The 119,189-nt window shown below is 40.0% G+C and overlaps 3 protein-coding genes and 1 long non-coding RNA gene across 4 annotated transcripts; 1 reads left to right on the top strand and 3 right to left on the bottom strand.

Moving 5' to 3' along the window:
• Positions 1–13,054: 13,054 nt before the first annotated feature.
• On the top strand, positions 13,055–72,362 carry dscama (Down syndrome cell adhesion molecule a). Its single transcript, XM_027158736.2, has 33 exons — positions 13,055–13,815; positions 22,895–23,212; positions 23,375–23,521; positions 44,528–44,674; positions 44,904–45,182; positions 46,438–46,713; positions 46,871–47,167; positions 47,777–48,052; positions 48,381–48,659; positions 48,811–48,930; positions 50,132–50,311; positions 58,298–58,512; positions 58,658–58,754; positions 59,045–59,173; positions 59,264–59,431; positions 60,144–60,214; positions 60,294–60,534; positions 60,985–61,131; positions 62,630–62,785; positions 63,156–63,289; positions 63,503–63,656; positions 63,844–63,961; positions 64,094–64,254; positions 64,336–64,434; positions 65,007–65,195; positions 65,283–65,573; positions 66,801–66,977; positions 67,083–67,113; positions 67,700–67,815; positions 67,897–68,064; positions 68,146–68,343; positions 69,419–69,721; positions 70,285–72,362. Exons 1-33 carry the CDS (start codon positions 13,773–13,775, stop codon positions 70,599–70,601), a joined length of 6,042 nt encoding a protein of 2,013 aa, XP_027014537.1. The 5' UTR covers positions 13,055–13,772; the 3' UTR covers positions 70,602–72,362.
• On the bottom strand, positions 63,796–67,124 carry LOC125139788. Its single transcript, XR_007138885.1, has 4 exons — positions 67,029–67,124; positions 66,788–66,934; positions 64,078–64,259; positions 63,796–63,936 (listed from the first exon to the last, which is right to left on the bottom strand). It is a non-coding gene; the product is annotated as an uncharacterized LOC125139788 (long non-coding RNA).
• Positions 72,363–76,546: 4,184 nt separating the features above from the next.
• pcp4a (Purkinje cell protein 4a) lies at positions 76,547–93,527 on the bottom strand. Its single transcript, XM_027158438.2, has 3 exons — positions 93,372–93,527; positions 77,864–77,915; positions 76,547–77,324 (listed from the first exon to the last, which is right to left on the bottom strand). Exons 1-3 carry the CDS (start codon positions 93,495–93,497, stop codon positions 77,191–77,193), a joined length of 312 nt encoding a protein of 103 aa, XP_027014239.1. The 5' UTR covers positions 93,498–93,527; the 3' UTR covers positions 76,547–77,190.
• Positions 93,528–103,012: 9,485 nt separating this feature from the next.
• On the bottom strand, positions 103,013–113,265 carry igsf5a (immunoglobulin superfamily, member 5a). Its single transcript, XM_027158388.2, has 9 exons — positions 112,873–113,265; positions 111,813–111,892; positions 108,525–108,836; positions 106,337–106,627; positions 105,859–105,990; positions 105,116–105,140; positions 104,905–104,996; positions 104,250–104,305; positions 103,013–104,169 (listed from the first exon to the last, which is right to left on the bottom strand). The coding sequence occupies exons 2-9, from the start codon at positions 111,856–111,858 to the stop codon at positions 104,068–104,070; spliced, it is 1,056 nt and encodes a 351-aa protein (XP_027014189.1). The 5' UTR covers positions 111,859–111,892; positions 112,873–113,265; the 3' UTR covers positions 103,013–104,067.
• Positions 113,266–119,189: the final 5,924 nt, after the last annotated feature.

The following is a 119,189-nucleotide window of genomic DNA, read 5'->3' as shown; positions in this document are numbered from 1 at the left end:
TACTTAACATGCGGCAGTGTACTAAATGTATTGCAGTGTACTAAATGTTGCGTGTACTAAATGTACTGCAGTGTACTTAATATGCTGCAGTGTACTAAATGTGCTGCAGTGTACTTAATATTCTGCAATGTACTTAATATCCCGCAGTGTAGTAAATGTGCTGCAGTGTACTTAATGTACTGCAGTGTACTTAATATTCTGCAGTGTACTAAATGTACTGCAGTGTACTTAATATTCTGCAGTGTACTAAATGTGCTGCAGTGTACTTAATATGCTGCAGTGTACTAAATGTACTGCAGTGTACTTAATAAGCTGCAGTGTACTAAGTGTACTGCAGTGTACTTAATATGCTGCAGTGTACTAAATGTGCTGCAGTGTACTAAATGTACTGCAGTGTACTTAATATGCTGCAATGTACTAAGTGTACTGCAGTGTACTTAATGTACTGCAGTGTACTTAACATGCGGCAGTGTACTAAATGTATTGCAGTGTACTAAATGTTGCGTGTACTAAATGTACTGCAGTGTACTTAATATGCTGCAGTGTACTTAATATGCTGCAATGTACTAAGTGTACTGCAGTGTACTTAATGTACTGCAGTGTACTTAACATGCGGCAGTGTACTAAATGTATTGCAGTGTACTAAATGTTGCGTGTACTAAATGTGCCGCAGTGTACTTAATATGCTGCAATGTACTAAATGTACTGCAGTGTACTTAATATGCTGCAGTATACTTAATATGCTGCAATGTACTAAATGTACTGCAGTGTACTTAATATGCTGCAGTATACTTAATATGCTGCAATGTACTAAATGTACTGCAGTGTACTTAATATGCTGCAGTATACTTAATATGCTGCAATGTACTAAATGTACTGCAGTGTACTTAATATGCTGCAGTGTACTAAATATACCGCACTATACTGCTACAGTATGTGCTGCAGTGTTGTAAATATGTTGCAGTATGCTAAATATGCTGTTATACAAAATATGTTGTGGTGTACTAAATATACTCCAATATACGAAATATATTGTAGAGTACTAAATATAATATGGTATATTTCGTGTTACTGAAATGTTTTTCCTTACCGAAACATGTCTCTGGGTTGTTACTGAAATGTCACACACTAACTGAAATATTCTCCTCTGTTACTATTCTGTAGTGTTACTACATGAATGCTGCAAACCTGTATAACGTCACATGACTGATACAATCCCAATCCGAGGATCTCTGTAGAAGTCTTGTGGAGTTCTTGAGGTAAAGTGAGTTTTATTGTGGTGTGAAGACTGACTGGAGCTCTTGGACATGTCTGGGAGTTAAATGGCACTTATGAGATTGACTAGACTTCATCTTTCACAAACACTTTGTATGTACATGGATCAAACTGTGTGTGTGTTTGTGTGTGTGTGTGTGTGTGTGTGTGTGTGTGTCGTTCGGTCTGAGAGAGCGATCAAACGCACATGTCTCGGCAGCCAATGAGGATGGAGAGCTTGTTACTGGGCAGTTATGGGTTTTTTCCCTGTGCTCTCTCTCTCTCTCTCTCTCTCTCTCTCTCTCTCTCTCTCTCTCTCTCTCTCTCTCTCTCTCTCTCTCTCTCTCTCTCTCTCTCTCTCTGTTCTTGAGGTCGATGTCATACGTCAGGGCTCATAGATTGCAAGAACAGTGAGAGTCCCATGCTGAATATCTGTGTGTGTGTGTGTGTGTGTGTGTGTGTGTGTGTGTGTGTGTGTGTGTGTGTGTGTGTATGTGTGTGTGTATAAAGTTTGTAGGTCAGCTAATGCTAAGCTCAGCAATCTGGATGCAGTCTCACTCAATGTGGTGAGGATTGCTTAATGCACTTTACTAAGTACAAGAACTAATCTAAGGCACATTGTGTCACTTCATGGTCCTTCTCACACTCTTCCAGATGTTTGATCCGGGTGACAGAATCCAATCTAAGTACAGAATTAGACAATGTGAATAAACCGGCACAGCTACAGGAAGTGTCTTATGTAGAATAAAAAAAGACACACACACACATTAATAAAATGATTACAATAAAAAACTATTAAATATGTTTCAAATGATAAATAATTTAGAAAAAAATATAAAAAAAAATAAATCACACAAATACAGAAAAAAATTATTTATTAAAATGAAGAATTGTGTAAATATAATGTAAATTGAAAATGTATTCTACACTGTGTGTGTGTGTGTGTGTGTGTGTGTGTTTACACACTGTATACATTTACAGTACAGAAATTCTATATGCATTTTGACAAGCTATCAAATTGAACCGATAAACATTAACTCGTAAATAAAATCAACAATAAACTAAACAAATAAAGCAGAAACATTCTCTACATTAAATATGATGATTATTTTAGCGGAGTGAATCGAATCTGCAGGGTTTTGTGTGTATTATATCACGCCGCGTTCACGGTTCTGTATTTGGGTCACACGGGATCCCTCAGGCTGCAGCCAAACACGTCCTCTGGAAAAGTGATTGACGCGGCATCTGATTAAAAAGGAAGTCTTACTGTGGCTCGCGTTATGCGCAAAAAAGCACCCGAGTCGTTCTTTCTGACTCTGGTTTGTCCCATTCATTGTTTTCACCTTTTACTCTGGCGTCTTCGTTAGCAGATTAATAAAGGAAGGAAGAAAGAAAAGAAAAGATGACGAGCTCACATTACGACTATGTTACGTTACTGACCTTAAACTGTAGCCTCGACCAGTGTAGTGGCTTCTCATCAGAAAGAAGTGATCGATCGATCGATCATTAACTAATAACTAATAACCACGTGTCTCTCTCCCCGATTGTTAACATCCATTGTGTTCGTTCTTATCTAAACTTACATAAATATATTTTTCAGCCTATTCTACGAGTATTTAACAATATTTATGAATAACATCTATACTACAGCTACAAAGCTAATGTTGCTAACAAGCGACAAAAATGTGTCATATACATTAAAACATGAGGCTCTGGGATATCACCGGTACTTAAAGTTTTATTAACTTGCAGAATAAAGTCTTGATGATTTGAGAACCACAATGGCTTTGGTTTTTCATTTGTACATAGCAGTGTAACACTTATATTTTAATATTTTACATCTGGACTGGTTTTACACCCGTGATGGGCGTGGTCTAATCAGGCAGTTGTTTTAATTCCCCCTCCCCTTTTTTATCAGCAAACATTGGTCAAACAATTTTATTTTGATTTTTGATTTTCAGGAAATCAGGAATTTATTTATTTATTTTTTTGTTATTTAAATGTGAATTAAAATTTACGATGTTTATACTATACTATGAAATATTACTTTATTATAACATTTAGCATTTTATTTTTTATCTGAGATTTATATTTGATTTTTTTTCCATTCATATTTTTTAAGAAGATAAATAAAGAATAAAATGGACGCTTTTTGATATCACGATAGAGTTTTTTTATTTTTTTATTTTTGTTTTTATTACACTAGTAATGTAATCGTGTAGAACTCGACCCAGTTCTGAACACTTTGCACAATCCTTCATCTCCACCCAAACGTCCTTAAGCAGATAATGCTCGTCTTAGACGTGTGGCATCTGTCAGCATTTACGTGCAATATGTTACATGCTGTAATTACAGCTCTCAGGGATGAACTCGAAGATCTTGGGGATTAAGACCAAATGAAGCGTGACCTCAGATTTCGCCTGGAAATCTCTGCACTTCTTATTCGTGTGTTTGACCGCTTTTGCTCTTTATCCTGATCTGAGTTAGATTAAGGCTGAGACTAGGGTTCTTAGGATCGCAGGCTTTTTAGTTCAAGGTGAACTCCAGAATTATTGGCACCCTTTTTGAAAAGGAGGGGAAAAATATCCAGAGTAAATATAATTCAAGTCGATAAATTATTTCTGTAAAGCAGTGTGTTGTCTAAATTATATGAGTGTTAATGGCAGATTTCAGATCTTTAAGATGTGAATGTTATTGTGTCGTCTTCTCGGCAAACAAATGTATTTATCGATTTTTTTTTTTTTTTTTTTTTTAGGTCTGTGCAGCAAATAAGATACTGAAAGTTCTTATGGACAAATGATTTTACAAATATGTGTATTCAAAATAAATAAATGAATGAATAAATAATTAAATCTCTCAATAAGGTGATTTTGGGTGTCACGGTGGCTTAGTGGTTAGCACGGTCGCCTCACACCTCCAGGGTTGGGGGTTCGATTCCCGCCTCCGCCTTGTGTGTGTGGAGTTTGCATGTTCTCCTCGTGCCTCGGGGGTTTCCTCCGGGTACTCCGGTTTCCTCCCCCGGTCCAAAGACATGCATGGTAGGTTGATTGGCATCTCTGGAAAAATTGTCCGTAGTGTGTGAGTGAATGAGAGTGTGTGTGTGCCCTGTGATGGGTTGGCACTCAGTCCAGGGTGTATCCTGCCTCGATGCCCGATGACGCCTGAGATAGGCACAGGCTCCCCGTGACAGAGAGTTCGGATTAGCGGTAGAAAATGAATGAATGAATGAATGAATGAATAAGGTGATTTTGTCAGCTTGCTATTGCTTCATTGGTTCAAGAACGATAATTCTTATAACACCACCATGATTTGTATTTGTTTCACATATTCTTAGATGGCGCCAATACTTTTGGATTCTACTGAAGGTAATCGAGAAGGCGAGGTCAGGGCGTGTGTCGCTCAGATGGTCTTTTCTTTTCATGTCTCACCTGAGCACACGCACCTGTTGTGACACACCACAGCTGAACCCTCGTCGGTTTCCTGCACCTGTTTGTTTGTTGACTGAGAGTTAATGGGCTCTTTTTTCGTCTCGATCGCCCTGGAGGCCTATTCTCTTCCTTCTTTGTCGTGCCCTCTGTTTTCGGTAGCGTTTTGTTTAACCTCTGGTCTATGGGATGCATCTGATATAGTATATTTACAAAGCCGCATCTGTTTACAAAGTCAAAGCTACTACGGTGCTTTGGAAATTCTCCGTTTGGATCGGTCGGTCTACTCCATTGTAATTCCTTATCGTTTCCATAGTAACAGCTCCAAAGGGAACGTGTTGGGCAGACGCTCGGCATAAACTGTGTCTGTTCATCGATTCGAAAATGCATGCTTCTGTAAGGAGATTTTTTTTTATTTAGGGAAGGAGTCTCATGGACGTTCTGTAGCATTAGAAGTAACTATAAATGGATAAAAAGTTTGATGTGTCATTGTTGATTATTTGCCCATAACAGAACAATGCTGTTATTCCAGACATCTTTTCTGGACACTATATTAAATTTCCCTCCAGATTTTTTCCCTAATTTAGTCTTGATCAGTTCCCAAACTCTGCCCTTGATTGATTGATGCACATGATTCTGCAGCATCACTGTGATTAAGAGATGCTACTTTTTTCTTTTTCTTCGCACAAAATGCTTTGGAACCTTCAATATTATTCAGGGGGCATGGTGGCTTAGTGATATGTTCTCCCCGTGCCTCGGGGGTTTCCTCCGGGTACTCCGGTTTCCTCCCCCGGTCCAAAGACATGCATGGTAGGTTGATTGGCATCTCTGGAAAATTTTCCATAGTGTGTGTGTGAGTGAATGAGAGTGTGTGTGTGCCCTGTGATGGTTTGGCACTCTGTCCAGGGTGTATCCTGCCTCGATGCCCGATGACGCCTGAGATAGACACAGGCTCCCCGTGACCCGAGAGGTTCAGATAAGCGGTAGAAAATGAATGAATGAATGAATGAATATTATTCATATATCTAATCACTGATATATAATACTGCTTCTGTTATATCAAGTATTTTCTAATTATTTCTGAATGACACCACAGGCCGCCGGTCCTCCACCGCTTCGTATTGAGCTTCTCTTCTTTTAAAGTTTGGTGCGGGAATAAAAAATTTCAAAAAAGGAATCGACGCTTGATTTTTTTTTGTAAAGAAACCGTTACAAACTGTCTTCAGAGACCAGATGTGTGCTTTCATCTTCACATGAAAGCGTAAGAGTGGTGTGAGAGCAGAGCAGAACCGAGAACACGAGTGCTGATCCCAAATGATCATTATATATATGTGTGTGTGTGTGTATATATATATCGATCCATCCTGTCTTAGCTTTACTGTAATAAGAGCTGGACAGACGAGTGCTCGAGTTTGATAGTGATGCACATGGACAGTTAGACAGCGCGTCTTCAAATATTTAGCCTCCAGCTGCAATATATTTTTACTCCATATGTAGTGTTATAAGATCTTCCCTAAAGCATCATATGGAACTTAACTGCCTTGTTGTGATGAACGCTGCAGAAGGAATTTTAGCCAAAATCCACCATAGAAGCTGAGGTACGCGATGGAAACGATCGAAGCATCGATTGAGCCGTCCTTCACAAACTGGGCAGTTAAAGGTACAACACAGGGTGCTTAGAAATGATTCATTTATATGTGTGGAAAAAGTTAGTATTATGTTCTACCTCCTCATTCACTGCACGCCAAATCCTAATAAAGTGTTCCTAATAAATGTGGATATGTCGCCAGAGCAAAGCCCTTTGGTCATGTTGACTTTGTGTTGATGTGTCTGGCACGGCGTAAAGCTGATGTCCCTGGCTTTGCATTGGAAATGTGACCAGATGGGTGTGTGTGTGTGTGTGTGTGTGTGTGTGTGGGTGAGAACCTGCTGCCTCCTTCACTGCCTTTTCAGCTCGTGTCCTCTTCCCTCAAGTGTTCGCTGAGTGTGTAACATCTGCCACTACGTTCTCCTGCAGGCATCTACACCAACATCTGTGTGCCCTGTGGGTTCCACCACCACCACCACCACCACCACCACCACCACCACCACCACCAAGCACTTAACACTTCAGACAGACCCCTGAACTTCTCACTGACACCAACTGTGAGACATATGACTAATTTATTACCTTCACGGTGACAGAAACCTAACTATAAACTTAACCAGTCACAAATTCAGCCATCTTATTGTGATACAGAGCAGATCTTAGAGAAGCTTTAATGAAGTGATGGTTTTATTAGACACTTCCTGTTTCGCTTACGTGAGAGACGCAATTTGCATGGGCGGAGTTAAGTACCTAGTGGGCAGGATTAAGTATTACAGTATGTGAGTATGTCACAGTCTGTAAGGTGAAATTAACATGGATGTGAAATCATAGCTGAAAGACACAAAGACAGGAGGAAAATCTGAAGGAAGAACAGAGAGCCGGGTCATGTGATCAGCGTCTGTAGATGAACTGACTGCTTGAACCTCAAGGCAACAGCTGCTCTGTGTGTGTGTGTGTGTGTGTGTGTGTGTGTGTGTGTGTGTGTGAGAGAGAGAGAGAGAGAGAGAGAGAGAGAGAGAGAGAGAGAGAGGGAGAGAGAGTGACAGAAAAACAGACAGGACAGACAGGAGACCAAAAAATATTACTACGAGGCCTTCATACATTTTTATGACCAAGTGGATAAGGTCAGCCGTGTGCCGTGGTTACTAAGCAACACTGCAGCTCGCGGCTGGGCGATGGTGAATGAGGGAACTCATCTCACGTGCTTTTCACTGAGACTGACAGCGTGTAGAGCATCCTGACGTTTTAAAACGACACAATTCAGCTACTGCAGTGAAACAGCAGCTCTGTGTGTGAGTGTGTGTTTGTGTGTGTGTGTGTGTGTGTGTGTGTGTGTGTGTGTTTTATACATTCATTCAAAAGCACTAAAAGCTGCAGTTAAATCTAATTTTCTCTAAACACACTGTGACATTTTAGATGGTCAACAAACCAAGATCGCTTCAAAATAATTGTTCGGCGATGAATATATTTGTGAATAAAATATATAATAAAAAACTGAATTCAAATAAGAAAAATGGAAGTAAAGGTTACTTATAATAATATATTACTGTTTGGAATATAATTTCTGATAATAATAATAACAATAATAATAATGATAATAATGATAATAATAATAATGATGACAATAATAATAATACTTATTATTATTAGCATTATTATTATTACCCAGATAACTATTATCAAAATTAATTTGAAATGTTATTATCTAGAAGAAATAGAGAGATAAATGTATATATGAGAGAGAGAGAGAGAGAGAGAGAGAGAGAGAGAGAGATCTGATTTAACATGCAACTTATCTGTGTAATGTGAAATAATCTGCATGTAATCTTTAGTACACTGTGTGTGTGTTGATACAGTAATCTGTCAGTGTTGAGTAAGTGTGTGTAATCCCTATGTAAAATGCAGAGAGCCGTTAGCAGGCAGGCTGACAGGAACAGGGTGGGGTCACGCCCACATTCAGCACAGCATGCTGGGATATTGGGTGGGGTGGTGGGGGATACAGGGGATGTGTTGGACTGATGGACCGAGTCTGTCATTCTGGCCCAGAGAAGACCTGATCAGTATTGTATACACAATTTCTGTGTGTGTGTGTGTGTGTGTGTGTGTGTGTGTGTGTGTGTGTGTGTGTGTGTGTGTGTGTGCATTCTGCAGTAGCCTCATGAATGTAGCTGGAGAAAACACAGGGCTGATGGAGATGAGCAGAGAGACGCTGGTCAATACCCCGGATCAATGTATGGATTCTCCAGCGTGCCCCATCAGACCTGCTCTAGCCAATCAGCTGCTCGCTGCTTTTTTTTTCTAACCGCATGATTTAATTTGGTCCCAGCAATGTGTGTTAGTCGCTTAGTAACACACTGCGTCTGCTGGAATATAAAGCCACTCAAACAGTTCCACGTGGGGAGGCAGATAAAGAGCGGCTTAACGTTTACATATATGCAGTAAAACATCCAATATGCAGAAGAATCCATTCGTCTCAAACAGTAACATGAAATATCAGTCAAAATTCGAGAGACACTTCAACTTCCAGTTTTGTGGTAGCAGTTTTGAACCAGAACCACATACAGTATGGGTGTGATGCTCAGGGGTGCACATACTTTTGACTCGATAATTTAATAGTTTTTCTTTTTGTTTTCTCACTCTTGGGGTCAGGATACAGAGAAAGTGTAAAAGTCTTATACATCTCTGTCCTGGAGGTTACAACTTTGCTTCGGATATCTGAGGCCGTTTCTGAAAATGAGGATTTTCTTAAAATGAAAATATCGGTAATATAAAAGAAAAAAAATGTAAATAAATCAACACTTTTTGATCAAAAAAAAAAAGTTTTTAAAAATTCTAGTACGAATAATAAGGTGATGAATGAATGTGGAAAAACATTTCATTAAGCATAAATTCAGATGAGTCTTAGTAAAAACTTTTATTTATTTATTTATTTATTTATTTGTATGTTTATCTATCTATCTATCTATCTATCTATCTATCTATCTATCTATCTATCTATTTATTTGTATTTTTTTAATACTATGGGTTTGGTAAAACTATGACCCTGTTCTCCAACTGCTTCTTTCTCCCAGTGCAGTCAGTGTTGATGTGTAGATATGGAAGTGCTTGTTGCGGCAGAAAGCGTGGCACAACGGGGTCACGGTTGCCGCATACACACACACACACACACACACACACACACACACACACACACACACACACACACACACCATTCATAACAATAGTGACAATTGACAGAAAAAAAATAACGCATGTTCAGAAGAAGCGACGCGATGTTCCAGCTCCATGAAATCCCATAGATCGTGTCTGATATCCCAGCATGCCCTGCTCATAATTAGCTGCTCGGTTTAGTCCCAGTTTTCCCTCAGGTCCTCAGTTGTCCCCCGGGTCCCGATCACACTGAAGGACCCGACTGGGGAAGATGTGTCCAAGGGCAACGTTTGTGGTTTTTTTCCTTTGAACACACTCTGGCATGAATCTGCACCGTGACGATTTACATAATCCGAGTTTCACAATGTTTAACGTTTCCTGTGATCATTTGTCTTCTTTAGCGAGGAGATTTTTTTTGTCATTGATATTATCTGAATTTAAATTTTTTATTGGTTAATTTTTTTATTTTATAATAAAACATCAGGATACATATCAGTCCCTCTAGAAATGTGATCATTTTGCGATCACACTCAGCCGAATCCCTCTTTCCTTTACGTGTGTTAAACATGAGTACAGCTCTCAGAGGACGTCACTACATATGACTTTAGTGCTAGAAGATTCTGTTTTTTCTCTTTTTCCAATTTCACAGTAAACACTTAAAGGAATAGTTTTTCCCAAATCAAATATTTCACTGATGAGGTGATGCGGTGCTGTAACAGCACGTTGCTGACCCTAACCCTAACCCTAACCCTGACTCTAACCCTGACCCTAAGCCTAACCCGAAACCTAACCCTGACTCTAACTCTAACCCTAACCCTGACCCTAACCCCGACCCCAACCCGAAACCTAACCCTGACTCTAACCCTGACTCTAACCCTGACCCTAACCCTAACCCTGACTCTAACCCTGACCCTAACCCTAACCCCGACCCTAACCTAACCCTGACCCTAACCCTGACTCTAACCCTGACCCTAACCCCGACCCTAACCCTGACCCTAACCCTGACTCTAACCCTGACCCTAACCCTAACTTGACCCTGACCCCAACCCCAACCCTAACCCTAACCTAATGTGTTCCTGACACAGCTCGTAGTGTCTATCACCTTAAATTTGTTTGTGTTGTAATTTATTGTGGTGTGTTGTTGTGTGTTGTGTTGTTGTGTGTTGTTGTGTGTTGTAACATGGTGTTGTAGTGTGTTGTCACATGGTGTGGTGTGTTGTAGTGTGCTGAGTTGTAACGTGGTGTGTTGTGTTTTAGTGCGTTGTAATGTAGTGTGGTGTGTTGTTGTGTGGTGTGTTGTAACATGGTGTGTTGTGTTGTAGTGTGTTGTAATGTAGTGTGTTGTGTTGTAGTGTGTTGTATTGTGTTGTGTTGTAACATGGTGTGTTGTTACGTGGTGTGGTGTGTTGTTACATGGTGTGGTGTGTTGTAGTGTGTTGTGTTGTAACATTGTGTGGTGTGTTGTATCATGGTGTGTTGTGTTGTAGTGTGTTGTGGTGTTGTGTGGTGTGTTGTAGTGTATTGTAACATGGTGCGGTGTGTTGTGTTGTAACATGGTACAGTGTGTTGTAGTGTGTTGTAGCATGGTGTGGTATGTTGTGCTGTAGTGTGTTGTAACATAGTGTAGTGTGTTGTTTTGTAACGTGGTGTGTTGTGTTGTGTTGTAACGTGGTACAGTGTGTTGTAGTGTGTTGTAGCATGGTGTGGTATGTTGTGCTGTAGTGTGTTGTAACATAGTGTGGTGTGTTGTAATGTGTTGTGTTGTAACGTGGTGTGTTGTGTTGTAATGTGTTGTAGCATGGTGTGGTGTGTAATGTAGTGTGGTGTGTTGTTGTGTGTTGTGTTGTAACGTGGTGTGTTGTGTTGAAGTGTGTTGTAATGTATTGTGGTGTGTTGTATTGTGTTGTGTGGCTGATGGGGGCGTACAGCTGGATCGGTGCTGATAACCACAGCCATGTGTCATTACCATCTCCACTCCATCTCAGACACTCAGTCACTGCACCGAGCCTCCGGTTCACCTAATAACCAAAACTCTCTCAATCGCCCAACCACAGAGAGACGTGATTCATTCACCCAGAACCATAGTGGGCAAAAGGAGGACGCTGAGAAAGCTCAGAGGAGCTCTGTGTGTGTGTGTGTGTGTGTGTGTGTGTGTGTGTGTGTGTGTGTGTGTGTGTGCGTGCGTGTGTGTGTGTGTGTCTGCAGCAGCTCTATAATGATGTGTATTTTCAGCCCCAGGCGCTGAACAATGACGGCTCCTGTGTTCAGCAGCATGGGCAGGTCTGCGCTCGACGCTAAACCAATCAGACAGCAGCAGCAAACACAGGACAGGTGCAGTTTGTCTGCAAAACACCCGACACCCAATATCACACACATGAGCAGCAGCACGGCTCATGCTCCCTAAGACTCCCCGAATTATTTAGCATTATTATCTCGAGTAAATGCAATATTATTATTACTATATTTATATTGGCTGAATTTATCCATTAGAATTAATTCTCATAATATTCCCATATTGTTCTGTGATTATTATTATTATTATTATTATTATTATTATTATTATTACTACAGTATAATAAACATGTTATTAAGCCAAAATCGCTTATTACTACGTAATTATTTAATTATTATAATTGTACTACAATAGGAAATAAAATATAAAATATAATGCATGATTGTTGTTATGCAGTAGGAATAATAATAATAATAATAATAATAATAATAATAATAATAATAATAATAATATTAAATATTAAAACAGAGTAAAACATGACTTTTTTTAATAATATTAGCAATATTGACAACATTATGACAATATAAAGTGATACATTACTTCATGTTTTTAATTATAACATATAATGTGTAATTAATAGTCCTATTAAATTGTAATAAATCGATTTTATATTAATTTGATCTATTAGTAGTAGGAGAAGCATTTTATTTAATGTTGTAATAAACATTTCTAGCTTGTGAGTACTTTGTTATTTAATTATGCTGAATAAATGATTATTATTATTATTATTATTATTACTATTATAAAGAATAAAAGATTCTATTATAAAACTTTAATTATATAAATATAAAATTATATAAAATATAAAAAAAACAGCTGATACATATTGTAAATATTATTATTATTATTATTATTATTATTATTATTATTATTATTATTATTAAGGGTATAGACTGTATAAGTTGCTGAGAAGCACAGCAGTGTGTGTAACGTGTGTGAGCATTAAATTAAAACAGGGTTAATATGGAGCACTTTGGCTTAATGGCTGCACCGCATGCGACGCCGGAGCTGAGATTTGTCAAGGTCAATTAACAAACGCAACTTAATGCCGGCATGTAAACGTCTCCCTCCTACTAACCCAGGTTTCCTTCCTTCATGTGCACAAAATGTAACCCACCCACCCACCCCTCCTCCTCTTCATACCCCCCCTTGGGGCTCATGAATTATAAAGCAAACACGCCAAAGGACACGGGTCCATCTCGTCCAATTAAGACAACGTGAGGGAGCTGCTGTACCTGTCCCTGATCTCTCGCTCACGTTGTGTGTGTTGGAAATAATTGTAAATATGAGAGAAGGGGAGTGATGCTGGAGGTGGGGAGGGAGTTGAGTGGTTGGAGTCAGGGTGGAGTGGCCCTGCACCTTTAAGGAGAGAGAGAGAGAGAGAAAGAGAGAGAGAGAGTGAGAGAGAGAGAGAGAGAGAGAGAGAGAGAGGGGGTTATTCCGCAGTGCTCGGAGCCGAGCGGACGTGTGTGAGCGTGAGGAGCAGCACGGGGAAGATGTGTGTGTGTGTTTCCTCCTGGATGGAGCGACATGGTGAAGAAGGACTCACTTCTGACTACAGCTAACAGCCGATAAAGCCAACTCTCCGTCTGGATCTCATGCTTTATGTTTCATTTATTCAACCTGTTATTTTTTTTGCACTTTTTCTTTTTTTTGAGGTCCAGGGGAAACTTTGGCTGTGATTTTAAACCCATGACTGATCGGAGAGGATTAACTTTTTGTTTTTTGGACGTGTGCTGTTCCGGTTCCTCACGGATGAGGGTCCACCTGTGTGAGGGGCTTTAGGGACGACAATCAGTAGATAGAACGAGAGAGAGGAAGAGAGAGAAAGAGAGAGAGAGAGAGAGAGAGAGAGGAAGTGAGAGAGGAAGTGAGAGAGAGAGAGAGAGAGAGAGAGAGAGAGAGAGAGAGAGAGGTTATAGAGCTTATATTGATATATGTCACACAGACAGCCATAAATTGAAGATTTATGAAGTGAAATATTCCAGCGTGAAGGAAAACATAGCAAAAGTGAGGGGAAGAGGATAGAAAATCTGAGCTTGGGGATTGAAAGGAGCGGGGCATGAGGATATTGGCCATCATCTTTTTCCAGTGCATCTTGAATGGTGAGTTGATTTTTATAATAATAATAATAATAATAATAATAATAATAATAATAATAATAATAATAATAATAATAATATACCTGAATCCTATAAAATCCTTTAAAATGAAAACTGTGAGCTCATCCTGCATAAAAAAATCCATGAAGATTTTATATTCTAGTTTAAAACAACGATTTGTAAATCTTCAATATGCAAATTGTGGATTCGATTCTTTTTTTTTCTTCTTTTTTTTCTTTTCACTCCATAGTGTGCAACACGATTTGGTGCAATTGCATGCTTTTCAGACCTGTATATAAAAACCCAGCATTTTCCCCCTCCAGCTTTAAATAACAAACAATAAACACTCCAGGCTTTAAACGATCCCAGAAATGAATCAATGATTTTTATTCCAATATTTTTATTTGATTTATTTATAAAAAATTTCATATGTAATTAATGATGGTCAAAATTTCTGCAAATTTCCCGTTTTTACACGATGCAAATTGCACCTTCGAGTGTGCACGGTTTCCATGAAATTTCCACATCTTGTCATCCCAGCTCTCATTCCATCTGAAAGTAAACATACAACATTTTATTTCTAATCTGTATCCCTGTCAGTGTTTGCAACGATATTGAAGACATTTTTATTAAAGAAAATAAACAGCGGACGTTGACTGCTGGGTTGAAATGAATTGTATGATCGTATCGTGTACCGTACTGTATTAGACCGTAAGATATATACTTGTATTTTTATTTATATTTAAAAGATTGTCGGGGGAAAAAAACAGCTTGTGTATTTCTGTTTTCATGGCGTCACATGCGCCATGTTGGAAACGGCATTAAAGCAAAAGGAAAAAAAAATAAAAAATTCACCAGTTTGTCACCGCTGTGTGTGTGTGTGTGTATATGTGTGTGTGTGTTTGTGTGCTTTTTTTTATTTCGTTCTAAATTAGATTCTGTTTTATTTGTTGGGCAAATAAAGTGAAATGTGAATGACCTTAAAAAAAAAATCTCTCGATGCACAAAAAAAAAAAAAAACGTTGTCGCGCATCGAAAAAGGAGAGGCATTGAGAGGGGCTGCTGGTTGCTGGGCTAAATCAAGAAGGGTGTGTATAGAGGAAGGTGGGGGGGTGGGGTTTCAGTAGGGTGGTGTTGGTGGTGGTGGTGGTGAGGGGGTAATAAGGGAGTGGATTCAGGGAAAATGGGGGCATTTAGGAGGATTTTTTTAGAAGATGGATGAACATTGGCTTGTGTGTAAGAGTGCGATGGTGGAACGTCAAGCAAAGATGAGGGAAGGGTAAAAAAAAAAAAAGAAAGATTGAAAGAATAAAAAGCTTTACTACAAAGCACGTAGCATTGCGATGATGGACACATGCAGAGAAGCGTGTGCACCTGCAAATTTCTTTCAGTTCATTCTCACGCATCCAGGCCAGAGATTGTATAACCGTCGTAATCCTTCTGACGCGCTCAGGTCAAGTCAAGTCGTCTTGTTTATTTATTTGTTTGTTTGTTTATTTATTCATTTATTTATTTATAATAACGAGTGTTGCCATTCGATCGATCCAGCCCCGTTTGCGGCAATGTGTTTGTGCACCCGAGCCACGTTCACAGACGATCGATCTCTATCAGGTCCGTGTGGGGTTTTTTTTTCGAGTCAGCATTGGCCCTGGAGGCTGTGGATCGTGATGCTCCGGTGTGAGACTGAGATAGCGTACAGTATGCAGTGTTCGGAGGTGGCGGAGCATACAGCCTGCTCCCGGCACGGTCACTATGGAAACCCTTGTCATGGATGACGGCTCTCGCGTTGTACAGGTGACCCCGGAAGTCCGAGTGCACAACAACTGGCAACCTGCTGTTTATACGCCGACGCATTCAGGCTTTCAAAGAGGAGGAGGAGGAGGAGGAGGAGGAGGAGGAGGAGGACAAGGAGGACATGCTGCTGCTGGAGGATAGAAAGCTGTAGAAAATCGAGCCTATAAGAGCTCAGAAGATTTCTATATCTTTAAACGTAAGAATACTCCAGAAACCTCCGGTGTGTTAACATTAAATCAACGTGATACAAACACTTTTAAGTCGTTCACTCGTTACACAAAACGGTTATTTTAGGATTTCTTGATTGGACCATGAAACTGTGGTTCTCTTAGAAAACTGGGTTCTTTATGGCTTCTTGGTTTTTTTTTGTTTTTTTTTTTTACATGTAATGCTTTAACGTGCTTCAATGCTTAAGTGCTTAAATGCTTTCTAAAGTGCTTCAACTTGGAGCCATTAATAAAAGAAAGAAAAATTCTTGGGTTCTGAAAAAAAAGCGCCAAAGATCCCTGAAGGTTTTAGATTATTTTTTAAGCGTGAACCTAGTGATGAGTTAAAACCAAAGCCTCATACTTCACTTTCACTTAGTGTGGATGAAGAGGCTTTGGATTGGGTCAGGTTCTAAAGAGAAACGTTCTACATCGAGGGGCTCTCTCAGATGACAGATTTGGTTGTAAGTTCTTCTACTTCTTTTTTTGTGTGATCTCAGAGTGAATAAACCTTTAAAGGATTGCACTTGTTCTTCTGGAGTAACTGTTAATGATCTCTATAAAACAGGCATAGAAAAAAAAACGGTTCTTCTGTTTGATCTTCTGGTGAAAGAAGAGACGAACGTGTAACAAAAAACTCCTTAAACTTTAAAAAAAAAAAACTCTAAAAAAAAAAAAGGTTGATTCGAGAACTGCTACAAGGTCCTACTAGGAACCTTATTTTCTACTAACGTGAATCTAGAATCTGGTTTGCTCCACATGCTTCCAAGCAGAACCCCTTAGAAAAGAACCCTAGAGCATGATTACAAGCCACCTCATAAGGATTCCTTTGAGCCTTGTATTAAACTGCTTCATCCTTCTTCCAGTATATTTAGAACATTTCTGTAGAACTTAAACCATGTATTTAAATCTAGAACCTGGCTTGTCGCTTGGTTGATGCCTTCCACCCTACTACAACTCTTAGAAGAGCCTGTAACTAACCCAAGAACCATTGAGGAACCTTTTTTTATTCCCCCTAAGACTGTATGAACAGTTTCATTGAAGTTGAGAACATCTGGGAAATCATTACGCTGCAAAATCTAATTTTAAGGTTCTCCCAGAAAAGCAAAGACTGCAGTGTTGCCAAATGTGTCCTAAATCCCTCTGAATGTTTATCCACAATATTATATAACATTCCAATAAAAATTCTTTCGTGATCAGATTTGAGAGAGAATGAAAGATTATTGTCTGTGTTTAACTCACGTTTTTCAGCTCTGATGCATCTCGTAAGCACTTGCATGTAAAATCGAGCTGCTTCCAAGAGCTCTTCTGGTTCTGAAGAGCTCTCGCAAACATTGCATAACGATTAAAACAAAACCGTAATTGGGACAACAGAGACGTCCCCCAGAGAGTCGCACAGTAACTAAAAGGGACAACCGTGTTTTACACGAGGTTCCGCCAAGGGCCGAATACAATACGCATCCCATTGGACACTAATGAGCTGCACAAATGTAGGACACAACACAACACAACTGTCTGATGTGCAGTTGTGGAACAACAGAAACACCAAGTCGGATGATTTCATTGCTAAAAACATCAAGATTCCATCAAGATTTTTTCAACAATGATGAAGACCTACACCTTCATTTGAAACATATTTAAACGACTTATTTATTTAATTCCCAAACATCCGGAAGAACCAAGAGGAACCCTGTTTTTTGTTGTTGTTGTGTTTATTTATTTATTTATTTTTTAAATAAACCTAATTTAAAAAAAAAAAAAATCAAGATCCTTTCCATAATAACATTTGAAGGAAAATCTTTTTTTTTTTAAACTTTGTATTAGTTTACAGGTAGAACCCTTTGGGAAAGAAACCTCATGTGAGCAAAGAACCTTTGAGGAAGATTATATGAGCATTATAGAAGATGGACACGAGGAACCGAGTACGAGAACCTGACAGGAAGTTTGTGGGGAAAATCATAACGATTACCGCAACACGTAAATTTTAAACAAATCAAGGATTTAGGTTTTTTTTTGTTCCAAGTTGGTTCTAAAGTTAAAGAACCTTCAAAAAATAAAATAAAATAAATAAAAATCATTCTGAAGAACCCACAAGGAACCCTAATACCTAATGCACCTGATTAAAAAATATATTATGTTATTTTAAAAAAAGCATTTGACTGCATGTGCTATGGTGTAGACTCATTAATGTGACAAATAACATTTAAATTTGAATTCAGTTTGATTTGAATAGCACTTGGACGCTGTAGTACAGCTTTACAGAAATATAGAAAATCAGAATAGAAATCATACTTATCTTAAACCTTAAACCAGCAAGAAAAAACTTCTTGAGCCAAGACGATGAAGAACCCGAGCCTACGAGCTCGCGACTTCCGGTAATCTCTAAACAGATTCGCTGCGATGTCGAAGCGGCCATTTTGGAACACCAGAATGTTTTCCCATATCTGGAACTTTCAAGGATGATATTAGACAGTAGTTTCATCTAAATGTAAATATGTAAAGACTCTACATTGTATTGGACAAAAAATATATAACCGGCAGACTTTTTATCCATTCAGATTTACATAAAATCTTTACTGCCGTTTTAATCGCAGAAGAATTAAGATGATTCAGTTACGCTTGTTTTTTTTCTCATGTTCCTGGTTTAAAATACTTTTTTCTTTTCCTTTTGAGTGAGTGAAGAAGTTAAGATCAGGATCGTAACCACTTTGTTTTATTATAAATCCCTCGGTAATCGTGGCCTTGTGTGTTTACAGTCGCTAACAAGCCTCGACTACAAATATTTGCTAACGAACACCATGTACGCTGTCGCCACGGTTATCTTTTTTTTCTTCCAAACACCGCTCTAATCTTTTTTTTTTCTTGGCTGTCCCGCTCCGTCTGCTTGTCTACACGGCGAGCTGTCACTTCAGCAGAGGAAATCTAAAGGACGTTAGGAGGAGCAGACAGAGAGGGAAGAACGGCGAGAGCTTCAGGTGCACTTATTCCTTCGCAGCTCTGATGACTTGGCATAACGAGTGTGTGTGTTTGTGCTTGTGTGTGTGTGTGTGCGCCTGGATGGCACGAGGCACATGCAGTCCACTAATGAGCGCTCTTCTGTCATCCTGCAGAGGAGCCGCTTGGTGATGATGCTTGTCTCTTCTCTAAACTGTTGTAGATTTCTTTTTTTTTTACACACTCCAGAGGAAAGATGGGAGGTTTGTTAAATTAAACACTGTTGTCAGATTTCTCTGAGCTCAAATAGGGCAGATAGATTGACGTCCTAGCATTAGTGATATCTGCATATGCTACCGTATCAAAGTGATTAGCAGGACCAGGACTAGAATTGGCATAAGAACAGAGAAGGAATAAAAATCGGCATTGAACAAACTAAGAGAGCTGATGTACAGTTAGAAGTCATCGGCGGATAAACACATAAGTCGAACGGAAACTAGAGGAAAAAAGCAACCGTATAAGGTGTGCAAAGCCAAAAGGGTCAGAATCAAGGTGGGCAGATAAATTTGGATTCTAGATCCTGATTGGTCAGAAGGTATTGACTAATGTTCTCTGATGGTAGTGCAGCTCCAAAACACAGGCATTATGTTATATGTTGTCGTTGCTATAGCGACATTTTATCGACAGGGTCTGATATTATACGTTAGATTTAATCAGATCAGATTTACTGTGAGGTGACATTTATTGAACATTTATTTATGGAAGGAGTCTCCAGTTTCAGTGCATACATGTCTCCTCAAAAGAAAAAAAAAAAGATAAGAGAGACACATACATGCTCTCCTCTGACCAATCAGAAGGAAGAATTAAAAATGAACTCTTGATATTTCTAAATAAAAGGACACAACTTTAACAGCGGGTTAAAACCAACGCTGCTAGCTCCAAGCCTGTTCTGCTTCCCTGTTCTTTTCTATCAGCACGTCCCCAGAAGTGATTATGCTAATTGTTGTTTGATCAGATGATTAAATTATAATTTGATTAATCCCGAGCACTAAACGCTCAGAATACATTTACATACGCTTGGCTGCCTCGGCACGTGGAGAGAATTTTCCTTCTGTCACGAACCCAACATGACCCATTAGCGCCATGACGAGGAGGAAAACGCCTTGACGGAAATGTACAATATAAGGAGGATTATTTAAACCTTCAAACCTTTCAGAGCACCTCTCTCTCTCTCTCTCTCTCTCTCTCTCTCTCTCTCTCTCTCTCTCTCTCTCTCTCTCTCTCTCTTTCACTCTGAAAATAGCTTTTTCTTATTGGTATGCGTGCAGCACCAATTTGCCAAGTGTCCATCAGGAAGATTTATGCGTACGTCAGACAGAGAATCCCAGGGGTAATACATCAGAGAGATGAAAACAGGGTCCTAGCTGTCCTCACACCTGAGCGGACATCGTGGTGGAGATTTTTTATTTATTAATTTTTTATTTTTTTGGTAATGTTTGTTCTTGCGGCTGTGTGATTTTAGATCCTGCTTTTTGTGCGATCGGCGTATTTTTAAGGGGGATGGAGATAATGCAGCGCTGCAGAGCCAATCTCAAGAGGGAGTAGGGTGGGAAGGGGACGAGGGGAGAGAGAGAGAGAGAGAGAGAGAGAGAGAGAGAGCACATCTGAAGATGGAGAGAATGGCCTTGAGCAAAGGGCGGTGGTGTCTCATCTAGTCACGTGACCTACGCTTGTACGTAACCCCCAAGATTATTTGGTCACTTCACATTTTTCACTTGAGTTGCACAAACAAACGGCGTGTAGATTCAGTGATCGGTTCATAGTCGGTCTATATGAGCAGCACCGGCTATACGGATGACTGCAGTGACACGAATATTTATATATATATTTTTATTTATTAAAAAAAAAATTTCCCTTCGATTTCTAATAACCGAGATGAAAACAATATATTATGGATTGTAAAAAAAAATTGCAGCAGTAATTTATTTGACAACACGAGGGTTAAAATGCAATTTGCCTCCACAGCGAGAAGCCGCTTGTTATTCCTCCAAATGTTTTCATTCAGGGATTAAAAGGAAAAAAAAAATCAGACTCGGCTACGTGGTGCAATCATGTTGCAAAGCGATTTTTTCCCCGAGCCGAGTGGAGAAATCAAGCGTGTATGTGTTTACATATTCATAGCATGCGTTGTGCTGATGGGACATTAGGGAGCTCAGCTGCACCGCGGCAGCACAGGGAGCTCATTTAGTCCCCGACCCCGGCGCTTTCTCATCTCGGCCCGATTCAGACGTCAACATTTCGCGCCACTGTAATTGATTTGGACCTACCGAGGCCGTTTGATCTCGTTACTGCGAGCGGCGAGGCTGTAAATGAGCATTTGCTCCAGCGCCGTTTAGATGATACTCAGATTATATCACTTAAGAGACGAAGAAGAGGAAGAAGAGGAGGAGGGGGTGAGTTGATTTTTTTCAGCAGTCACTCGGCTGTGTTCTCTCCGAGCATCAAAGAGGACGTCTGTGTTTTTTTGGGGGGGGGGGGGGGTAAATGAACTCCGTTACTGAGCTTTGCTTAATATTCATGAGAGCAAATTGGGAAAAAGGGGCTGGTGTGTCGGGGTTTGCACAAGCCTGAGGGCATGAGCGGGAACTCGAACGTTTCCTCTGGTGGCTTGTTCTGCTGTCCTCGTTTCCTGCTCTCTCTGAACAAGCTCCGCTTTAATTACTTTCAGACGGTGACGGAGCTGCTGTGCAGGGTGGAAATGTTCTACCGCCTGCCGTCGTTTGCTTGTACCGTGACCCGTTCACGGGCAAGGTGACTTCAGGTGATGGCTGTACGGACGCTCCGCTTAGCGCTTCGGTGAACTCGACTCTTTATATAGACTTAGATGGTGTAAGTTATCTTCAACAGAAATGCGTTCGAGCTCCAGAGTGGGTGCTGCCATGAAAAGGTACTTTTGTCTGCTGTCAATCAAAGTGATGCTAGCCAGTGATGGTGATGTCTGGGAGCTCAGGTATGAGGAAGAGGGCAGAGTGCGGTATGCTGCTCTGTGATCAACATGTCATCCTTCACACTCCTATTACGTGGTGGACGTTAACTGGTGGGATTTTCCGATTAATCAGCATCAACAAATTTCTTAAGGTGAAGCAGGTTTGAACCCGAGCACTCTTAAGAAAATTGCCACGAATGCTATTAAAACGTGAGCAGCACGTGAGAGTTCTTTCTACCTCAGAATGTTGAGTCATGCAGCCTATCAGTAAAAGTCATGTCAGGTGATTATACAGAGTGACACACCCACTAAACCCACCAAAACCATTGTCTGGACCGTTGACTTTCTTTCCGAAAAACAAGCTTCATGTACATGCTGTACTAGGATCTATTACCGTTTCTGTAGTAAAAACTCATATGGTTTATGCGACGATCCTTATAAAACGTCTCATCATCGATACGCTGAAGTTTTCTTTGGAACAAAACAAAAGCTTTTTGGATGAAACGTAAAGGTTCATACAAGATGCTCCAGAAGACGTTCAAGTTTATCATGGCATCGTTTTTTTTGTTGTTGTTTTTTTTTCCCCAGGAACTTTCTTTTAATAGAAATTCCTATTTGAGAAAATCCTCTTAGAAAACCACCCGAATGTCTGTAAAACGCTCTTCAGCGAAGACCGAGCATCACTAACTAATGGAGTTATACGACGCTGAAGCTTCTTTTGTCTCGAAACACATTTAAAGAAACATAAAAAATTCAGACGCTTTTTCCAGTCTCGCTGTTTTCTCCATGCTCCTACGAACACAGAGGTCTCCGGAGTGGAGACTTTTTTGGTTTGAGTTGTTTTTAGTGCTTTTTGATGGACGGGAGGGAGTCAGAAGATGTAAAAGTGTAGCGCTACTGACAATCACGCACATGTTTGGAAAAAACTGATTACATGAACGCAAGATGCCGTGTAACTGTAAACGGATAAAAAGAAATATGATCCGCCTCCTTATTGTCTCATTGTGTTTGTGTTATTTAGATAAATAAATATTCATTCATGAAAGCAGCTTAGGATATGGTTTAATATTTTTACATGTGGTTTGTAGTGTTTGTGGCTATCGAGACATTGTTGCTGAGCCGACCCTGACTCGTCTCCTTCCTCGTCTCATTTTTCTTGCAGTTCTTGGTGAAGATCTACATTCCAGCTTGTATTTTGTCAATGCATCTCTGCAAGAGGTAGTGTTCGCCAGCACCACAGGGACGCTGGTGCCCTGTCCCGCAGCCGCTGTGCCTCCAGCCACGCTGCGCTGGTACCTGGCCACCGGCGAAGAGAGCTACAACGTGCCAGGGATTCGCCACGTGCACCCCAACGGCACGCTCCAGATCTTCCACTTCTCACCCTCCAGCTATAGCAAAGTGATCCACGACAACACGTACTACTGCACCGCCGAAAATCCTTCAGGGAAAATTCGAAGCCAAGATGTTCACATTAAGGCCGGTGAGTACAAGGAGCAGGTGATAATTCTCACTAGACAAATAAGTTTGTATTTAAGTGTATAAAAAGTTGAAATTGAATCTGTTACTAAGCATGCTAGCTTTGTCCCTCCTTTGGAAGATTAGCCTTTTTGACGTCTGAGCTTGTGTATCTCCCTGCGTGCAGTCTTACGAGAGCCGTACACGGTTCGAGTGGCGGACCAGACAGCCATGAGGGGCAGCGTATCGGTCTTCAAGTGCATTATTCCTTCCTCAGTGGAGAAATACGTCACCGTTGTGGCATGGGAGAGAGACACCGTCCCCCTCGTCTCAGGTAAGAGTCTGCTCTCGTCCGTCTGCTGGGAGGGATTCTTACATGTTGTGGGGTTTAATACTGCGTACGAACGAAATGCAAGAGGAGGCACAGTTGTGTACTGGAGAGTTATTTATTTATTTATTTATTTATTTGTCTAGAAAGGAATTCTGGGTAAAATGTATCTGACAGAATCCTCCTAGGTTTCATCTGATCGCGCTTCCCGTGTCTGAGCACAGGAACTTTTTAACACGGTAAACTTGTCTAAGACACACACAGTGACTAAACTAAAAAAACTTGGTTTATTAGAGAGCATGTAGCAGTTAAAGATGATCATCATCTGCAGACTTGAACTCACAAATCCCTTTAACTGGCTCTTGTTGGTATGATTGACAGGAGAGAAAGAGTAGGCCCCGCCCACCCAGTGAACACAACCAGACACATTTTATGGGATTTTTTTTTTTTTGACACATCAAGATAAAAAAACTCTTGTTACTAGACGGGCAGGGTTTGTGTAGTACGGCAACCGCAAGGAATTAAGTGCATCACGTTTGTATTTTAATTAGCGGTTCGTCTCTTGTTCATTGGGACGTCTCTGGAATAACTGACCTTTTCCTGTTTCTGACCCAGTCTAGACGCTCTGTCCCGTCTGATCTACATGTGTGAGAGCTGATTTGCCAGTCGTGTCACTTTGTTTTACTGTACTGACCCACTTCTCACCCAACTGAAGGCACAGAGAGAGAGCGATACCTCGGTTAAATGGGACACGACCGTGTCCTTGCCTTGGGGCTGACGGCTCTCTCTGTGGCGTGTTTAGCAAACGCAACAGAGACGCTAACATCGCTTTGGTTGACGATTTTAAAGATTTCGGATGTAACAGAAGATTCCAGTAAGTTTGGAGAAAAAAAAAGAGAAAAGTATATATTCAGCACATGTCCATATATTTATTTATTAACTATGACATCAAATGGCCGTGTCACCGAGTGAGGAACACGTGCACACAAACAAGTTTCTGTGCAACAGAAATAGACGTCCGTGCTGTAGATGTGATCTCCAGCCACTACTCGGTTGTTGTGTTTAAATAATTGATGAACAAGGACAGTGTTTCACAAAAACAAATAGATTTTAGACACAAATCAGTGCATGTGTCATAGCGAGGCACAGAACAGCTCTTCATTTATACTGACACAAGTGTGTGTATGTGTGTGTGTGTGTTTTGGACTACAATACCTTGTTTTTTTTAAACCAAGAAAGTTGTGGCACTGATATAAGGAGGAGGAGGAGGAATTGTAGTGAGATCATCACGTAGAGATTGACAAAAACAAAACTATATTTCTTTTAATATTTTTTATTTATTTTTACTTTTACTTACTACTTCTACTAACAACAACAACAACAACAACAACAACAATAATAATAATAATAATAATAATAATAATAATAATAATAATAATAATAAATGTATTTCATTTAAAATGCAGCTCATGTAGCTTCCTGACAGGCTGAAGTGATAAAAAGAATGCAAAAAAAATAATATTAGAGACAGAAAAAAAAATATAAAAAAAATATATATTTTTATCCTGAAATGAAAAATGAAATTGAATGAATTACTCCTTAATTATTCAAACATACGGTATTTCAAATAAAAAGAATGATTAAGATTTAAAAATCATTTTAGAAGTCATGAAAAAATACATGCTAATAAAAGTAAGACGCATAATTTTTTTAATGTAAATATTTTTTTTAAAAAAAAAGGTTATTTTGAAAAACTCAGGCCCATAAACGATGGATTTTTTTTAGCAAAGTTTTAGTTTATTAGTAACGAGTCTTTAAGAATGAAAAATAGCTGCCTCATTTATGAAGAGAGAAAGAAATTCAGTGCTTCTTCCCTTTCTGTGTGTTAATGATGGTGTGTAGAGTCTGTGAAATAAGGTTCAAGGGTTTCAAAGTGGCTAATACGCCGAAGCTTGTCTGTTCTAACGTTCTGCCTTGTGACATTTTGCGAACCGTTGAGCAGCTAGTTGACCGTCCTTGCCCCTGAATAACTAATAATCACTGCACCAGACAGGGAGGAGGAGCCCAGTTCATGCCCCGCCCACTTAATGAGGCAGATGTAACAAGGTTTCAACATAATTTGCATTTTTACTGCCATCTCCTTAGGACATGCTTCAAAGAAAATCATCTTTATACCATGGATAACAATGATGAGATCAGCATTGCGTTAATAAATAGATTTAAAACCGCAGTTCTAAAAGAGTACGCCGAGTTTAGCCTAGCTAATGGAGTCTGGAAGGAGGTGGAAGGTTGAGGAACACCAACAACATGGCCGACGTTTTACTAAGAAATGCATGAGGGATATATTGAGGATTAGGAAGGTGTAGCTCTTTTTTTCCCCTTCACAATCCAGGCACGATCCTTCCATTTTTATCACTTCACACGCCCGGTATATTGTTATAACATCCGGTGTATTGAGCGTGTCGAGGAAAAAAAAACATATTTTCTCTCAGGAAATTTCCGGAACCTCCATTATTTTTCAGGAAAAGAGACGAAAGAAAAAAAAAGAAAAAAAAAAAAAGCTTAGTGTGCCGAAGAATGAAAAGAAGGATTCATGAAAAGGAGATGAGGAGTGGGGAGAGAAAAAAAAAATCAATACCTGTGTGCATTAATCATGCTGTGAGTGCCGACGGGAATTATGGGTACACCGAGGGAAGGAGAAATGCATTTGTGCATTCACACACGAGCTAACCTGCATCTGATGCACTCAGCACACTTTTAGCAACATCTCAAATCTCATCCCCAAGGAGGTGGAAATGTGTAATGCTAATAATGCTAATATTGCTCTAGAACATTGCTAGTTTGCACTGCAGCATGTCCTCAGGGCTGTTGGTGTCATAGCGAGGCATAATACGCACTTGCTGTTAGAGGAATTATCAGTTTAAAACTACTTTTTATTGTCTATTATTGTCTATTTTTGTTATTTCTTACGTTATAACAGCTTTGAGCAGTCGTTTCCTCACCAGGCTCTTTTTTCTCTCTCTCTCTCGTAGTTATTAAGAGATCGTATCGGATAAGTATGAAGTTTAATCTGAATTTATTATATCAGTCGAATTTGTTAGTGTATCATTTGTATAATCTAGTGAATCATTTGAGTCCTTCCTTTCAATGCATTTGAATTCTGTGAAACTGTTGCTGGATCCTTCGAATTTATTTGTATCATTTATTGTATCATTTGAATCCTTTTGAATCATTTGAATCCTTTACTGAGTCACTTTACTGTATCTTTTGAATCCATCCCTTTAGTCTTGTACTGCATTGTATAAATCTTTGGAATCCTTTACCGTATCCTTTGAGACATTTAGTGCATCATTCGAATCCTTTACAGTATCGTTTGAATCATTTGACTCATTTGCTGTATTGGTTGAATCCTTTACAGTATCATTTGACTCATTTGAATCCTTTACAGTTTTATTTAAATCCTTTGAATAATTGAATGTTTTATTTGAATCACTTGAATCCTTTAGTTTACTGTTTGAATCCTTTACCGAATCATTTGAATCAATGAATCTTTCCATGAACAATAAACAAGCAGAAAACTTCACCATGTCACTGATTCTGCATAATTCTTGTTAAATAACCTTTTTTTTTTAAAAATTTTGTATATTGTTAGATTGTTTTATGTGGAACAACTGACATACAAGTCCCTGTGTATGAGCCATAACTATGGCAACGATAAGGTAGTAGATCGAGAGTGTTAACACAAACATTTCAGAAGTTATGTTACGCAAGCTTTCGGACCAATCAGAATCGAGAACTCAACTGCGCTGTGATATAAAGCCGTCTGATTAACATACGCTGGCCCAGATGGAACATAAAAACCACCGTAAAATGATTAGTTTGATCGTGCGTTACAAGCGGCACGTCTGCAAGGCTCATAAACGGCTACATTGTTAGCCATTAAGCCAGGAAACGATTAGCGAGGACATCGGGACTAATCTTCTATAAACACGGCCAGGCTCGTGCTGCCGTCTCGCTGCTCTCAGAGCTCGCAGAGCTGGATCATCGCCAGGTCACTACGCATGGCCGAGATCCAAAACGGGGCTCAGCGATAAGCACAGCGGAGGCTAATTAAGGCAGCAGAGAGCCATTTGCATCCACTTATGAACACTCGCACAACGCCTCATGAAGGTGGCAAAAAAAAAACAAGTGTGTTTAGTCGGATTAGATGGCGTACCAGGGTAAAGAAAATAAAGGTGCAAAAAAATGGTCATCACCAGCATTTGATTTGATTTAGATGTAGAATGGCTGTCTAAGCTATTTTCTCTGTGTGTTTCTGTGTGTGTGTCCAGGCCACATTAGCCAATTAGAGTTGATGGCCGTGTCTGCGAGCGCTTATCATCAGCAGGCAGCTGCTGCCATGCGTTTGAGTGCATGAGGGATGGAACGTGTGTCCGTGTTATTTTTTTTTTAATGTGTTCCATTGTTTGTGCAAAGGAGAACGGAGGCTGCTGCTGCTTCTGAAAGGACGAATAGCTGTGCGCTCGCTTAGGACGAGGAAAAAGCTTGCACGCTGTGTGAAAGATGGCTTCAGTTATCCTTTGGCTTCGACTTCCATTTAAGACGCAGAACACACGCAGGACGTTTTGCATAAGCCGTTATTTCGACTCTGAATCTCAGGGTGAACACGAGCCATGAGGGGACTGAGGGAGAAGAAATCCAGCTTTTAAAAAACAGATATACTGTATATATAAAAACAATTCTAATCTATGCTAATATCTATCAAGTCATTCCTTTCCTGAAAAGCCGTCATGTTGTTGCTAGGACGTTACAGCGAACGGAATCACGTGACTCAAACCTCCTCAGCCAATAAGATCTGAGACGAGTCTTGCTGAGTCTCGTTTTTTTCCCCTTTAATCAGCTGCCTGAAGAAACCGAACAAAAACCAGCTCGAAGCCTCTGTATTATCTGCGCCAAGAAGATAAGGTGCTAAACATCTAATTTTCAGCCGAAGCCCTCCGAATTTTTTCAACATTTTGGAAGATTAGCGTTTAAAATCGCTCCGACAATGCAAGCTCCAAGATGGAGGCTGGATCATGTGAACCCAGGCGACCATTTTCTCTACGAGCTTCAATACAAAGCAGGATGTGATTGGAAATGTTTCATCAGGCCAATTGTAGAGTGGTTAAGGTTTAAAAAAAAAAAAACCTTCAGCTTGTTTTGCAAATAATACAAATTTTAACTGGGTAAAACAAAAATTAATTGGGTTTTGATTATTTTTATATTTATTTTTATTATTATTTATATATTTTAATTGGTCATCAGAGCTGTGGGTGCCATCACATGTTTAATACTGTATTAAACTCCTCAGGCAAATACTTTTATACTAATTATACTCTTGCTAATAATTTACATTTTAAAATAAAATTACAAACAAATTACTAAAACAAATCATTGTAAATCAGTGTCTGATTCTGAACTGATCCAAATCTTTAAATTTATAATTTCGTAGTTTTTCATGTAAGAGAAATTTCCCGATTTTAAATCTGAACAAATGTTTATTTAATTTTTAGACATTTTTTTTTCATTTAGAGTTTTAAATTTTGCACATTAAAATGGGAATCTGAATAATAAAAAAAAAAATTGGTGTCCTTTTTCCATTCAAGCTCTTTGAGTGTGTTTCGGAGCGCAGGCATCACTGCAGCTGTATGCTCCATATCTACAGTACAGTCCCTCATGTTAAACAGCTATTATCAAGTCCTCTGTTTGAAAAGCTCACACTGACTGACTGTATAATCAACGTCTTCCGGCGGCGCCTTGTTCTGCATCCAGCATATGGCTCCTGGAAGATTAAACCACATGGACAAGTGCCATCGGTGGCCCAGAGACCCGAAGAAACGAGCCAAGAGCTCGGATCACGTACAGCTGAGGAGGAAATCAACATAATAACAGGAACCCTTTCTGAAAGACGACCAGATTTCCCTCAAGGAATGAACTGGATTTAGAAGTTTGCAGCATTTGCTCATGAATTCTCATGGAGGAGAAGAAGTTGTCTCTCTGCAGTGTTTTGGAAGCGTTTTAGTGGCCCGTGTGTGACAAACAGGAAGTCAGATTGAACCCTGAGTCGCTTCAACAACGGACCATCTGTAATCAAAGAGGCAGCACACAGACAGCTTTCACTAGCATGTGCTAATCTGTGTGGCATACGGGCATGAAGTGGAATTAACATGGAGGAGGAAAATAAGGCGGAACGAATGAATCAGAGCTAATTCCATAGAAGTTAAAGCAAGTGAGCCAGCCACTTAGAACTGGGACAGTGAAGTCTGCTAGCGCTCTTAGTTGTTTGTTAACCTTATAAAATAAAACCAGAAAAATCGTTCCGATAATCTAGGATTCAGCTGAATCTTTTTACAAACCATAAACCATACGGTTTGACTCATAAAACAAAATGGTCAAAGAACTGAAAATGGCTGCCCACGAGGACCCCCGACAACACGGTGCAAAAAGAAACAAACAAACAAAAAAAAAACACATGATAAAAATAAATTCCTGTTCTCATTTATTATAGCAGCTATAAACAGTCCTTCCCTCAATTTCCCTTTAATAATTGAATAAGATTTTCAAAAGTGCAGCTCATCATTCATAAAGTATAAGCTCCTCTTTCTTGAAGACTTTGTAGTGGTGGAAAACCTGAATTTAAACTGAATTAAAGTTTATTGAATCGGAACTATACTCTATCATTTGAATCATTTACTAAGCCATTTGAAACTTTTGATTCCGACACTCTAACTTTTGAATCATTTGAATCTTTTGAATTCTTTACGGCATCATTTGAATCTTTTACTGTGAAATCTGAATCTTTTGCTCTGACATTTGATTCTTTTGACTCAAATATTCTATCCTTTGAATTCTTTACAGCATCATTTGAATCCTCTGAATCCGTTACTCCATCATTTGAATCTTTAGAACCCTTTGCTGTATTGCTTAAATTCTTTGAATCCTTTACAGGATAATTTATAACCTTTACTGTATCATTTGAATCCTTTGAATCCATTACAGAATCATTTGGATCGTTTGAATCCATTGCCATGTCATTTGAACCATTTGATTCTTTTATGCATTGCTCGAATTCTTTGAATTTTTTAACTTTAACTGTATACAAAAGTCTGTCCCATCATCTTAATGTGGCAGATTCACACGTTTTCACAAGAACATCAAGCAGTCTTTGCTGCGTTGTGAAGAAAATAAAGAGTGAATCTCTGAATCATTTACGTCTCAAATCTGATTATTATAAACCTTCAATTGATTTCATATTAAAAACCTCCAACAACAAACAGGAACGTAAAACGTTCCCCTGATGTTCCTCGTGTTTCCATGTCCCTCATGTTCATTAGTGAAGTTAAGCCACAGATGCTGATCACCTCTAGCTAGCAGCTAGTATTTTTAATAGGTGATTGGACTTTAATGAGCAGCCTCCGGCTCCCAGATTCAGACCGATGAACCTCGCTTCAACACATTTTGTACACTAGATGCTTGTTAAAATGGCTTCCAGCTTATTTGATCTTTTGTTTTGTAAATATTTGCCAAAATCTTTGTATAGTCACTTGCTCTGAAAAATCCGGCAAAATTTTCTGAATTAAGCTCCGCCTCCCAATGTCTGACACTGAAGCCGTCCAGAAAGCCGTTATGCAAATGATATCATTTGGGTTTTTTTTTTTTTAATTATTACTTATTACTTTTTTTTTTTTACTTATTTCTATACACAAATCTTCTGAGCAGATAAAATTGGTTAATTACAACATGACTCAACATGTATCAGCAGACCTGTTTTTTTTTTTTAAAAAACAGCAATTTTTAATGCCCTCTCATCCACCAAAATGTGGTGGGGTTTTCTGAGGTACGATGATTTTCTTCTTCTTCTGCTTCTTCTTCTTTTACTCTGAGGATTATCATATTAGTGTTATCATATTAGCACCTCAGGACTTCAGTAAGCTTTTAATGGCAATGCAGCATGAATTAATTAATGAAAGAATTAAAACTTAAAAAGGAAATAATTGCAAACGGAAACCGAACATTTTTGGGGGAAATTAAATGGCATTTTAGTTACTTAATTAAAAAGAAAGAGGCAAACCGTTTTTAACTGTAATTATTCCCAGTAAAAATCTAACAAAAATGTATCCACATTACTTATTCTAATTAGTAGAAAATTCATTCAATTTTGGCAGTTAAACTGAAGTAAATACATAAATAAATGAACCAATTATTAAAAAAATGAATGTTTAAGAATCTTTGTGGCACGGTTATTTTGAAGAACAAAATGCAGGTATAATATAATTAAACTGTTCTTGATGGTCGTATAAGTAACAGTTAGTCCAGACCTGTCTTCTTTAATTGATTTGACAATTTAAATGGTCTTAACATTGAGCCCTGACTCATTCACCACACATTTGACAGTTTCTACAGGATTTTAAAGCTGACTTCTGTTTTTGTCTTCTATCTAAATGGTTTTTTTTTCTTTTTCTTTCTGTATATTTCTTTATCATTGTCTCCTGGTGTAAAGAATTATTCTAAATACATATATATGGTCGTTTTGACTAAATCACTTAAACTCGCAGTAAATAGCTAATAAACAACATAGACCCTTTTTTTTTTACTGCTTGTAGTTATTTTTAATGATTTATTCTGAACTCCCACCTATTATCCTGAATCCTATCAATGGAAACTGAGATCATATGTTAACACTGAATGCAGTAATTAATCCAGACTTTAACAATAAACGATAAAGATCCTACTGGATATTATAAACTGTTTTGTTAAATTTTATATCCCTGTAACTAAAATGCGCATCTTCTCGGTTTTATCGGTGTGAGTCGGAGCCTGAGTCGGTGCAGGTGAAGCGTCTGGGGAAACGAACAGATGGAGGCGTTTAGTGAGCACGCCGACTCGAACCTGTCACTCGTCACGCCGGCTTCGAGGAAGCACCATATGCCTGGCACGCTGAAAGTCCTAAACCGTGACATGAAAGTCAGCGCATCCTGGGACAGAACGAGTGTGTGTGTGTTTGTCTTGTCACTAGACGTGAGATGTGAGAATCCTTGTCACTATTAGAAGCATGTTTGGTGCCATTGCCATCACTCCGAGTGTGTTCTGCGTCACGACTTCATTAGCAGTTCATGTGACACTATTTACGTTTACATCTGTTCCATTTGGTAGACGCTCTCATCCAGACTGACTTCATCTCTTGCTTTCTTTTTTTTGATACAAATGAATAATTGAGGGTTAAGGGCCTTGCTCAGGGGCCCAGCACTGACAGATTGTTGCTCCTGGAGATGGCCTTAACCTTGGTCAAAAAGATGAACCTAAAAGATGTGAGATGTCTAGTACAGGATTATTATTCCAGCATAATTAATGCCTGGAACAAAGTCATGAAAAGTAAATGACCCTGTAGTGTTTTTTTTTTCCCCCGTTGTTGTTGTTGTTACCCAGTGTCCTTGTTCAGAGGGCACCGTGTGGTCGAGTTTGTCAGGCTGACGTTTTCGCGCTCTGTAAGCTCATCTGCTCACTGGGAAGCCGTGGCATCTCTCGCCATCACCCTGCTGTGAAGGTTTTGTTGGCCATCTGCTTGTCCCCGGACTCCTACGGACCCTAAAGGTTAGGTCCTGCGTGCTCGTGTGGCATCACGTCATAATGCTGACGCTTCATGCTGAGGTGGAGGAATGATTTAGCATAGTTTTTTTTTTAACCAGGTTTAACTAACACAGTGTACATTTTATTACCAAAAACACAACTTCACTTTTTATCCGTTTCTAGTTACATCCAATATTGTGGAACGTCCTTGAGCTTGTCTTATCACTTGCAGCAGCTAGAAACAGCTGTTCCTTCACGAAGCTCTCTTTTTTTTCTGTCTTGATTTTAATAAGACAAAAATAGGCATAAAGTCATAGCTTTAACTCCGCCCGACACTGGAGACACTGGAGACTTCTTCTTTTAAGCAATAGCAGCTGCATTACTGTCCCGGCTACCGGTTTAGAAAACGAATCGACGGCTCCCGAAAAATCAGATTTGAGGAGTAGCATTTTTATTTTTTCTTCTACAGTATTTTCTTTATAATCAGAGCATGGGTTTAGCACCGTTCTACATTTAAATGATGATTCATTGTTTTTCTTTAATCCAACGTGATCTTTTGTAAAGATCTAGTGTTTAGTATTTACGTTTTTTTTTTTCTTTCGTGTAAGCAGCCTTCATGAGAAAACCTCCTCTCCAGCCTCTTTTATCTACTAACACACCTGACAGCACGGCGTGGAAAGCAGCTGTGACTCCAGCAGGACGGATGCTGTTTTCTTATCAGGAACCTGTCGTTCTCTCTAAGAGCCTCTTTTGTGTGAGCATAGACAGAGTGAGAGAGAGAGAGAGAGAGAGAGAGAGAGAGAGAGAGAGAGAGAGAGAGAGAGAGAGAGAGAGAGAGAGAGTACTGTATCTCTGTATGCAGCACTGACACCACTTTAATCCTCCCCTCCTTCTACCACCACCATCATCATCGCCCTTCCTCCCTTCCTCTAATGTCAGAACTGGGCCCTGGAGTCACACGGCCAGTTGCCACAGTAACCGACTCACCTTCTTCCTTCCTGACACATCATCACACCTAAATAAGCAAGCGAGAGAGAGAGAGAGAGAGAGAGAGAGAGAGAGAGAGAGAGAGAGAGAGAGAGAGAGAGAGAGAGAGATATGATGTCTCAGAAATGGCAAAAAGCTGTTTCACTTATTTCCTTTTGCTTGTTTTTTCCCCCCCCAAAGGACAGAACAGCTTTCAAGTAGCAGGAGGAGGAGAAGAGATGAAGGATGACATATATGCAAAGATGTGTTTTAGATGTTTTTATATATCTGAACTTATATTTATGAGAAGTTAATGTCCCCTGAAGGATAGAAATACCTGAGAGTTCTCACTGTTTAAGCACATTTGGCTGAAAAAAAAATGTTTATGATTGATTTGCTGTTAAAAAAAAGCAGAAAAAGGTTTGATTTTTTTTTAGATGGAGGAGGGAATTCAATTTAGGTGTCAGTGTGACAGTAGACAATACTAAGATTTTGTGTGTGTGTGTGTGTGTGTGTGTGTGTGTGTGTGTGTGTGTGTGTGTGTGTGTGTGTGTGTGTGTGAGTCTTGTCCGCCCCGTCTCCCCGTCAGTGCAGCAGGCGCGAGTGCACAAAGGAAACGCCGGCTTTTGGCACCTGGGCGTTTAACCTGCATTTTGCCGCTCGTGCTGACAGGCAATTATGCTAAGCTAAGCGCTAATTACAGCGGACAGCCATGTGTTCAGGGACTGAGATTAAAGACAACGTTTTTACTGTCGGAAGAGGGGAAAAAAATCAAGAGTTATTATACTATATAAGTGGAGGAGAGAAAAATAGAATTTTCCTCTGGAGACGGGTTCTGTAAATGTAAATCGCTCTGCGAAATATATAGAAATATATTAGCCTCGTGTGCTGTGCAGGATCAGCATCCAAAATAACACACACAGATGCCGATTATTTCTTTTTCCTTGCAAAAATAGTCCGTCTGTTCTCTTTACTAGAGAAAAGGGCCGAATAGAGGACGGGGAAGCAACTGGGCTACAGAAAGAGAAGGAGAAACGGAGTAATTGTCTGTCACCACGGTAACATCTGATTCACATTGTTTAGAGAGAGCAGCTGCTGGGGAGAGAGAGAGAGAGAGAGAGAGAGAGAGAGAGAGAGAGAGAGAGAGAGAGAGAGAGATGCACAGGCAAAGAGAGAGAGAGAGAGATTCACAGGCACACACATGGGGAAGAGAGAGAGAGATGCACAGTCAGAGAGAGAGAGCGAGAGAGAGAGAGAGAAATGCACAAGGACACACACAGGGGAAGAGATGCAGAAGTGTGTGTGTGTGTGTGTGTGTGTGTGTGTGTGTGTGTGTGTGTGTGTGTGTGTGTGTGTGTTTAGTATATTAAAGAAAAGTACCTAAGCTCATAAGACTCTTTACACAGCGAGTGCAGATCACACAGCTCATCATTTTTCTTTCTGATGTTTTCTGCAACCTCTTGCAGATGTTTACTGTAACGAAATGATGAGAAAACTGAACAATGTACTGTATATCGTACAAAAGGGACTTTTCTGGACCTCAGTAGTTGCCCTGCTATGAAAGTGTTTGTTCTGCTCAGAGTTAATAGTAATTAAAGAAGGAGGCTGTAAGATGAACATCTCTTTCATTCGCAGGTTGGCTGGTAGACGCAGTGACAGCTGGCACGCTTTGTCTTTGCTGGAGATTTACCGTGCGTTAAATGTGCTTGAGTGGCACAGCGAGCAGCTTGTTGACATGGCGAAGTGCTGTCCCGTGATCCCAAAGCAAACAGCGCCGTCTGCTCGCTCTCAGGCTGACGGAGACGGGAAGCACCTCAACCTCGCGCCGGGGGAATAGACAGCACCGCTGGTGCAATTAAAACGTTAGCATAATTGACAGGGCGTCATTGCACTCGAGCTCTCGGAGGAGTCGTGATGAGAGCCGGGTTATTATTAGTGAACGAGGCTAGCCGTTAAAAAGCTGTTTCAGAGATACGCTCTGTGCTGACGGAGCCAGAGATGTTCGGATTATGCAGACGCAAGCTATAAAGCTAGCACGCTAGCATTTTTTCTTGTTTGCTTTGTTTTTTTTTTTTTTTTTTTTTTTTTTAAGGATTTAATGTCTTTATCTGTAGTAGACTGGGGACTGTTAAACAACAAAACATGAGAAACATATGTAGTGTTCAAACTAACTGTCGGTGTTCATAGTTCTGATTTCCTGTTGCTTTGAGCCACAAGGCCCGGGTCATTCCTGTTTTTCACTACAATTAGGTACTGAAAAAGGGTTTGTATACGTCCTAAAACGCTGTGGTTACTCTTAGACGTGCTGCAATACTGATATGAGTATACAGGGCAACGTAGAGCAGCGTGATGTGATGTTAAAATAAAACAAACAAATCCTGGCTGGGGGGGGGGGGGGGCATGGTGGCTTAGTGGTTAGCATGGTCACCTCACACCTCCAGGGTTGGGGGTTCGATTCCCACCTCCACCTTGTGTGTGTGGAGTTTGCATGTTCTCCCCGTGCCTCGGGGGTTTCCTCTGGGTACTCCGGTTTCCTCCCCCGGTCCAAAGACATGCATGGTAGGTTGATTGGCATCTCTGGAAAATTGTCCGTAGTGTGTGAGTGTGTGTGTGAATGAGAGTGTGTGTGTGTGCCGTGTGATGGGTTGGCACTCCGTCCAGGGTGTATCCTGCCTCGATGCCCGATGACGCCTGAGATAGGCACAGGCTCCCCGTGACCCGAGAAGTTTGGATAAAGCGGTAGAAAATGAATGAATGAATGGATGAATGAATGAATGAATGAATGAATGAAATCCCGGCTGTGTTCCAAATCGCACATTCTAGTCGAGTATTAACGGAGATTTTCCTTCCACTTTGTCACTCAAACGACTTCCTGGTCAATATATTCGACTGAATTTTCTAATATATACCACATCATTTATGTTATTTAAACTCTCACGTAAGTCTACAGAGCTGCTGAAATGTCTCTAGTCGCGTCACGTCGTCATGTGTCATTTGCACACTTGCAGTTGTTCCTCCATGTCAGTTCTGTTGTCTCTTGATGTCGTCCTTAATGTTTGTCGATTAGCTTCATAAAAGATTCAACAGATCTAATTTAACAGATGAGCTCGTGTTACACGCTGGCGCTCGCAGCACCTCTGCTTTCAGCTGGACCCAAGAGGACGAGTAACGAGAACGCTTGATCTTCAGCACTCCCTCCCTTTCCTTCTCTCTCTCTCTCTCTCTCTCTCTATCTGAATATTTAATAATGTTGAATTATGGAGCCCCTCGACCATAATGAAGGCAAATCAGACAATTAAAGTCGAGCGCCTCTGCCTTAAATCCTCCAGCTCTTAGCCGAGGGCCAAAACGATTTGAAGTGCTGCGTTTGTTTGATTATCTAATCCTCCTGTCGCTCCTCAGGCCCCGTCACCAGCTGCTTCTCAAATCTGCATGAAATGAAATAATCAAGTGTCACATCAGCCGTATTATCAGATCGCATTCCTGGAGTTTGTATTGAACTTGCTGAGGAGATTTTTCTCCCTCTTTTGTATCAAATAAAGAGATTTCCTTGTATATACAGTAGAGAGTTTTGTTCTTGTGGCGTATCCGCCTTAAAATCGTGTATGGTGTGCATCCTGGGTTGCTTTTCTTCTCAGGACGGTTTTACGGAGGTGTTGCTTGGCTTTGTTTCAGCTCTAATTGATCTGGCTTTTCTTCTATAGCCTGTCTGTCTGTCTGTCACCTGAAAATACTACATATAAAATATTCTGTATATGTGACCAGCAGCCATTATGACAGACATTTACATTCATAAGTACTGTGTGTGTGTGGTTGTGTGTGTGTGTGTGTGTGTGTGTGTGTGTGTGTGTGTGTGTGTGTGTGTGTGTGTGTGTGTGCGTGTGTGTGGTGTGTGTGTGTGAGTGTGTGTGTGTGTACACGTGTATGTGTGGGCATATATACAGTAGCACGTTGCCGTGCCAACCTCAGCAGCTGTCAACATCTCACTCTGTAATGGTGACAAATGGTACTTATTACATCAGTGTTAATTCGGTGGCGTTGGCGCGGAGATGGAGACGCTGATCCCACCCCGATCGAGCTCAGGCAGAGTAATTACAGCACGCAGAGCTCATTTAAACCACTTATCCTGCATACTCTGTCACTTCCTTGCAGGATGTGTGCACTAAGGAGGGGCCAGTGTGTCAGAAATGTTATATCACAATACAAAGAAATGTATCATATATATAATTCTGAAATTCTCCAAAAAACTAATAAACAGATAGAACTGTAGTGCATAAGGAACCTTTAGGCAACTGATTTATCACAATATCATATGTTAATATATTATCATGTGGCATATTGTCATATATTGGGTCATTATGTCATGCCATATGTCATCACGTATGTTTTGGCATGTTATATCGTCATGTTACCATATGACGCCAAATGATATCATATGTCATCGAGTCATATATTGTGGCATATCAAGTCATATGGCATATCATATGGTATGTTAGTCATTATGTCATGCCATAGATCACCATGTTTTGTCGTGTTATGGCATCAAGTCATGTCATGCCAAATGACATCATGTCAATATACACATTATGTATCATCATCGTTATATCACATCATGCATCGTATTTCATGCTAGGTCTCGTCAAGTCATATATCACATGTTAGGTCATGTGATCTCATATGTCATCACGTCATCTATCATATCATATGTCATGTTAACGTGTCCTCAACATATATTTCGTCATGTCGTGTCAAATGACATCATGTCATGCCATTGTGTCATATTTATATACAATATGATACATAACAAAATGACATGATATACATAAGGAAATACATATGATACACGAACTGACAGTATATTATCTCACACACACACACACACACACACACACACACACACACACACACACACACACACACACACACACACATATATGTGTGTGTGTGTCCCATATACGAAGGGAAACAAGGGGGCATAAAGCAGATTCACGACTGAGGAATCTATATTTAATGCCACTGTAATCTCTCAGGAGAGGCGCCAAACGCTCATGCTGCTTAAGGTAAGTGAGCTCGGGGGTGTGGGCGCTGTGTGATTACAGATGAGTGGAGAGAGAATATAAAGGAGAGCGAGGAAATGTGTGTGTGTTTGAGAGAGAGAGAGAGAGAGAGAGAGAGAGAGAGAGAGAGAGAGAGAGAGAGAGAGAGAGAGAGTGCTAATTTCAGCCTCTGTTCCAGTGTGTGGAGAGAAAATGTGATTTAGTGTGTGGAGAGTGTGTGTGGAGAGTGTGTGTGGGCGGACGAGACCCGCTCTAATGAGCCTGAGATGAAGGAGCTGACGTTACACGCCGCTGTAGTACTGCAGCTGGTATTTACGCTGCTGCTGATGCTGCCGCTTCCATGGAGTGCTCCACAAAAAACAAATATGTTTTTCCTTTAAATGCCACGGCTTCGTTGCAAACATCTGTGTGCACCAATGGAGCGGTTAAAGTTGCAGTTTGTAACGATTCTAAATGTTTCTATAGCCATAACAACAGCTATACATCATTACATAAATAGGATACCTTGAAAAACACGATGAGGTGCCGTATTTCCAAGCACCAGATCTCAATCGTTTCTTTGTGACAGGCTTGTATTTCACATTTTTCTGGCCCGTAAATTAGCCTCCTGTCTCCAGCAGAAACTAATTCTAACTTATCGCTGCCCGCATTGATGAAAATGAAACTCAAATAAAAATTTATTCAGAGGAGATTTGGTGAGTTAAGAAAGAAAACAAAGAGGCAGAAGAAGCTAAAAATGATATACCGCTGCTCTAAAGGAGCTTTTTTTTTTCAATCTTAGTTAATCGCAGTTAAATCATGAATGAGGAGCTGGAATTCTAATCTAATACAGTTTTACACTATAGTACAGCTAACTGTTCTGGATAATGGAGTCTCACAGTATCTTTAACTCATATAATAAGACCTTGAGATGTTATTGTAAGTATTAAGCATAATGAGGCTGTAATGCTAATGATGCAAATGGAGAACTAGCATCAGGTTAGAATACCTGGTGCACAGGAAGGGAACGAAGCTCGAGGGTCAGAGCAATCATTATATATTCACACACCGTCGCTACAGATGGCCCGGGGTCCACGTTATGGCCACACCAAGGTCACACCATCATCCTCATCTTCTATCGCTATAAATAAAGTGAAAGGACGTGCTGTTTCAGTCCTCCATTTTAATTGCATTAGGGCTGAGCAATATGACCATATTATATCGATATACATGACAATACAATGTTACTGTGTTATTGCAGTCTCTTAACAGCTTTATTTATAATTAGCAACTAAGATAAACTTGAAAGCAAATTTGATATAAACATTTCTAGTATAAACATATAAATGTAATAATAAATACTTTATGGATATAGATATTGTCGTGTATCATATGATATGATGTTTTGGCTTTGTAACACGTAATACAGCGCTGTTGAATACATAGGCATGGAGAAGAGAGACACAATAGTGTATTTTTAATCCCACTTCTGCCATTGATCAGTTTCATGAGTTTGCGTGCTGTGGGCGACTTGTCAGGTCTGGCAGTAGTGTAGTGAAGCACGATGAATCTTTGTTATTGACCATGCTTCAGTGCACACACACACACACACACACACACACACACACACACACACACACACTCACTCACTCACACTCTTTTTATTTCAAGAGAGGAGTGACATAATATAACCAAATAAATATACAAAGAAACAGATGATAAGAAAAAGTTCCAAGCGCTCAACAATAAACACCCAGACTAAATTAGAAAACTAAATTAGAGCTTAGCTTAGCATTAAAGGAGCCATAAAAATGTAAAGATGCTTCAGTAACAATGCTGTACTGGTTATTAAAATAAATCAGAAATGTGTATATTTGGGTATGTAAATAAAACTGCTAAAGCTGTAACATTAGCATATTAGCACGTAGCTTAGGTTTACTGAAACCCTTTGAGATCTTTAGAAATACTTTAATATGATACTCATAAATGTGCCATCGGTATTAAATGTATGTTCACAAAGCAGTTTTAAATAAATATTTGAGTTCCTTCATATTTTTGTGTGCGCTAGCGAAAAATATTTAGTTAGCCGGGTTAAAGAATATCTCACATAGCTAATTGATGGAAAATAAAAAAGCATTAGCACACAGAAGCGAAGCTGTAACATGTTATCTGAAACGGAGCGAAGAAGAAAAATCCGGAGTATGATTTTAAAAAAATAATAAAATGAAAATTGTGCTAGGGTAAAGCAGCAAGACTGCATGATTAGCACTGAATTAGCACCTTTTTGGGAACCATATCTTAAACTAAAGTAAAACAGCTTTTAATTAGCACTTTAACTAGCAAGTTTACAAGTTGTTTACATTGCGTTGAAAGAACTTGCTAAAATGTTATATATACAAATAAAGTGATACAAATAAAAGATGCTGGGTTATACTGTATTTTTCCTCTTTCCAAAGGGTGAAAGAGAGACACTGGGTGTGTTTGGAGGACGGAGGAAGAAAAAGTGTGACTGTGTTTTGAAGTGAAAGTCCCAGGAGGTCAGGGAGGAACAGCACGGGGTGCGAGTGCTGAATTATTTACCAGAGGACAGAAAAGGAGAGGAGAGGAGAAGTGGGTTGTCGTGTTGCTCTGTAGGAGAACCGCACGGCGTTGAGCAATAACCTGCCGCTTGGCCACGCTCGGAGTAAGCGCTACACAGCTTCCTGATATCAGATTAACAAAACTGGGGCAGGTGGATCCTCCATGTCGTCGTCTGTAAATGCAGTCATATCCCGCAGCACACTTTTCATTTCACGCTCTCTCACAGACGAGACGCTCTAAAAGCTAGCGATTAATAGCCTGTGACATGAACGTGAACGTGTCCTAGCCTCAAGACAAGGTGACATACTTTGTTTTAACAGAGTTAGAGCTAGTCATGATCAAGAAATGCTGGATTAATTGATATACTAGTCTACTGTATATGAGGAAGAAAACACTCAGAGAAAATAATCACATGGTGTGATGAAGCACAGTTACTGTTACCATGATGTTGATTATTTCCTTGTCTCCCATTCCATGAAGTGTTTTATTCGTCTCGTATTACTGCAAATTGGCAATAAGTACAGTTTTTTTTATTTATTAAAGAACAACATGTCCTATTTTTTATCCATTTATGGAATGACTCTGAAACAAATTCGTTGCTGTTCTCTCTCTCTCTCTCGCTCTCTCTCTCACTCTATTTTTCTCTCCTTCTCTCTTTTTCAATCTCTCTCTTCCCATTAATGTGATTAAATAAAACACACACACACACACACACACACACACACACACACACACACACACACACACACACACACAGAGAGCTGGGTGTCATGTTTCAGAAAAAGCCAACAAAGCCTAAACTCCTCTGTCCTGAAGATGTCGGACAATGAAACGCTACACATCACCTCAGACCAATACAAAGCAGTGACACCGGAGACTCCTTCCATCAGTCATACATTAATGTATCTTTGTCTAAAATTTCACCAAATCAAACATTCTAAGTTGTTTTTTTGGGGTGTTAAATGCACTGCTCCAATAGAAATTATGATGTATTATTATGTCTGTATTTATAGAATCATTGCACCAAAAGTCGTTTTCATGCTACATCAGTCACATCTGTATTGCAACTCGTTTACAGTATTTCTTAACCCTCTGGTAAGTGTGTGTGTGTGTGTGTGTGTGTGTGTGTGTGTGTGTGTGTGTGTGTGTGTGTGTGATGGACGTGGTGTCTCCGGAGTCTCTGATGTGCACTTATCCTCTATGTTGCACACTTTTCCTTATTCTTTTATTCGAGCATGACAAGCTGTCTGCTTTAATGAAGCCACTCCTTGTTCAGCACCAGGACCAAAAACGTGCTTTAAACTTCGGTCACTTTGCGAGGTGCCTCGCAGGGATGAGGGTAAAAAAAAAAGGGTCAATAATGTTTCTTTCTGTCTCGTTAATCTCTGGTATATAATAATAAAGGAAAATGTATGCACTTGAAATAAGTGTCTGATGATATGCTGGTATTAGGCTTGCACCCGGTGATCATATCAGGTATCGCCATGGCGACGGCTATTGAAACCGGACAAGCCGAAATGCAGGGAAACGTGTTAAGGGATTTAGCAACAAACATTCTCTCTGCTTACTGATCAGCACAGGCTGTGATATGACAGGTGGTAACCATAGCAACAAAATCTCTAAGCTTATTTCTTGTGGTTACCATAGCAACAGCAAAGTAGCACAGCTACTTGTCTAATGACTTAGTAATGAAATTCTTGACCATGGATTAACAAAAGAGGTATTTTCAGCTGTATAGTACACAAACAGATCCATGTTCGATCCTGGAACACGAGTGTCCGTCCCATTGGTTTGTTCCAGGTTCCCAAACCTCTCAGGATGAAGACTTGGTACTGTAAAGTGTCCCTAGATGTGACTTTAACTGTGCCTTATGATGGACTAGCATCCTATTCAGGATGTATTCCTGTATTCTCAATGACAGGTGCGTGTTCCAGGGAGTCACCAGGAGAAAGCTACTGAAGATGAACGAATAAATAAATTGATTTCTTTATACAAATCTTAACACACCTTTTTATCTCTGTGTGCCATTACAAATATACAGAGTAGCCTCTAAACCTCAGGATCTAGGAATTCTGTGTTGTGGGTGTGTGTTTTTTTATGATTCCTTTCAACCCTTAACTTATTACTTATTATATACCTATAAAAATGTATTAAAAATCCATTGAAGTGCCTGAACACGTACATAGGTTTAAGATTAACATTTTTTTTTCATTTTGAAGCGGGTTTTTTTTTTATCTCATTGTCTTCAAGCAAACACAGACATTTTCTCATAAATATGCATTTTTATTTACACACACACACACATACACACACACACACACACATACATACACACACATAAACAGCAAATTTAGCTCACAGTCTAAAAATGCCTTAAAGACATCTAATCCATGCTCACTTGCTTGCTCTCTCTCTCTCTCTCTCTCTCTCTCTCTCTCTCTCTCTCTCTTTTTCCAACTGGGTCAGAGCTTACAATCGTAGCATCCTCACTTCTGGTTCGCCTCACACTGATTTGCTCTAAACTCTTTACTTATGCTGTTTGAGCGCTTACACAAACACACACATTTTACACGACAAACTTCCCTCTGATATGCAACACTAACACAAACCATGTGAAAGTTTTTTCATAAGCGATTCATTTATTTGAAGATGATTTCTAAACGACTTGTTCATCACATCTTAATTCATCTTTCCTGTGATTTTTTTTATTTTATTTTATTTTTCCACGTGCTTTGTTTTGTACAAAGGAATTATTTATTTAATTTTTTTAACCGCCTACAAAAAAAACACTGAATACTAAAAAAAAGTGACGTGTGTGTTTCAGGACCTCGATTTCTCATAACGTCCACGGGAGCCTTGTACATCCTGGACGTGCAAAAGGAGGACGAGTTGTTCAACTATCGCTGCATGACGAGGCATCGCTACACCTCGGAGACGAGGCAGAGCAACAGTGCGCGGCTCTTCGTGCCAGGTGAGAGAAAGAAGGGGAAAGTAATAAGATTTTCTGTAAATATTTACCTCAAATTTTATCCAGTTCGTCCCATAAAGTTACACGACCGGCCATCTTGGACCAGCATACTGGTTTTACCATTACCATTTACCTCTGTGCTTGTCTTAATGGAAATTAATTGAGAAAACGAGTGAGATTTCTATCCATTTTTATTCTGAATATTTATACCTCCTCCTTCTCATCCCTGAAGACCCCACGAACTCGGCTCCTGCCATCCTCGATGGATTCGAGAAACGAGAGGTCATGGCCTCGCACAGGGTGGAGCTCCCGTGCAAAGCTTCAGGACATCCGGCACCAAAATACCGTTGGCTGAAGGACAACAGGCCGCTGGAGCCGGACACACGCTTCAGGCAGAGCGTTACCGGTCTGCTGATCGAAAGAGCGCAGCCAAGCGACTCGGGCAGCTACGTGTGCGAGGTGTGGAACAGCTACGGAAACGCTGAGGTCATAGGACGCCTTCTGGTCAAAGGTACGCTCTATTTGAAGCTTTTTGAACATTTCTGTCCATGAAATCACAAAAATGTACATTAATATTTGCACAGAGAAATTATACTGAGTATTCAGAATCTGGATACGTTCCTACTTAAAGGTAGGGTCTCCGATTTTTGAGAAATGCTTTAGAAAATGAGTCGGAACGATAAACTAAACTTAGATCAAAACAAACGTGTACCCAATGAGCAGAAAGGGGCGGGTCTTGTCAATATGGGCGGAGAGAGTGTTCAGTGCGCGTGTGTGACATTAGCAGAAAGCGGTTTTAACATCGACATGGAGGATAAAAACAAAAGAAAGAAAGAGAAGAAAGACTTACGATAAGGACAAGTAGGACGTGTTAATATAGGATCAGCTTTCCAGCGCTGGAGAGAACTGAAGGAGCAGGAAGTCGGCCACATATTCACAGGTTGGAGTTTCCCGAGTCAATAACTCCTGAGCTAAACGCTGTTACTACACAAATAACACCTCTTTTCTATCGTAGTGATGTAGAGAGGCAGCTACAACCGCGTTTTGTGTAGTAACAGCGTTTAGCTCAGGAGTTATCGACTCGGGAAACTCCGACCTGTGAATATGTGGCCGACTTTACTTAAGACGCCGAGGCGCTTTTTTCCTTCTCGATAGGTGAGTAACGTTGGTTTTGCTTTGTTACACAGAACTAATATATGCCTTTGTCCTTTACATCATTATGCTTGTGTGGCATTTTTGCTTGTTTGTTTATCTACAATCGTATTGTTCTTCCCTTCAGCTATGATAAAGATACGTTTCTTTCCGTTAGTCGCCTGGGTTACGTATGTATGTGTGGGCGGAGCTATCGATACAGGGGCGGGACCCGTTTGGGTTAGGGGCATGTTTGTTTTGGTGATTTCAAATGTCAACGTTGGCTTTCAAACATCGGAGACCGCACCTTTAATTCGATTTTATGTGCTCTTCATTATTTACACCTCAGAGTTTGCCAGATTTTTACCAGGATCTTCCAGCACTTTACAGACGGAAGCAGCATTATTTTATATCTTTACAGTTAAATGCAATTAGATTCCACATAATACAGCCTGCACTTTTGCTCCATGAAGAGTGCTGGTCGTAATTCGTCACACGAATCACTGTGCCTTTGTCTCTGTTGATTCAACAATATAGTGATTTGGTGGCTTATGAAATATCACTTCATTCAGTGCATCATATTATTTTGCACATTATACTCCATCGCTGATGTTCAGTGTGACCGTTTTGTTCAGAGCCGCTGCGAGTGGTGGTCAGCCCCAGGAAGGTGAAAGGCAGCGTGGGTAGCCAGGTTTCCCTGTCCTGTAGCGTCACCGGTTCGGACGAATACGAACTCTCCTGGTACCGCAATGGCGACAAGATCAATGCTGGCGGCAGTGTCCACATGAACGGGATCAACAAAGAGAACCTGGTGATGGATGGCATGGCCAAGAGCGACGGAGGAGCTTACCAGTGCTTTGCTAGGAAGGGCAAGATCTCAGCTCAGGACTTTGTGCAGGTCATTTTAGAAGGTAAACATCTAGTCAAATATATTACAGTAAACCTAATTTAAGATTATTACAGTAAGCTATATTTACACTTTGTAAGCTTTAGCTCACCACAAATCTTCTCTGTATGCCTTTAGTAGATCATCTTATGGAGTTCACATATTTCCTTGTTTCTTGACAGACGGCACCCCCAAGATCCTGTCTGCCTTCAGCGAGAAAGTGGTGAGCCCCAACGAGTTCGTCTCTTTGATGTGTCACGTGAAAGGGACGCCACAGCCGGTGGTGACATGGACGCTGGACGACGACGTGGTGGTGAAGGACAGCCGGCACCGCATGGGCCACAGCATCACAGCTGAGGGCAACGTGGTCAGCTACCTGAACATCTCACACACGCAGGTCCGTGACAGCGGCGTCTACCGGTGCACCTGCAACAACTCGGCGGGCACGGTCTCCTACCAGGCTCGAATAAACGTAAGAGGTGCTTGTCAGATCAGCTCCTCCGAAAACACACACACAACTCACACAAGCCTTTATATATTAACAATACCATGTTTTTTTTCTTTAATTAAATGTTCCTATTAGTGAAATAATTTCCATCAGACTTAACATTTTTATCCACTGTCTTTCCTGCAGGTCTTTGAAGCGTCAGCGTCTAACGAAGCACGTCACACTCACTGTTTATTTGCTTACTTGTTTTCCTCTGCCTTTAATTTAATGCCTTAAAATGCCCCATTCTCTGCCTCTTTCTCTCTGTCTCTCTTAATCCACTGCAATGTTTAAATCTCTATTCTGATTGGTCAGAAGCTGTTCTGTATCAGCACCTCACTCGTGCCGGGACTTGGACAACGAATAGATTTAGAAACATTTATTGAAGGGAATGTTTTCGGGTCGTCTCAGTAGTGTGTCAGGCTTCAGGTTTGAATGAAATGTTGAGAGAGGAAGGAAGAGATGCGATAGCTGCAATAACGAAGTTTTTGAAGACACGGAAGAAAAGTGTCGGTTTTTTTGCGATTGATGAAATGATGCATTCAACCAAATCATTTTAAACAAGTTTCTCTCTCTCATTTTTTTTCCTCCATCTTGACAGGTCCCGCTGACATACGCCCCATGAAGAACCTCACTGCCATCGCCGGCCGGGACACTTACATCCACTGCCATGTCGTCGGCTATCCGTACTACTCCATCAAGTGGTACAAGAACTCCAACCTGCTGCCCTTCAACGACAGACAGCGAGCATTTGAGAACAACGGCACTCTGAAGCTGCTGAACGTGCAGAAGGAGCTGGATGAGGGCGAGTACGCCTGCCATGTCCTGGTCCAGCCGCAGGTCTTTAAGAACCAGAGCGTCCACGTCACTGTGAAAGGTAAACGGCTGGAGATGGAGCTTGAGGAAAATCTACAGGAAATAGAGTAAAAATATGATCTACTCTCTAATTATTAAATATTTGATGAGGCTCTCGTACATAAATGCTCACATCTAAAATGCTACTACATAATATACGGTAATTTATTTCGAATAATAATTCTATTACATAAATAATTTTTATTTCTATACTGGTTCATTTTAGCACCTGTGTGCTTTTATTATTCATCGTATTTCTTACACTGGTGTAGTGAATAACTGAGTTTGAGTGCAGCTGAATAAAGTTGTATGTACTTTATTTTACTCTTCCTCCTCCACCTCCTCCTCAGTCCCTCCCTTCATCCAGCCATTCGAGTTCCCACGTTACTCCATCGGTCACAGGGTCTTCGTCCCATGCGTGGTGCGTTCAGGTGATCTGCCCATCTCTATCAACTGGGAGAAGGATGGAAAGCCCATTAACGCCAGCCTGGGCGTCACCATCGACAACATCGACTTCACCAGCTCACTGCGCATCTCCAACCTGCAGCGCGTTCACAACGGAACGTACACATGCATCGCCCGAAATGACGCCGCCGTCGTCAAATACCAGAGCCAGCTCATCGTCAGGGGTGAGCAGAACACGATGTACTCACCTCAACACTCTTTTAGTGCTCAAACTACTGTATATCAGTGTTCTATGTATTTTGGAAATCAGTTGGAGAAGGTGTGCTTGTGATGAAGCATGTGTTTGTGAAATGTTCTTGATGTTCTTCTGTGTAGTTCCACCAAGATTCACCGTCCAACCCAAAGACCAGGATGGGATCTACGGGAAAGCTGTGATCCTCAACTGTTCTGCCGACGGAGAACCTCGTCCCACTATAGAGTGGAAATACTCCAAAGGTACAATTTACTTACCGAAACACAGTGAGGTTTGTCTCTGATTAAAGCATCAGTAAGGTTCTTCTCTGATTAAAGCAGTGATAAGGTTCCTCTTGGCTTAAAGCATCAGTGAGGTTCTCTAAGTAAAGGAACGGTGAGGTTCTTTTCTGATTAAAGCATCAGTGAGGTTCATCTCTGATTAAAGCATCAGTGAGGTTCGTCTCTGATTAAAGCATCGGTGAGGTTCGTCTCTGATTAAAGCATCGGTGAGGTTCGTCTCTGATTAAAGCATCGGTGAGGTTCGTCTCTGATTAAAGCATCGGTGAGGTTCGTCTCTGATTAAAGCATCGGTGAGGTTCGTCTCTGATTAAAGCATCGGTGAGGTTCGTCTCTGATTAAAGCATCAGTGAGGTTCGTCTCTGATTAAAGCATCGGTGAGGTTCGTCTCTGATTAAAGCATCGGTGAGGTTCGTCTCTGATTAAAGCATCGGTGAGGTTCTTCTCTGATTAAAGCATCGGTGAGGTTCTTCTCTGATTAAAGCATCGGTGAGGTTCGTCTCTGATTAAAGCATCGGTGAGGTTCGTCTCTGATTAAAGCATCGGTGAGGTTCGTCTCTGATTAAAGCATCAGTGAGGTTCTCTGATTAAAGCATCAGTGAGGTTCTCTGATTAAAGCATCAGTGAGGTTCTCTGATTAAAGCATCAGTGAGGTTCTCTGATTAAAGCATCGGTGAGGTTCGACTCTGATTAAAGCATCAGTGAGGTTCGACTCTGATTAAAGCATCAGTGAGGTTCGTCTCTGATTAAAGCATCAGTGAGGTTCGTCTCTGATTAAAGCATCAGTGAGGTTCTTCTCAAATTGAAGGAACAGTGAGGTTCGTCTCTGATTAAAGCATCAGTGAGGTTCGTCTCTGATTAAAGCATCAGTGAGGTTCGTCTCTGATTAAAGCATCAGTGAGGTTCTTCTCTGATTTAAAGCATCAGTGAGGTTCTTCTCTGATTGAAGGAACAGTGAGGTTCTCTGATTAAAGCATCAGCGAGGTTCTTCTCTGATTAAAGCATCAGTGAGGTTCTTCTCTGATTAAAGCATCAGTGAGGTTCTTCTCTGATTAAAGCAGCAGTGAGGTTCTTCTCTGATTAAAGCAGCAGTAAGGTTCTTTATCAATTGAAAGCTTCAGGGCAAAATGACGTTCTCTAATTTTAATTTTGATTGTTCTTGCAGGTGCTGGTGTTCCTCAGTTTCACCCAATTGCACTAAACTCGGGCTACAGGGTCCAACTGCTGAGCAACGGTTCTCTGCTCATAAAGCATGTGCTGGAGGAAGACGCCGGTTACTACCTCTGTAAGGTCAGCAACGACGTGGGAGCCGACGTCAGCAAGTCCATGTACCTCAACGTCAAGAGTAGGTCACGCTGCTGCCTTTGCAATATTATTGTGCTCTTCTGCCTGCAAATCTTATTAGAAAAATACATTAATTATATATGATTACCTTATTAATACACATCAGTACACACTCACAAGGCCACTATAATAGGAACACCTGTACATGTGGCTACAACACATAACATACTAAACCTTGAGGTGGATGAGCTACAACATCAAGTCTGGTTCCACGCCTGTCATGCACAAACATGAATCTGAGGCTATCATGAGCACAGACAAATATTAATAAAAAAAAATTACCTGGTCTTCACCTGTCCAGCTGCATACAGGAGGAGGTGTACGGATGTTCCTATTAAAGTGGCCAGTCAGTGTATCTTTAAAATTATATAATAATACTAGGGTAGTAAGGTGTCTGGATGATGATTATTCCGTTTTTTTGTGCTTAGAGCCACAATTTTGTGGAGTGTGTGTGTGTGTGTGTGTGTGTGTGTGTGTGTGTGTGTGTGTGTGTGTGTGTGTGTGTGTGGTATTTTTACTGTTAGAAGTTAGACAAGGTCACAGGGGTGTAAAGGAAAGAAGCAGCAGTTGTAGCCTGGTGTTATAGAGCTTCTGTCCTACTGTAGCCTTCCAGCACCGTGTGTGAGTGTGTGTGTGTGTGTGTGTGTGTGTGTGTGTGTGTGTGTGTGTGTGTGTGTGTGTGTGTGTGCGTGTGTGTGTGTGTGTGTGCTGTATCTCTGTGCTCAGTAGCCAAAGACTTATCTCCCCTCCATTAAGCCTTGAACTGAAGCAAAGGCAGTCATGTAGAAAAGCGAGCTCTGAGAAAGCGGTCTCTCTCTCTCTCTCTCTCTCTCTCTCTCTCTCTCTCTCTCTCTCTCTTTCTTTCTCCTTATCCCATTCTGCCTTTCATTCTGTCTCCCCTCTCTCCATCTCCTCAGGCTTTATTCATCTCTCCTCCTCACCATCTTTCTCTTTTTTAGTGTTCTCATTTTCTTTTTTACCGTCTTTCTTTCTCACCGCCTCCTTCACGATCATATTCACGTTTAACGTTTCTCTCCCTTCCTCCGTGTCTGTCTATTATGATCTCCCTCTTTATCCATCTATGCTAGTCTTTGTTATTCTTTTTGGGTCTGTCTCTTTCGTCCTACTTTTTCTCAGAGTATTCATCTGTCTCTGTCTTCCTCTCTTCTCTCGCTCTTTTTCTGGACAGCTCGATATGAAGAATTTTCTCAAGAATAAATGTGTCGCACTAGTAGAAATGTGGCTGAAAAAGCACGTGTTATTTGACTTATCTCTCTCTCTCTCACACACACACACACACACACACACACACACACACACACACAACACACACACCTCTTCACCAATCAGTGCAGACTGAATGTAATTGATGACAAAGCAGAATAATCTAGTGTGTCCCCGGTCGCCGAGCTCGCCGCAGGTCCCCGAGGTTCACAACTCTTGTTTTGATTCTTAGCATCGGCGTCAATGAAACCAGAACCTTCCTCGGAGTCCTGACCATTTCTGCTCCGCTGGCTGTATGTCTATCCCTTATGAGGTCCTCATTAAGCTTGACTTTTATATCAGGACTTGGTCCTTCCCAGAGGTTCTTCCCAGAGGGAGGGACAGGATGTCCTCTTACACACAATAAAAACACATAATCGTTTACTGATTTATTTGAAAGATATGTTAGATCTGTACTTTGGGGTCAGTTAGTATGTATTGTAGCAGTGTGTTATGTATTTGAATCTTTGAGATAATCCCAGTTTTGTCCCAATCTATACTTTATGTCAGAATGAGCCACTAGGCTGCAGGGCTCTCAGGTTTTGAAGACAGGCAAGCGTGACATCAACATATACATATATCGACATATCAAAAGGCTCGACTTAGAGCTCCAGGGGAGACGTGCTTGATTCCTGCCCGGTTCCATAGAGACAGCGGTGCGGACAGATAAATAGTCAAAAAGTTTTTCTGCGTGAGAAATACAATGTGTGGCTAAGCGAAGATTAGCTAGCTGCCTGACATGCCATTTTCTGTTTGAGGCAAGAAGCTAGCAAACCAATGTCACATGCTTTGTTCAAAGTAATAAACTGTTATAGGAAACAATGTACATTTCAATCTTGTCATCTCACAACCTTCAAAATATTCAATCCCTCCTTTAGCTTTTCTTTTATGTAGCTTGAAATAGAGTGTTAGCAAGCTTCACGGTTTGAAGCCTGGGTTTGTTTGTATCCATCATAAATGCTAACAAGCACACCGCGGCATGCTAAAATGCATGAAGTGTTACATGATGTCCGCTAATAATCAGTTAACACACAGAGATATGTTTTTAAGATCTACGTTATTTGTTTGTATTTAGCGCTGCAGATGAGGTGGTGTTGGATTTTACAGCTTAGGGTGACTTTAGAAAGGAATAATTGGGTGGTGTTAACGTCTGATTTATTTGGAATTATCCGGTAATATTTATCATAATCCTTAGTTATGTCAGAATAAGCCAGTAGGTGGAATTACTTCACATGAACTAGCCATGATTAGCCCACTACCCTGTAGTACTCATGAAGCTAAGAGAAGAAGCTAAGCTAACACATATCTCACACACACACACTGAGCTTTGAGTGATAAATTGTTACTTGATAGAATTTTTAATTTTTTTTTTAAACAAACATTGAATTTGTTAGTAGCTGTGACTGATTTTGTAAATTAAACTTTTCAAATTGTCTTTTTAAATAAGACCCTCATAACTCCAGGTTTGATTCTGAGCTTGTGTGTGAGTGTGTGTGTGTGTGTGTGTGAGTGTGTGTGTGTGTTTGAGTGTGTGTGTGTGTGTGTGAGAGAGAGAGAGAGAGAGAGAGAGAGAGAGAGAGAGAGAGAGAGAGAGAGAGAGAGAGAGAGAGAGACCCAGTATGAAGGATAAATTGGTTACTGTACAGTAGAAGAATGAATGAATGAATTAAATACCTGCTGTGCACCATCTAGTGGCCTATTGGTGAAATAACACTGCTGTATGTGATCATCAGGCATGCAAAACGCGGCGGCTACATGGCTTTGATAAAAAATGCCAGGAAATAATATCAATAATGCTTATGTATACGCTATAATAATAATAATAATAATAATAATAATAATAATAATAATAATAATAATAATAATAATAATAATGAAGTATAATACCAGCTGAACCAGATTCTCAGTGGTTTATTTCCACTGGTTTAATTCCAGTTACTTCACAGATCTTGATTTTTATGCTCACGCACAGATTGGACTCAATTAGCTCAGAGCATTAGTCCGGCCCTCTAAATCACTTACTTCCCCATCTCATTATGCTAAATGCCGGACTAAATTACACTCTTAATGGTAATTCTTCAATGAACTACCTTTTAAATCTGGCGAATGATGTTCTACTCTCTTGCTTTAAACACACTTGTCTAAAACCCACTGACAAGCAATCATTGTTTATTTAAGTCAGTTAGGACCAATTAGAGCGATTGGGGCTTTTACGAAAGTCTCTTGCCACTGAAACATTTACATAATGGAGCAGCAGATGAGTGGACTTGTCTGTTTCTTTGTACGCTTGCTCTTGTTACGTATTGTGTTCGTTCATTTCATGGCAGACGCTTTTATTCCGATCAGCGTTCGAGCGGAGAGTAGTGATGAATAAAAACCCTGAGGGTGCTGAGGTCACATTTATTAGGATTATTCGACCTGGGTGTTCAGAATTGTTTAAATATGTTGTCTGCATTTGAGGGATGAACATCATGCAACATCCGAATGGTTCTACAGGAAAAAGTTAAATCCACTGACATCTCCACCCACCACCACACCTTTAGCCTAATCAAGCGATAGAAAAACAACACAAAAATTTCTCAACCAAAAGTTCTCAGATTTCATATTTGAGAACTCGGTTTCATCCCCAGATGTCTCCTCATGCCACTGCTGTTCACATTAACAGTATCAGCATGGAAATTATCATTCGCTAACCTTCTGAAGGATAAAAATTCACCTAAATCAATATATTTTCCTGAATTCTGTCACATCAATGTCTGATGTGTTTTCCACAACCAGCAACAAACTGCCTGAGGTGACATGTTGAACTGGCCCAAAGGACTCAGAGACAGAGGTCAAAAACCCATTAAGCGACAGGTCATTTACAGCCCTAATGACCTCATTAATGTCATTAAAATGAAAGGCTGCACTTAATATGGCTTAGATTATGATGAGTTGATTTCTAAATAACCTCTACAAATCAGTCATTACATCAAAACCAACTGCCTAATGACAGCTCCTGAACTCTGAAGGTTTGCCCTGGTGAGAAGCAGATACTTTATATCCTGTAACTTGTGACGTAAGATCTTCATGGATTAGGCCTGTTTGTCCAGCACATTCCACAAATGTACAGTTGATATCTGGGGAACATGGAGGCCAGTTCAACACACTGAGCTCTTTGTCATGTTCTTCAAACCGTTCCTGAACAATGTTGAAGCCACTGCCATTAAATAACACTGCTGCCATGCACGTGTGCAGTTTGTCTTCAGCAATGTTTAGGTACTGTAGGTGCTGAAAGTAACATCCACACGAATGGCAGGTCCCAAGGTTTCCCAGAAGAACATTGCCCAGAGCATGGCTTGCCTTCCACCTATAGTGCTTCCCATCTTTGTGTCATCTCTTCCCCAGGCAAGCAAGATGAAAAAAAAAAAAAACCTGATTCTTCAGACCACCTTCTTTCACCAATCCGTTGTCCAGTTCTGATGCTCACGTGCTCATCGTAAGTTCTTTCTGTGGTGTACAGGGTTCAGAATGGGCACTCTGCAGTTACACAACAAACTGTGGTGCTCTGTATGTTCCTTTACTGTATGTCTCAGCCAGCATTAACCTTTTGTGCTACAGTAGCTCTTCTGTGGGATTTGGATCAGATTTGCTTGATTTCACTCCCCACGTGCAACAGTGAGCTTTGAGCATCCATGACCCTGTCTACAGTTCACCGGTTGTCCTTTCTTTGGAGCACCTTTGGGAGGTTCTAACTCCTGCACACCAGGAACATTCCCCAAGAGCTGTTTTTTTTTAACTGCTCTCCCCCAGATACCCCAGATCCTTACACTTTCCCAACTTTCCTGCTTTCAACAGAACAACTTCATGAATGGACTCTTCACTTGTAGCCTAATATATCTCATGCCATTAACAGGAGATAATAAATGTTCTTCACTTCACCTGTCAGCGGTTTTAATTGAATGCTGCTTATTTTGGGTGTCGTAGAATGAATGAAAACTTAATCTCAGGCGTATTTTCGCCACTATATGAACATGAGCATCAGAAGCTGTGAGCCTCTGAAAATCAATCCTGTGTGTTTGTTCTATTCTTTGTCTCCATTGACATGAGCACAGAGTGAGAGAGAGCACCCGGAGCTTGTTGGCATGGTAACATGTCCAGGTGAAAGGGGGATGGGGCCGGAGGAGGGGAGCCCGGCGCATGGGGGAGATGACTGAAGAAAAACAGGCAGGATTCCATAAGGAGCAAATGCTAAGTAGAGACCACAAACTCCATCATACCCTGGCTAGCGTAGGCTCTTCAGGGCTTCTTTCTTTATTGGAGACCAGTACTAAAGATTCCAGTTACATGTTTTTTAGTATGTATTTAAGACTGGTACTGACAGAAAGTAATGAATCAGGAAATGTTTATGATGTACTTAGCATTAGCATGAAAGTTGAAGCATTGCAAGTTGACATGTTTGGACAGACTGGTGGAATAAAGTGCTGCTGCATTCGGTCTTTATGTAGAGAGGAAGAGATACTCAAATCCTGCTGCACCTCTTTCAGAATTACTATCATTTCAGTCTCTCAGTATAAACAGCTTTTGATTTTCACATTGTTATTGCCAATTTCAAACCCCTTTATTAAAGGCAGGGTCTCAGATTTTTGAGAAATGCTTCAGAAAACTGAGTCGGGCCGAATAATAAACAAAAATCAAAACGAACGTGTAGCCAATGAGCAGAAAGGGGCGGGGCTTGTCGATATGCGGCGGAGAGAGTGTTCAGTGCGCATGTGTGACATTAGCAGAAAGCGGTTTTAGCATTGACATGGAGGATAAAAACAAAGAAAGAAAGCGAAGAAAGGCTTACGATAAGGCAGACACATTTCTTTCCATTAGTTGCCTGGGTTACGTATGTATGTGTGGGCGGAGCTATAAATACAGGGGTGGGACCCATTTGGGTTAGGGGCGTGTTTGTTTTGGTGATTTCAAATGTCGACATTGGCTTTCAAAAATCGGAGACTTTTTTTTTTGCTGTAGTCCAACAGACAGAAGACTGGTTTTAGCCTGAGCAAACACCAGGTGAGTAGACTGAGTACACGCTTTGCCTATCAGTACCTGAAAAGAAGGTGTACACTATGTGCTTGTCAGTCAAAGTAGAGGAGGCGTGGCCTCTGTGCCAATCAGTACCTGAAAAGAAGAAAGTGTGGCCTATATTCCTGTCAGTCTCTCCAGAGGTGTTGTGGCTTGTGTGCCTGTAGGTTCCTGTAAGGCATTGACTTGTCAAAGCACTTTTATTTTATTTCATAAGCATTTCATACTCGATCACCAGTCACCCCTCTGCTGTGCTCCTCCACTGGCTTCCCGGGAGCTGCATGCATCAGATTCAAAACACTTATGCTTGCCTACGAAGCCAAAAATGGACCAGCTCCCTCATACCTTAAAGCTCTTATCACTCCTCACACTGCTCCTCACTCCCTCAGATCTAAAAGCACTGCCCGACTGGTCCCAGCATCTCTGAGTGTATAAGGTAGGAATACAGCAAGACTCTTTTCTGTTCTGGCAACGAGGTGGTGGAATAAACTTCCCATAGATGTCTGAACACTGACATCTTCAAACAAACAGAGTTTTAGGTTGATAGTTTTAGTCTTAGTGAGCCAGTCTGGATAAGGGTGTCTGCTTCCTGTCCTCCTTATTATACACCGGTTTCTCCGTCAGCCTTCTCAGATACCGCATTCACTCATCACAAAGAAATACTCGACACATATATAATTTATACTTTTTTCACAGCTGCGTAGTGATTTTTTTTTTCTCGTTGTTGTCTTTTGCCAGAGGCGAGTACAGGTCGATCCATGCTGCACCGATGTCTGGGAAGCCAATGATTCAGATTAACAGATAAAACACTACATTATATTAAGAATTATCATAGAGTGGTGTTTATCATCAGAAACGACTCACATGACTTGTTGATTAAATGCCTGCCAACGTTAACTAAAGCAAAGTATATGCTAAATATAACTAATGAGAATGATAAATAGAGGAAAGTGATTAACTGTGCATATCCATTTGTGCCTAATAGCTTCTTTCTCTGAGCTATATCTTCTGTACCCTTCTGTTTCATTACAAAGCATCGATATTTCCATTAGACTCCTGTCCCAGTGCCTCGAGGGCGAAGCATTTTAAACTAGGCTGTCGAAAGTCCATCTGCAGTCCTGTGCGAGGGGGAAAAAGAAACAAAAAAGCAGACCCACACAGAGTCATTGTGTTCATAGACTAATCATGAGTCCAGGTTTTCACTTTGGGAAAGTTTAAGAACATTAAGTCTGTTGTTTTCGCTGATTATAAATATATACGTCGTCTATGGGAACAGGTTACAGCTTTAGATTGTGAGAGCAGAATAAAAAAAAAAGAAAAAAAAAGCGGCAACTTCAGACGATTTTTCTGCATGTCTTCATCTAAAAAAGCTTGGGTTGAATAAAAGATGAGCTGTAATTGACTGCAAGCCTAGGCCTGTCATGGTGAATAACATCACACATGCAGCGGCGCATTAAAAGGTTTCCACTATAAAATGGCTGTTTCAGGGTTCAAGAGATGGGGTTGTGTGTATGTGTGTGTATGTTGAGGTTCCCTTGTGTATATATATAGTAAACAGCTAGATATATATTTCAACATCAGACACACACTGACAGTCTGGAACATTCAGATTTAGTACTAATCAGGATCTTCCTGAATCCCTCCCCCTTCCTTCCCACCTGTGTGTCTCTAGTACCAGCCATGATCACTTCGTACCCCAACAACACTCTGGCCACCAAGGGTGAGAAGATTGAGATGAGCTGCAAGGCCCATGGTGAGAAGCCCATCATGGTGCGCTGGGAGAAGGAGGTGGAGAAGGAGAAGCAGTCGCATATCATCAACCCGGACATGTGGAGGCACACGGTCACGGTCAAGAAGGTCGGAGAGGAGGTCATCTCTACTCTGGAGGTATCGCAGTTAGTCCTTGGTGTTTGTCCTATAACCTGCGGTGAATGTGAGGCAAGAGTGACGACTAGTGGATGAAAATAGAATTACAGGAATATCAAGTAAATACTTAATAGTATTTGTTCCTTGTTCCTTATCTGTCCATCAGATCTACCCGACCCTGAGGGAGGACTCTGGATTTTTTTCCTGCCATGCGATCAACTCTTATGGTGAAGACAGAGGCATCATTCAGCTTACAGTCCAAGGTAAAGACCTGAGAAGTTGCTTGATTGGATATTAATGTATTTAAATGCATGTAATCAACTAAAATTATTTGCTATATGATATTTGGTGCTACAGGGCTAATGTGGCTAATGGAAGTCTATCCAAGCCTTGCTGATGTGGTTTTGGACACAGATGTTTACTTTACCTCATAGCTGAAGCTGTATTGTTGTTGGTGGCCATCTTGTAAAAGATATCAGAGTGTCAGTTTATGCATCTACAGTCCCAAAGTGACTCCATTCTCAGAGGCTCTTAATCATTCCTGTGTCCTCAGAGCCACCAGAGCCTCCTAAAGTGGAGATCCGGGAGGTGAAGGAAAGGACCATCGCACTTCGCTGGACTATGGGATTTGATGGGAACAGCCCCATCACTGGCTATGACATTGAGTGCAAGAATAAAACAGGTAAAACATGTATACAGAGAGGTTTCGTGTACATAGAATTAGATATCTACAATACATTTTATACAAGATCATTGTAATATTTTATTACAGCTACTTGGGAAAGAGCTCGCAGGACCAGAGACGTCTCCCCAACACTGAATCTGGCCACCATCATAGAGCTCCACCCTTCATCCACCTACAACATTCGCATGTTTGCCAAGAACCACATCGGGGACAGCGAGCCCAGCAATGAGCTGATGGTCACCACGGACGAAGCAGGTAAACCCACTGTCAGGGAATCTCTTCCTGAAGTGTAACATGCAAATATTAATAACTAGTGATTAGTCCAGATGAACTAGAGGTATGTGTGAAAATGTTTTAAATTAGGCCTAACCCTAAACGCCTCCGCCTTGTGTGTGTGGAGTTTGCATGTTCTCCCTGTGCATCAGGGGTTTCCTCCGGGTACTCCGGTTTCCTCCCCCGGTCCAAAGACATGCATGGTAGGTTGATTGGCATCTCTGGAAAATTGTCCGTAGTGTGTGAGTGTGTGTGTGAGTGATTGTGTGAGAGTGTGTGTGCCCTGCGATGGGTTGGCACTTAGTCCAGGGTGTATCCTGCCTTGATGCCCGATGACGCCTGAGATAGGCACAAGCTCCCCGTGACCCGAGAAGTTCGGATAAGCGGTAGAAAATGAATGAATGCATTCATTCTAGAAGAAATTTTCTAAGCAATTTTCCCACTCCAATCCTACCTCTCAAGAAAATTCTGGGTTCCAGTTATTTTTTCTTCACAAAACGAAATACAGACACTTTTTAGCCATGTTCCTGATTTTACACAGATTTCTTGTCTGTGAATTAAGGGAATTCAGAGCTTCCTAAACAGGAATAATAATGGCATCAGATTTTACTATTACAGAATGATTGGTGCACATAATTTGAATCAAAATATGTTAAGTACTATGAAAATCACAAGATGTATTTCTCTGTTTTAGATCCTGAAGGTCCACCTCAAGATGTGACTCTGGAAGCGATGTCTTCTCAGAGCATCAAGGTCACATGGAAGGTACACAACCCTGTTCTCACATGATATCTTCCTCAGCTTCACAGAAGCACAATAATTAAGCCTCATTGTTTCTCATCAGGCTCCTCAGAAACACCTCCAGAACGGTATGATCAGAGGCTATCAGGTGTGCCACAGGGAGCACTCGGTGAACGGAAGCCACCAGTTCATCTGCCTGAGCATGGAGAGCACGGGAGAGACAGAGACGCTTACCCTGAACAACCTGAAGAAGTTCACACAGTATGAGGTGGTGGTTCAGGCGAGCAACAGCGCAGGACCAGGACCTGCCTCCAGCGAAGTGCGAGTGACCACCATGGAGGATGGTAGGACACACTGAGATTCTGCTTAAATTTACACAGAGTGACTTAGATGTGCTGTAGGATCCAGTAGATAAATGAGCTGGAAAATTTCCACTAGTTTCCTCAGGTCTCACTGATGCTCCCGAACTGCTGTTGGTGTAGTAGCAGCAGTGGAGATGTGCTGCCATCTTCTGGATGTGTTTTGTAATGTCTCTGCTCCAAAGGACTTGAAATATCATTGTGTTCATCTATCTATCACTCTCTCCATATCTCCTTCTTCTCTTTTAAGTACTCTTTCTTTCTTTCTTTCTTTCTTTCTTTCTTTCTTTCTTTCTTTCTTTCTTTCTTTCTTTCTTTCACTGTCTCCACATTTCATCTGATACTGAACACTTCTACTCCTTTCTACTTGTATGTGGTGAATCTGTGTGTGAATACCGATAGTATACTGTTTTCTTTTCCCCTCACGCTGCTCAGTACCCAGCAGAGCTCCAGAGAAAGTCACAGCAACGGCTACGTCCCCTGAGACCATCTCTCTGTCATGGTCGACTCCCGCCCGTGAAGCGCTTAATGGCGTTCTGCAGGGCTTTCGCATCATCTACTGGGCCAATCTACCCGACGGAGGTAGGGAATAGTGCCAATGAGTGCTAATGCAGCTCACTGTTCTTCCACAGGGTTGTGGTTTAGAAATATTCCGAGGTAATATTATTGCTTGAATTAGTACTATCTAAGCATAAACCTCAGCTAACCTCAGTAAGTTAGCAGATGTATTTATAGACACTTTGTTAAGTGTAATTAAAAAGCATAAACATATGAATTACATTGTGTTAACTTATGTTACGTTATGAAACCCGTCTTTCAGCCGCAGTTCTTAGGTTGTGTTCATTGGGGTAGGTGGGACATACATTGTCTCCTCTGTCAGTCACAGTGTTTACTAGTCAATCACTGGCTTTTGTGAACTCAAGTATTTGGAAGAGGGTAGAAAACACTCCTCCTGCTCCTCCTCCTCCTCCTCCCTCCTCATTCCCCAAGAGTGTTACTCTGCCGTGTGACAGCACAAGCAGCATAAAGTGGTTGTCATGTAATAGTGGAGAGCTGAATGATGAGCGGGAATAGACAGGTGACCAAAATAAACTGTACTGTTAAAGTATTTCATTAATACCGCTGATGGTGTTGTTACAAGCACCGTGACCGCTGTCTTGCAATGCTGCACACTAGGGGGCAGCACTTCCCCTTCCCTCCTGCGAACCAGTACCAGTGCCTGTTAATTATTAACGTAGCTACATTACAGCACATATATATAGTCACACATCCCGATTAAGTCTGTATGGATAAATAGATTGAACATTAATCACTGAATCTCATTGCTTTTCTTCAGCACCGTGCAACTTTTTTTTAAACTGTCTATAAATGTCAAATTGACTGTTCACTTATTTCTCTCTAGCTCTTAAAATACTGCATTAAAGCCTCAGATATATCTACAAACACAGAGAAGAAATATTCCTTAATCCGCCGCCTTAGACCAAGCAATTTGTTTTTAGATTGCCTCATTATAAGACTGCAGGCTTTAACACGCGCAGAGAGAAAACGATATTCAAGGAAGAGGAAAAGGAGTGCGATGGATAGATAGATAGATAGATAGATAGATAGATAGATAGATAGATAGATAGATAGATAGATAGATAGATAGATAGATAGATAGATAGATAGACTTAAATTATTTAAAGGTAACAAAGAAATGCTAACAAATAAATCTTAGCAGGCTACTCTGTTATTTTTATAGATCGGTGACACAATAGCCACGCCCATTCTATTTCTATTGGCTCACAAAATTGAGGATGTTTTAATCATGAAGTGAAAGCCCTTTATATAAATCCATGCCCTTCGTCTTTCAGTGAATAGCCTTTTTCCACTAGAGTTTTAGTTCTAGTCTTCACATAGAAGCTACAGCTTTGGCACCTCTGCAAGCACTGCTCCAATAATGTCCTTCTCCTGAACAGGAAGTAAAATGATATTTAGGAGCCAAAGATATTCAGTATCGTCCATGCGGACTGTTTTTTTTGTTTTGTTTTGTTTTTTGTGCGTATTGTGCTTTATCTGGTGTACTTGTTAAATCCTTCAGAGCTGGGTGAGATCAGAAACATCACCACTCTTCTGCCTCCTCTCGAGCTGGATGGTTTGGAGAAATTCACCAACTACAGCATTCAGGTGCTGGCTTTCACCCGGGCCGGAGACGGCGTACGATCCGAGCAGATCTACATCCGCACCAAAGAGGACGGTAAGTCCACAATATCTTTCTGCTTAAAACCAACACTGGTACTTTTTTTTTATACTGTTTTAAATGTAATATTAACAATAATATTAACTCTTAATCCAAAATGACGTTAAATCACTAAACAAAGATTTGTATTTGTAAATATTTGTAAATCTGGTGGAACCCATTGAGGTTTTAGTCGTTTCTTATTTCATTTTATAAACAGACAGAATAATAAGAAGGAGACATGCTACGATAAACCAGATGGTTGCAACAGTGCTTGGACCCGTAAATCTTGCTGCAAGCCGTGATCAATGTGTACTGTAAACTAAACTAACTTTTTTGCCATTTGGTTCTTTTCTTTTTTTTTTCCTACTTCTCTTTACCTCTCTAGTTCCAGGTCCACCAGGTGGTGTGAAGGCTGCAGCAGCAACCAACTCGGTGGTGTATGTTTCCTGGCTTCCGCCACTCAAACTAAATGGCGTGATCAGGAAATACACAGTGTTCTGTTCCAGCTTGTACCCCACAGTATGTGCCTAAGAAGTGTCCACACAAACACACATACTATGCTTCTCAGTAATTAGCGATATAAGCACACATTGTCGAGTCCTCGCGAGTTCGGAGACGTACAGTAGTTGTAAATCTTAACCACGTCTTTGCGGTCTTTCTGGTCTCTGGTTGGCAGCTGCAGGTGTGTTAATGTATCATATCTAACCTCATCTGTGTTTCTTATTTCTAAAGGTGGTAAGCGAGTTCGATGCTGCTCCTGATGAATTCCTCCACAAGGTGCAGAATCTGAGTCGGAACAGAAAATACAGCATCTGGGTGATGGCAGTGACCGCAGCGGGCCGCGGGAACAGCAGCGAGGTCATCACAGTCGAACCGCTTGCTAAAGGTGTGTGACGGTGTTCCGGTGAGATAATAAGGTTCATCTTTACTAGATTTTATGCAAACATTCCTAAACCTGAAAACCTTCACCGTACAGAAAAGCATGGTGGTAGTTTAATTATCAACCGATTAAGCCTTTATGATCGATTTAATAGTCAGTTGTTTATTATATTGGTGTGGTCTGTGCTGTGCAGCTCCTGCCAGGATCCTCACATTTAGTGGTACAGTGACAACGCCGTGGATGCGAGACATTATCCTGCCATGCAGAGCTGTAGGAGATCCACCACCTACAGTCAAATGGATGAAGGAAAGGTAAACAGATAAACCCTGAGCATCAGTGATGCTGTAGCACAAAACACTGAGCAGCATATCGATCACTTGTGGATACTGATCGCCAGTATGATTGGTATGTTACAAAAATGTCATACCCTTGTGTCTCGTCAGCGGGAGCCCAGGCCCGGCTATCCTCGACGGAAGGCGTAGCATCCACGGAAACGGCAGCTTCGTCATCAAAACCGTGAAAGCTGAGGATTCTGGGTACTACACATGTGTCGCCAGCAATAACTGGGGCACTGATGAAATAACGCTAAACCTGCAGGTGCAAGGTAAGCTGGGGAAAATGGGGAGGACAAAAGAAAAAGTATCAGGAGCAGAATTATGAATTTCACATCAATGCACACGTTCAGTCCCTCCAGATCAGCCTCGTCTCACGGTGACCAAGACGACAACCACGTCTATCACACTGTCCTGGATACCAGGGGACAACGGCGGGAGTTCCATCAGAGGTATGTGTGAATAAAATCTTTGAGAATAGCTGGTTTTAAAACTTTTATTTATCAGAACAAATTCCATGTCCCAAATGACAACAATAATTATAATAACAATAATAATTTAATTTTATTGTTTTGTGCAAACACGTTTAAAAGAACTAAAACCTGTTTTTTTATGACCTCTTGTGGTCAATCCTGGTATAACATGTTAAACGTTACGTAGCATCTCCCTTAAAGAAAATGCTGCTCTAAATAAAAATAAGGGAAAAAGTCAGTTCCCAGTACAACATATATTTCCCAGACATTTTGAATCGAATAGCAAGTGCTTGAAAATCTTCTGTAAAGTTTTTGAGAGCACCTTAAAGAGTTTGTGTAAATTTATACATGACTTGATATGTGAACCTCAGTCTATCATATTTATGAACATTTATGTTGGAAAATTAAAAAAAAAGAAACACAGATTCCTGATTAAACAAATTTCACAACCAGGTCAATAAATTTGTCCATTACTCAAGCAAATAAACGGTTAATACCTTGGACTAGAGCTGTCTTTATGCAGCTGTTGTTCTTACTGTCTCTGTGTTCAGGTTACATTCTGCAGTATTCGGAGGACAACAGCGAACAGTGGGGCAACTTTCCCATCAGTCCCAGCGAGCGTTCATACCGTCTGGAGACTCTGAAGTGTGGCACCTGGTATAAGTTCACCCTTACAGCCCAGAACGCTGTGGGGCCAGGCCGTATCAGTGAGATAATAGAAGCAAAGACTCATGGGAAAGGTGTGTCATATATGTAAACACACACACACACACACACTTTGGATAAAACTAATATACTAAACACATTTAGTTTTCTTTTTCCTCCAGAACCTCAGTTCTCCAAAGAGCACGAGCTGTTCACAAGCATTAATGCCACCTGTGTGCGACTCAACCTGATTGGCTGGAACGACGGCGGCTGTCCGATCTCATCATTCACCCTGGAGTATAGACCTCTGGACAGTGCGGTGTGGACCAAAGCCCAGCGCACATCACTGACAAAGAGCTACACACTGATGGATCTGCAGGAGGCCACATGGTATGAGCTGCAGATGAAGGTGTACAACAGCGCCGGATTGGCCGAGAAACGGGTCAAATTCTCAACGCTCAACTACGACGGCAGTAAGTAGGATTTACATCAAGCTGGAGAGCAACGTTACAGCTCAAGGACTTTAAGATGGAATTTTTTGAAAGTGCATTGCATTAAATTTCATTCAAAAAAGTAAATAAACATAAAAACTTGTTAGGTGTCATAGGGTTTGAATTGCATAAAAATTTCATTCATTTCATTTTCTACCGCTTATCCGAACTTCTCGGGTCACGGGGATCCTGTGCCTATCTCAGACGTCATTGGACATCGAGGCAGGATACACCCTGGACGGAGTGCCAACCCATCGCAGGGCACACACACTCTCATTCACTCACACACTACGGACAATTTTCCAGAGATGCCAATCAACCTACCATGCATGTCTTTGGACCGGGGGAGGAAACCGGAGTACCCGGAGGAAACCCCCAAGGCACAGGGAGAACATGCAAACTCCACACACACACAAGGCGGAGGGGGGAATCGAACCCCCAACCCTGGAGGTGTGAGGCAAACGTGCTAACCACTAAACCACCGTGCCCCCCTTGCATAAACATAGGAAATGAAATCCATGTTATTGAGTTATTATAATATAAAACAACAAAAATAACACTAATAATAATTCTTAGTAGCATTTTGATCTATTTATTAAAAAAAATAATTGTATGAATTTAGCACAGAAACCTGAAATATTTATTATTAAAAGATGTATTTATTATTAGTATCACTTAGTGGCTGAAGGGTATAAGGCTCGGTGGCTGTGTAGCACATCCTCCTGCACTTCACGCCATGCGACTGGACAATTATATGCGTTCCCCTCAGACAGTAACCCTAAGCTCTGCAGCCAGAATGAATTTCTCAGCCTTGTGACCGATTTTCTCATCGGGGACCAGTGTGTAATCACCAAGCCAGGGTTCCTCTCAGAGGTCCAGCCCTCGGCCGTGCTCCGAATTTAACCTTGGAAAAATCGCTGAAAGTGCTCTGTTCATCTGTTTTCGGTGTGGCTTCGGTCCGCTGGGCCTTAGTGCCCATTTCTGCAGAAGGTCATGTACTGTTGATTAAACTTCCTGCCATAAATAAGTTGATAAAAATGTTGCAGCATTTATATCAGCTCATGGGAGAACATGGTAGACTGTTTTAATAAAGCAATAAACAATCAAATGTCCATTCAGTCATAAAAGACAAAATATCCACCAAAAAAAATTATTCATATAATTAAATTATTTTAACCTCAGCTGTGTGTTCTTACCTAACCTGTCTAGGCACCATTCCACCCCTGGTGAAGACTGCAGTAAAGAACCCAGTGAAAAAGAGCAACAATGAGAGCATGAAGATGATGGTGACCATTTCATCCATCCTGGTGGGCATGGTCTTTCTCTTCATCCTGCTGATGGTGCTGAGGAGGAGGAGGAAAGAGCAGAGGCTGAAGAGGCTCAGGGGTAAGAGCTGCTTACATTTAGTAGCGATTATGATATGTTGTAAGTATGTACCGTTTATGAAAATCAAGATTGCTTGATATTTGTTGCTTTTCGTTTGTTTGCTAGATGCAAAAAGCTTGGCAGAGATGCTCATGAGGTAAGGAAACATCTGAGAGAGAGAGAGAGAGAGAGAGAGAGAGAGAGAGAGAGAGAGAGAGAGAGAAATTAATTATTGTTAGTAAGGTCCTGCTTCATAGTAAAGATCTGAAACTGTAACTGTCAGTGGTGCAGAGAAAAAAACCCAAATGCAAGATAGCGTAAAAATTAATAACTAAAACAAACACAAAACAGGAACACAGACAAAACCAGACATGACACAAGATGACAAGAGACGACAAGGATTCCGCACCACCATAGGCAATGTGGCACGGTTAAATACAGAAGACAATTAACACATCAGGAACTGGTGTGCAGAGGCAGGGAGGAAGAGGCAGGGGCGGGGCAGACATGTGACACAGAACATAAACGAAAGCACCTGGCCAAATATCTGGGCTGGATCCTTACAGTAAGTAACTAAGTAGGTTTCTGAAATCAGGACCTAGCTAGTGAAGCTTCTCAGGAATATTTTCAGGAATGTTTTTTCCACTGTTAGAACTGATTTTGGTTACCAAGCCATTGCTCCGGTTGCTGTTCCCTAGGAATACTCCAGAAACTGACTGTGCATCTGCTCTGTTTCCTCTCAGCAAAAACACACGGCCATCAGACACTCTGAACAAGCAGCAGCAGACGCTCCGCATGCACATCGACATCCCCAGAGCTAAGCTCCTCATCGAGGAGAGAGACACCATGGAGACCGTGGGTGAGTCCTCTGCTCCTCATCATCTCCATTACTGCAATCTTACTAAAGCTGTTATGTCTAATGCTGAGGCTTTTGTGACAGACGACAGATCGACCGTGCTACTCACCGAGAACGATTTCGGGGAACCCGCCAAGCAGAAAACAACCACAGCGACACACACAGTCCACTACCAGTCACTGACTCAGGCCACGGGACCTCTGGTGGACGTCTCAGACGTTCGGCCTGGGACGAGCAAAAGCAGTCTGTCAAGTAAGAAAAAAAATTCTATCTTTTTACACTCACGTGTATGAGCTGTACTGTGACTGAACGAAACTACTGTTACACCATCAGACCCCACAGCACGGCGCGCGGCTAAACCGGGTCCTGCCGCACGAAGCCGCTACGCTAGTCAGTGGACGCTGAACCGTCCTCATCCGCAGGTCTCCACACACACGCTCAGCACGGACTGGAGGCTGGGAACACCTAGAGTTCCCGGCTCTGTGGACAAAGAGAGTGACAGCTACAGCGTCAGTCCATCTCAGGACACAGGTTAGAGATCTTCATGATGTTCCTCAGACATTTTGCATTTTTGATAAAGCTGAAAATGCAGATTGATTTTTAACACGAGGGATTTCCTCATAAAGTTGACTCTAGCTTAATATTCATTACTGAGTGCTAAGCATTCAGTGTTAATCAAAACAGCCAATAGTTCCCTAGATTTCTGAAAGAATGTATTTGTAGCCTTTCCCCAATATATGCTAATATATGCTAACAATGGAGTCTCACATGCTAACACTAGCTTCCTATATAACATGATCTCCATAAACCCTTGAAATGTTTAGCACTAATAACATTAGTGCTATCTAACACTGACACGTTAACATGTTGGAGACTTTATAAGTCACGTTAATACATTTCAATGCTAACACTAGCTTGCTATCTAAGATAAGCTAACCTGATAGGATTTCTAGCAACATTTAGGAGTATGACCTCATCATCATCATCATCATCATCATCATCATCATCATCATCATACTAGCTCAAAAAAAGGTCCTATGTTGAACATGAGGTGGCTTTAGCCATAGCTAACACTAGTTATCTACGATGAGCTAACCTGACAAGTCATATTTTAAGTGTCAGTAATCAATACTATCGATTTTTAACGTCATAATTGAGAGGATTTAGAAGTAATAAATGTTTTTAGTGGTCCCTGATGATATTCGACTAACTAGTGAAGTCCAGGATGATTCCAGAAAATATCTATAAATTTCCTTTCTTAATAATAAGATTCCATGAACTTCACTTCACTAGTAAGAGCTAACCTGATCGGATATCTAAAAGAAATTTTTACACCCAGTTGATAAATGGTCATCGATAATGCTAACATGAGTTAGGCGTCAACATCTAAGAGGATTTTTGTGATATCCATTAATGTTTGCAGTGTTCTGTGCTAACACAAGCTATCTATCTAGATTGGTTTAAATTGACAGGATATCTGAGAGGATTTTCTTAATGCTAATGCTAGCTAGCTAACACAAGTGAACAAATTTTAAGTCATGAAATAACTTAACAGTTTTAATCAGGCCTTGAAAGGATAGCTTCGTGTGTTCTGTGCTGTGTCCAGACCGTGCCCGTAGCAGCATGGTGTCCACGGAGAGCGCCTCGTCCACCTATGAGGAGCTGGCGCGAGCCTACGAGCATGCCAAGATGGAGGAGCAGCTCCGGCATGCCAAGTTCACCATCACCGAGTGCTTCATCTCGGACACATCCTCTGAGCAGATGACGGCGGGAACCAACGACTACACGGACAGTCTGACGTCCAGCACGCCCTCCGAGTCGGGCATATGCAGGTTCACGGCTTCGCCTCCCAAACCTCAGGACGCATGCAGGGTCATGAACATGGCCGTGCCTAAAGCCCACAGGCCAGGTGAGTATGATGTAGGGATGAAATGGTAAAACACTACAAATTATTTTTATGTATCAATTTATTTCCTCTCTCTCTCTCTCTCTCTCTCTCTCTCTCTCTCTCTCTCATATATATATGTATGTATGTATGTATATATATATACACACACACACACACACACACACAAACACACATTAAATTGCACATGGTGTAATTGTGTTGTTTACACCCACTGTCCACTTTATTAGGAACACAGTTGCTCATTCATGCAATTATCCATTCAGCCAATCACATGGCGGCACTGCAATACACAATAATCATGCATATTCAGGTCAAGGGATTGATCCAAACATGAAAAAAGTGATCTTGGTGACTTTAACCTGTGGCGTGTTCCATGGGATCCAGTGAGCATTAGATCTGCAGGTAGATGCACCTTGTTGAGAGAGGTCCAAGGTTAAGGGACCGGTTCAAGCTGAAAGGAAGATTTCCAGTGTCTGTTGGTTTATCAATGTTTCTGTGAAGTGATCTTTACTTGCAGCTTCATAGTTGATCAGATTTGCGTGTACTCTTTGTGCCGCCTGCAGGGGGCGAGCTGGTGCACCTGCCGCCATACTTGCGCATGGACTTCCTGCTGAACCGGGCCGCATCGGGCCTGGAGCCACAGAAGAGCCGGTCCCTGAAGCGGCCGAGCCTGGTGCCGGTGCCGGTGGAGGTTCCTGCAGCCCGGGAGGCGCAGCAGTGGCAGCCCAGCTCCGGCGCCTCCACACTGCCTCAGAGAGAAGCCAGCTCGGACTTGGCTCAGGCTGCCAAGCTCAGCACGTCGCAGGAGTCCCTCTTAGACTCTCGGGGACACTTAAAACAGAGCAGCAATCCCTACACCAAGTCCTACACACTGGTATAACCCAGAAGACATGGACCGGACACACACACACAAACACACACACATACAGCAAAAAAAAGAACTCATCACACAGTTGTACATAGAGGCCTTTCCTCACCGGAGGGCCACTGCCGATTCCTTACTTTCTTTTACGCTTTTTTAAACACATGGATTCACTTTTTCAAAAAACAAGAAGAAAAAGAAACACACTCCATATGGGAGATTGCCAACTTGATTAATTATTATTATTATTATTATTATTATTATTATTATTATTATTATTATTATATGTTAGCATTTAGTGTGCACTATGATGACTGGGAGCCCATTTTTTTCTACCGAACTTTATTTGTGTAATTTAATTAATATCAGAACACGGAATGATTACTCCAGAGAGAAAGAGAGAGTGTGTGATCACCACTGGTTCCAGAGTTGTCACTGTTTTCAGATTTTTAACATTTAAAAGTTTCACATTTTCTTATGGGTGCATGGGGAGTGACCGCTAAAAATGACAATGATGAAGATAAAGATAAATCTGAAATAGAGAAACTGCCGGGAGTCGATCCGGCTTTAAGATTTTTTTTTCTTGTTTTTTTTTTTTCACTATAAAATGATCAAATGTAAAGATTTAGTATTCTTATGATTATAAATTAATATATGAATAATATATATTAAATGAGAAAAAAAATCACCTTTATTTGTGGGTATTACAGGGAAAAGTTTGGATTTTGATCAATTAATAAAAGTCCTTTAGTCACATATTTGCACATATATATGGTTTTAGGAAAAAGTTTCGAGTCTCGGTTGCTGAGTATTTGTGTCCCACTGAGTTTCTGATGGTGCAATATGGGTTATGAAGAAGAAGAAGAAGAAATAACGGAAATGCTTTCTGCTGTACTGTAATCGAAAACCTATGTTGTGTATGAGTTGAAGGGGCGGGTCGGGTCGGGTCGGGTCGGGTCGAACTGATCCTGATTATTCAGGTGTAAATTACCACCGGGTGTTTACAAGGTAACCGTTCACCACATGCCCGGGGAGACGTCCCGCCTCCCGCTGCACTAGGCAAACTCTGCTTATTAACCCCACCTCCTTTACCCTTTCCCTTCCCCACCCCTGTACGCCGCACTAGGTTGTGTCTGCAGGGCACTGCACTCTCTCGTCTTCGCTAGATTTATTTTTGCTGCATTGCAGTGAGGCTCCTCTACAGGGAAAAGAAACACTGAGACAATCCGAAAAGATTCCCCTTAAAGAAACGCAAACGCGAGGCTGTGGAAGTCTAGGAGAAGGCGTGGCTCTGTGCGACGAGCTGCGGCTCTGCATCAGACTCGCAGCTCGGTCTTGCAGAGCACCAGGGATGACTGAGCTGCCGGTATATTTGCTCAGATGAATCTGTTCCCCCTCCTCTTCCTCATATTTGGTTTTGCTCATTATACGGATGGTTTTGTTGGACTGTTTTGTTTTGAACAGGCTGTGTCACTCCAATAAAGATTTCCCATGCACTTCCAATTGATTAATAAAAGGCTGTTCCCCAACGAGAGCTCTCCGTCTGCTGTGGATAATAAGTTTAAAGAAGGGATGTGGAAAAACTGGAACGGGTGGGTTTTAATCATCATTAGCATAGGCACACATTTATCTAATTTTACCCAACATGGAGTTATATCGTTAACGTTAGCAATAATGAGTTCAAAATTATTTGTGGTGGAAAATAAAGGAGGGAAAAAGCACAATTCTAGACTGTTTTGATAAACTTCATGAAGCCTTATGATGCTGTTTTGCCTGGCACGAGTCAGATTTTCTGCTTAATTAACACTAATTAACATTAGTGCTGGGGGGCATGGTGGCTTAGTGGTTAGCATGTTCACCTCACACCTCCAGGGTTGGGGGATCGATTCCCACCTCCGCCTTGTGTGTGTGGAGTTTGCATGTTCTCCCCGTGCCTCGGGGAATTCCTCCGGGTACTCCGGTTTCCTCTCCCGGTCCAAAGACATACATGGTAGGTTGATTGGCATCTCTGGAAAATTGTCCGTAGTGTGTGAGTAAATGAGAGAGTGTGTGTGTGCCCTGTGATGGGTTGGCACTCCGTCCAGGGTGTATCCTGCCTTGATGCCCGATGACGCCTGAGATAGGCACAGGCTCCCCGTGACCCAAGAAGTTCGGATAAGCGGTAGAAAATGAATGAACATTAGTGCTGGGAATTCTGGAGTCAGGTACTCAGCCACACAGCTTGTAAACCATTTTCTTCCTAGTGTTTTGTTCAGATCGAGCAGTTTTTTTTTGTCTCAAAAAAATAACGATGTACGAGAACATTAAAGGTGTCGCACTAAACGTGCCATAAATCACTGCTAAGTTTACAACAACTTAAAAACGAGTCTCTTTATATGAAAGAACTTAATCAAACGTATGATATAAATCTATACAAACTTATAAACTATACAAATTTATAAACAATTTAATTTGAATCCCGCTCAAGCAATGTGTAATGAACTAACTGCTTAAGAAATGAATTCATTCGACTATATGTGTGTCAGAAATCGCTGCACTGAAGAACTGGATAAGTTCAGAAGAAGATATTTACAATATAAATCAGACGGTAAGAAATTTTCTGTCTTACTTCACTCTTCCTATCATAAATATGGTTTGGTTGCCATGGTAACTGATACAACCACACAAACTAAACTAAAGTTAGTAAAAAAACAACAACTTGTATGCAAATTGTATGTGACAGCAATATGCACACGGTTAGATTATTTATAATTAGTATCTGGTGTATAAAAATTGTAAAGGTTTCACAGTCGAGTTTAAATCCACTCATGCACTCACTCTTATTCTTCAACTCATTTGTTTATTTAATCACATATAACTTATTTCTATTAAGTCTGAATCCGACAACAGAGATATGTTACCAGCGTCACACTGTGAATTGGTTTATTCTCTCCTAAATTAAAGCTTCCACTCACCAATGCACTGAATCTGCAGCTCTATCAGACTGGAGTGTGTTTTATGAGGTCGGCAGACGCAGACGCACAGATAGCAGGAGAATGAAAGGTCAGCAACGTTGTGATTTAGTGGTGAAGCTTGTGTTCCTGGAGGATGGCGCATTCATTTTTTCTTTCTTTCTTTCTTCCCTTTTTCTTTCTTTCTTTTCATCTTTCTTTCCTTCTTTATATCCTTCTTCCTTTCTTTTCAGCTTTCTTTCTTTCCTTCTTTGTCTTTCCTTCTATTCATCTTTCTTTCTTTTTTCTTTCTCTTATTTCTTTCTTTGCGTCTTACTTTCCTTCTTCCCTTTTTTCTTTCTTTCTGTTCAACTTTCTTTACTTCTTTATTTCTTTCTTCCTTTCATTTCCATCGTTCTTTCTTTCCTTCTTTCTCCCTTTCTATCCTTCTTTCTTTCCTTCTATACATCTTTCTTTCTTTCTTTCTTTCTTTTCTTTCCTCTGCCGGTCGCATTTGCCATCAAACACGGTTTTGTGCTCCTAAATCACGCGTGTCAGCATAATGAGGAAATGTATAACTCTGTGTGACAAGTGCATCTCCATCGCTCTCCTCGGAAGAGCGCAGCAAATTAAGCAGGTCGGCGGTGATTTACACACTGTCACTCCTCTCCACTATTAACCACCGTTGTAAATAATAGCTGATGTGCCACTTCAGGGCCTTCGGATGTTCCGAGAAGTGCCAAGCTGTCAGGACAGTATTTTACACCTGCTTTATCTCTTTTAATCGCACCGTGTTCAAAAGTCACACAAAGCAATCAGTGGGTAAATGGGGAAATGTTACGCTAACCTACATTTGTGAGGTCCAGCTAAAAAATGTAGCTAACATGGCTAAACAGCTATGACAGTCAGCTATGATATTCCGATACATATGTTTATGATATTCCTTTTATGATGTTCAGTAGTCAGGAACTGCTTGCTGGAAGAAAAAACTCTTTAAAAGTGATTCCATATTAAAGAGAAATAACTCGATTTAAAAAAGCAGTATATGTTAAATTATTATCCTTAAAAATGATTCTTACCTGCTCAATGTGTTTTGTGACACTTAAACACATCTATTGTGTAATAAATATTTTAAACTGACGTTAATTGTATACTTTTTTAAATGTCAAATCTCATTTTAAACTGGATTTTTAACACCTTATGATACAATGAGATTAAAAAAATGACCAGATGCATAAAACATCTACCGGTCCATGAATCTGAATCACGCTCCTCCTCCTCCTCCTCCTCCTCCTCCTCCTCAGTACAGGCTCAGGTAAGGGGGTGTGGTCTAAAGTTTGAAGCTTGAATATGTTAGAAATGTTTCGGATGATAGCATAATTCACAGTTTGTTTCGATAAAACACACGTAAGATGAGATGACACTTATGTTTTTATAAAAAATAACTTGAAATGCGCAGACATATGTGCGAGTCGACTCTCAAAGTTCAACTGACACAAAGAGCCGACTCATTGTATATTGTACATTGTATATTCGATATGTTATCCTTGCCTAACGCTTTTTTATTTCCTGATGTTTTTGGGTTGTACTACTATGTGCGTTTGTGTCAGTTGGTCTTTGACAGTAATCTTTAAATTAAAAATATGATAGACAACTTCTCGAGGCTTCATGTGTTCACTAGAGACCCCTCAATCAACCTCAGTCATAAAACACTCAAGCTTGCATTTCAAGTCGTCTTTGTCCACTAGAGGGCTATATAATCAGTCTGCCAGCTAATTACACCTCAATCAGTCTCACCTGCCCTTGCTTCTATATAAGGGAGTTTTCTGGTTGACTCCTTGCTTAGTTTTGAGCCTTTACACTATGAGGCAGAGACTAAGCTTGTATTGGTAATTGTGAAACTAGCTCTATACTGTAGCCTTTCTTCTGTGCTTCGTTGTCCTCGACCTCATCAACCTAGCCACCTCTCAGATGTCTTTCTCAGATTTCCTTCTTTTGCAGAAAAAAATCTTTATATTACAAAGTTCCTTCTTTATTTTCAGCCTCTTTGAGAAGACAAGGGGTTTTCAGACATCTTTAGTTTATTTCACCAAGTGCACAATTGTTTGGTTTGTGCAGTAATTAGATGTTTAAGTTCTGGATTTGTTTCCTGTATTAGACACCATCAGGAGTTTGCTCTTACTTCACCTCCTACATGACTGTCTTGTATAGCTTGGAATCTAATACATTAATTAGATGAACTATTTAAAATATCTTATCTTTGTGTTTTTCTTTCTCACATTATTCAATAACAATAGTGCTGAAACAGATATTGGTCTACTTTCTACTGTCGATTAAAATATTTCCAACTTTCTTATAATAATAATGAAATAAAGGAGATTCTTTTAGTCATTTTGGCTACAAACTACGGAAACTCTTCAAGAAAAAAATCTGCAAAATTAGGATGTGAAAAGAACAAACCGAACATTTGAATGCTGACATTTAAAAGCATTATCTTTAAAAATGAAAGTTGTATGCGTCCCAAGTGGACACGTGGTGTTATTACACTCCCAAACTGAATTTGTTTAATGTAATCTTTTACCTCTGAACCTAAAAATAAACCTGTAATCCGTCAAGCCTTGCCATCGTCTAAAACGAATGAATTTGCCGTCGCACAACTGACTCACTGACCCTTGAAATAATAGTTCCACTTCAGATCTTTGAGAGCTTCCACCAGCTCTGATTGAATCCAGTTGGTGTAAAACCTCATACAGTACACTGTATATTATTATTAATTTTTTATGTGTAAGATATCAGCAGGTCAGAATGACAGAAATTCCATTATGATGATCGCTTTATGGTGAAAACTGATTACCAAACCATCGCTGCCTTGATGGTGCTCCATTATTTTTATTGACTTTAGGTTAAATCTAATCGACACAGTCAGTAGTTTGCTGCAAGGTCAGTAGAAACCACTCTGATAAAGGATCTGGAGATCAGAATGCCACTAAATGGGGGTAAAAAACAGTTGAAATGCACAACATGGCAACCGTCTGCTCTGTTCTTAAATATTTATTCACGGTATATCATTTGAAAGTGTTGGGTGGACAGTATAGTGTAGCACGTGGTACATAATTGATGAAACTTTCCCTCATTTTTTTCTGAGGAGAAAATATGATGGTTAAAGCACAAGACACAGTGATGAAGCATGACGACAAATAATATAAACAGAGTAAACAGTGCATGTGAAAGTGAGTCAATCGAATAAACAGAAACGGATCGATTTGATTTGATTATTTTCTCCCCTAAAATTACAAACCAAACCAGATTTATAGTGACATCAAGTCAATCATTTGCAGTATCTTTTTTCCATTGATTAACAAGCAAAGGCGTACTACAAGGTGAAGGATTCTTTTGACCACCTTAGTACTGACGTTCATGATAAAACATTTTTAAAAAAAAAGGTTACCGATTTGAAAACAAAATCCAGAGCAGAAACAGATGGAAAGACAGACAAGGGAATTGAATCTGAAATGATCAGGCTTATTGTTCCAGATGGATGGATGAACGTAACGGACGAAAAGACGAATCAATTCTTCAGGTCCCTTTTCCCTCCACATAATCCCCACCCTAGAGTCCATGACGGTGCGCTTGATTAAACATGCAAACAGCTCGGTGCCACGTTCAGCCGGCTCGGCTTACGGCTTCGGGTCCTGCTTCTTCTTCTGGTACTTTCTGAAATGCGACTGGATGGCGACGGCGGCCTTCTCCGTCTCAGGGGCATCCAAGTCGATGTCGAAGTCGTCGGGAGGGACGTCCTTCTTGGATCCATCTGTGGAGAGGGTTTGTGTTTGATTTAGTGTCTCTGTGATTAAACAGGCGATTGATCTGTTCATCATGCTACCCTGTCCATTTGCAACCTTTGCGTTCCTTGCCTAACATACTGGAGTGCATTAAACATATGCTGGTTGGTTTATACTGTAAATATACGCTGTACTGTAGGAATACATCAGGGAGTTGGTAATGATCGCTCAAGGACACTCGACTCTGAGCGGAACGTTTTAAACGTATTTAAACTCCCATCCAATAAACCCCAGTCATCTGAGCAGTTCGGGTAGAATTACTCCTGAACCCTGCTGCCAGGCTCTTATCAGCAAACACCAAGCGCACATCAGAGCTCCACAACAGGCCTCGTGGGAATCGTCTAATCGGCCAATCGGACCGACGCATTCCACTGCCAAAATAAGACGCTTCTGGAGCAGCTCATCAATCGCGCCCCGTTTTAGAAAGAAGATTCGAGAGGGCCGAGTGTCTCAGCTGTTCAACTCCTAAATGAAAGAGCTGTTAAATGAAGTATTATAATGGTCATACCTTCAACCCCTGAGGGTTTGCTGAGTCCGGTCGGTGCTCCGGATCCTGGTCTCTGTAACCCAAAAAACGGAGAAAAGTCTCAACTGAGGAATGTGCACGAAGCTACTATCTATCTATCTATCTATCTATCTATCTATCTATCTATCTATCTATCTATCTATCTATCTATCTAGCTAGCTGATTGAATTGGAAAAGTTTTAACTGATTCTTTCACGCTGTCTATACAGTATGAACAAATGAGTTCAAAATGAAATAAATAAGTGAACTGAATGTTTCTGAGTGAAAGAGAATATAGTTGCAACTTTAAAAGGCTGAACTTAATCACAACGGTGTAACAGCTGAAACTAACACTAATACCTTCAAGTAAAATGTTTTCTTTCATTAACTTATGCTGTCTTTGTGATATCTTGTAAAAGTTGTGGGGGGTGGGCATGGATGGCTCAAATACAATAAACATAAGCAAGTATTGCTGGTAGCAGACATGTAGCATTAGCAAAAAGTTAGCTGGCTAATGTTAGCGATGCTGATGATTTACCTTTTCAAAATCTAATACTACTATAAAATCCGTACAGTAGGAAACTTTGTTCTTTTTTTTGTTTGTTTAAGTGACAGTTTGAGACACAAATATGAAAGCAACCTTCTAACCTTGTATTCATTTTATCCTCTCATTAATCATGCAGGGCTCTAAAGTTTTGAAAACAGGCAAGCGTGACATCTCCAAAAACCCCCACCCCACCCGCAATGGGGAGAGAGAGAGAGAGAGAGAGAGAGAGAGAGAGATACTATATATAGAGATACTATACTGTACAATATATAAAGATACTACTGTATATATTTTTTATATACTGTATATAAGCTTTCTTTATATATTAGTCCTCCTGGCTGTTAGTTTTGATCAAACTGACCGTTGAAAATACCCTCGCTAATTAATTTTTTTTTTCATTGGTTGTTGCGTTAAATCTTACCCAGATAGTGCTATTTTCTGATTGGCTATTGTGTAGCCTCTTTTTTTGATTGGCTGATAAGTGTCAGGCTCGACTAAGAACTGAAACGCGCTCGATTCCTTCCCGGTTCCATAGAGACAGCGGTGCGGACTGATACGTTTTGGGCGCTGCGGCATATTAAATACGATAAATAGAATAGTCAAAAAGTTTTTCTGCATGAGGGAGAGCGTGACAAAAGACCGAAATGCATCACTGTCACTCTCAGTGCATGACACTTGACAGCCCTGATCATGTATAGAGATCTTGAAGAGAAATAAAGTTTGGAAAGAAGTGGCAGAAGTTGTGGGTTTAGATATAACAGGTATTTTGCGCTGGTCATGAACTTTACAAATATTCTGTGTATAAATTGTGTTGTGGGCTAGTGAGACGAAAGTCCTAGAAAATTACAGGTGACTTCATACTTTTTGTCTGAGAGTAGACAATAAAGTGATTACGTGCTAAAATCTTCCAATTGGCTACAATTATCTAGCAAAGTCTTGAATAATATGAAGAGATTAAAACTTTCTTTTGATTAGTAATGTAATAAAACTATCGAGTGTGCACCACCGTTTATGCACGGCTAAATGATGCTGAAACCGCGAGACTCCAAATTATCACCATGGATTGTACAGATCTTGTCTCCATCATACAGTCAGTAAAAACCTCCTTCACTACAAACGGTCACTCACATGATGATGTATTTTTACTGACTCATTGAACTTCTAGTGTTATGATCAAATCTGGTGCAGTTTTGTGTAAAAAATTAAAAATCATTTCACTCGCTAAGCAACAATAACATCACTGGCAGCACTGTCGCTAAGGTTCAGCTCGCTGTGCTCTGATTAATTAATCCAACACTTTCAATGAATGTTAAACACTTCGGTCTAGCTTTGATGCTCTGCAGCTGGAGAAAGGAAAAGAAGGTAAAGAAGACTCTCTTTCTATATCTCTTTGCTGTTCGGTAGCTAATTAATGATTAGCATATCTAATAACACTTAATATAACTGCACAATCTCAGCCACAAACAAAATATCCCCTAGCCATCAATATATTACTGTTGAGAAATATAGCTATAATAAAACTATAATAAAAACGAACACTAACCACATATCAAAAGCTCCCACACATGCTAGAAGCAATAAAAACAAGTGAGTTAGCACAGATATTTTAAAAGATGAATGAAGGAATAAATGATTACACTAGAAAAATAAAGCAACGCTGATCTTTTTTTCTATAGCTTTTTTTCCATTAGCTGTTTTCCTGTGAATAAAGTTAACAAGCTGACACGATGCACCCTCTTATCTTAGCCTTATCCAATATCATGCAGCTAACTTGCTAACTGCTCAAGCTAACTGCTAAGAGATTCAGCTTACTGTTTCTTAGGTTATTTATGTAATTGTATGCTATTGTGTATGATGACAGACAGGAACTTTGTAACAAACATTAGAACAAAAAATAGCTTTTTAATGAGTGGAAATATTTAGATATTTCAGTGTCTTTCCCTGACAGTAATGAATCTTATCCAGACAGCTAGAAACTAGTCAGACCCTTGTGCTTTTTTCATCTCATGACAAATAAAAGGAGGTTTAAGAAAGCAACATGAGGTAACAGATATGTGAGAAAGTTAGAGGATGTAGTAGAATGTATAATATACGACATAGTGGATTGTACAACCGTAGAATTCAACATAAACCGCCCACGTCGCTGCATCTCTGCCGTCGGATGATGCACTCAAGCTGGTTAATCCCAGTTCAAATGTAACTGGCTTGCCTCTGATTTTCAGACCATATTTGAGCCATAAAATAAACACGTGTGCATGCAGCCAAAGCAGGTAATGTCATCAAAATCTTGGGGATAAAACTGAGGAAGAAAAAAATCCACAGAAACCAAAAATTCACTTATTATTCATTTTCTACCGCTTATCCGAACTTCTCGGGTCACGGGGAGCCTGTGCCTATCTCAGGCGTCATCGGGCATCGAGGCAGGATACACCCTGGACGGAGTGCCAACCCATCACAGGGCACACACACACTCTCATTCACTCACACACTACGGACAATTTTCCAGAGATGCCAATAAACCTACCATGCGTGTCTTTGGACCGGGGGAGGAAACCGGAGTACCCGAAGGAAACCCCCGAGGCACGGGGAGAACATGCAAACTCCACACACACACAAGGTGGAGGGGGGAATCGAAACCCCAACCCTGGAGGTGTGAGGCGAACGTGCTAACCACTAAGCCACCGTGACCCATTCACTTATTAACCAACCAGGAAAGTGTTTTAGCCCCGAAACTTACACCGACTACTAGAAAAACTGGTAGCAAACATTATACAATAACCACCGATAGCTAGTTATCAAGTTTTACCCATTAACAATATAAATATTCATGGAATCGATACATCTGTATGTTCTTTTATCCGACCATTTTACCATTAAGAGCGTAGCCTAAAAAGCAGTGAAACTAGAAACGACCCATTTGCTGAAATCGCAAAATCCCCAATGAGATTTTTGTGTAAATCAAACATTTTAGTGTTTGGTTTAAATAATAAATACATACTCATGTTTATTCATACAGGAGGAAGGTTGAATCAGGACCCGTTGTGTTTTAAAATAAAAAGTACACTAGAGGATTCGATGGAAACGTTCTCATGGGGTAAGTCTCAGGATCATTGTTCTTTCTCTCGAGCCTCGAACAGCCCTGGCTTCAATCCTATCTTTGTCTTCCAGCTTCCAGCTTTATTTTTTTTTGCATTTGCATGAGAATGTAGTAAAGAATAAACTGTGAGCGGTCACAGACACTTCGCTACTCACGCTCCCCAGAGCTACCGTTCTTCACTCGAAGTGAATCAGTGGGTTATTGTGCCGCATTAGGAAGCCGTTATCATCTGAAGGAAAACATGTCACGCTTTTGAATGCTGTAATATGGCTCTAGGGAATAAGGAACGACTTTCTTCCTACCAGATCATTAATTTTCTTCTCCTTCGACGGGGAAAGAGTTTAAAAGATTTTGAACGCATGCAGGAGGGACGAGGAGACGGACGAACGCACCATCTGTGTTGTGGAGGGAAAATCAGGCAAAGTAACTGACATGAAGAAGCTGCATTCAAAATAAAATGCTTTTTTGTAACACAGAAAATCTGACATTAATAATCGTAAATAAAGATTTATTTTAATAGACTATAGTGTCAGCATGGTATGTCTATCACTGTTATTCATTCATTCATTCATTATTTTCTACCGCTTATCCAAACTTCTTGGGTCACGGGGAGCCTGTGCTCAGGCGTCATCGGGCATCAAGACAGGATACACCCTGGACGGAGTGCCAACCCATCGCAGGGCACACACACACTCTCATTCACTCACACACTATGGACAATTTTCCAGAGATGCCAATCAACCTACCATGCATGTATTTGGACAGGGGAGGAAACCGGAGTACCCGGAGGAAACCCCTGAGGCACGGGGAGAACATGCAAACTCCACACACACAAGGCGGAGGCGGGAATCGAACCCCCAACCCTGGAGGTGTGAGGTGAACATGCTAACCACTAAGCCACCGTGCCTCCCTCTATCACTGTTATTTGTTTGTTTATTTATTTATTCATTCTTGTTAACATTGCGAAAGAGAGAGAGCGAGAGAGAGAGAGAGAGAGAGAGAGAGAGCGAGTATATGCTGACGAAGGAACGATGGTTAAACGTAACTAGGTTCACAGACAACCTGTTTTCACAACATTAAATGTAACTATAGACAGATAAAAAGTCTAACATGTTCTTTTAAATAAATACATCACTAACACTATTGTATCCTTATCCTGGTGTGAGAGAAATCAAACACTTTGGATAATAAATATAATATATATAATATAATAAAGGACAATAACTAGCACTGACTCTGCTGATGATTATTTTCTGTAAACTTTATCTCACAAACTATTACCATTGTGAGTCCAATCTGTTGGAGCAGCACTGTGTGGTGTAGTTTGCTGCAAATCCCCAACAGTCCACCTTTTTTTCTCTCTCTCTCTCACACACACACACACACACACACACACACACACACACACTGCTTTATGTTAGGATGAGGGGAAACTCCCAGCTCTCTGCAGAGGAGGGGATCTCTTCACTGCAGAAGACACTCGCCTCCATTTAATCCTGCTTATTGAAGCCATTAACCACTGAGAAGATACACACACACACACACACACACACACACACACCCACACAGAGTGTTAGCATTCAACAGCACCATAACCATAATGATCCTGGACATAAATGTGATTATACAGCACTCGATGCAACAGAAGCAGCTGCACCATTAATGTAATAGGAATGGAGAAAAAGCTGACTGCAGCAGCACATTAAGAAGAACCATGCGTGAGTGGGCGGGTGTGTGGGTGTGTGTGTGTGTGTGGCGTATTTCCCACCAGGCAGGATAAGGTACGAATCAGAATGAAGCGAGTGCCCACGCCGCGACACGAGAACGTGAGCAGGAAACAACCAGTGGAAACTCAGGAGATGGATAAAAGCTTTGCACCATGAGACAACAAGGGGTGCTATATTGTGTGAAGAGAGAGAAAGAAATGAGATTGCATGTGTGTGTGTGTGTGTGTGTCTGTGTGTATGTGTGTTTTGTCAGGGTTGTGAGGGAGCAGGAAAGGAAAGACAGACGATCCTTGAAGGATCATCAGAAGTAAATAGATCATAACACTCAGTTTGTTAACATCCATCACAGAAAAATGGAAAAATCCTGAGCTGGAATTCATCTCGAAACTCCACCTTGGTTTGTAGATTTATCTGGACGGTCTGTCAGAAGACGTCACGTCGGGGGATGATTTGCATACTCAGGGATTCCTCGTGATCATTTGCATTTCAAAACATTTTACGGCTTTACGAAGTGGGTGGACAGGATGAATAACGGTGCTCAATAACCGGTTGTTAAAAATCAGTGATCAGTGATTGGCTGAAGAACAGTGATCAGTGATTGGCTGTGGAAGAAATCTGTGGTGATGTGATCCACCTTAACAGCTCTGAAGAAAAAAGTTTGCAGTAAATACAAAAATGTATTCGCTAGATCTGTGAGCAGGAAAGACTAGCAGGTCGTGCTAGAGTAAAGTTAACAAGGACTGCATAGGGAAAGCCTTCATCAGCACAAAGCAGTGGTGGATGGAGGAGAAAAGCCCCATCGTCAGATTCGCATCAAGCTCCAACAATCACCCGGCATTTTATTGCTAATTCAGAAATGGAGCTGGAGCAAAAAAAAAAAACAGGACAGCAGCCAAAACAAGTAGTTATACATCTTTTATATGACCTGACACTTTCAGTGCCTCGCAAGAAGCCAAGCTTTTTAGCTCTGATGCAAAAAAAAAACCGTAGATTCAGCCGCTAATGGATCGAATCTTCTAATGCTCGATGACATAAAATAAAAGCTACGAGCAGTATTAGCATTACACAAAGTGTTAGCGGTAATTCACTGAGCATTCCTTTGAGCTGGAGCGATTTGCATATGCAGTGTTAATGTTAGACAACCACAGATACAGAGCCACCGGTCACGCTACACATGCTCAATAATAAGTGCCCCCCTGTAGACTAGCATGGAATTCTATTCTCCTGACTTCCTCTCCTTGAGGAAGCTCAAGATAAGTTATCAATTGCTACCTATTGCTCAAGGATAGGAGGTGAGGAGAGGAGACTTCCGTGAATGGAGGCTGTGAGATTGTAAAGCGCTCAGACGAAGTAATATATCACCTCACGGATATAAACAGCTGTTTATGTAGCGTGATATACAGTTGGTAATAAATTCAACCCGTCAGGCTGTAACATGTAATTAAACAACTTAATCTAGAGCAAACTGGCTAGAAGAAAAATGACCCGTCAGTTCAGGGTTGCCATGGACGAAATTTCTAGGGCAAACGGTTACCAGGTACTGACACAGGATGAGGAAAAATACTTCTACAGTACTTCCTCACTCCATGTGAGACGATATGACTCTTCTAACATTCATACACTAGATGCTAGCATGCAAAGTGAGTAGTAAGCTGTACACAATTCAGCCCGTGTCCATTTATGGTGGTTTACAGTGTATTTTATTTTATTTTTTTCTGAGGTGATTTTTAAAGCTACATTAAAGGGGAACTTACGCTTTCACTACAACAGTTAAAAGTTTATTCTTAATGATTCTCGGTCTGTTATGTCTATAATCTATGGATTTCCTAACATTCATTCATTCATTCATTCATTTTCTACCGCTTATCCGAACTACCTCGGGTCACAGGAAGCCTGTGTCCACACTCTCATTCACTCACACACACACACACACACACACACACACACACACACACACACACACACACACACACACTACGGACACTTTTCCAGAGATGCCAATCAACCTACCATGCATGTATTTGGACCGGGGAGGAAACCGAAGTACCCGGAGGAAACCCCTGAGGCACGGGGAGAACATGCAAACTCCACACACACAAGGCGGAGGCGGAACTCGAATCCCCAACCCTGGAGTTGTGAGGCAAACGTGCTAACTAAGCCACTAAGCCACCGTGCCCCCCGATTTCCTAACATTGATTTCCAAACTCCACATTTCCCATGTTTCCTATCCTAAAAAAAACAAACGGCAGGAAAATCAAAGCAGAGAAATAACTGAGAAAGAGAGAGAGTTGTGAATCGTCTTGATGTGAGTCAGTAATTGCAGAAAAAAAATAATGAGCTCTTCCTGGAGTTGGAGTCCGAGACGAGACGGCAGAAATGGACCTTCTCGTTCACTCAAAGGAACCCGAGTACGTTCACGCTCCACCTCCTCCATATGTCCACCGACTCCATCACTGATTCAGGCAGACAATGTACAGTTTTTACCTTCATCATAAAAGCTGCAGTACGAGCATTTAAAGTGCAGCACTGACATAAGATTCAAAAATATATATTGGATGTTATTTTTTCCTGTACGGAAATCCTGAAGCTCTGTTGGTGTAGATAAGCAGCCAGAAAAAAAATGATGTTCTACACGCTGCTCATAGATAACAGGGAACTTTGGCTGATTAATGATAAACCTGAGTGTGTGCCATCGTTCCAAGCCTCCAGCTACTCCATCACACTGTGTATTCATTTCTCTTTCTCTCTCTCTCTCTCTCACACACACACACACACACACACACACACACACACACACACACACACACACACACACACAAACACACAACCTGTGGTCATGCCATCCTCTGCTGTCTAACTCTCTCTAAACGCTAACCCTAAGCTTCATAAATCTATTAACGCCACATCAGAGTGTCCCAGAGCGGATAAATCTTTTACTCTCCTCCATCGATAAACAATTAGCTTTTTTTAAGCTTGCATTTTCTAGTCAAGATTTCTACTGAAGATTTTGGGTTCGTTCCGAGGACCTTCTGTAAATGGAAGATCTTCTTCGAAGAAATAAATGTGTGAATTTTTGCCCCCAATGGAACATGTTTAAATATGAAGCTTCGTAGTAGTACGTTGATTAATATGTGTAATTATTTATTATATCAATTTTATTTATCTTAAAAATATTCGATTCTTTAAATCTATAATAAAATATTTATTGGAAAAAAATTCTGTTATTTTTTATTCAAAGCAGTAATTCAGTGAATAATCTGTGTTCGTTGCAGCACCACGTCTCGTCTCTGGCACTATTTCGGGTCTTTAGGCAGCTTGTGAGCTCCAGAGGGGATCCCTGCTGCACACGACATCTATTAACAATTTAAACCAGAGACGCTCAACTAGGCCACGGATGACTTCAGCGGGGGAAAAAACACGGACCTCCTGTTCGCATAAAGAAGAAGCGAGGATGTGTTTTGGAATCTGAACAGATGGCGCGAGTTAATGGAAGGAACCAAGATGAAGATAGAAATGGAAATCTTATCGCTGATAGCATGTGAGTGAAGGCTTCAATCTGGACCACATACTGATCAAAACAGAAAGAGAGAGAGAGAAAGAGAGGAAGCGAGAGAGAGAGAGCATCCGATCCTGAGCTCACCATCCAGGGTGGCGATCAAGGAGTCGGCCATTTTAAGGGCTTTCCCAAATCACACTTTCTCTCTGGAAAAAAATGCACCACAAAAACTAGGGGTCATCGATTCTCACTCACATTGATGTTCCTGTAACCTCGGAGCGTCACATTTTTCGAAGGTTCTCTGAAATTCTTTTGACCATCATTCTAGAGACACAAACTTTTGGCCATCTGCGAGTAGCTTGTTGTGGTTGTTAAACAACTACTTATTGATTTTTAAGCATTTAATGGTATGAAAAACCACCATTGAGAACATTTGATGGAAATGGCGCCCGACATTGAGTCATCAGTTGGCCGATGATGTGTACATGATGTGCTCGTTCCCTAACTAGGGTAGCGAGAGCGGTGGCCGATTTGAGACGCACCCTGTCCAGAATTTGTTTGAAACATATCGAAAGGTTGTAGTTATTAGAGGGGAAGATGAAAACTTAACCCTCGTGGTAGTTCAAGGGGTTGAGTAATACATGCTAATGACATGTTATTGGAGCATTTGCATCTGCTAGGACACGAATAATCGACCAGTTCATCCCAGTAACACTCTGAGGAACCAAATCTCTCTCTCTCTCTCTCTCTCTCTCTCTCTCTCTCTCTCTCAATATCGCTTCAGAAATTTATCTTCGGCATCAATACAGATCACGTCGCTCAGACGTCAGTGTGCGCCGTTACTCTTCCAGGTGGATTCACGGTTTCAGCGTTTCTGTTTCCCAGAAGACTCGGATCATGGCGGATCATCACAGCAGCTCAGCACTAACTCTTCCTCTCTCATGCATCACGCAAAGCCTGTAATCGAACTGTCCTCCAGTGAATTGGGATCGAGTTCAAATTTCAAATGCTGGGAAATATCTTGTCAAGCGAGTGGCATCTTGTCGCTATAAGGAAATAAAAACGAACCAATAAAAACAAAAGAATAATAAACAAATAAACGAAAAAAGACAAAGAAAAAATAAAGAAAGTCTGCAGTAGGGGACAAGGAAAATATTAGTTTCAGCTTCTGCAAGTCATTTTTAAAATGTTTTATTTTTTTGCTAGATCATCTTCTCCACCCGTTAAAAATGCTAAGGTAAATGCTACGCCTCTAAAAGTTTATCAGTTCTCAAACGCGTCAGCAGACTGAAGCCTGCTGGATAAATGCTAGAGTGTCAGTTTTCGAGGCACTGGGTACAGAGTGATGAGGGCAGCGCTGCGGTGTCCTGTTCGTCCTCTTCACCTCCAAGCTTTCAGGTGAAAATTCGCATACAGTCGATAGCAAACGTGCAATACAGAGACACAGAAACAACAACCCTGGGACGACCTTGATGAAGCAAACAAATCTTGCATGTCGAACTGTGATTCTCTGGGCCTTTTCAGCTGAAAGCTAAAGGCTAATTTCTGGCTCTTCTCTTCTTCTTTTTCTTTCCTCACCCGAGACCCTACAGTCTACATAAAAGGTGCTGAATGAATAAACCGAGCTTTAAGTAGCAATCCAAGCGACAGACGTAGCGAACGAGAACTCGCACGCTTTTACTGGAAAGGTGTGAAGTTATCGCTGGCGAGTTAAGCCGTGTGTAAATATTTCCACGTGTTTTCGTGTCAGTGAGGATAAACACCGGCGATAAGGACGTGACGATGGATTCGGCAGATCGAAATTACAGAAGTGAAATAAATGAGAACGTCTTCTGGAGAAGTCTGAAAAATAAATAGTGGTATGGACTCGGACATTTAAAGGGAATTAAAGAGGTACTCAGAAGCTTAAAAGGGTTTAATGGAATATTCTGACATTTAAATAGATACCTTGACATTTGAAGGGATTTTAAGGGTTATTCTAACACTGCAAGGGATACTCAGACAATAACAGAGTTTTAAAGGGGTACTCTGAGAAATTTAAAGGGATACTCAGACACTTAAAGGGATACTGACAATTAAAGGTGTACTCGACAAATCAAAGTATACTCAGACAATTATTAGAAATTTAAAGGGATACTCTGACATTTATTAGGATTTAGAGGTGACACTCTGACACTTAAAGGGATACTGACATTTAAAGGGATTTGTTGACAGGAAGTATAGCTATATACTTATAGCTTAGGAATTTCCTTGTTGCTGGAAACTATGGATGCAGTTTGGAATTCTGTTTAGTTCAAGAAGATTTAGCATTATCGAGTGTTATGAAGACCTGCCCTAGGACTTTAAATCTCACTGTGGCGCAAATTTGGTTTATTGTCTTTTCTTTAATGAAAACTTTTCTGTTATAGCTGTTAAAAACGATGCTCCAGAGAAATCAATTACCTTTGCGGGGGAAAAAAACAAGTGAATGATTGACAAGTCGCTTGTTTCTGGGATATATTTCATTACGGCGCTTATTCGGCACGTCTCCCAAAAGAAGATGACACACTCCTGCTTGTTGGTTTATGCAGATTATTTTCACTCAGCCTTCAATTCAGCTTCGATTTGACGAGAAGCAGAAAGCGCTGCTCTGTTTTTATCCTGATGAACTAATCCAAGCAAAGCTAATGACACACAATGTCCTTTCTTCTTCCACGGACTCCTGCATCCCTCTGGCTTCACACACACACACACACACACACACACACACACACACACACACACACACACACACACACACACCAGCTCTCCTCCCTTCTTTCCTGCTATCCATCACACTTTCATGTTGTACTGTACCTTTTCTCCTCAGCAGGGCTTTAGAGAGCCGCTTTAATATTAAAGACGGTTTGAAAGAATTCTCCGCTCGCTACTAGGGGATTTTAGATGTTACAGGAGAGAGAAAGAGAGAGAAAGTGAGAGAGAGAATGACTCACCAAAACTAATTTCATCTGCCATATGAGCTGATACACACCAGACGAGTCCAAAAACTTTGCTGTTCTTTTTCTCTAAATGTCTTTGAATATTACACAAACACACAGCCATAGTTTCACTGTTTTCAGTTTGAGACGTTAAAAAAAAAAATACAAAAATAAAGACTCAGGATTGTCATTTTGTATCTTAACCGAACCTTCACTATTTAGCGTCAAATCGTAACTGGTGATCGATTACTGCGATTTTTATATCAAAATAAGTTTAGATCCTAGAAAACTGTTTGTGTAATGTGTAAAACTATGATTATGACAAGTTATGGGACCCTATACGCAGAGAAAGAGTTAGTGTGTGTGTGTGTGTGTGTGTGTGTGTGTGTGTGTGTGTGTGTGTGTGTGTGTGTGGTAGCTGCAGTGGAAGAGCTGCTTTATTGGAAGCTCATAAAAGACGCTCTTTAAGTGTTTTGCCGTTTAGTGGGTCATATTAAATGTCACTTAAGCCTGCTTTCTAGAGAAGATTTTTTTTTACTTGAACACGAAAACTAAACATTAATCTGGATCACTAAATCCTCAATGCCTATCAGCTCTTTTATCTGATTTCCCATCGTACCGAAATCTCGTCCAACTTCTAGTGAGTGAATTAAAAGCTCTTTCAGCCCACTCTGTTTGGCGCTAATTGACTTCTTTCTCTTCGAGCAAGCCCCATTTTTTTTGCTTTCAGCTCCATCAACGCTGTCAGACGCCGCCTTTCTAAGCCACGATTCAATTCCTCTCTGTTTTAATCTGCTGATTAGGACTCGCAACATCCAGAGACTCCGAGTCGGTCGTGACGTGACCGTCTTTCATCCTGATGGAGCGCGTGCTCTGCTAATTGGTACGGTCTCTCTGATAGAGAAGGAAGCGGCTTTCTGCTGATTACGGGTATAAGAAGTGATGAGCAGCTCGATAGAGTCTGCGGAGGTTGATGAGGAACTGACTTATCGCTTTGGAAACCACTCAAATCTGACACGAATTTTCCGGCGTTCATCAAAACTGGCAGCAACGCCGTGAGTCATGGTGCTTTAGGTTCCTATACTGCTCCTATACTCACGGGGCTTCTCTTCGTTCATGCAGAAGCAATAAAACTGCTGGACCATAATGCACCAAAGCTACACGTCAGCATGGATTACGTCCAGTGTTTACACAGAGTGCAGCATCCTGCATGTCTCCTGTCCTGTACAGTAGGACAGAATGGGTCCAAAAATTAGCCAAAACACCAAATGATTTTAAACTTAATGTTAGGTTTCAATTCCATCAGTTGATCTATTGACTGTCATCTGGAAAGTTTTTGTTTTACTAAGCAAGGTTGCTGCTTTAAAATAAGCAAGCATGCTGCAGAAAAGCAGAGGCTTCCAAAAGGCAGATGCTTTTATCCGAAGTGACAGAGCAGAACAGCGAAACTCCCCACTCACGGGCTCGACTCCCTGCTCATTGGCACTCTGGCAATCTAAAGTTTGCTAGCAAAGCATTTTAAGCGCTGCATTGCTGCTTCTGTAAGCAGCGTGTACGATGTACCACGCTCACTCTCAAGAGTGTACCGGGTGGGTTGCCAGGGTCAAGATTTTTACTTTTCGACTTTGAGCTTGTTCATAAATACTCAGCCACCACCATTTGTTTCATAGGAAATCAAAATGTACAGTAAGTGCAGTTTGTTAATGATGTACAGAAGCATTTCTAGTACACGATATAACATAAAATAAACAATAATCAGGAGATGGTAAAAAAAAGGTGGGATTTGGAATGGATGACGTGAGTACATTATTAATACATGTGCATCACAGTAACCGTGTGAAAGGTAAGAAAACATTCGTCTTCCTTGTTTTTTTTTTAAATGAGACAGTTGTCAGTTTTTTCAGATTTTTGCTCAAAATCTGGCAACCCTGTTTAATGATATTAGCTTTTCAGGAAACACAAGTTCTGTATGGAACAGCCTCTCAATGTCATTCATATAGTTAATAAAGGAGCAACTGGAAGGTTAAAGGTTTATCTGAAGAGCTCACCATTGGCTCTCCTAGGATTTGAAGTAAACCACTGAACCACCACCAGCTCAATCAACCCAATCTAGTATAAAGGTCAAAAGTAAAATGAGTGGAATGGAAGAAATTAATGCTCCTGTTTATATTTAGCAATGAATTAGATGTCATTATTTTTAGTGACATGTGTTGAACATCACAAAGTCTTCAGATCAGCATGAGTCACTAACAATCTTTTTTTCCCTATTGCGTCATAACACATGTTTTTTTTAAAGGGTTATATGTACTTCAGTGTCCTTGGGCTTCGACCCTGGAGAAATAGCGCAGTTTGTAACGAGTTGTTGCATCTCCATCGCTCCAGGATTGCTACATGTGCTCTTTTTCTGCATAGTGGAGTCATTATCGCTTGTTCTCCTCTCCTTACAGTTTGCACCACTGAGCAGATCAACATGCCCTTCACCTCTCTCTCTCTCTCTCTCTCTCTCTCTCTCTCTCTCTAATATCATTTGACTAATGATGCTGCTTGTAACTCACCTGGACCACGGGCGTCTATATGCTGCTTCATTTCAGATGGACCTTTTAACCACATTTCAATTGTTTCTTCTTATTTTTAAAAAAAGTGCTTGTGCTACAACAAATATTTCATCAGTGATGTAATCAGCTTTGTGATGTATTACAAACCCCCCTCAATTCTTCCTTAGCAATTGAAGTGTCCTTTAAACTGAAAATTCGTCTCTAACTTGAAACGCTGTCGAAACCGAGAATAAGAACTTCCATTGTAATACTGATTAATGCAGCTAATTAATTATGCTGGTCTTAAATCTACTCCTGAACTTCACCTCAGCTGCCAAGGGGGGGGGGGGGGGTATATGAAAAAGAAATAAAAAAGAAATAAAAAGAATGAAAGGAAAATATCATTACGAGGACAAAACCGCTTGATAAAGCTAACCTTTTGGGAAGATTTGGACCTGAGTGAGAGAGCGAGAAATACACACACACACACACACACACACACACACACACCATTCTGTGTTTCTGGCATTATTGCAAATCTTTTTAAATCACAAATGCATAACAAATGCATCAATGTCACCGTTATCACATGACCCACTGTAGCACCGACCTATTGCATCTCTCACATTTTGCATTATATATATTTATTTATATATATATACATATTGACAGTCTACAATTTTTGGATATGGTGTCCTTATGCAGGACAACATTTTTTTAAACCTTAAAAAAAAAACTCCACCTCTGAAAATTGCCAAAAAAAAAAAAAAAAAAAAAAAAAAAAAAAAAAATAATTCATAAACAACGCCGTGAAAATGAAAGGTGTGTGATTAATTCGGTCGAATCGGTTTGGAGGCAGCGCGCGCGCCTATTTTGAGCTCGGCTTTAAAATGATATATTGTGCATTGGACATGATTACAGAGCACGCGCTAAAGTCTGTAAACACATAAATTGCATGCATAAAGGTAATAATCAGAGAATCAGTGCATTCCATGCATCAACCCCCTCTCATGTTCTAATAATTTTATTTATTTCATTTTACTTCACTAAGACTTTTTTGTATGGTACCAACTCAAAAAAAAAGCATTTCAGTGTCATGGCATTCGTTAGACTAATGTACAGTAAATGAAGCTGGAGATGTTTGAAATCTCACCTCACTCATGCTGTAAGGATGTTGAACGGATGGACGATACTGTACGATGATTCCGCGAGCGCGCGCTTCCTTGACACCGGTGACGCAGGAGTGGAGTCCGCGAGACGCCGCGCGCCAAAGCCGCATTTATAGAGGAAGCCCCCCGCGCGTGGAGGGGCATCACGGATTGCTCTCAGCCAATCAGATTCAGCGTGTGGAGTCAGGGTTTTTTAATGTGATTTAAAAAAAAAAAAAAAAGATAAATAAATAAGTAGAGGAATAATATTACAGAAGCAGAATTATTCACAAGCATAGAGAGTTATACTGTAAGTGCAATAACAAATAAGTGCTAAAAATAGTAATGATTTGCATTCAAGGATCAGGCACCCATACTGAGAACACTGTCAACACACACACACACAAACGTACACACACACACCCCAACTGGCATTTTGAAAGAAAACTGGAGAACCCAGAGAAGAACCCAGTCATGGAGAGAACATGTGAAGCTTCACACACAGAAAACCCTGGACCCTTGAGCTGTCTCTCAGCAACGCTTTGCTACCATGGCATCCATTAAAGAAACGATGCGGCTAAAACAGGAATGAACACAGTGTCCTGCTTCTCCCACCAAATGCATCAATGGAAATATGCTTGACTGCATTTTTAGCTCGGACGTAACAGGTTCATACTTTTAGCCATGCCTCCTACCTGGTGCGATTATATATGGCGTCAAAATGGAGGCCCGATTCAAACTATTTATTTGAGCTGGATTTACTCAGGATGATTAGACGATGGAGACGATTTAGCCGGCAGCATCCGGAACTTTCCATAGGAATGGGAGTGCTTCTGAGAGGATGGCAGAGGATGACGCCAAACTCACAGGACAGCAAGAAATATTAGTGATGGCAAAATGTAAACAAAACATGCTAATGAACAGGTAAAATATCTCTATTGCCTCAGGATCACTTTGAAGAATGTTTGTGTTGTGATGTAAACACGGCAGATTTGTTTTATCCCAGACCTACCGTCAGATGCTCTTCATCACAAACGGAAGTCTAATCCAGGCTTTTAATATGCAGCTCAAACACCAACCAAAATGGATGGAAACAATTTCCTTTATTGTTAGCTGGAAAAGCTCTAGGGCAGAACTGAAGCCATCAGTGAGAAACGTCTTGCCTGGTCAATTACCTGGGCGGATTTCTTCACAAAATCTAACACAACATCTAACAGCTGAGCTGAATTAAAAGCAATACTTGTTTCTCCAAACTCTGGAGTGACTCAGCAGTCTTGGATGTTCATTTATTCCTTGCATTTTGAGAATATGTTGTTTACTAAGGCATGAAGAAGAAGTTAAAAAAAATATTTTTTTAACAAACTTAAAGGTCCTCCACTGGAATCAAACTACAAAATCAGGGATATGGAAAGAAGTATATGAAGAACCCAAAACTATTCCACCCTTGACTTGTGCACATGCTCGATTTCATGCTTTTTTTAAGGACTAGCGCAATCCACAATGCCTCTGGAGGTCACGTTTATCCAGTGCGCCCACGCCTCTGCTAGATTCTGGGCTGAAAACATCGCTGTATTTATATCGTGCCTGTTTCTACTAGCAGGAGGTCTGCTCTTGACATTTGCTGACACGTTGCCCAGAAGATCCTACTAACAGCACAGAGATTCAGTTCGCTCCTGTTATTCGGTTAGTTTTCAGTCCAAACAACGTCTCTTAAAAAAAAAAATGCGTGGGCTAACTTTAAAAAAATAAAAATTCTGGATGGAGTTAGCTTCTTTTAGAGACTCTAAAAACAGGTCTGATCCTACACAAAATTTGTGGGAATTTGGACTATTAGATTTTATTAGATTAAATTTTCTATTAGATCCTAGAAATCAGATAAGAACCATAAGCTGGATTTGTATTTTCAGATAAAAGATCAAATTGTGGATCTTAATTAAAAACCAAAGGCAGAATCCTGAAGCTCAGATAAATACCGGCAGCAAATGAATCATGTTTATTGGACCAAGGTAAGCGGCTGGATCCTGGATTTTTAATTAAAAACCAAACCAAACCTCTGCTTTGTGGAAGCCGGTTCTGTTGCAAATGGAGTTTGGAATCAGTCTCGTCTAAAAAAAAAAAAAAAGAAAAGAAAAAATTGGATTGGCTAAAAATGAGATCTGGATCCTTGATATTGAGATTCTATTATGAAAAGTCTAGAATAGAATGAAGAATGAAGACTATTCTATAATCCTTTAAAAAAAAATGTAAAAGGTAAAACATTTCCACAACAGGAAGCTGAATACGTGAAGATAGAAACATAAGCTTGATCCTGGATCTTGGAAACAAGAAAGTATCTCAGATTTATAACCAGCAGATTGATCTCTGTTTGTAAAAAAAATATATATATATTTATAAACCAGAAGAATGATCCTTGTTTTTAGATCTAACTAGATCTAAGAATCTTGGATAAAGATCAGCAGTTGGATCCTGGATCACAGATAAAAAAAAACAGAATCTAAATTCTAGGTCTTGGATCAAAGCTAGACCACCAGCAAGATCCTGGATGAAAAAAAAAACGAAGTTGGATTCTGAATCTTAGATAAAAATCCAACAGAAAAGTCCTACTGTAGATCTTAAATCACAGATTTAAAAAACAATAACAACAACAAAAAAACAGAAGCTAGATGCTTGATTCTAGATCACTAAAAAAGAAACAAAATCATGGATCACACGTAAAAGCAAACAACAAACAAACAAAAACACAACAAAAAGAAGCCGGATTTATGGAGGAAAAAAAAACAACAACTCAACAGCAAGGTCCTGGATCACAGATTTAAAAAAGTTGGAAGTTGAATTCTGGATCATAAAATCATCTGGATCGTGAAATATAAGTTCAACATGAAGATCCTAGATTTCAGGACCAGGGTAAAAAAAAGGAAAAACACTTTCCTCATCATGTTCTTGAACACACACACACACACACACACACACACACACACACACACACACACACACACACACACACACACCCATGCAGTTTAATACAACAATCAGCAGCCATTTTGATCAGCTCTAGAGAAGCAGCATCTCATTCAAGTACGCAATTAAAAGACAATCAGTGCACACATTCTGGGACTTGAACTCTTGCTTCATTTAAAGTGTTAATTGAAGTTTCATCTACAGAGAATCTAATCGGCTCCTTTAGCTTGCTGGTAGAATACGACTGATTCATGCGGAATAAAAACGACGTGCACTTTGTAGTGTGTCGAGTGTAAACAAAGACAGACAAACATGACTCCAGAGCAGTTTTATACGACTCTAATTGAGGATCTCTGAGCTAATGTCTGTGGTCATGCATCACTTTTGTTACGTCCTTTTCTATTTATCAACAAATGATTATATGATATGCCTCGTCGAGTAACGCTGCTTTGTGGTCAGTGAAATCCCTTTAATGGAGATTGTGCTGTTATTATGTATTAACGGCGAGCGCTGCCTTTGAGCGCTGCTCTTGTCGTATTTATATTATATATTAGGGTTATTAAATCATAAAGGCTCATAAACAGCTTCCCTAAATTACCTTTCAGAAAAAAAAATGGACCAATTAAGTCTCCGATCCAGTGTACTGAATAAAGTCCAGAATTCATTTTACGTTCAGCATCACATACAGATGTTCAGGAGTTTGTGTGTGTGTGTGTGTGTGTGTGTGTGTGTGTGTGTGTGTGTGTGTGTGTGTGTGTGTGTGTGTGTGTCTGTGTGTTGGCTTGTTTCCACTAATGCATTCAGTAGTGAATTTATTAAAAGCTCCATCAGTGTGTGAACAAATGTTTCCTGTCCAGAGATCCACCAATTAAAGAGTGTTAACTCCTCTGAAACAAAGATCTGAGACAGAATAAAGATCCTTCATCACAATATAAGACAGATTGTGGCTGTGCCAAAACGTTGACAGAAAAAATTGTGTAAGAAAACTTTTAAGGTTGAAAAAACAAAGAAGCCACAACTCTAACACAGTTCCCTTGTAATTTTCTGTATGTATGTTGGTGACTATACTATAAGCGGAGCCAATACTTTTGGAATTGATTGTAATACAGTAATACAGTGGTTCTGGAATACAGTTATTTAGTAATGGAGGTGAGAAACATTTAAAGATTCTAACGCTAAAGCTCTTAGTCCTCGTTCTGTCGACGTAAGCAACCCTGACATGAAGACCTGGTTAATGTGGCAGGCTGGAGACTTAATTTAATTCTGGACGTTTCTCCTGCACCATAGTGTGCACACACACACACACACACACACACACACACACACACACACACACACACACACACACACAGCTGCATAATGAATGCTTACTCAGGGACCTTTCAGCTCGACTCGCTCGCCTTTCCATCTTCACTGCCCTTTCATCCTCCGAATCCTTTAGCATTGAATAACAATCGTACTTCTAATGGTGCCAGAATTTTTTTTTTTATAAATTATTTTTTGCTTTATTGGATGAGAACAGCGGTTTGATTTAAAAGAAAAAAGTAGACAATTTGTATAGACTCAGTGAGCCAGGTGTGTGCTTGTTTGCTTCTTTAATAAACACGTTTTTAATACACTTTAATATTCATTAAACTATTTCCTTTTTTTCAATTTTTTCTAACAAAAAAGAATCCATAGTTACACATTTCGTTATAAACTGGAGCTAAACTGTATAATATCTAGCTTCCGTTCCGGGAAGCTGAATTTGAAAAAATATTATTTTTTTATTTTTTTTTTCAAAATGGCCGCCTTCTTAACTTTATAGTGTTTAGCTACAAACTTTTACAAATTTTGTTCGTGTTAATAAATGACAGCAAGTCAGACCGCATCCTAATTCACATCCGCAAGTTTGTGAGGCACCAGATAAGCTCTAGATGTGTTTTAAGTTACATATTTAAGGATTTTAAGCGATTACCAGGATGTGTGTCACGCCTTATATCCGTTCGTTTGATTCGACGGTCATGTTGAGCGGCTCTGACGGTGGTCATGGAGCTCTGATTGAATTCCAGCCAGCAGAATTATTCCAGCTCCTCTTAAACACCCCCAATGACGTGATTAAAGCTTACTTGTCCAGATTACTTTAAAGACGTCCATCATGTCGACAGGTACTCAGGCTTTCACTGGGTGTGTGTGTGTGTGGGGGCAATTAGCAATTATTTCTCATTCAAGACTGGTGAAGGTAGTGCAAACACTGAAGCAGGAAGAAGAAGAAGAAGAAGAAGAAGAAGAAGGGAAAACAGGCGGTGTTTATCCTGGAATCAATGAGCTTTGTGTTATATTTAGCATAGCCTGCGCTAATTCTGCCCGGTGACAAAGCTCGGCGGGCGATAGCGTATGCAGAGGAGTTTTGGCTCTGTGAAGCGAGCGAACTGCGTTTTTATGAATTTGCTCTCTATCTCTGTGCTCATGGACAGCCTTCTGTGTGTTTATTAATAACTTTCTACAGTGCACCAGGGAGGATTTTAAAAAAAAAAAAAAATAAATCAGGTGATAAATCATCTGTCTATCTGAATGTCCTATCATGTGACAACAAAACAAAAAAAATGCACTGGAGAGTTTTACGTAATAGACAGTATAAAGTGATGTATTTTCCGCTCTGTTAAACTCAACAGCTCTTATATTTCACACTCTTGAGATGCCTCGGAGTCTTGATGCAACCTGACAGCTTCTTGAAGAACATCCTCACACTATTTTCATCCACGTTCTGTCATTTCTGCTGGAGTGTGTGTCGTAAATCTCCCGCACCAACATGCTTTTAAAAGAGGGGTGAGATCCGGACTTCCTCTGCACCTAGAGGTGTCGTATATTTCATTCATACAGATGCTAAATTAGTCCAGGTTTACGTTCCACGTTTAGAATACAGATTGTGGAGCGTCGATACCGCGAGCCATTTTCCGTTTAGTAGCTCGGTAAATAAATCTGAAATGCTGATCAAACATTTATGAGCGGCTTTAACGAGAACCCGGCTCAGAACGGAGCCCTGTGGTGCCTCAGAGTTCAGATTAGTTCAGGAGTCTTCACTTGAATGGTTTGTACATATTTTTACACAGTTTGTCATGCACAGGTCTGACACTACACTGTTGTATCTTTTAGTCAGTTTGTAGTCAGAGTCAAATTGAATCAGTGTCAAATTGATTCGTTTGGAACTTATTGGATTCTTTTTGGTTCACAATACGCAAAATTAAACAACAACCAACAACCAAAAAAAGTATAACAATAATGTCTGAGGGACGTGTAAGGCCGAAAACCTGTTCAATTCATTCTTTGTATAGTGCTTTTAACAATGGGCATTGTCTCAAAACAGCTTTACAGAACATAAAAATATAGCACAAAAAGTTCAAGATTAATATTAGACTTATATTTAAATGTGTTTGTATTTATCCCGAATGAGCAAGTGTGAGGTGACTGAGGTGAGGAAAAACTCCATTAGATGGAATAGGAAGAAACCTTAAAAGGAACCAGACTCAAAAGTGAACCTCATCCTCAATCGGATGACACTGGAGGGTGTGATTATAAACTGTTATAAACACCGGAGTGTGTTACTATGAATAATATCCTTTCTACAGTCATATACAGTCTGTCAATTGTATTGGTTAGGAGGATGTTGTCCTATTTGGGATCTACTCTTCGAATGTTCAAAATCTTCATGAATCGGAATCCAACTGGAGCTGGTACAATCTCCGAATGCCTCGGGACAAGTAGAAAAGGAGAAGCAGGTGAAGAGGAATTAGCGTAGCTGCTGTTTCCTGATATTTGAAATAATGTGCATTTAATCATCTGTTCATAAAACTCAATCGTTCATTGGACAGAAATACGGCAAATACACCGTGTGTACACATGAGTCATGTGGACCTCAAGCGTCTTTTTCACACTCGTTCATCCACTTCATGGACCCTCGTATGTTCAGTGCAGGATGGATCCTCTGAACCCCCTGAATCATTAGAGCTCTGTTACTCACATATGATACATTAGTCAATAAATTTGTGAGCAAACCAAAGAGGTTTAAATCAGCTTGTTAGCTCCTGCCACTCAGCCACCTCGTAAGTGTTACACGCTTCCTGGAATATTTATTGTAACATGATTCAAGTCAATTCCAACATGGAGGATTTTTTTTATGTCCATCTGCTTTGTATAGCCTACGTGGGAGTGACTCGACACGTGGATAAAACACGATTAACATGAGCTTTCCCTGTTTTGTGTCTGTCGTCCGGGTCTGTCGATCTTTTGACTTTGCCGTGGCTTTTGAGGTAAGGACGTGCTTCATTATCGCTGAGGATTATTTGGGAAAATAAACACCATCATCTGTCTGCCCTTCCAAATTGAATTACAAAAAAGAGCTAATCAACAAAAGAAGCTTTCATTTAGTTGATTAGTCTTTGGACTTCAGGGAAATACTGTGATGAGAAAAAGCGAGATCAGAAAATGGTGAAGCTGTTTGTGTGCTAATAAATTACCCTAACATACAGATTATTTCCTTTTTTTCTGTCAAATACATATTTATTTTACTCAGATTAACTACTCGGTTAACACGTCTCCACCTGCACCCACTTTATTTTTCTTTTTTTTCTTAGTTTTTCAGTACGTACTCTACATGCTGGACGCTGCTGAAGAAATTTGTGGTATGTTACATGAGCTGCTCTTTTCTTCAGTGTGTAAGAGACGTAAAATGTGGGAGAGCATCAGCTGCTCGGCTGTGCGAGACGTGAACGAGAGGAAACCGCGGCTCATAACAAGCCACGGGGGAATCGTGGGGAGACTCAAACGGCCATTAACTCCCAAACTCTGCTCTTTCTTCATTTCTTTCTTTCTCTGCTATGCTGAAGGAGCTTGAGGAATACTAATGAATGATACCACTTCATGGTGGTATCACCATGACCATAAATCTCATACTATTCCTGCTGAGCGAATAATCTGTTTTATCTTAGCCGTTTGCGCCGCTTAAACCACTGACGCAAATTTTAAATGATCTACACAGAGTTATACTCGACTAACGTTTATACCTTATAAACTACAACCTCATATGCTAGACTCAATTCCAGTAAAGAGATTAGCTACAACAGCTAGGAAAGCTAACAGAGCTAGCTAATGTTCCCACAGTTGTACAGTTACTCTTGGTGTTCCTGAGGAGAGTAGGAATAAATACTTAAAAACTGTATTAGTTCCTGAAAAAAATCAACAAACACAAATTTTATAACTTAAATATAGAACAATCGATCCCCTTATCAGCTAAATTTGTACTTTTTTTGTAGAATCGAGTCACTTTAACTAGCTATGTAGACAGCTAACAAAGCGCAAACTAACTCCCAGCAAGGAAAGGTTAAACAAGATGGCCACCTTTAGCTCTCATATGGTAGGTGAAGACTGATTTTCAATATGTATATCTAAAAACAACAAACCACAGAATGCCAATTAGGTGCTCAAGGTAAACTTAGCCCTAACACTGCTATTTTTCTATGTGATATGTAAGCTAGGATTAGCTTCTGTGTCACTGTGTTATGGCTGTGTTTTTATTTATTTTTTTATAAAAAAAAAAAAAAACATCTGTCAAATGACCTACAGCTCATTAGGAACAGAATCAGGCTCGAGGTAATTAATGCAGAAAGTCTCACAAGAGAGACAGAAAACTAACAGCAGGGCAGCTGTAGCTGTTAGTGTTAGCATAAGCTCATTAAGCCTCTCGTGTCAGATCAGTCGGCAGAAACAGCATTAGACCGCCATGATTTGTAGCCTGATCAACATGCACAGTGAGAGTAATATCCATTAAAATTCAGAGATATAAAGAGTCTCTCCAAACTGCAGCTAATTGGATTTCACCTCTGTTAGGATAAAAATCACCTGATAAATGATGAAACATAAATCATAGATGACGGTTTAAAACTTAGTTCTCATTAGTTATTAGTTTCTTACAAAGGGTTAACAGTAAAAATGAAAATCTCCCACTGAATGAATACAAATACTAGACGAGGCTAATGTGCCTGACAAGCTTGTAGCCTCAAGCTAAGCATTTAAACTGGTGCAGAAATTAAATAAACAAATAAAAATGGAGGCTATTTTCTCAGAATATCATGTAAACACCACCCTCTTGGGTGTGTCATGACACCAAATTGTGTAGCGATGAAGAAATTCAGCCTGTTTACAGAACCGTGACTGTTTGAGTCTATTTCTATTCACCGCAGAGCGTCACGTCTGATACGTGTTTGGAAAGAGTTAGCAAGCAAAGTGAAATGATTCTCCAATTCTATTCATTATCTTATCTAAAAAAAAAGAAATATTTAATAGAAATATGGAAAAGGAAGGAAATTCTGTGTGGCAGTACTTCACAATGAAACTGGTGACTTGGGATGTCTCGGTAGTTTGAGGTTTTTGAGAAATCCCATTGGAGGGCGTGGGTTCTTCCGTTATGACTCCTTCCCTAAAACCAGGTTGATAAAAATTTGATATGATAAAAAAAATGATATAAATCATATGCAATGGCTTTCACCCTCACCTGATCTCAACTAATCAAGTTAAAACTTAACGCACCACATCAAATGCTCATCAGTAAAATTACGCCGTCGACTAGTTCGCACCAGGGCGTTAAGCTGAAAGGTTCAATTCCGATGATCGTGTCATCAAAGGGTGATAAATACAACAGCACAGCGTCGAGTGAGGTTTTTCAGATTCATTTTATTGGAAGTAGCAAAAAATATCCACAACAATTTATGAAGAAAGCTTTTAAAAAAACTGTATCCCTGATGGTTTTATTGGGAAAGAAATAACGAATGACGAATGATAGATTTTAAACACTAGAGTTTGGTAGTAAGTTTAGTCCTAAAAGTTAGGAGGTGTTTAGAGAACTGAGAGAACATCCTTCTTGTAGATTATTCAAGTAAGTGACTAGCAGCTAGCATACAGATTAAAATAAATGTACTCGTCAGATGGAGTTAGGACACCATGCAACATTTTTACTGTATAACAAAGAATCTGGGCTGTTTTCAGAGACAGCGACTTGTTTACGGATTAAAACCATATTACAGAGTGAAACACAATTGCTGGTGAAGGATGGCATTGTCCAGGAGTTAAAAAAAAATACTAAAACAGATTAACGCCGCTGACCCCGAGAGAATGAGATAAGATTCCTTGGCGATGTCCTCCGCCTAGACCAAGACCACCATTTTACATCTTTCCCAGCTGGTCTATGTCTAACTAAGTGCATTCCTATACATTTAATTTGCCACTTTCCTTCATTACCCGATCACATAATTGTTCATTTTGTAAACCGACTCCCTGCTTCCTCGCTCGCTCCTGTGCCACTGTATCCATTCTCCAACATGATTTCCAGAGACGCCACGTTCCACTTTCAGAGCATTCTTCCAATGCCTGATAAGAACACTGACCCCAGCTTTGGCTTCTGCTCCTCAAATGTACCACGTGTCCGTGTTTCCATTCAAGAAAGCACGAATTATTCAAAAGAGTTGCCACCTCAAAGTGCAGTGGATGAGATCTGTACATGTAAACAGGTTGTTCGAGCTTGTTTGCGTCTCACAGCGCATTTTTATACACAATGCAGTGTTACGAAACATTTTCTGACAAAAATAAACACTTCGTATTAAAAGTTTCAAATACAGTCAGTTTTTTTTTGCATTCAGTACACCAATGAACACACAAATATCTCTTTCACAATAAGTTAAGATTTCTGTGCATCTACACTCTTGTGTCTGTTTAGACGATAGTCAAGTGTCTGTGTTTTTGGAGCCCGTTGAAGGAATAACCGTCGCCGTAAGAAAGATCGTCACCGTATCGGGTCGAGTTCACTGCATGAACCTAGAAAATAAAGAATTCACATTAGCACAGGACCAGTTTAAAACACGTGATATAAGTGTATGTTATTTTGAAGCGTATACCTGAATATTGTCTCGCTGAAAGCCACCGATGGTGTACACTCCATCACGGTTATCAACTGTGAAAAAAGAAACAGAACGCGGAAACATAATAAAATACATGTGCCATGTAATAAATTATACTAATGGATGTAGGCGTCTGATCGGCTAGGATTGTTGTAAAATCGATTTATCAGGAAACCAGTGGACTCAGAGCCTGAACCGCACATCTGACCTCTAGATCTAATTCCAGTGGATTATGGGAATCAGTTGGATGGATGAATAAATAAATAAATAAATAAATAAATAAATAAATAAATAAATAAATAAATAAATAAATGGATGAATGAATGAATGAATGAATAAATAAATAAATGAATAAATAAATAAGAATTGCCATTAAGTCTTAGTGATCCTGATTTTAACTTTTTAGCCCTTGCTCTGGTGACATAAAGCTCACTGGTTTATTTGTGTAAATCTGCTTTCAAACATTTTTTACTAAATTACTAGAACTTACTTGACCGCTAATTGTATAAAACTGGATTTTTATCCTAGTGATTCGAATCTAATGTAATAAGAAACACGCCTATTACTGTGTGTGTGTGTGTGTGTGTGTGTGTGTGTGTGTGTGTGTGTGTGTGTGTGTGTGTGTGTGTGTGTGTGTGTGTTCGTGTCTCACCACTGGGAGCTTCTTCAACATATCCTAAGTTCTCTTGTCCCCGTCCTCTCCTGGCGTAAGTGGCTTGCTGTCTTTGAGACAGAGAGCGTGCTCTACCGGAAAAAAAAGCTTTTATCAAGTCACTGACACACAAGTGAGAAAATAATACCACACCCAAGCAATACTGTGATACTACACTTAAATTTTCTCTTTAGATGATCGGGCTACATACCTCACTTCTTCCTGATACCTTGATCCTGAAAAGCACAAATGAAAGTGTTAGCATTTTAGTAGCCTGTAGGATTCATGTAATGTACAAAGTCAAATGATATCCTTAAGCTTTATCCATATCCATAATGCAGACTGCAGGAGGCGGAGCCGAGACTGCGAGGCGATACCAAACTACGTTAAGAACAATGTGATTTTTCACTTGTCCAAGATGGCTGACTTGATAACATTCCAGCATTCTGCTACAGATCATGCATCCACTGAAGCAAAACAACAAAATACACTACGTTCGAATTTTTACTGAAGTGGAAAGAAAAATTAACTGAAGCAAATAACAAAAAAAAAACAGGAGGAATCTTGTATTATCTTATAAGAAAATTATTTAGTGAAATCATTTATCGCAATATTATTATAATCGTCATATCATCCAGACGCTATCCAGAACAAAACTATTATCTGAGGAAAGACGTACAACCAACAGGCTAAAAAGTCACAAAGTAGTCACTTGACACAACTGTGCACTCTGCAGAAATCCAAGACATTTGGTATAAGAAGGTAATCTGACATGGACGCCATATATGAAATAATATTGATGTCATAATATCCATGAAAGGCTGAATGATACGGTATAAAGACAGATTTAGAGTGCTGATCTAACTATAGCTCTCTTATTCTGAAGGCAACATCTTCATTAAACTTTTATTATCCGCTGTACATTACATTACGAACGACAGGCAGAGGACTCACTCTTTTTCCTCTGTCTCTTACAGCAGAAGACGATGAGAATGATGAGGAGTGCTAAAAGTGCAGCCAGGCTGAAGGCCACGGTGATTGCTATCAACACGGTCTGGTCCCTGGGCGTCGGTGGCACGGCCTTCTCTGCAACACATCATGTTTATTTAATATTCAAAATGATCATTTTAAACAAATAAGACTAGACATTTAACTGAGCCAAAAGTAATGACATCCTCTATATGAGGAAGATATTGCAGCTGAAGCACTGCAAAGTTGTCCATTGTTTTCAGCTCTATTAAATGCTCTCTTGTCTTTTATGGAGTTTTGTGGACATGGTTATATCTAAATAAGCTGTTTCATTAACAAAATACACACATTACTATGAATTAAATCAGCCTTCATGAACTATTTTTAAATCTGTTATGATTTTTATGAAAACATTTACACACAACTTGATTGATGAAGCGAAAGATAATGTGATATGTCTTACGGACGGTGAGGAAAACAGTGCTGATTGCAGGAGATGGGAGAGTAGAAATGGAGGCCAGACAGTCCACAGAAACATTTGTTGTGGCGGTGATTGTGAGGTTGCTGCTGGAGTTCATGAGAGCCCCGTTTGCCACTGAGCTTGTGTTATACTGCCCTTTATCAACCAGTGTGCCATTGACCGCCCAGGAGATCTGTGCCGCAGGTGACCAGTTGCTTGCCATACACTGGAACGTGACCTGATCTCCTTGTGTAGCTGTGCGGTTTGACCCTGTAATCACCACTGTGCCACTCTCTGGAGACAGACACACGTTAAATTAGCATTATTGCAGCATATTGTAGTGTCCTTGGTGACAGTGGATCAGTCATGACCATTTAAAGGAGTTCTTTGAAGAAACTGCTGTATATCTCATTTACATTCAGACACAATTTGGGAGGGAATCAGAGAACATTTGTGATCACGTAGTTTAGGTCCCTGCAAACGAATTAACATAACGCAATAAGCATTATTATAAATCTTACAGCTGGTACGACTCTCAAAGCTATAAGAGACACCTTCTGGCCACTTCAGAATCGAGAAGGAGCACCGTGGGATAGACTATAATTAAAACCCTTTGACTTTCAAATGTTCGTCAGTTAAACTATGACCGACTAGATCGATCAAATTTTAATTACAGTAAGAACAGTCATACATGTTTGCACAATATGTACTTGTGTACACATCTCAACACAATGACCACACACACTTATTCGGCTCCGACACTCACATGCTCAGCTGAGGTGACTGGGAGATAAATCACGGCACGGCATATGAACAACTACGACGTGTGACCACAAACAGCTCTTTTCCCACAGTAGCTGATTTCCCATGAGATTCCCAGAAAGTGCTGAGTCATTTAGGAGTAACATGTTTTTAATGAGAATGACTTCAGTGCCGTGAAAGAGAAAAAAATAACACAACACACACTATACATCAATATCCAATCAAAGCTTTCCTGTACGTGTACAGCATTGCTTAAGAGCTACTTCGGTGCTGAGGAATTGTTCTGCTCAGCGACACACACCACTTAGCCGAGCTGAAGCTACACACACATACACACCACACAGGGTTATACCGTCACGAGGTTTAACCTTGCTAATTGTTAGCTAGGCAATTTTAGCCTGATTTTAACTTGTTAGTTTGTCATTTTGCACTTAGGTTGTTAATTAATAGGTTGCTTGCTAGCCAGTTATTAGCTTGTTGTAAGATTGCTAATAGATAGCTTGTACTATAACCAGAGCAGGTTATTTACAGATATGTTATTAGTTTGTACTTAATCCAATTTTGTGATCATTTGTTTCTAAATTAATCCAGATCTTGGATCAGTTTTTACGTAATCCAATGCTCAGATTTAGACTAGCAACAAAATACGTCCCATTTAATTGTTAGCTTGGTAGCTTGTTTAACTGCCAAAATGCAAACATTTAAAAATTTCATAACAATGTTAACTTAATTATTTATTTGCCTGGATTTAGCTTGTTCATCGTAATATTTTTGCCAGCTTGAGGTTAGCCTTGTACTGAAATAATTTTCGTAGAACACAAACTCAGGGCCACAAACTTTAAGAAGTAATTACAGCACACAGATGATTAAAATACTGTACAGTAACTATTGAATCTGTTTCCACAGAAAAGCCTAGATTTGTCCTTATTTAACTATAACCTGCTAAATGAAATCGACTCCTCGCTGTACCACAGAAAGGGAAGTAATGAGTTGGAAAATAGACTTCACTGGCAGCTAAATTAACAAGCAGCTCACTGAAGATCAATACTTTTTTATTTTCTTGTAGCTAACATGCTGTAATACAGCTGCAGCAAAGTGTTTAAGAAGTGTCTGGTGAGCTTTGTCATTTCAGCACACACACACACAAACACACACACACACACACACACACACACACACACACACACACACACACACACACACACACACACACTGTATGTGTTCTAAATCAGTAATTTCTCACAATAGACAGCTTTTGAATAATGTATGTTTCTGTGTATAAATCTGTTAGCATGCAATTGAGCCAAATGTTAGGTTAGCTAGCTTTCCAGTAGGTTTAGCTTATAATCTGGAGTTTAACAACACAACAAACACAAAAGGGATCCCTTAAACAATCACAGATTTAGACTTTAGTGTAAACTGTACTCACGCTGGACAGTCAGTACAGCATTGACAGGCAGGTTGTTCTGGATCTGACATCCCACTATTCCAGCACTGGCTGTTGTGACGTTCTTCATCAAAAACTCCCATTTGTATTGTCCTACTGTGGTGTAGTTTGTGGCAGTGTAATTGGCGTCACTAACGAGCGGGCCTGATTGTTCTGAAACAATGAGGGCTAAGCGTCCGTTCACTGTCCAGGTCATGGCAACCCATCCGGATGTTGAAACGCTGCAGTTAAACCTGGCATTAGAGTTAAGAAGCACTGTTGTGTTAAGAGGTACCAGCACTTGAGCACTTACACCTGGGGGGGAAAAAAAGGATTTTCAAGTCAAAAGGACTTTCATGTATTCATTACTAACTTTTATACCTTTTTTAATTTAATGTAGCACCAAACTGAGAGTAATGAAGTAATGAACTAATAAGTTCTTGTTCATGATCTTTGTTAATCCATGACAATACTTACACAAAACAGATAAGTAAATATAAAAGTAATTACTTATAATATAAGTAATATTCAACAAGATATGCAAAGGTAATAATGCAATTACACATGATAGCGTGTTTAGAAACTAATAAACACTCTTAAGCGAGTCTGGTTTTATATTTTTCATTCAAAGTTACTCATTCTTTTTTATTAAGCACATTAACCTGCTCATAGTGATCATTGATCATGAGTCTATTTCAGACAGGAACCTCTGTTTCATAAAACACAAAGCTCCAAATGTTTTAGGTTCCTGAAAGAAAGACACATAGGAATGTTTGCAGGTACTAAGTGTGTAACACAACAACACTATCTGTATCTGTTTAGTGCTTCAAACATCACAATCTGTATCTGTATTAGGGTTGTGGGTATGGTGTGAATGGAAAATGAATGAATCTAGATATATATAAATGTACATAAAAAACATTATGTATTTATTTTAGATCCCTAGATCCCTTGCAGGCACAGAACTCCGATTAGCCAATCAGATTACAGCTTTTCAGGTCTAGTTCTATATTTTATTAGGAGGGGAGAAAATGAAATTTTCTCGATAAAACATTTGAAGATAAAAACAAAAGAAACAAAAGTTGCCTCAGGCTGAAGCTAAACTCGCAATTAGTCAGGATTATGGATACGTTTCAGTTTTAAATTTTGAAACCTTCTCAAATTAAGTTCAATATCCAAAATCTGTCATAACAATTGGAAATAAAGAGATGAAACATGTAAATAACTTGGAGTGTACTTGAATTTTTTGTCTCTCTTAGTTACGTTTGTTTAGTCTGAGTCTTTATTCGGGTACTCTAATGGCGAAGCATCGAGACTGAGATGAAACAAAGTCTGACAAGCTGAGAGAAAATATTAAGAAGGTAAGAAGGTAGGTGTTTGGAAAGACTCAAGGTGTAAGCAATTTTCTCACACTGCATTCTTTCTGTCTGGCCTGTTACAGTAAATCAATGTTAACGAGACTGATCTTTGTTAGATAATCATAAAGCTCGCAGTTTGACGACATGCCAGTATGCGCTTATAGTTAAGGTAAACAAAAAACAGGCTGGGTGTAGCCACGGTCTGTATGCACTCGTCTGGAAATCTTTTGACCAAAAAAAAACAACAAGAAAAGCATGCTTGCTATGCACTGAGTATCGAGGATTAATGGCTAGAGTGAAACCTAGAAATATTAGTACAGGGGAAGGAGTTGCCACTCATATGACTTCTCTGAGGCACCAAAAGCCTTGATATTGTGCTTTCTCCTCTTTATCGACTACCATGCTTGGTAATCCATATATAGTAATGATTTCTGCACAATTATTTTAGCTTTCCGATAACAGAACAAGAGGTCAACAAGTTCAGTGTTTCAGGATAGCTTCGGTTGGTTTATCACGATTTTCAAGAATGTTTCAGAATCATTACAGCAATACATGGTCATTAATCATTACAGCAATATTTTCACTGGAAACTTTGCTAGATATCGAACAGGACGATCCAAACAGCACCATTTACTGAATGTAAAGCATGGCCAATTTCGCCACGTTAATAAGTTTGTTCATTCATTTGGTGGACAAACGAAAGGTTGAGGAGGTAGTTTTGAGCAGAAATAGTCATGAGCGATGCTGATCATGCTGGTCAGTTGCTGAGAAAAGTATCATCCCTCTGGATCAGCGATGTCGTCAGAGAGTGATCAAGCGGACGGGACGTGTTTACTATGCATTGCAGGAATGTCAGGAATTTTCAAACTGTGAGAAGTACGTGAGAGCTTTTAGAGATCTCAGCACACTCCTCCACCTAAATCTGCTTCTGAAGAGTAAGTGTAGTGATCACAGTCTTATCACTGGCATAAAAAGAATGATGTGGAGAAAACTATCACCATCTGCAGTCCTGATTTCTTATTTTTTTAAGTCTGTAGTGCTTGACCGGGTTCACCATGTTCCTTCAGGACACCAAACTGAAAAGTTGTAGCTCTTTCATTTAAACAGATATGTAAACAGCACTAAGTTTATTTAGACAATGTGTGTTTAGACCTATTTGTAGCACTTCCTCCTTTAAAGGCACTACGGTAAATACCTGAGTTATTGTTCCTGTCAGTTTTTATATTAATGAAGACAATTACTTCTCTAGATTTTATCATTTTGACCTTTGAATTGTTCAACAAACACCATGTGTTTAATCACTTTTAGAAGAAGAATGTTAGCATTAAGGTTGGTTAATTTGCTGACTAGATTATTATTATTATTATTATTATTATTATTATTATTATTATTATTATTATTATTATTATTATTATAGTTGTTGTTGTTGTTAGTTTAATTTCTACAAGGTTGGGATGTTAATGAAGTGAAAAAATCAAGTCTGAATGGCTCGATCTTGATCAGTTAAAATATGCCTATTAAATTTCTATGCACTTAAATCCTTGAATGTGTTTACATGTGTACTTTGCTGCATTAATCTACAGTCTTGGCTTTGAAAGAAATGCAAAAGACTCTCAAATATTTCAGGAGTGTATTCATAATTCGTGATCTGTGACATGCTAGCATAAAATTTGCAGAACATCATTCCTTAACTGGTTGTGCAGTAAAACAAAACAAAACGAAAAAAAAAAATCTTATCAAAAGAAAAAACATTTAAGATTTAACACTGAGATTTTGTTGTTGTTACTGTAGGCTAGAAGGGATACACACTTCGGGAATAAAATAAGGAGACATGATGAAGATGAGGAAGAAGAAGAAGAAGAAGAAGAAGAAGAAGAAGAAGAAGAAGAAGAAGAAGAAGAAGAAGAAGAAAAATTCAATTAAGAGTACTCACTCCCTGTGAAGAAAAGCAGGATAGCCGCAAGCGTGAATGTGTCCATGTTTCTTCAGTGGCTCTCACCCAATATTCAAATCCTGAGAGTTCAAAAGAGCAAAATCAAGACTGAAAAAATACTTAAATAATTGTATTTCATTAGCAAATTTAAGTATTGATTTGAAATATTAATACTCTTACATAATTTCATCACACATACTGTAAACTGTGTGGGAGTTAAGTATGAGCGCTCCTTTATCTAATGTATAAACATGTTGAGGTAAATCTTTCTAAATGTATATGTATGAAATACCCAGACTCATAGAGGCGTCTGCTTTACCTCCCTAGAAGCCATGAAATCCATCTCATTCCGTCACTTAAGGTTTGTTAAGGCAAGTGTGAAGGCAGATAAAACTGGAAGCCGGTTTTCTTTGCTAATACTATAATAATAATAATAAATAATCTTTGCATACATTAGCAGAGATTCTTCTAGCTAACATAAAATGGCTAACCAGCAAGGCAAATTCTAGCTAATAATAAATATTGGTTAAAATATTGGATCGCTAGCAAACTATGTAGCATTAGTCATGTTTATGACAATGTCACAGAGACTGAATGAGTCACTTTAATACAGTTTTAGGTAATTAATAAAAGCCACTTTATGGTCACCTCTTGATTTCTCTGAGTACATGTTGGCTGGATACATCTGCATTTAAAAAATCTTTCACCTTTGTAAATATTGGTTTACACTATTTGCTCTTACAAGGCATTCAATGTTAATCAGTGGATTATTTGTAGTAGTTACTATATAATAATGAATATGACAGGAAATTAACATGAGAGGTTAACATGATCAACTGGTTTGTGGGTGTGGAAAATCACCCATAATATTTTCTTAGTAGACAACGTCATATTATAAGTCATTAGTTTAACGTAAGATTCATTAATATTGGATTCAAAATAACTTTTTTAATTACTTCCCCAATATCTATCATAGCTATTATACTACTTGGACCCCAATATCTATCATAGCTATTATACTACTTGGACCTTAAAATATCTTTAAACCCAATCTACTTACCCAAAAATCAATCCAGGGGATTATTTAAGAACAAAGGAGAGACAGGAAGAGTCAAGTTTTTCCTTCTGATTCATATCCGAGCAGGCATAAATAAAATGTTCTTTCATGTATCTCGTGAAATTGTGCCGAAAGTAGGCCAAAGTCCAACGTTCTTCTTATCAGACATATGAGACAAGTGAGAGTAGAGAGGTGTGGTACCTGTTTAGCCTCTCTGCTTTGCATGCAGCTCAGGTCATACCAAAACTGGAGGGAGGAACGTCATTTGTTTCGCCGATTACACAAACGTCAACATGCCCAAGTTGCTTGTCAAGATGGAAGATGACTATGAAGTGTCATGTTTGCTACAAGGTTTGTATGTTACACCCTTCCCTGGCATGTAAACACTGTAAATGCTCAACTACCTGGTGGTGAAACCCAACCTTATATACCGCAGTCATGTGGTCATTACGTGAGCAGATCATCAGCAGGTGTGTTCTGTAGACAATTTGCATTCAGTATGAGTCAACATAATTCTTTTGTGTGCTTGATGAATGCATTTAATATGCCATGCCTCCTCACACACCACCCTCTGGCTCACAATGCAGAATGTCATTTAAAATGTTTCCTGATTTAAGGAACAAAGCAATGCTCTGGGTCCAAATGATTTCTCAAGCCCTTCATGATCCTACAGGAACCTGAAGAATAGAATAAAGCAAAATACAAATTCAGCATTTTAGGGCAGCTGAGGTGTGAATCACACTTTCAGACTTCTCAAATTGTCAACAACAGGAGATTGTGACAACGTGCTGTGCAGCGTTTGGATGCAGATAAGAAGGTGGTAGCGTGCAATGGAAGTGTTACTACAGCGGCTCGGGCTCCATCTACAGGAAGCGAGCAGGTGGGAGGACACGAGGAGGATAAAGAGTGAGCTCCTCCCCACCGTGGACAGCCGTGAGACCACGACTCACACCTCTGATTAGAGTCAGCAGGGGACTGAAACGCAAGGTCAAAACACAACATCGTACAAGAGGAGGTGCTGTGGTTCTTATAGTACAACTCTCTCTGTGTTGCTTTTTCTCTATGGACTGTGAGATTATACAAAGTAGAGATTCTGATGAGAAAATTATGTCATACATCAATGTTTACGCCATCTACAAAATATCAGCTTGAGGCATTAATGAAGATCATTTCTGTCCATTGGTCAGAAATCACTTAGATTACATTTTCTCATCAACAATGGTGTATTAATAGCTGTCGCTTGAGCTTTTGCATCTACTATTCAAGCTGAAGACAATCCGAAGTACACTGTCCAAGATCCGTTCAGTTTTATTCATATGTACAGTCGTATGCAAAAGTTTAGGCACCCCTGACAATTTCCATGATTTTCATTTATAAATTTTGGGGTATTTGGATCAGCAATTTCATTTTGATCTATCAAATAACTGAAGGACACAGTAATATTTCAGGAGTGAAATGAGGTTTATTTGGATTAACAGAAAATGTGAAATATGCATCAAAACGAAATTAGACAGGTGCAAAAATTTGGGCACCCTTGCCATTTTGTTGTTTTGAATACCTGTAACTACTTAGCACTGATTAATTGGAACACACAATCGGTTTGGTGGCTCATTAAGCCTTGAACTTCATAGACAGGTGCATCCAATCATGAGAAAAGGTATTTAAGGTGGCCAGTTGCAACTTGTTGTTCTTTTTGACTCTCCTCTGAAGAGTGGCAACATGGAGGCCTCAAAACAACTGAAAACAAATGACCTGAAAACAAAGATTGTTCAATATAATGGTTTAAGGGAAGGCTACAAAAAGTTATCGCAGAGATATAAGCTGTCACTGTCCACTGTGAGGAACATGGTGAGGAAATGGAAGACCACAGTTCTTGTTAAGGCCAGAAGTGGCAGGTCACGTAAAATATTGGAGAGGCAAAGGCGAAGTATGGTGAGAACGGTCAAAAACAGCCCACAGACCACCTCCAAAGACCTACAACATCAGCTTGCTGCAGATGGTGTCACTGTGCATCGTTCACCAATTCTGCGCACTTTGCACAAGGTGAAGCTGTACCCGAGAGTGATGCGAAAGAAGCCTTTTTGCACACACACCACAAACGGAGTTACTTGAGTTATGCAAATGCACATTTGGACAAGCCAGCTTCATTTTGGAATAAGGTGCTGTGGAGTGATAGATTGAGTTTTTTGGTTATAACAAGGGGTGTTATGCATGGCGGCAAATGAACACAGCACTCCAAAAAAAAACACTTGCTACCCACAGTAAAATTTGGTGGCGGTTCCATCATGCTGTGGGGCCATGTGGCCAGTGCCGGTACTGGGAATCTGGTTAAAGTTGAGGGTCGCATGGATTACACTCAATATCAGCAGATTCTTGAGAATAATGTTGAGGAATCAGTCACAAATTTAAAGTTACGCCGGGGCTCGATATTTCAACAAGAACCCAAAACACTGCATCTCTTGAAGGAATAATTGCATTGGGAATAAAAGGAATGCCTTTGCACGTTTTTGTTTAAATGACAATTCAATTCCTTCGTTTGTGACTTTGCAGCAGTTATGTAAGAAGCAGAACGTGTATATTATACATGAAACCCAAATATGACATGTTGGGCTTTCATGCTAATAACACTTAGAATTTGTCTCCCTCTAGTGGTTTAGTTAGCTACACATGCAGACAAAAGATCTCTCTAAGCAAAAAGCTATTGTTAAAAAATGTCTAGAATGTATCATTAACCCTGAATAATAAAGTAGTAAAATATAAAATTTTTATATTGCACTGTGTTTGTTTGGCATCACTGCACCATATATCAAACATCCTCCTAAGAGCTGGCTGCTGTGACCTTTGACCTGAGGGAGTGGCGTAGACAGAGATAAAATGGCTGTCTCTAACACAAGAGCGGCATTGTCTTGCTATAGAAAAGCCATGTAGGCTACTGTATTGTTAAGGAGGGGAAGCCCCTTAATCACACAATTACATCTGGCCTTTACACTGAGCTCATTTACTCCATTCAATCAGCTCTGTACCCAAAACCTCTTTGTAATTATTTTCTTTCTTCTTTAGAATTGTGTTGTTGTATTTATCAAGGTTAAATTGTTAAGCTTAATTGCACCTATTGTGTGTATGTGTATAGGAAATGCGTACTGAAACAATACACTCGATGACAAAATTCTGTCAGTCATCGACTAATTATCCACGGACCTATTTTTAATCAGGACTTGAGCTTCTAGTCACTTGTTAGAAAGCCTTTTAAATCAGTCATAATTTAACTGGGTGTACAAACAAAAAAATGTTTAATAGTTTTTGTTCAAGAAAGTTTAAAATAAAATAATGAAAAAAATATAATAATTAACTAAATTATTACAATGCTAATTAAAATTGTAGGTCAATGGAATACTTTCAACTTTGAAATTAGTAAAAAAAAAATTAGATATAGAAATAAGAACCTTAAAACTGCTTGTCTAAATGTATTAGGATGCAACTAATCACATTTTTAGCTATACAAGCTTTATTACTTCTTAGAAATATAATTTTACAGGAAATGCTAGTAATGTGTGTCAGTAAATAATGTAACATGCTACACTGAAGGCTACACAAACTGAAACAAGTCTCCTTTAGAGAAGTGTAAACAGTGGCAGATTTTCACCAAAAATTTACCATCCATTTAAAAAATGAATTAGTTTACAATTCTCTCAAACAAGATCCTCAGATTTGAAGCAACACTGAGGTAAAAAAAAAAAAAAAAAAGTAAAGAACGAAGGCTATTTCGACTACAGACACAAAAAAGTCATATGTCTGATCAATCATTAATGCGAATGAGTGAAGGAAGCAGTACAGTGGTGCGGTATTGTAGTCTGTGACTACAGTATAATGTGTTTAAACTTACTGTAAACTATTATCATAGTTCTTGTAGCTCAAAACTCTTTTATTCTGCAGTTGTTGTTTTTTTTTTATTCAGTACAGTATTTTTGCCTAAATTTTAATGGCTTGGCTTGAATTATGTTCATAAATTACATTTCATATGTGACTATAAAGGGGCCCATGCCAAACACTTGGATGCAAGAAGGTGAAAATGGAAAGAACAGCATTTTCCCAGAAGGCTCAGGTCCTTGTGGGCCAATGTGGGAAGTCGTCCCATATGTTCTGTTGTAACAAGTGTTATTTACTACACTGTGGTGTGCTGGGAAGCAATAAAACAGACCGCTAACAGGCTGAATCAACATATAGAAGAGGTGAGATGTGCAAATGGTGGTGGGAGGAGACTGGTGTTCAAATGAAAGTCCACCTCCTCCATGGCGTACTTGTTAGATTGAATACCTTGAGCTTGATTCTGATCCAATCAGGGTTCATCAGGAAGTCATTACTTCACACAGAACTGTCATTTTTGGCCTCTGTTCAAGAAACTACATGTAGAAAGAACATGGACACCTTAATGAAAGCTTGTCTTTTGTTTAGTTCTGATAATTTTGACTTGAATGTATTTAAAACCTTTAAAAGCAAGTCAAAGTTAATTATACACCAAGTTTATAAATACCAGAGACATGCCAACTTTTTGCCCCATATGCCCTAAATGCAAATGAGTGTAAAAAATTAAGAAATAAAATAAAACATTTTGGAAATAATTTTAAACATCAAAAATGAAGTCTTATAATTAAAATTCAAAAATATGAAAAAATAATAAAAATATGAAATATGAAAAGATAATATAATCAAAAAATTTTATTATACAAAAAATGCCAAAACAACACAAATATAAAAAACTAAATTAGCTAATGAAAAAATAATTATTAAAAAATGAGTTAGAAAATATAGAAAAATATATAAATAATAAAAAATAATAATAGAAAATAAATTATATATATATGATTATGTAATATAATTTAGCTTCTCAGACAATGAAAGAAGCAAAATACACCAAAAGTAACTGATATATATTGCAGACTTTCTTTCCTGTGATGGCCCATGCATGTTGTAGTGTGCATGCATTTCAAAACTCACGTCTCTGCAATTGTTGCAATTTGTAATTGAGCCTAATATCTTCCACCGTTTTGTAGACTTGGAGGGGAAGGCGATGGGCGGCTGTTGTACCAGAGGGGCCCCTGATCTTACTGTGTTATCTGAAACCCACCTGCCACTCCCACTCCCCCACTCAATCCTGTGTGTGTGTGTGTGTGTGTGTGTGTGTGTGTGTGTGTGTGTGTGTGTGTGTGTGTGTGTGTGTGTGTGTGTGTGTGTGTGTGTGTGTGGAGCCAGTGTTTTCCCGCCTGAAAGTTGGGCCTAAAGAAAGCCATATGAGGGCTGTGGGGGAGGAGAGGAGCACAATGCCTCAGTAGACAAACTCTTCCCTTCCCAAAATTCCCTTCCACCACACGGGATTGTGTTTATCCACTCATCAGCTTGTGCATCTTCAAACTTAAGTTGAGGCTGAACGCTTATTTGAAGCACAGACTCACGAAAAAAGTTAAAGAATGCCTTGAGTTTTAGATCAAACCAATAAACTCATATGAAATTCTGAATATTTTTTTGGAATATAAAATATTATAAGATGAGCATCCTCCATATACACACTGTAAAAAAAAAGTACTACATTCTTCTTACCTCCTTACATCATGAATCGGGGTGAAAAATGGGCTCGGATAAACAGAAACGAGTTCTTGTTATAATAGTATTTTTAAAATGCTTAGAGAAAACATGATTTAAAAGAGGAACCGGTTCGATCATGGACGTGTAAAAGAGTCGATTAGCATTCACGGTAGCTTTCCAAATTTTGGCATATGAGCAAGTAAATGTATATCAGTTGATGTGAAGGTTTTATATTCATTAATTAAATGTTAACATTTTAACATTGCTTCTGACATATTTGTAGCTCTCCCGCAAGTTTTTCATCAACCTAGTCAACAAGGCCACGTGTTCCAAGACCGCCGATCTCAATTTGCAGCCAAAATCATAAACAGTAAAACAGACTTTACGTGAGATCTTTCTTCCTTTCTTTTTTTATAGTACGTGTTCAATACTTATATGGGTTGCCTTCTTTAGATCAGTGTGTGCACTGTAATCAATGGTCATTATACATATCTTAAGCCGTATGTTGGTTAAGGTGTAGTTACTGATTAATTACGTGTTCACAAACATTAGATCTCGCTTGAAAAAAACACACAATTGTACATTTTATCCAGGGCAAACTGCAAAAGTCTTATTTGAAACCCAAGTTTATTCAGTGAATTGGACTGACAATTTATTATTAAGTGGGACTCCATTTTGGATCTTGCACTGCAAATTGTTCTATTCAAAAGTAAACAAGTCTTCTGAAATAAGCATTCTTC

This window comes from Tachysurus fulvidraco, chromosome 20 (assembly GCF_022655615.1).
Source record: "Tachysurus fulvidraco isolate hzauxx_2018 chromosome 20, HZAU_PFXX_2.0, whole genome shotgun sequence".
Classification (NCBI taxonomy): Eukaryota; Metazoa; Chordata; class Actinopteri; order Siluriformes; family Bagridae; genus Tachysurus; species Tachysurus fulvidraco.
Note: the sequence above shows the minus strand (reverse complement) of the source record. Positions and strands in the feature narration are given on the sequence as shown.

Bases quoted from the DNA above. Each gene is read 5' to 3' on its own strand.
- pcp4a (XM_027158438.2), bottom strand. From the start codon at position 93,497: ATGCGGCTTTGGCGCGCGGCGTCTCGCGGACTCCACTCCTGCGTCACC. The intron at 77,916-93,371 runs GTGAGATTTCAA...TTTGGGTTACAG, and splicing joins ATCCTTACAGCATGAGTGAG to AGACCAGGATCCGGAGCACC. The intron at 77,325-77,863 runs GTATGACCATTA...CCCTCTCCACAG, and splicing joins CAAACCCTCAGGGGTTGAAG to ATGGATCCAAGAAGGACGTC.
- igsf5a (XM_027158388.2), bottom strand. From the start codon at position 111,858: ATGGACACATTCACGCTTGCGGCTATCCTGCTTTTCTTCACAGGGA. The intron at 108,837-111,812 runs GTGAGTACTCTT...TTTCCCCCCCAG, and splicing joins CCTGCTTTTCTTCACAGGGA to GTGTAAGTGCTCAAGTGCTG. The intron at 105,991-106,336 runs GTAAGACATATC...GATGTGTTGCAG, and splicing joins CACTGTTTTCCTCACCGTCC to AGAAGGCCGTGCCACCGACG.
- dscama (XM_027158736.2), top strand. From the start codon at position 13,773: ATGAGGATATTGGCCATCATCTTTTTCCAGTGCATCTTGAATG. The intron at 45,183-46,437 runs GTACGCTCTATT...CGTTTTGTTCAG, and splicing joins AGGACGCCTTCTGGTCAAAG to AGCCGCTGCGAGTGGTGGTC. The intron at 69,722-70,284 runs GTGAGTATGATG...TGCCGCCTGCAG, and splicing joins GCCTAAAGCCCACAGGCCAG to GGGGCGAGCTGGTGCACCTG.